The sequence below is a fragment of the Nelumbo lutea genome, chromosome 1 (assembly GCF_056320005.1).
Source record: "Nelumbo lutea isolate HS-2025 chromosome 1, American lotus-T2T, whole genome shotgun sequence".
In the NCBI taxonomy this organism is placed as follows: Eukaryota; Viridiplantae; Streptophyta; class Magnoliopsida; order Proteales; family Nelumbonaceae; genus Nelumbo; species Nelumbo lutea.
Window position 1 is genome coordinate 27583231 of NC_142684.1, and position 105937 is coordinate 27689167.

The 105937-nt window shown below is 38.2% G+C and overlaps 1 protein-coding gene across 1 annotated transcript; it reads right to left on the reverse strand.

The window, feature by feature from the left end:
- Window positions 1–18599: 18599 nt before the first annotated feature.
- On the reverse strand, window positions 18600–94512 carry LOC148874073 (threonine--tRNA ligase, mitochondrial 1-like). Its single transcript, XM_088943051.1, has 21 exons — window positions 94201–94512; window positions 93360–93471; window positions 91467–91592; window positions 90004–90063; window positions 64386–64475; window positions 61568–61642; window positions 61298–61426; window positions 61117–61206; window positions 60743–60831; window positions 60550–60646; window positions 60385–60471; window positions 59793–59877; window positions 51523–51617; window positions 51348–51380; window positions 51150–51236; window positions 46344–46436; window positions 38381–38473; window positions 37748–37969; window positions 27090–27161; window positions 19564–19635; window positions 18600–18959 (listed from the first exon to the last, which is right to left on the reverse strand). Exons 1-21 carry the CDS (start codon window positions 94485–94487, stop codon window positions 18864–18866), a joined length of 2190 nt encoding a protein of 729 aa, XP_088799177.1. The 5' UTR covers window positions 94488–94512; the 3' UTR covers window positions 18600–18863.
- Between the last annotated feature and the right edge of the window lie 11425 nt (window positions 94513–105937).

Sequence of the window (105937 nt, forward strand, 5' to 3'; positions counted from 1 at the left end):
TCAGCCTGGAAGGCACCATTCCTGAGATCCTTTTTAACACCATTTCTTTTGTACTTTGTCTCTCTTCAAAGCTTCTGCTGTTTCTTTTTTCTTTTTTTTTTTTCTTATTTCAACAAAACTTCTGCTGTTTCTTTCACCCCCACTGTCCAAAAGACTGGTGAAGGGAGGATTTTCCAAGCTAATTTTCCAGCCCTGCTTAATCCACTCAAATACCAAGCTCCAATGAATTCCTTCACATCAGCTGGGAAGTACATCTTAATCCCAAACCAACTCAGCAGTCTTGTCCAAATCCAATAGGTGAAATCACATTGAAGTAACAAATGACTACTATATACGTATTTTAATGAACACAAACATTATTAATGTTTTCCACAACTTGAAACTTACCATAGAGATGACTGCATATGCTTCCATTGGGAAATATTCAAAAACCAGCATTTGAGAATCATCTTGGAAGAAACCCAGAAGAGTGACTAGGTGTCGATGCCTGATCTCTGATAGATAAAGTACATGCTTGGTCACATAAGCTATCACTTTGTATTTGAAATCTTTGTACTTTAGGTTGTATAAATTTGAAGTAGAACAGTGAACATATTTTCAGAGAGATCAGCTCTAAATTTTCCTCTAGTAAAACATTCAAGAGCAATAACTTTTCCTTCAACAAAGTAATTTGGATATTCAGGGTCTGTTCACACGACAAAAGATCCACAAAATAGCAGATTTGTGTACCCAAAAGAACCTTGGCTTTGTGTTCCTCAAGGGAATTCTTTTTTTTTTTTTTATCAGTAAAAGTGATTTTATTAAGAAGATTAATGGATTTAGTACAGAGAAAGAGTAGCCTCGGCTACCCCAATAACTTCAAACTCCATCTAGGACTTGCTTTACATTTTACACCTGAGCCCAAAAACAATGTACCCAATTAGCCCCTTGCTAGCTGGTCCGCCAATCCATTTGCTGCTTTTGGAGTCCACTGATATGATATTTGTATATCCTTTGTAAAATGAATAATTTTCTTGATCTCATTTCTGAATACCCATGGAGTCTTCCCATCTTGCTTATGACTACTTTGGAGTTGCCTTCTACGACCAACTTCCTCACTCCTATTTCCATGGCTTTTTGTATTCCGAAGACCACTGCTTTCAGTTCAGCTGTAATTGAATCACCCCTACCAATCGGGCCTGAGTACAGCCCCACTATTGTTCCCCTGTCATCTCTTATGACCCCACCAATTCCAGCCACACCTGGGTTGCCAAAGCTGCTCCCATCAAAGTTTACTTTGAGGAATCCAGATTCAGGAGGATCCCAACTTCTTAGAATATTCTTTTTTGCAGCTGGCGAGGATGCTACAGTCCTCCAGTTCCTTATTATGTCATCCATAGTAAAATCTGAAAATAAATCCATAGTTTTCACCCATGAGATTTTTATCATGATCCCTTCTATCAGCAATTCCTTACACCTTTTCTTCCCTTAAAAAATTCTCTGATTTCTTTCCTCCCATAACATCCACAGTACTGCTGCCCGTGTGCATCTCCACAGAGTTCTTCCTCTTCTTTTTGGCCATCTGAGTGTGGGGGCTTCAAACAGTCTTCCCAAGCTCACAGGGGTGTCCCACCTGCGTCCAAAAAGAGAAAAAAACCAATCCCAAATACTACTAGCTACAGGATAGGAAACAAATAAATGAAGAGCAGTTTCACCATTTGATTCACACAAACAACACCAATGAGGTGAAAGGCACCAACCAGGCCTCTTCCTCTGCATCAGATCGCAAGTGTTAATTGCACCATGGTAGACTTCCTAGCAAAAAGCACCTACTTTAGGGGGAACAGGTCGACACCAGACTTCTCGGACTGGGAATTGGACCCCAGAGTGGTTAGAGGTTAAAGTCTTGAAGAGGGACGCACAATTGAACACTCCAAGGGGGTTAGGACTCCAGATTCTAGTATCTGGCTTGGCAGGATCAATGAAAAACCTTTCAAACAGCTGAACAATAGAGGACACCAAATCCAACTCAGAATCTCTCACATTTCTGCGGAGACCCAGATTCCAATCAACACCAAATTGTGAAGGAGAAGGGGAAAGAACCTAGCAACCGGATTGCCCTTAAGGCAATGCAGATCATAAATTGAAGGGAATAAGGTCTTTAAAGAAGAGTCACCCACCCATACGTCTTCCCAGAATTTAACTTTGTTACTTGAATTGAAATCATACCTGACATGATTGAGAAACAAAGGTAGGATTTTGTGAATCGCTTTCCAAGGAGAAGCGTTGGAAGCTCTGTAAGACACTCCAGCATCCCAACCATTCGCAGATGGCCCATTAATGCTAGTCACAATCTTGTGCCACAACCTGTCTGTTTCCTGTGGGTATCTCCATAACCACTTTCCTAATAGAGCCTCGTTCCTTTCCTTCAGCCTTCCTAACCCCAAGCCTCCATACTCTTTCCTCCTAGATACTATGTCCCACCTCACTAAATGACCTTTCTTCTTCTCTCCCGGTTCCCACAAAAAATCCCACATTATTTTCTCCAATATCTTCTCCATAGCTTGAGGCATGCTAAATACTAAAAGGTAATAAACAGGAAGGTTTGCTAGGGTAGACTTAATGAGGGTAATCCTTCCCCCCAGAGAAATGTAATTCCTCTTCCATGCAGCAAGTTTCTTTTCAAACCTTTCCACAACTGGATTCCAAAACTCTATGCTTTTGGGATTTGCACCAAGGGGGAGGCCTAAATACTTGAGTGGCCACTCACTTCTTAGACATCCTAATTCCTCAGCCCACAAGTTAACATCTTCTTGTGCTAAATTGACCCCTGCCACCTAACTCTTATTAAGATACACCCTCAGATTTGTCACCTTTTCAAATAGTTTAATCAACACCCTAAAATTTCTTGCTCCTGCCTCATATCCAGCCTCACAAAAAATAATAATGTCATCCGCAAACTGTAGATGAGTTAGCACCACCCTCTCCCTCTCAACTTTCCAGCCCTTTAACACCCCCATCTCCCCAGCCTTCGAAATCAGTCTATTTGAGGACCTCAGCTAATATGGTGAAAAGGAAAGGAGATAAAGGGTCCCTTTGTCTCACTCCTCGCCAGGCACCAAAGAAATCCTTGACTGCACCATTCACTAATACTGAGAAATGAGAAGATTGTAGGCACCCCTGCCACCTAACTCTTATTAAGATACACCCTCAGATTTGTCACCTTTTCAAATAGTTTAATCAACACCCTAAAATTTCTTGCTCCTGCCTCATATCCAGCCTCACAAAAAATAATAATGTCATCCGCAAACTGTAGATGAGTTAGCACCACCCTCTCCCTCTCAACTTTCCAGCCCTTTAACACCCCCATCTCCCCAGCCTTCGAAATCAGTCTATTTGAGGACCTCAGCTAATATGGTGAAAAGGAAAGGAGATAAAGGGTCCCTTTGTCTCACTCCTCGCCAGGCACCAAAGAAATCCTTGACTGCACCATTCACTAATACTGAGAAATGAGAAGATTGTAGGCACCCTTTAATCCAATTGCACCATCTTGCTCCAAACCCACACTTCCTTAAAGCCTCAAGTAAGAATTCCCAATCCACCAAGTCATAGGCTTTTTCTAAATTCAGCTTGCACATAATACCCTTCCTTCCAGTTTTCTTAAAATCCTCCACACATTCATTAGCGATGAGTATTTGATCTGAAATTTGTCTATCTTGAATAAAGGCCACTTGGAATTGAGAAATGATTGATGGAAGGGCTTTTTTTAACCAAAGTGAGATGACTTTTGTAAAGATTTTGTATTGACTTGTTACCAAGCTGATTGGCCTGAAATCCTTGGGGTGGCAAGCGCTAGATTTCTTGGGAATCAACGCAATAAAAGTAGCATTAACCCCTCTACTGACAGTCCCCCTGTTATAAAACTCCTCAAAGACGCACATTAAATCATCCTTTAACCACTCAAGGGAATTCTGTACTTACGGATATTTGGTCTTAAGATTACTAGAATGAGCATTTTAACTTAATAAAAAAAGTTTTGAACTTTTCACTTGTTCAGCAAAAGAACTTCCACAAAGCACAATATGTTAAACATATAACAGTTGATGAATTGATCTTTGCCCTATTTGCAAACAAATAGTTATACCTCATTCACAAAATCTTTTTGGGCGGCACCCGGTTGCCTTTTAACTGCCCCAATAGTGCAATCACAAAGTAAGCCTTTATTACACCAGATCAAAACTTCCCTCTCCAATAAGATTGCTTTTACTCAAGTGCTTGGTTGCTTGCTCCAGCTCTTTCAAGGTGAATTTCTTCACTCTCTGTGGTCCAGATAGAGAGGTCCCTCTAGAAGTAAATCCACCTCCTCTATTCCACTCCACTGTTGATTCTAACAAAGAAAAGCAAATATTAGTGGTACATGCATAGCTCTTTTGAAAGTTTACATGATTCATCCAAAGCGGCCCTACCTTGTGCAGATGGGTCTGAAGATCCTGTCTCAGAATTCTTGTTTAGCAAGTTCTTAAACCATGAACTGTAAAACCACATGACACCAATAAATATAACCAGCAATGCTATCCCCACTGCAGCACCTCCAACTATGGCTGCATATAGCCTGGGTATCTAACAAGAGCTTTATGTCTCTTTCCACAAACTTGAAAATGAACCTGTATAGCAAACGAGCGAAAGAAGCAAAATCAAATGGATGGACAACTGAGCTATATTTCCCATTTTAAAAGCATCCACAGAGACCATAAATTGAGAAGACCTGTATAAAAGTCCTACTTGTCTAACAGTACTAATATAAAATGGCATAATCAATAGTTCTAAGGTCCTACCACAAAGTGGACATTAAAATTTCTCCAAAAACTAAAATGTAGACTTTCAGGACACTCACTTGGAGACACTACAAAATTGCGGTAAGACCTAATAAACCCAACAAGAAATTAGACTTGCCTTTTGCAACTACACCACTTTGTTGTCCTGTTTTCAGGATTTCATCCAATGTGATTTCAGATAAGTTCCTCTGCTAAAAAAAACATCTCATCCTTGCTTACATGACAACCAAAAAAATAAATGAAGAGGAATCCTTAAAAGAAAGTAGAAAATGTGAATTACCATTATGTCCTACATTGTTGGACAATCATACTGTTCTTGCTATTTCCCAAGACAGCAAGAACAATGATAAGACTAGAAGTTAAGATGGGTTATTAGGTAACAAAACAAGTTCTCTTAAGCCAAAGAAGATATACATTTGATATTTAACAGCATGCAGAATATATCAAGCATACCACAAGCACTCAATCGGATCGTTTTGCCCCAGATTCCCAACCCAAAGAAATATTGCCCATTCTAGGTGTTGTCATCAACTGTAATGGGTTGATTTTACCGTGTGATGTGGACAGGGAGGAAAATGACTTCATATGTACTAGTAATGTGAGACATCATCGTTGAAGGAGATCAAAAGAAAAAATAAATAATATAAGAATTGAAGCAAAGGGTGGTAATCAGCTTCTCAATTTCAAGTCTTTTCACTCTCATCAACACAATCCTCTGTTTTGGCTTTCTGTTCATCTGATCTGGAAAGAGTGACTTGCCTTTCATGTGTAGAGAGGTCTCTTTAACATGTGGGGTCATGACTCATGACAACCAACCAGACATCAGATAACAACTTCAATGGAAACTCGAAGCTAGTAATAGATTGGCTACAAAAGGAGGAGAGGAGCATGTGGAGCTACCTGAATGAAAAAAGAACTTTCAAGAGGTTGACTCGGGGTATGACTGAGATTACAGTGGGTAAAGAGATGTGCCAATTCCTTTGCAGATGCACTAGCCAAACAAGGGGTGAGAGGAAATCAGTTGCTCTGGGCTAATTTGTAATCTTTCTTTTCTTTGGGGGAGTTAAGAGCATGGTTTTCAAAACCGCATTGGACCGGACGGTCGGACTGGAAAAACCGGGAGCTGGTCACCTGACCGGTTCCGTTTTCTCCCAAAACTGCTTTTTCCCCCCAAAACTGTTGATTTTGGTCAGCAAACCGCTGAACTGGCCGGTTAACCGTTCGAACCGGTAACCGGACCCCTGACCGGTTCGGTCACCAGTTCATTTTTAAAAACCATGGTTAAGAGAGTTTATCTCCCCTACATTTGTACCTTTCCTTCATTTTTCTGAAAATTTTGGATCTTGTCTGTTTATTCTTCCAAATTCTCAAAATATTATTAAAGTAATGTAAACATAAATATACTATAAATACTAAAAACATTGTTAAGATCATTAAAAATTATAAAAATGTCCAAATTTTCAAGTTTTCAAATTAAAATAAAAATCATCATTGGTCCAAAATGGTTGAGATTTCTAAAATGTAAAACCATGAGAACATGTAATTTATTCTCTTTTCTTGCACTGATCGGTGTTATATCAATATGGGAAGCTGGTTGGGAAATTTGGATGAATAAAAGAACTTCAGGGTGAAATTTCTTCTTCTTTTCTATTCTAATCCCCTCTGGTTTGTGTTTCTTGCCTGCTTTTCTGAGTGTATACATAGTTCTCTGGGTTGTGCTGGAAAGTGAAACTGTAAAAGGGGTGGGTGGGAAGGAGCTTATCTTCTTCTGTAGGTTGACGGCTGGATGGAAAACGCCATGTCAATGAACTCACAACAGAAGTTGAGAGATGAAACCAAATATCTATGACAAAATGTGGGTTTATCAAACATGCCTTACTTGTGCAGACTTGTATCTGGGAGACTGGGACTCTGGTCTCTGGGCCTATTATGTCAAGTGGGAATTCTTTTTTTTTTTTCCAGTTTTTTTGGTTCAATATTTTCTTGTACAAATTTTAAGGATTTCATCATCTGGCCTACAAATTTGTGGTCTACAGGCCACCTTTGTCCTAGCTTTTAAATCATAGCAATCTCTGGTAGGATCGTCTGTACTCCAATCCAAATTCTGGGTCATGGAGTCTGTCAGATGTTATGTGTGACGATCAGCCCAAGCTAATGCGGTCAGCTGGCCATGTTATTACAAGGATCAGATAGAAATGGATCAAATTGTAATATTCGTCTGGTAGTAGGATTTGAACTATAGGACATGGACATCTCATAATGCACCAAGCATCAACAGTGCAAAACAGATTGATGATTAGATGGTTTCTACAGTTTTCCATATATATACCCCACAACAACAATTACCAATATGGGACAAATGAGTCGTAACATCCCATCATGCTTCCGCAGTCCCGGTGCCCATACAGGCTGCCTTTGCACTATTCCGCCTAGTCCCGGTGGAACGATCGCAACTGGGAGGCATAATGTAGGCTCTGATACCATTTGTTACTTGACTTAGAAGAACTTGCCCCTAAAAGGTAGCTGTTAGAGGGAGGGAATCCAAGCACATATATACCCCACAACAGCATCCCATTCTACCGATTTGGGATACCTCACATTAGCATCTCATACTACCAACGTGGGACAAATGGATCGTAACATACAGGGTCATTCTTACAGTTCTTTTGATTCTTGTCTTTTTTCATACACACCGTCTCACAAGCTTGGTATTATCTATGGAGAAGCGATTACAATTATGGGCATGGTTTTTAAAAACGAACCGGTGACCGAACTGGTCAGGGGTCTGGTTACTGGTTCGAACGGTTTGATCGTTTGACCTGAACGGCTGGCTCGTTCTGACAAAAAAATAAAAAAATTGAAAAATGGTCAAAACTGTTCAAATGGTTTGAACAATTAACCGGCCGGTTCAGTGGTTTGTTGACCAAAATCAACGGTTTTGAAGGAAAAAACGGTTTTGGAGGAAAACGGAACCGGTCAGGTTTTTCCGGTCTGACCGTCCAGTCCGGTCCGATTTTGAAAACAGTGATTCTGGGCATCCAAACTCCAGGAGAATAATTCAATGAGATCAGCCTCCATGATTCTTTAGGTAAGAGCCTCCTGTTAGACACAATTACCACACAAGACAAGATAGACGCAGAAAAGAACAGGATTTGGGTATCCTATAATGTAACAAGCTAACAGCCTTGGTGGTACTGCTGTGCCGGGTCATGTTCCAACTGAAAGTTTCTTTTGTTCAGGGAAAAATAATTAAACAAATACTTCTTTTTGTTCCAGTCCAGAACGTTGCCAACCAGCACATTATTAGATTTCATGGGTTCACCACATCACCCACTTCTTTTTTTTTTTTTTTTTTTTTTTTTTAATTAAAGGCTCCGTTTAAAGGGACAAATACAAAGGGGAAATATGGCATTTGACTACTGGCTCAGAAACCACAGATATTACTGCAACCATGCAGAAAATGCCAAGTAAATTATGAGAACAATAACAAACGTACAGCAGTAAGGTGTTGGATGTCCCACTCCAATTTTTGATGTTTTACCAACCACTGATGTTGCAATCTTGCAACAGATGGATCCTTTGTGGATCAACCATCACACAAATGGTCCAATGCTTGGACCAATTCCCCACATTAAAGATTATGGTCTGTTGCAGATTTGGTGTGTGAGTGGCAATTACCTAAAATTGGGCTAAGCAGACAGGGCATCTACAAAAACCAATGATTCAAGTCAGCCTCAAAGAGTCCAACACACACGGCAGAGTTGGGATAATCTATTTGTTGACATAATACAGACCACTTAATCTAAATGTGAAATCAATTGCCAGAAGATCCAATGGACCTGCAACCATATCAACAAGGTGGGCCATGCTGTGGATTAAAACATATGGTGCTATCTGCATAGCAGGGTTCAACCCTGGGATCAGCATAAGCTCATTCCTTTTGTGGCACCAATCGCTGCCAGATGAAGTGAAGAAAATCTATCACTGTAAACCTGAGCCTGAGGTAGACCTTTGCAAATACAAAATACTGAAGAGACACTTTCTCACTAGGAATTCTTATCCATTGCCAATGCAAATATGCTTTATGCCTTATTTTGTATATTCTATCTTTAAATCCTTAAAGAGTAGTAAGAGGAAGTCATGGAATTTGAATGCAGGGAAACCCATGTCAAAAGAACTCTCATTGGATTGTAACAATCTGAACCCCTGGAGCATCCGGATATGCTTTCGTCAACTGAAATGAATGCAGTAAATTGGATGTTATGAAAACCCAGTAGGTTGACTACACAGTAGAGAGTTAGTGAAAGAACTTTGAAATGCTATAGGCAATGGCAACAGTGTCAACCCTCCTCCCCAATCATGTCTAACCCATCATAGCCCACTGGGATAAAAAGTAGCTGAAAGAAAATTTGGGTCAAAAACTAAACCAAGCATCGGCAGTATTTTCTAAATCTTGCCAAATTTGAGGAAAAACTATGGATGTTGATTCAGTGCCACTAGTTTCCTCTGTTGAAATGCATTAATCATAAGTAGACACCAATCAGATGTTTAAAAAGTGTCCATCTCTGGATTCCCCAGGGATCCCATTTCATCTTAAAAAGTAAAAACAGAGAGATATTGACTGCCAGGGATATTTGACATTTAAATAAAAGTCCACCATGATCACTAGGTTTAAACATACTTTAACCAACCAACCAAACAGATGTCTGATTCAACCATGATCCATCTCTAAGTTTTCCACTTCAAACACAAAAACCCAAAGGAAGGTTCTCAGTGCAACCCGAATTTTTGAACAACGTAAAATGCATTCTGACTTAGAAATCTTCTGATGGCCAAAAAATAAGTCTTGATGATTGTTCCAATGTCTTTGCAACTTTTCAGCATTAAATGTAAACTGTTTGGTCTGGACTCTTAGCTGTGACCTATGTAGAACTTCTTAGGAACAAGGTTAATTTTTGTTTTTTTTTTTGTTTTTTTTTTTTTATGAATAACAACAATTTTATTGAGCATTAGAAAAAGGATAATACAAGAGGCTACATCCCAGAGATCAGGATAGCCAAACCAGAAATAAAATACATCAGAAATTTCCTTCCCCTCCTCAAAATAAATTCTCTCTGCTCACCTCTTGTTTTGCCAATGCATCTGCCAGCCCATTAGCCGATCTATGAGTCCAAGTTATAGCAATATTTTGTTTCTCTTGAGTTCCTTTATCTCCTTCACTAAATTTCTATACGGACCTTATCTTAATTCTGCAGTCATTCCACTGCTACTTTGGAATCCCCTTCAATATGCAAACATTTGCAAGCGCATAATAGAACTAATCAATCATGAAAATGTAAGCTTGTGGTGAAAAAACTAAAGAAATAAGACATAAAAGTTGAGGGGGAACAAAAGGGATAATATATCATTTATGCTTTGTAGGACATAATAGCAATAACCAATCAACTAGACATTACCAGGCCTAGGTTGTGTTTGTGTAACTGTGTACCCTCATAAGTCATAAGTCAGGTTAGGCCACAGGCTGGACCAAGGTTCAACTCCGGGTCTATATTGCCAGTTATAATGGATCTACAACAAGGGTCAGCCCTTTTTTTTTTTTCATCAATGCCACTATTTTTTTTTTTATCAACAAGAAACTTTATTAATGATATGAAACTATGTGAAACTTTAAGAACAAAGGGGGGAGATAAAATGTCTTAACTCCCCACCAACAGAATACATTGGAAGAAAGTAAAAGTTAGCCCAAAATATAGATTCCCTATTCATCCCTTGTTTGGCTAACCCATCAGCAAATGAGTTAGCATTCCTCTTCACCCAACTGTAATGCAATACAATATCCCTACTCAGCCATTTGAGTATTTTCTTCTTATTGTTATAACTCCACAAACCGCTGTCTTCTTCCTTTAGCCACCTAATCACCACCTCAGAGTCACTTTTAAGGACCAAACATCTGATGTTCAAATCTCTTGCTCTTTGGATACCTTTCAAGGCTGCAAGAATCTCGGCCCTAAGAGAGTTTCCTCCAATTGGGCCTAAGAACATGGCAATGATAACCCCATCCTCATTTCGGAACACTCCCCCAATCCCAAAAGGCCCTGAATTCCTTAAGGAACTACCATCAAAATTCAGTTTTATGAACCTAGAGGGAGGAGGGGACTAAGAAGGACTACAAGTCCTCTTACATAGGGCAGAGGAAGCTATCTCTTTCCAATTTCTTACCAAATCAACCACAAAATAACCTGAGAACAACCCCATAGTTTTCAGCCAGTGGACTACCCTTACAAGTATTAGATCTAATAAGTTTTCCAGGGTTTTTTCCTTGTCTGAAAATATTTGTTTATTTCTTTCTTCCCATAGGGGCCAATACACTGCCGCCCTAATGCTTCTCTACATAATCTTCCCTCTCTTCTTCGGTCATCTGAAAAATGAAGAAGAGAAGAAGCTTTGGACACTCCCAAGGGGAATCCAACCACAAGTTATCTTATGATTACTTGTTCGGTTGCTAAAACAAGGGTCAGCCCTTAACCCATATTCGCTTGCATCATGAATTAGGGATTAGCTAATGCATCAGTCATGCCATTAGCTGACTTTTTACCCATTGGATTTCTACATAGATGTTCCTTGTCAGTCACTTAAACTTCTGGTCCTGGAGATAATTTTTGTGTGACTATGACCACACACTTTCTCATTGTTCTTCAGCCAGCCAAATAATCATCACTTTCAAGTCACCTCCAGTATTTTTCTTGTTAAAATCCAAGTTTCATTCTTCCCTCTAAAGAGTGTCTACATGGGTTTCAAACTTATTATAGATGTTGCGAAATCACTTTTGACATCTACAACATATTTATTTTTCTAAAAAAATGAAACTAAAAGAAGAAATACTTTCTGAAAAAGAGATCCTCTAGAAAATTTTTAGGAGCCAGTCAAATCATGTAGAATGTTGATTAAGTCATTAAACCTTCTGCATACGAATTGGGATCCATGTGACGTGAGTTGGCAACTACTTGGACTTGCTGGAACCAGCTTAATTTTCTGGGCCATGGGCTCAGCTAGACAATTTATTAGACTTGGATTAGTTGCTGAATATTTTTTTGTAGGCCCTTCCCATTGAATTAGGCTGGTTTCTCTTCACATAGAAATGTGAAAACCTTATTTCCACTCCATCAATTCATGAGAGCTGTTGGAAAGACCGTGCAAATCTAGGGGAAGGAATAGGGTTGACTTGCCTTTCGTCAGCCTACTGTCTTCCCCAAAGCCTCTGTTTTTTCTTCTTGGATCTGCCGAGGGTCAGTTGACATGGTCATATGGAAAAGCACGATCACTTACCAGAAAAATGAAGATCTATGATTTTACATTCATTAAATCCAAAATCCAAAAAAAGACTTAAATTTGAGAAAATTTGAAATAGTAAAAAACAAAATATTTTCACATATAAAATTATATGGCAAAGAATACATATATGAAAATGTTCCTGCAATATCTGTCCATTCAAAAATGGAGAATACTAAGAAATTAGGAAAAAGAAAAACATTGAATTGTAGGTAAAGTAGCATATGGGACTTGATTATAGTCAAGATCCTCTCTCTTTTATTAAGCTTCACTTTGGAAGAAGTACAAATACAAATATGTATAATACAAATTCATACAAAATAATACAAATATAAGGTTTTATGCTCTACATATTTGTATTTGTACTCCTTCCCAAGGTTCTAAATATCAATACACCCAATATTCTGGTAGAGGCATATCGGGCAGTACCAGACCTTTTTTGTTACTTTTTTTTTTTCAAAATCAGTTCAGGGGGCCGATTTAAGGCGGCTCCACCCCCTGCACCGGTCAGAACCCTGATACACCCTCTGTAGGGGCATATCGAGGTGCTCCCAATACGGTACATATCGGCCGATACGGGCTAATACGTAATAAATTTTTGAACCTTGGTCTTTCCAAATGGAGCCTAAGGGACTTTCATGAGTGAAATGCTAATGATGAAGGTAAGCATAACCATTTTGATAGGAAGGTAAAGGTTTTCCTTATTGTGATTATATTGGAACTGGCTTAGCTCTATTTTTCAGATTGAGTTTCTTGTTCAAAGGGAGGTTGACAATGACGTTAATTAATATACAATTTAGCTTTGTATTATAGGCCTTCTCTTCCCTGATTTACATCTTTTCTCCCGGACCATGCCTGATTGTGGCTCTGCCTCTGCCTTCTCTTTATAACCTCCCCTCAGATTTCTCATAAATACTATAATCTCCCCTCTCTTTTTTAAAAGCCTCGTTAGAATAAAACATTGTAATATCTGATGGAGTCAATAAAAAGACTCCTTTGCCCTTAAATATTCTTTAAATTTTCTATGATTCCCTACTCATTTTTTAAATGTTATCTGAACTCAACTGGGACCTAGATCTCCTTATCTCATGTTATTTCATTTCGTCTATTTTTCCCTCAGTTCAAATTTACTCTTTCAACTTCTAGAATAGAATTACAATTGAAAACATCATTCGACCACTTTTCCGAGTCTGAACTTATAGAAAAAGTCAAAAAATTTGTTTCGAGTGAAGACCAGGCATGAAGCCCTCATCTAACTTCGATTTCTACCTTCAAGATATATTATATGCCTATGGAACCTTAATCAGATTCAGGCCAACACTACTACAGCCACAAGCAAAAAAGTTAATTATGATTTGTGAGCTCTAATCATACATCCCGTTTACTGCCTGATGGATCATAAATTTAGTACAATTTTTTTCTGGTGCATAAATTCAGGTTGGTTAGGTTGGGTCAAATTTGAGATCAATTCAAACTCAATCAGAGGGTAAAACTGTAAAAGGGTAAGAATACCTCAACAACAATGCATCCATAATCCAATCCAAGTAAGTTGACTTGGGTTTGCTCCAAACATGGTTCAAAGTATTGATGCAAAAAAGGTTCTGTATTACTCGACCATAGGATGTCAATCCTACAGATCACCAGTCAAACCCTCATCCAGGGATTAGGCTTGGCAGTTAATTATGCTTTTTCCCTGATCAATCATTTAACTGCAGATAAATAGATACTTGCCTTATCTGCGAGATGAATATATTCCCTTTTCCCATCCTTTGGTTTGCTTTATGTATATAATGTAGTCCTCACCATTCATCAATGATCAGAAACTGATCTTCAGTAGCTTTGTATTGTATAATAAATTATGAAAAACTGAAAGAAATTTTCCATAGGCATTCCTTATATTATAGGATTTCTTAGCTTCGTATGGGTTTTATGGATATCATGGGTGTTTTTACTTTGTGTTCTTTTAGTGGTTATTTGCATGATCTGCTTTGTACAACAGTAGCCACCCCTCTACTGAGAGTAAAAATAAAGAAAAAACTTAATGTGTACAGTGCAAATGCATACAAAATATGGGGTTTTGCATTTATACTCCTTCCAAACTGAGCCAAAAGGAAATATAATAAAGATAAACAAAACAAATCTAAGACTAAGATGAACGCCACCAATCTATATTCATTACCCAAGCCCTCATTTCTCTTTCTTCCTGGATAAGCGAAAGATCAATTGTGAATATCATTTAGATAATTGTGAATGAATACCAAGACCTATGAATTTGCTTGTATTAAATCTAAGTCCCAGATAGTGGCTTAGGAATGGAGGTTTTTTTTTGATCGATAACAAAAATTTTATTAATGATATCTTTGGGATGACAATTTTCCCCATCCATGTCGAGTACTTGACTGTTGACTCCCCGATCAGATAGGGTCAGGGATGGGGAATGAAATCTCCATCCCGCCCTGACTCTGATTATATATATTATTTATATTAGATATGTATTATTATATATGATATTATTTATTATATATATATATGTATCAAATATTTTTAAAATATTGTTTATATATAAAAAATTCTTTTATTTTAAGTAAATTTATTTTTTAAAAATTCTCTTAATTAAAAAATTTTAAAGATTTGGGTCCCTGCAGGAAATGCGCCTCCATTGAAGATGGGAGATGGAAAACAATTTTTATCTCTGAGAGAGATCAGGGTCAGGAACGGGAATTTATCTCTAAATTGGGGTCGCCTGCCGAGTTGCCATTCCTACTTTGACTTGTACGAACTGCATCTCATTTCCTGGGGCAAATAAGGAAAAAACAAAGGATATCTCGTTTAATGAGTAAAAAAAAAAAAAAAGAATCTCGTTTAATGGGAAAACGAGTTTGGTATATTATTCAGCTGGCTCCCTAGATAAGAGTGATTTTTGCAGGTTTCTCTTGTATGATACCTGTTGATTGAATATCAACTTTTATGTATCATGCCTACCCGGGTATCATAGTGGGAAACCAGACTCTAATACAAAATTATAGATGGATTCACAGGTCTGTCCTTGTCAGTATCAACACCCCAAATTAGGTTGCAATTGAAAGCTTTCTAAATCCTTAAAAGCGAGCTCACCAAACAACCCCATCAACAAACCCACGGGCCAAAACCCATGTCATTGTGCCCGTTTGGGAGGGCTTAAGTGCAGAGATTTGCTGCCCAATGGGTGGGACCCACACAGCCTAAAATCTATTCTAGGTGAAAAATCGGAGAGCCAAATCGGCTGTGGATCAGTCAGTTGTAGGGCTTTCCACTTCAGCTTCTTTGAGTGGCTTATCCCCAACTCCTTGTCAATATTCTGACTTATTTATGCAATTGAACCAAAAAAGCTTATTCAATGCAGCTGAACCAGCTTAACTGAAGCAAAGCCTATCTTCAGCTCAACCCTCCTAAACAGTCCCCCTATAAAGTATCGGAAATGTTATGCATATCAGAAGGAAAAATTTAAGAGACATATCGGGATATGCTTTGGATATGCATGGATATGGACGAAAAATTAAGATATGCATGAAAATACATGGAAATGCTATAAATACTCTAACAAATTATAAATAAACATCAATATCACTAAATATAAGACTTAATTGAACTATTTATACATAAAAATAATGTGTTTTAATGGTTTTTTTTATTTATTTTTTATTTATAAAAAACATATTATAATCAACAAACAAGAACAAAAACATACTATTTAACAAAATACTTAACTCAGTTCCAATCTTCCAAGTTCCAACTTCAAAATTTAAATCTATTATAATTTATAAATTCAACATTTGAATCCCATTATATGTTTAAAAGTTATAATTTACATGAAGTCATGAATCACATAAAAGTTCAATTACTATATAATCATCTAATTTTAAGTGTTAACGTGTTAGTAAATTAATTTCCAATTGTTATTATGAAAAATTTTATTTTTTTAAATATTTTCCAATTATTATCTAATACAAATATCCAATTAAACAAATAATATCTGTTTTCATATTTTTGAGGTGACAATTATATTCACATTCAAATTATAGATTATCATGTGAAATATATCAATGACTTTTTATTTTGTATTTTTTAAATATTACTAAAAAATCTTTTTAATTGTTTTAAACATTTTTCTAAGTGTTATCTAATCCATTTAAGCAATTAACAATCATTGAATCAAATAATAATGTAAAATTTGTAATTATTGAATCAAATATTTTTTCTGTATTTTTTAAATAGCTATTTATTTTTACTCAAATAATTATTTTGCATGTTTTATTCTAAAAATTAAACAAATATTTTTTTGAATGGCTTCATGGACATCTATTATTTTTATTCTAAATTTAATAATTATTTTTCATGTTTTATTCTAAAAACTAAATAATTATTTATTTTTATTCAAATAATTATTTTCATGTTTTATTCTAAAAAAATAAAATTAAAATAAAAAAAGTAAATATGTAACAGAAAATTTGAATGAATTTATGGACATAATAGATGAAATACTTATTTTGCATATTTCATTCTAAAAACTAAATAATTATTTATTTTTATTGAAATAATTATTTTGCAAGTTTTATTCTAAAAATTAAACTAAAATTTAAAAAGTAAATATGTAACAGAAAAATTGAATGGGTTTATGAACATAATAGATCATCCATATATTTATTGTAAATATTTATTATTAAAATTTTATCATAGCAAAAAATAGAGAAATAAATAAATATTTATAATCTAAAAATAAAAATAAAAAACAAATTAAAATTTTCATATGATATTTCAATATATTGATATCATTCTTAGCTCTACAACATACTCAACCTATACGGTTAGATCACAAAAAACTGAAGAAATTATCCATATATTATATATTATTCTGAAAATTAAAAAATAAAAAATCAATTATTTAGAAGAAATTTAAATTGATCTATGGACATGATAAATCATCCATAGATCTACAACATAATCAATATTTAGAGGTAGATCACAAAAGAAAAAACCCTAAATTTTTCATTTCTTTCAGATTTTTAATATTCTAGAAAATTTTCAAATATTCACAAAGATCTACATATAGGAGCAAAATAAATGGGATTTTTTTGCACAAGAATGACATATCAACACACACAAAGATGTTTCTAAGCATCCAAACTAAAAAAACACAATAACATCGGCTGAGATTGTAAAAAAATTGAAAAAACATACATATTTTCGCTCATTTTTTAACAATTTTGAAAAACTTGTTCGATCTTGGAAATTTGTGGATGTTTTGGTGGGCTTTGGCTAGATTTCAATCTCCAATAATGGTATGAACGTTTCTAGAGGGTTTTGGGAAGAAAGAGGGCTTCTAAAATGGATTTAGAAGCCTTCTTTCGAATGAAGTTTTTTTTGGTTTTCCGCAACAGTAAAATCGCACTGTATCGGCCAATACGCTACCGTATCAGTTGCGTATCGGCCGATACAGCACCAAAATAGGCCGATACTCTGAAACATTACCGATATGATTCTAGAATGGCGAAAAGGAACGATACTAAAGATTTGGTACCATTCCCCATGTCAGAACCTCAAAGATACGATACGTAACGAAATTTTGAACCTTGTTTATAACATCTCAAAGTCGTGACTCGTGAGTGTGCTCCTTGACTTCTACTGCTATATTATCTTTATTTGGGTATTTCAATTTTCATCACATTTTTACGCTACAAAGACCCAATTTATGCCAAAGTAGCCTCTGGTAGGGCTGTTCACGAGTTAAGTTGGGTCGGTTTACTGTTGTTTTTCCAACTGACCCTGTGTTAGGAAAAACTGACTTGATCGGTTTGAGTGCTTGAGTTGAGGGGCTAAGGGAGTAAGGGCAGATCAAGTTAGAAGTTACCAAGAAAAGAGAAAGTCAAATTGTGTTAGAAAAAGAAGACTGGAATTTGAAATTTTTAAGAAGCTTCTAATCTAAGTAAAAAAGACACCTAATTGTAATTATCTATTTGGTGTAAAAGACCTTAGAGAATAGAACCTTTTCTTTAAACCTTCCTAAAAAATGCAAGAAGCTATTAATGGCATTCATTGTCTTGCAATGCTTGTCATTAATGACATTCTTAAAGAGAAGACTAAAAAGTAGAAACTAAGTTAGGTACTAACTACTAAGTACTAACTAGGAACTAAATCGGTTCGGGTCGGTTCGGTTTCGGTTTTCATGTGTGAAAACCAAAACTGAACCGACCCATCAGTTTATGCTTTTTAGTAACCCAAAACCAACCAGCGCTAAAGAAAACCTGACCGACTCGGGTTGGGTCGAACCGGGTTGGTCGGTTTGGGTCTTCTTATGAACAGCCCTAGCCTCTGGAACCAAGTTCAACAATCCATGGATATGAGTGATTTTACTCTGCTGAAAATATAATCGGGAAACACTAACAGCAGCACTGAGCAAGGAATAAAAGAATGAAAGACTAGCAGAATTTTTAATTTTCTAAATTAAAACTCGAGCAAATTACAGAGCTAAACCTGCTCCTGTGGTTAAACAATGTAATGTGTAGTGAGATTGTAGGAAGAATGCAAATTAAACAAAAAATAGAAATAAGATGTTATACAAAAGAGAGCGATTCAAAAGACGTAGAATGGGTAGAATATTGAACATGAAATGAGTTCCTTTCCAATTTACAGGGTATCTGAGTACAGTGCCCATTCCTTTCTTCCTGAGACCCATGTGCAAGTCTAATGGAAAGCTGCAACTTCTTCCTTGAAGTGTGTTAATAATTCCTCAATACTTTTCACTGAATGGTCTGACTTGTCTCTAACCCGCACACTCACCTACACAACAGAAAATTTGTTAAGCAGAAACCTGAAATTATCTTGTCACTTCAAAAGTGGATTAGACTGATTGCAAATCTGGAAATTCTAGGTCTTTTATTCTGTCAAATTCATTGCCCAGGCACCTAATAGAGAAGGTACTACTACCCTGCCACCTAGTCATGTGCTTAGGTGCCTTGACAACAAAGGTGCATAGTATATATCATCAGTTTGAGCTTCTTTAAAGTCCTAAGAGATCTACAAAGTTTCGAACTGAACAAGGTGTATTTGCCTTTACTGTGGAAGACATCAGCCCAATTATCAAAAATGGAACGTATATCAAGAATGAGTTCTGAAAGGAGAAAATAAAGGAAAGAAACTAGGAGTCAAAGAACAAAAAAAAAGGGGGGGGGGTGAGTTGGGGAAGAGATCCTTCCTAGTCTGACAGTATAGTATACCACAGGACCCAAGCAGACTAAAAGAGAGTTGATGTAACTAACAGTAATAAAGAAATTTTGTTGATGAATAAGCTATCATGATTTGAATAAACCAAAAAAATAGAAAATGGATAGCCAAGTATACATAAGCTATCATGATTAAAGGCTATAAAGAATATGAAGGAAACCTGTCCGGTGTTTGCTTCCTCCTCACCAACTACCAATATATAGTTGTATTGTGCCAACTGTGCTTCTCGTACCTACAGAGAGCCAAGTACAATGAGTTGCAGCACCAGTAGAAAGATGAAAGCCATCTTGAACCAAATACAGAATAATGCCAAACAGAACGGTGGTGATTCAGGCACATCCTTGCTATAAAAAGATACTACAGATCACAAAAGAAGTATATTGAGTTTCTGAACGCAGAATGCATTACAGAAAGTTCATTAGTAGGTCATGAATTCATGATCCTCCAAAAGTGAAACACTTGCAAGTAATGAGGCCTGGCCTTTGCATTTGACCAAACGAATTATTACAAACAGGTATTCCTTGTCTTGCAAAAGAGTACTTTTTGTATGATTTTCAAAAATTAAGTATATTTTAAATATTAGCCTAGTTTATCAAACAGAGGGTGTGTCCAAATGACCACCACCCTAAAGCCAAACTGTATAAAAATTTATCAAATTCCTATAAATCTTGACAAATATATGCACAATAAGAAAAGCAGTTATCAGTGGTTACAACATCTATGGGTGCTGTCTTGACTCTTGAACCACACATGATGTGGTTGACATCTATCATGACAAGCTTTAAGAATGAAGTCAGAAATAAACTTATTCAAAAGACCCTAAGAGTAGCTCCAATATGTGGCAAAATGATGGAAGTGATCTGTTACAAGTTGAAGAGTCTAGTAGAGCTAAGAGCATACCAAAACAGACATGGGTTGAAGTAGTGAAATGAGCATTTATCTAATAAAAAAAGCAGGGAGAAATGATTTATGGGTCCACAAATTAATGATGAATATGACACTGAACAGAGTGAAACGAAGGAACAGGTTTCAACTTAAAAAGTCACGTGAGTGGGTCGTGCGGTTTGGAGAGTGAACCCAGCCATTCATTTAAGGGCCCACGTGAAACTTAATTGGTCACGCGGGCAGGTCGGGTGGGCCTGATACAGAACAGAGATGTTTTTCAAATGACCCACGTGATAACTTAAGTTGTCACGTGGGCCGGGGTAAGGGAACACGCCAAAGACCATTACTGGACAGTGTATTTGGTCTATCATCATCCCAATTGGCGAGAGTGGATGGGGGTTGTTCACAGCAGCGGAAGTTGGAGAAGAAGGGGAACTTAGTGGGTCCCCCGCCAAAACTTTGAGGATAGCTCCCTGCGATGCTCCTCAGATAGGCCAAATCCAAGATACGCAAGGGAAAGAGCAGAAGAGAGGGAAGAGGCGAATGAAGGCTGGGTGCAATGCAATGAGGAAGATGAAGATTCGGACGATAGCTCAGATGATGGTACAAGCGTGGGTAATGTAAACGACGAAGGTGGCTATGCTGGAGTTAGGGGTGGATTTGAGCCGAGCTGAGCCGAATAGTACCAGGCTCGAGCTCGGCTCGAGGCTATTCTACAAGGCTGGAGCTTGAGCTCGAGCTCAGTTCGAGCCAGAACCTTGAGCACGAGCTCGGCTCGGATCGTTTTATATTTTATTATAAAAATATTTAGAAAAAATATTTTATAAAAATAAAAATTATATATAATTTTTTTCTTTTATATTTAAAAAATTAAGATATATATATATATATATATATATTCGAGCCACCTCGAGAGCCTCACGAGCCGAGCTCTAGTAGGCTCGAGTTCGACTCGTTTAATAATTGAGCCACTGAATTGGGCTCAATCTCGAGCAACTCCTGAAAAGCTTGGCTCGTTGCCACCCCTAGTTGGAAGTGACATGGATGGATGGAATATTGCAAACTTATTTAAGGGTGAAGGTTGTAACCAGATTAGCTCATCTCCAAGACTCCAAAGTGTGCAAGGTACAACAGAAGGGGCAAATTGAGAGAACCTGAAGTAGAGCAGGAACACACCTTCTAGGGGTGAATCAGGGGTAGAGTGGAAAGATCACTAGGGTGACCAAAGGACAGAAGCACTTTCCCACCAACTCAGGGAGATAAACATTTACCAACCTCTGGAACAAGAGAGGGAGACCGGGAGCAATCCTTTTCCAACCTTTTCATCAATCCCAGGTAACCAAGTGAATCCAGTTTGTGCTACTAATGTGTTTTCTGTGTCTTTGGTTCCAGATTTCGTCCCAGTGCCATGTCTTGTAGCCCATGAATATGCAACCAAGCTAGATGGTGGGTTGTTCGAGGTAGTGGAGAGGGGAACGAAGGACTGTGGGGAGGTGCGGGAGGGGAGGTACAGGAACAAAAAAGTGTGGGAAATCATCGAAAGAGTGTTTAATGAAGTTGAAGGAATTCTAACTTGGAGGAGGGATGGGGAGGGTTTAGCGGAGAGGAAAGAAAGGAAGGAGGGTAGAGTGGGAGAGGAATGTGGGGAGAGAACATGGCAGGAGGCAGGTATCAGGAGAGGGTGGATGGATGGAGAGGAGAGAAGAGGGGTGGGACCAGAGGTGAGGAGGGAAGGGCAGGGGGTAGAGATGGAGGGGAAAATGTAGGAAGGATAGGGGTGGAGGATTCAGTGAAAGAGGACTTGATAGTAGAATTTGTGGGGAAGTTGGGATGCAGGTTGGAAGATTTGAATGTGCTGAAAGAAGGTTTATAGAAGAGGAAGGAGATAAAAACAAAGAAGAAGAAATTGAGTGAAGTAGAGAGACTAAAAAGAGATGTAGAAGGGGACAAGAAGTTCGGGGTAACAGGAGATAGAAGAAAAGGGAGAAAGTAGTGGGTAGGTGGAGAGGGAGTTAAGAAAAAGGTGGAAATGAAAATACTTAGTTGGAACGAGAGGGGAATAGGGAGTGCAAGGAAAAGAGCAACAATAAAAGAGGTGATAAGGAGGTATGACCCAGATATTGTTCTGTTACAGAAGTCCAAGAGAATAGAGTTTAATAACAGATGGGCAAGGAGTGTATGGAAAGCCAGGGGGATTAGCTAGGTGGCTGCTCCTTTGTGGGGTGCTTCGGGGGAGATTGTAGCAATGTGGAATAGGGATGTGGTTGAAGGCCTGGAGGAGTTGATTGGAAAGTATTCGGTTTTCATGAAATTTAAGTAGTAAAAGGATGGTTATGTATGGGTGCTTACAAATGTATACAGACCAAATGACTATAGAGAGAAAGGAGTTGTAGGAGGAATTGGTTGATGTTAAAGGGTTGTGGGATGGGCCATGGTGTGTGGGTGGGAACTTTAATGGGATCAGATACTTAGAGGAAACCAATAAGATTAATCAGAGGGTGACAAAATGCATGAGGAACTTCAACAGGTTTGTGGATGCCTTTGAGCTTAAAGAGATTCCTCTATCCCACTCCTCTATCCCACAAAACATTCATATGGTCAAATCTCCAATCTAGACCCATTTGCTCTAAGTTGGATAGATTCCTGCTCCCTTTGGATTGGGAAGAACATTAGGGAAATTTGGCTTCTAGAGCTCTTCCAAGGGTGACCTCGGATCATTGGCCCATAGTGATTTGCAAGGAGTAAAGGAGTGGAGGATCAACCCCCTTTAGATTTGAAAATATGTGGTTACTCCATCCTGAGTTAACCAATAAAGTAAGGGAGTGGTGGTATGACTATAACCCAATGGGGGGGGGGGGGGATGAGATTCCATGAGAAATTACAATTTGTGAAAGCAACGATCAAGGAGTGGAATCTTTTGGAGTTTGGGAGGTTAGAAGAAAGAAAGAGAACTCAGATGGATTGACTTGAAAGCCTTGACTTTAAAGAAGAAAGGGGAGAATTTGGAGAGGAAGATAAGGAACTCAGGAGAGGCTTGAGAAGATAGTTAGAGGATTGCTTGCATAAGGAGGAAATAAGTTGAAAGTAAAAATCTCGGTGTAAATGGTTGTAGGAGAGAGTCAGAAACACTAGGTATTTTCACTCTTTGGCAGATGGAAGGAGGAGGAGTATTTTTATCTCCAAATTGGTAGTAGGTGGAGTTGAGTGAACACAACAAGAGAAGATAGCTGGGGCTTGTATGGAGCGCTTTAAATGCATTCTAAGAAGGCTGATAAGTAAAAGGGTGTGGGTAGAAGGATTGGATTGGCCAGATAGGGGTGGAGAACAGGAGAAGGTTGGAAAGAAGATTTGATTTGGAAGAGATCAAGGAGGCTGTGTTTTATATCGATAGAACGAAAGCTCCAGGGTTGGATAGGTTCACAATGGCTTTTTATCAAGACTGTTGGGATATTTTGAAATAAGATATTTTGTTGGTGTTTGAGGAGTTTTTCAGGAGAGGAATTATCAATCTAGGTGTGAACTCTACATTTATAGCTTTTATTCCAAAAAACAAAGATGCTTCCCACCCGAAGGATTTTAGGTCAATTATCTTGGTAAATAGCCTGTATAAGATCATTACTAAGGTGTTGTCTTTGAGGCCGAAGGAGGTTTTGCTAGACATCATCTCACAAAATCAAGGAGCTTTTGTGAGTGGAAGACAAATCACTGATCAAATCTTAATTGCTAATGAGAGTGTGGGGAACTTTAAGAAGGCTAAAAAGAAGGGAGTGGTCTGTAAGTTGGACTTGGAAAAGGCTTATGATTTGGTGGACTAGGAACTTTTGAGGAAAGTTTTGATCAAATTTGGGTTTGGTGTTAGATGGTGCAATTGGATCATGGGTTGTGTCCGGAATTGTCATTATTCAATGCTAGTGAATGGGACAGTGGAAGAATTCTTTCCAGCCAGTAGGGGTATAAGACAAGGAGATCCCTCTCTGCTTTCTTATTCATACTAATTGCGGATGTCCTGGGAAAATTGATTCACAGAGCAGACTCGAGGGGTCTCATTAGAGGTTGGAGAGTTGGAAGGGCGGAAACCCCCCTCACTTATAGTTTGCTGATGACACGATTCTGTTCTATGAAGGTGGTAAAGTGAGTTCTATTAGGAACTTGAAGTTGGTGATACAACTGTTTGAGCAAATGTCTAACTTGAAGGTGCACTTTGGGAAAAGTTGTGTAGTGCGAGTGAATATGGAGGAGGGAGAGATAAGGGAGAATGCAGAAGTGTTGGGGTGTGAAGTTTCAGGGTGGCCACTGAATTACTTAGGATTACCATTAGGTGATAATCCTATGAGGGAGAGCACTTGGAACCCGGTGGTGGAAAGGTTTGAAAAAAGATTGGTCTCTTGGAAAAAGAATTACCTCTCCTTGGTGGAAGAATTACACTGATTAAGGCCACGCTTGCTAATTTATCCATCTATTTCCTATCTGTGTTCAAAATCCCAGTGAAGGTGTCTAACAAATTGGAGAAGTTGATGAGAGATTTCCTATGAAAGCCGGGGGAGGAGAAGAGGTGTTATAGAGTCAATTGGGAGGTAGTCCAGGAGTAAAATTTGTGGTGGTTTAGGGCTTGGGAATATTAGAATAAGGAATATGGCTCTTCTAGGGAAACGGTTTTGGAGGTTCCCCTAGGAGAAGGAGAAGCTATGGGCTAGAATAGTGGCAAGTATAGATGGGCTGGAGCACAATGGTTGGGATGCTGGAATCAAAGCTAGGACCACAAGCTTTTCTCCTTGGAAAGCCATTCACGATCTACTTACGGTATTCTCCCCTAATATCAGGTATGATCTGAATTCTGGTAACTCCATAAAATTTTGGGAACAAACTTGGGTGGGGAATGCCCCTCTAAAGGATCAGTTTCCTTTTTTCTATGCTCTATCTGATCTTAAAAATGAGCCAATTTCATCCTTCATCACCCCGTCTTCTTCCACTTCTGGGCTTGGGTGGAATTTGGGTCTGAGAAGGGCTTTGAGGGATTCAGACTTCAATAATATTTCGAGCCTTCTTGAACTTCTTGATAACGTTGTCTTAGACCCCACAAGGGCGGGCTCTAGAACTTGGTCCACTACCCCCATTGGCTTATTTTCTTGTGTTTCCTTTTTCAAAGTCTTAAGCCAATCCACCAGTCCTGTAACCCCCCCTTTCCCTGCTGATGAGGTTTGGCACAGAGCAATCCCTCCTAGGGTTGGTAGTTTTTGTTGAGAAGCCTATCTGTAAGATTCAACACTGCTGATATACTCCAAAAGAAGTGACCCAATACTTGCTTGTCATCCCATTGGTGTGTTCTATGTAAAGCGAATGGGGAGACAGGTTTTCACCTACTAGTGTCTTGCCATTTTGCGAGGTCAATTTGGGAATGGGCTTTTTCCCTCTTTGTGTGTAGGTGGAACCCTCCACCAGATCTTCAAGGCATTTTTTCCCCTTCTTCAGGTGGCGTAGGAAAAGGGGAAGGACTATGTGGAGAGGACTGAGGGCTGCAGTATGTCAGACATTATTGGAAGAAAGAAACTTCAAGATATTTTCAGAAGCTGAGAGAGGGGTGGAAGAACTAAAGGCTATCATTCATATTAGGACTGTACAATGGCTGAAATCTTTGGAACTATTCACAGATTACATAGTGGATGACATGTTGAGGAAGTGGGGTGAAATAGCAAAATGCACACATACCAAGTCAGTAATGAGCGTGTCTTGGACCCCTCTACCTGCTGGATTCATGAAATTAAACTTTGATGGGAGTAGTAATGGGAACCTTGGACAATTAGGGATTGGGGGTGTCTTTAGGAATGAGAATGGGGTCATTTTTTCCATGTTCTTAGGCCCAATTTGAGTGGATAACTCCCTTTGAGCTGAGATCTTTGCAGTTATGGAAGGAGTCCAGAAAGCTAAGGAGATGAACATCAGAAAACTCCTAATTGAAGGGGATTCGGAGGTGGTGATAGGGTGGCTGAATGCAGACAACAATGGTTTATGGAAGTACAGTAATCAGAGGAGAAAATTTAAGTGGCTGGTGCGGGAGATGGAAGTTAAGATGTGCTGGGTTAAAAGATCGGCCAATTCTCTAGCTGATGGTTCATCTAAACAAGGGGCATAAAGGGATTAAATGTTTTGGGCTAAGTTGTAACTTTATTGTCTCTTCCTATTCTTATGTTTTTCTTGAGGACCTTTATTGTACTTGGAAGATAAGTGTGTTTGTCTTCCTTATGTAACTTTTTTGGTGAATTAATGAAATTGTTATTGATAAAAAAAACATATTCTTAAGCACATAATTCCTCACCAAAATGACCAAAAGAGCAAATCATAAGATTAATTCATCATCATCATCATCATCCAAGCCTTATCCCAACTATATAGGTCGGCTACATAAATGCTGTTTCACCAGTAAGTTATTGGCGCTTAGATCATTTCTTACTACTTCTACCATTGTCCTTTTTTGGTTTACCCCTTGCCCCTCTAGCCTCTTCAACTTGTAACAAATCACTTCGTATAGGTGCGTTGATGGTTTTCCATGTACATGACCAAATCATCTTAATCTACTTTCATTTTATCACCTATTAGAGCTACTCCTAAGTTCCTATAAATGCTTTCATTTTTTATCATATCCTTTCTAATTTTTCCATTCATCCATCCCAGCGTACACATTTCTGCCTTGCTCTTTTCTGGACATGTTATTTCTTGACTGCCCAACAGTCTGCTCTATGCAACATAGCTGTCCTTACAACCGTTTTATAGAATCAGCAATAAGAAGATAATGAGAAAACTTACCTTTTTCTGGATCTTTCTATCTGTTGTATCAACATCAACATAATAACCAGCCTGATGAATTTGATCCTGCACCTATAAAGACAAAGCGGAAAATAAAATAATGGAAATACCATCAAACAAATATTAACAATTTACAAGATAATGGAAATACCATCAACACATATCTGTACACAGACAGAAAGCAACACTAGCACCTAAGTCTGCTTTTTATCATAAAATTCTAATTCAATTTCTGAAAGGCACCTCCAGGTTTATCCATTTGCATAATTAACTCTTAATATTGATCAAAATTGACTCTTAAACATAACAACGATTTCTAAGAAAGAAAGCGGATGATAAAAGGGAGGACAAATGGCCCCTTTTGGCATCAATTCCAGAAAATTGTTGTACTCAGAATTTTCCAAAAAAATAATAATAATTCTGGATTTTCCAGATTCTGAGAAAGAATGTGGGTATTTGGCCACAACACTTCTTTTTTTTTTTTTTTTTGATAATTGAAAAAACAAAGAAGTGTTGTGGCCCAACGTTACTTCTTTTTTTTTTAAATATTGAAAAAATAATAATCTATTTTTTCTGCAACTCAACTGAGGAACCAAACCAGTCTGGCCCACCATCTCTTTCCAACCGCAAAATAAAGACCATAGCATTTAAATTGTTTAACCATAGGCAGAAAAATTCATCCAGAAAATAAAGAAAACAGAGCATTTGAATCATTTCACCATAGCATTAGGAAATATTCATCCACATCCACAAAAGAAAAAAGAAACAGTTGAGAATGAAAGGAGGAAAAAATCAAAGAAAGAACCATTTTGTCTCTAGTTGCACTGTTGAGAGCAGAGGAGCCATCGGGGGTAGAGATTGAACAAATGAGAGACAAATTGATGGGGCCTAGTTTTTTTGGACAGATATTTCCTTTGTTGCCCCTGCTTTCATGTGTATGCTGGGTACCATAGCATTAGGAAATATTCATTCAAACACACAAGAAAAAAAAAAGTTGAGAATGAAAGGAGGAAAAAATCAAAGAAAGAACCATTTTGTCTCTAGCTGCACTGTTGAGAGCAGAGGAGCCATTGGGGGTAGAGATCGAACAAATGAGAGATAAAACTTGATGGGGCCTAGGTTTCTTGGACAGAAATTACCTTCGTTGCCCCTGCTTTTATGTGTATGTTGGGCACATGTGTTCACAACTTAAAAAGGGATGTAGCGAGAATTGAAGGATGGCAAGAATCCATCCTTCCAGAAATGAAAAATTTTGTTTTTGAGAAACGCACACCAGGCCCGATTTTCCTTTCTAGAATTGAATAGAAATTTGAGAATTGATGCTACCAAACATCATTCTCATCCAGAGGATTGCAAGAATCAGAAGAATCAATCCTCTAGATTGATACCAAACAGGGCCATAGTAGAAGCCATAGTAGAGAAAGACACATCTATTTTTGGATTCTTTGGTAGCAATGAGATGTAAGCAGGTCTGTAAAAGATATTAGAAGATGGCTAACTCTAAACAATCAAATGTAATCATGGTATGAGAAGAGAGGAATTAGGCACAGGGGGATGGGAAGGAGCTCTCAAGAATTAAGGTTCTGGTGTGCTTGATGCCAGATCATATTGCTATGTTGCTGGTCCAGGTGAAATTTTACTTTTTTTTTTCCTTCCATTCCTCTTCTTTTAGGTTTTATATACTTTCTTGTCTTTTAACAATCAAAATAAGATAGACGTCATTTAATAATGCCATAATGGCTTAAGTGGTTGAACTGAACGACTTATTATTGTCTTTAAATGGATAAAATAATTAAATAGTATAACATGGGGCTTCATATATTCTTGAGGAACTTCTATGTAGCATTTCCTTTTTTATGTCCTAGCTTATTGAATGCCATTTTGTATAAAACGTCACTTGGCAACAAAGGCAACATTTTAGGCCCCTTTTTGTAGGTACATAATGTTAGAATTCACAAAATATGGATTATTTTAATAATATGTACTTTTCCATAGACATGTCTGTAATTCCATATTTTCTCTTGCCGGTCAAACTCTTAGACACAGCAGATTTCAACTCCTGTACTCATATCCATATATCATTGGCTAAAAGACAAAGCAGTAAGTCATTCAGTTCAATGAATGCTAGAACTCTTGCTTTAATATGTGCAGTATGTGGTAACTTCGCATTTGGTCCACTGACTACTAACAGTTCAATGTATATGCTGAAACCATAGATGATTCAAAAAACAGCTCATGCCTCATGCATACCTCATATAAAAAAGCCAGAAAGAAAGAAAAGGAAAGGGAAGGAATTGCTAGAGGCACACACCTCATACAAGATACTCCTTTCAGTTAGTGTAATGTATCTTCATTCTTCTTAATACAAAATATAATAAAAAAAGAAACAAAAAAAGATGAAATCCTTCTTCCTCTTCTTCCTCTTCTTCCTCCTCATCCCCCTCCCCTCGAGAAAACTAAACTGAAAAATCTGATTAACTGAACCGATTGGTTTGGTATTCTTGAAAAACTGAAGGACTCGTTTTTTATTAACTTAAAAAAGAGAGCGATTAACTGAAGCAAATCAGTGTATGTATATATATATATATATATATATATATATATATATATATATATAACACATATCACATATTATCTATTATATATAAATATATTATGTATTTATATATATATTTATAATATTATATATACATAAACCAAAGAACCAAAACCGGTTGATTCAGTTCGATTTCAGTTGGGGGATTCAAAAACCAGTAGTATCAGTTCAGTTTCAAAAAATACCCCACAATTCAGTTAACCAAACCGTGAACATCCCTAAAGTAAGCTTACGCCTCTTACATTCTGCAATACGCCTCACACCTCTAGGTAGTGAAACGCCTTGCATCACACCTCTATGTTGCCTTGCAACAAAAATTAATAGTTCTGCTCCTAACTGATTTGCAAACTGCATCCCTTGTAAGGCAGCCAATAGTTCTTCCCTAGTGGAGTCCCCAAAGTAAAAAGAATATGACCTCTCCCTGTTCATTTCTCAAGGCACCTCCCAATACAGAGACACGGGTTGCCTTGATTGCTCCCATCAAAATTCAGTTTCAAAAACCCTCAACGAGGGGGCACCCAGCTTACCAATACCCTATTCTTTAAAAATGAACTTCTAGCTACAGCTGGCCAATTCCTCCAAATATCATTAAAAGAGAAATTGTGAAATAAGTTTCTAGAAGTAGAGATGGAGGCGGCCTAGGGATATGAAATGTAGGATAAGAAATACAACATTAATGGGGAAATGGTTATGGAGGTATTCCCAATTTAGAAAATTACATTTTCAAGGTTTGTTCTTGTAACCAAACCAGACCAAATCTGAAACCAAAATTAGGGAGAAATATACCTGATATGGAATCCTCGCAAAAATGCTCCTCCCAACGCAGGTGTTCACGCCCAAAGAGTGTACCAAATCCTCCCTCCACTGAAGATGACACAACTTAGGATGAGGCAGGATTAGTGGGTAGTTCTTCACCAAGAACTTATGATTCTTCAGCAAGAATCGAATGGGGTAGAGAGCACAACCTCAAAATTGTTTCTTCTAACAAGAAACAATATCAAGATCAAATCTTGATCAGATAAAAAAAATGGAGATCGAACAGGGTAGGGCAGCAAGAGCAAGGAGAAAAAATTGAAGGTGGAAATAGTCAAACTGTGTTCTCTTCTGTATGTATTTTTAGATCCGCCCTGCTCTTTATATATAGCCTTAAAGAGATAATCTCCTAATTTGATTAGGAGCTTCCCGATCCAAATCTTTACTTGGATCTGAATTCTAAGTGATAAGGATAATCCCTTATCTTATCTGCAAATCAAGATCAGCTACTCCTAATCAAATTAGAAGTTTCCTGATCCAAATCTCTATTTGGATCTAGACTCTTAAGTGGATAAGAATTATCCTCTTATCCTTATCTGCTGATCCATACCCAGATTCACCCCTATTTAATTAATCCAATTAACCCAGTTCGAAATGGGATTTAGGCCCATTTGAAATTTCTTCTCAAATTTGGTACATAAAGACAATCTTATAAGGTTACAACTCCTCTGAAAAGTAAATCTCCATCACTCAGTCTTTTGCTTGTCTTGAACCCCTACAATGTATTACATGCATGAGTAGAAGCCTCGGAGTCAATACACCAGGAAGCAGAAATGACCAACACATTGGTCTCTATGACAAAGGATTCAAAATTACCTTGTTTCTTGGTCTCCAGGTACTGAGGACAATTCCTCTTCTAGTTGCTGGTCTGCTTGCAGAAAGGACGGGCATCTGATGCCTTGTCCTTCTGCTTTTTAGGCTTGCTAGTTTTATTTTGAGGTTTCTTCTTTGCCTTCCTCTTCTTCTTGCCCGATTTGCAACCTTCAACAAGCATGGCCATGGGCTCATCCTTCTTTATCAGTTCTTCGGTCCTCTACAACATATTGTTGAGTTCCTGAAGGCTAACATTTAGCTTGTTCATATTATAATTCATGATGAACTAATTGAAAGAATGAGGCAAAGGGTTCAGGATGGCATCAACTTTAGTGACATAATCTAGCCCAAATCCAAGATCCTCCAGTTCATTAATGTATCCCATCATCTTAAGACAATGGTCATGAACTAACTGGTTCTTGGATATTTGAGTGGTCATAAACTGCTATAAGACCTTTTAACGAGTGGAACGATTCTGCTCTTCGTACATGGTCCTTAGACTATCCAAGATATCCTTGGACACTTCAATCTAATCGAACCATCTCTGTATCTGATTGTCTAAGGAGGCTATGATGTAGCATCGGGCAAGAGAGTTTTTCTCCTCCCATTCTTGATATTCCCTCATACGGGCCTCAAAGGCCCTATCACTCGGATGATCCAGAGCAGGGTTCTTAGCAACTTTGTCCAATTTCTCGAACGTCAAAACCAGCATAAGGTTACAAAACCAGTCAGCGTACTTTCGGCCCTTAAGCTTATTATCGTCTACCAATTTGGCAAATTGTCCGTTTGCCATTTCTGGTAAGGCAAAGCAAATATTAGTCCACAACTTGATTTGATTCATGTTATCTACATAGAAATGGCTTTTAATCTATGTTCCATTTCCATTTATTCATCTCTGAGATTTCCCTCCTATCTCAGTGGCGAACACTACAAAATGTCTCTAGATATGTGGGAAACCACATACATTGCATGGAGCCAATTGTTTCAGCGGCATAACCCCACCACCTTCTGTGAAGAATCATATCCACTCATCTTATGAGTTTTCCCTTTGGCCTCTATCAAACAAGGTTCATTGCCATTTTAGGTTAAACCTTTTTGTCCAATAAGTGCTTACCCATCATATTCGTGAACGCCAAGGTGCCGTGAGAGAGTCTTCCATTTTAGGATAGGCCCTCCCACATCGGTTTATGACGCACCTATCATCTTATGAAACAATCCAACAGATCCAGCAGCAAATGGATAACCCAATTTTATGGTGCATCTCCTCATTACTGAAGGACCCACCTTCATGCTAATGATGGAAGGCTTTTAGAGAGTTCATCATATGAATCTCCCTATCACATGCACTTATATTTTACTGGAGGGAACGAAATATTATGCCCTAATTCTGATTTAGGTCAAACCAAAGTGACTCCCACTGACTTTCTCAAAGTCAGATTTAAATGGGCCCTAAACGGCTAGGGTTCCACACGGTTACTCTTAGGGAGGAAAATGATGTGGGGCCCATCATATAGGGAGAACATCCAATGATCTTATGGACACCATGGCAATGATGTGCATTCAACCATAGTGTACAAAAGAGCCACTATCGAATTAACATGGGCCAAGTGCTTATGGGCCATGTACGCAGCACATCACACATCCATACATCTCATGTAGGAAATAAATTGATCCAATCAATCTAAACATCTGTAAAACCCTAAATTAATTAGGTTAAATCAATATCAGCCCAACAAAGCCCATAACATCATCAAATAACATTATCTAGGTATATGGGCTGAATAGCAAAGAGCAATTTGGCCCATATAGCTGAATCAGGGCTGATGCTGTTTTAACATATTAAAACTGGATTTTACAGAGGTGGGCCGAATTAAAAATTGAAGCGGGCCATCAACCCTCTGGCCAAAATCAAAATTGGGTCAAAAAAACCAACCCCATCGAACCAAGAATTCGGTCCAACCAGTTTGGACCAAATCTGGTACAAATTGGCCCAAGTTTTGGTGTCCAGTTCAAGAATAATGATCTGAAAAATAAATTAAATCCAGATAATCAAAATTATCAAGAAAACAAAATAAGAGGGTTGCACTATGATAAACTTGAACATCCTACAAACCTGCAAAGAAAAATTAAACGTAGATTGCAGAATCGAAATCTGCAAAATCGCAGATCATAGAACTTCTTTCTACGAAATCTTCTTCTCCTCTATCGCGCACTCCGACAATCCCCAGATGAAAATAAAATAGAAAAACCTAATTTTTCTATTATTACATCACATTAAATTCCTATACAATGTCAAAAAAAAAAATTATTTACAGACCAAATCGAATAGAAAAGAAATAGCAGGGTGCGCAAATCTTGGCACCAGAAAGATTCGATATCCATCACACGTGCAGCCCAAGAATTCAAGAAACATTCACAGAACCATTTCATAAATATAACAGAATAATAAAGATTTATTTTTCAGATCATTCGCCCATAAACTGGGAACCAATTCTCAGAAAAAAAAAACGCTAATTGCACAAATCGGGTAGAACGCCTTCTGCCCTTTTGCGCAGTCCAGATCTGATCTAATTCGGTTCAAGACTTGAACTTGGCTCTGATACAAGAAGGTTGGGCGAAATTTCAAAAATTTCTTCACTCCCATCCAGGAATCGTATTCCCAATTTAGAAAACTGCATTTTCAAAGTTCGTTCTTGTAACCAAACCAGACCAAATCTGAAACCAAGATTAGGGAGAAGTATAGTTGATAAGGAATCCATGCAAAAATGCTCCTCCCAAAGGTGTTCATGCCCAAAGAGTGTACCAAATCCTCCCTCCACTGAAAAAGGCACAACTTAGGATGAGGTAGGATCAACAGGTAATTTCTTAACTAAGAATCTCTGATTCTTCAGCAAGAATCAAATGGGATAGTGAGCACAGCCTCAGAATTGTTTCTTCTAGCTAAAAACAATATCAAGATCAAATCTTGATCAGTTCCAAGAAATAGAGATCGAACAGGGTAGGGCGGCGAGAGCAGGGAGAAAAAACTGAAGGTGAAAACAGTCAAACTGTGTTGTCTTCTGTATGTATTTTCGGATCCGCCATTCTCATTATATATAACCTTAAAGAGATAATCTCCTAATCTGATTAGGAGTTTCTTGATCCAAATCTTTATTTGGATATGAACTCTTTAAGTGATAAGGATAATCCCTTATCTTATCTGCAGATCAATATCAACTACTCTTAATCAAATTAGAAGTTTCCTTATCCAAATTCTCTATTTGGATCTAGACCCTTAAGTGGATAAGAGTTATTCTCTTATCCTTATCTACTGATCTATACCCAGATTCACCCCTATTTAATTAATCCAATTAACCCAGTTCGAAATGGGCTTTAGGCCCACTAAGCTTTCAGGCTCACTTCCTTTTAATGCTGGCTAGCTTGGCTCTCTTTGTATGGCGTGGGACCCTATCATTGATCTACACATTAACCACATGGGTTCAGCCCAGCCTTACTTACAAGGCCTGGCCGAATTCATTGTAAGACACAGTGAACCCCTGAGTCCATCACCATAGGCTCTTAAATGGGCCCAACATTTACACTAAATGGCCATTAGGTCCAACCATCTTATGAAGGCCCAAGGACTATGGGCAAATGCAAGATTAGCCCATCAGGTATAACCCTCAATGGTCTTACACTTAGCCTCTCAGCCCTTAATGATCAAACACTGCCCGACAAGAGATGACCTCTCCCTCGGCTGCATGGTACAGTGCTACACTCTCTACTAACATGGATCTCGGGAATTAAAACCTTTTGCAAACATTTTGAAACCATAATATATATATATATATATATATATATATATATATATATATTTTGCAAAACAAAATTTCAAACACATTTGAAATCCACTGCCAATAGTTTAGGTTTCCATCAGAGAGAGTGCATTCCCCGATCCTGTCACTATGACCGCCCACTCAAATGAATTCTCAGACTGTCCCAACATACTCAGGTTTTAACCCCCGCTAAGGATCTCACTGATTGACACATCAAAGACAACCCAATCTAACACCTAGTGCAGTACCATAATCGAGTCTAGGAGTCAGGTGTAACATTTCAGTTTTGCCTATCTATCTCCAAGGTGCAGAGCAACATTGGAATTTCGTCTGGTTCAGGGTTTCAAGAAAACCAACACTGCATGTACCTCAGGTCTCACCCTGGCAACTAAGACAAGCCACCCCAACTAACTTGGCGGCACATCAGTGTCAGCCTTGGCAGGATAAATCTCCTTAGATCTATCCAACGGTTTTGAAAATTCTAAACTAACACGAGTCTTATATGTGTCCAGTTTAAGGGTATTACATAGAAACACACAACAATAACATGAATCAAATATGTACTTTATTCATTTACAATAAATGTCATAATGTACATCATGCTGATTTGAGCTAAGGGCATACACTATCTAACAGTTGGAATAGGATAGACTATGGCACAAAGTGATTGGCAGCATACATGGATTGGTAGACAATGGTTGGTATGCAGGAGTTGATCCTAGGGCTTCTTGATGTTCTCCCTGGAAAGCTATTCATGGTATTTTGCCTTTCATCCTTCCTTGCATTAAACTTGTGCAAGAAACAGAGTGTCGTTCTGGGGAGATGTTTGGGTTGGAGAGAGTCCCCTTAGGGATAGGTTCCCTACTATTTATTCACTGTCAAAAAGTAAAAGAAAAGTGATCTCTTTGGTTTTTTATTGATAATCTTGGGACTTGGGATTAAGGAGAGGTCTAAGGGAGACAAAAATGGCAATGGTGGACAACCTAGTTTCCCTTTTAGGGTCAACCTTTCTAGATCAATCTTGTAAGGATAGTAGAATTTGGAAACCTTTCATGTCTGGTGTTTTCACTTGTTCCGCTTTCTTTAATGTCCTCATTCAATCAAATAACCTTGCAAGAAACTTTCCATCAAAGGAGGTATGGTATAGCCCTGTTCCCCCAAAAATTTGGGATTTTTGTTGGGAGGTGGTTCATCAAAAAATCAATACTATGGATGTGTTGCAAAGAAAAGGCCAAATTTCTACCTTTCACCCAATGTTTGTAGCCTCTGCTTGGGTTCTGGTGAGACGATCGCACACATATTAATATCTTGTCCTTTTGTGCACTTTATTTGGTCCTAGCTCTCTTCTCTCTTTCACCCAAGCTTTTTCATGCAACCAGGCGTGGTAGAGTTATGTGAAGAGACACAAGAGTAGCTATACTCTGGTTAGTCTAGGAAGAAAGAAATAATGGGATCTTCAAAGGAGTGGAGAAATCCAAGGAGGAAACTATATAAAGAACAATCATTATGACTATCCACTAGTTGAAAACTCTAGATTTGTTTAATGATTTCTGAGCTGAGGACATATTTAGGAATTGGGGAGTGGTGGCAGCTACAACATCTATAATACCTATTGTGCAGGAAATGTGGTCCCCTCCAACACAACAAAGAATAACGTTGAACTTTGATGGGAGCTCTAGAGGTGACCCAAGGCCTTCAGGTATAGAGGGAATATTCAGAGATGGAGATGGGAGAATTATTGCTATGTTTTCTAGGCCAATAGAGGGAAGACTCATTGCGAGTAGAAGTGATGACTCTGCTTCAAGGTGTAAAATAGGACATGCAATTGGGATTACACCAAGTAGAGATAGAAGGAGATTCAAAATTGTTAATGGACTGGCTGCAATCAGGCAAGTTGGGAGCATGAATGTATCAACAGCCCATACAGGAAATTCTCAATATAACAAAGGAGCTTGATGCAGGCTTCAAGTAGAAAAGAAGATCAGCTAATGGTCTGGCAGTTCTGTAACTCGATTACTTGAGCTCAACTCCTATCTTAGGGGTTGACAATTGTATCTTAATTTTACGGTAATGAAGTTACCGTTTCCAAAAAAACTGTGAAATAACTCCAGTATCTTTAACCAATGTATTACCCTACACAGCACACATTCCATTAGTTCTTGACTACTCCCCTTTTCTCTAAAGATCTCGCATTCCTTTCTTCCTAGATTGTCCAAATCAAAGCTGCCCTGGCACATCTCCACATAACCCATCCTCTTTTGTTAGGCCAAGAGAAGAAAGACGGGTTAAAGAGTATGCTTACTTCGGCTAGCGTATTCCACCTGCACCCAAACAACGAGAAAAGCCAAAATCGTAACTCTAAGGTAAAGGAGCAGGAGATTAGCAAGTGGTAGCAATCCTCACTGACCAAGGTGCACAAGAAGATCAGAGATGCAACAGAAGACAAGGAGACTCATTTCTCGATTACCAGATAGTTGAAATTTCATAAGAGAAGTATAAAAACAATAAGTAGTTAAACATACATGGTGGATTATCACCATTCTAGATAATAAAAGTTATTTTGGTAGGGATAAATATGATTTAGGTCACAAAATACAAGAAAACATGCAACCAACTTATACCTGTAATGCATATGGTTGAGATTTCTCTGACACAGGGCAAACAACTGCTTGGCGTGGACTAAGCCAAAAAGGCCATTTTCCTTTATAGTGCTCCAAAAGTATTGCAAACATACGCTCAACAGACCCAAGAATGGCCCTGTGTATCATAACAGGTCTCTCCCTCTTAGCCTCATCCTCTGCTGAATAAGACAAGTTGAAACGTGAAGGGAGCTGAAAGTCCAGCTGCAAACAACATCAATTTGTTCAATTAAGTACCCAACTTATAACTTAAGGTGCCATTTAATACTGGATGAAGTTGCTGAATTGAATGACTTATTAATCAGTCTTTTAGTGAATAAATTAGTTAAGTAATAAATTATTCAAGGGTGTTGAAAGTCCAGCTGCAAACAACATGAATTTGTTCAATTAAGTACCCAACTTATAACTTAGAGTGCCATTTAATACTGGATGAAGTTGCTGAATTGAATGACTTATTAATCAGTCTTTTAGTGAATAAATTAGTTAAGTAATAAATTATTCAAGGGTAATAGTAATCAACCCAACTTAAGCTTCAGTTCAGACACTTCAGTTGTTATCAAATGGTCCTTAGTAAAAGAACAGTAAAAACGAATTCAGTGTGCCATTCAAACTGACTTGTAGCGTTGCGCACTGGAATTTCCTCTTTAAGGCATCAAAAACACTAATATCGATCTTCGGTCCATAAAATGCACCATCTCCTTCATTTATCTGTAAAAAATAACATACCTAAATAGCTAAACAAGAGGTCCATAATAAAAGAGGGAAGCAAAAAGAATCAACAAAAACAAGCAAATTCTACAGAAAAAAACAATGCGATAAATCAGGAATACCCCTTACTAGTATTAATAAATTATTCCTCACTAACAACTAGGCACCAATTTATACATATCTTAATCACAGATACATGAAACCTAAAGGGAACTTGTATTGTATGTATGAAAACCAATTCGAAGATGATATCATTTGGCTATTAAAGCGAAATTTCTTAGGATAATGTTGAAATAATTGATTTTATTTGGTTAGGGTCTGTTTGGGTGACTAAAGCTTTTTTATTTTAATCTGTTATTGTAACTTTACTTAGTAGGGGCACAAGGGTCATTTCCCTTCTTATTTTTTTCGCCCTATATATTATAATGAAGCTGGCGCCGCTAGCACTGTTCCATTGCCTCTAATCCTTCTCCTTCTCTTCTCTTCTCTTCTCTCCTCTTCTACTGTAATCTTCAACCGGATTTACTGTCAATATGGTACCAGAGCATGGCCATTGAATTTGGGCGATCAAGTGTCTTCTCCAAGCTGCTGAATCTAGGTGGAACAGAGGTATAAATCTGGGCTGATCGAATCAGATCTGCAACTGGTACCGCCCCTTTTTTTCTGTTTTTCTTTCTTCCCTTAGTCATGTACCAAGAAGAAAACGAATGGATCTGAACCACTGAATGTCAGCAAACCCTTGTGAGGTTTTTTACCTCTGTTTGTTTTGGATCGTGTGATCCTGTACCTGTGAAAGGTGGTTGTAGGTCACGTATGACCTGTTTTCTCTACTTGTTGGCTTGATGTCTTGTGTGTAAAGATCTCCCCTTGTGATTAAAGCTTGTAGACCTTCTGGAAAACTAGTAGGCTGAGACTGTTATTCCGTACAGGTCTGAAAATCAGATCTGTCATATTTCTTTTGGAAATTAGTGCTGGTCTTGTGCACAGATTAAGTCCAAAAACTGGTGTGTGGACTGATCACTTGTTGTGTGTGGAGTCTTTTGTTCTGAGAATTCTGCTACTTCAAGGATTTCTGGAAGTCAAAATGGAGTGAGTGGGGAAATGGATATGAATTTCCCCATGGCTGTTATTCCATTTGATGGTCTGAATTACCTTGAATGGTATAAGGGAATAAAACAGTTGAAACAGTCCTAGAAGTAGGGACTGTGTTTGAAACAAAGAAAACTAGCAAGAGGGGATTAGAGAAGAAGAGAGAACTGCGGCAAAAAGAGGTTAGAGGATGAGTAGTTCGAACTTAACCTCCCTCTAACACCCTAATACACTTTTATTAAGTTAATCTTTTAGTAATGACAAGAGAGGTCCTTAGTTGGACAAAAAATTACAAAAGAGGAACATAAAAGAGTATGGGCCCAGAATAAGGCTCATTACAGAGAAGAACATAAAGACAATATACAGTAATAGCCTATGGGCCATTTGGCCCATCTTTTCTACACTCCCCCTCAAGCTGAGCATAGATGTCAATCATGCCTAGCTTGCCAGTGTCATGATGAAGTCTTGCCTTGGAGATGCCTTTGGTGAGAAAGTCTGCCAATTGTCCTTCAGAGGTAACGAATGGAAGGCACACTTCTCCAGAGGAGACTCTTTCTTGAATAAAATGTCTATCAACTTCAATATGTTTGGTTCGATCATGTTGTACCGGGTTGTGAGCAATGTTGATGGCAGCCTGATTATCACAGTACAACATCATGGGTCTGTCATGATCAATCCCAAGTTCTTCCATTAAGGACCTTATCCACAACAATTCCGAGACCCCATGTGCCATGGCCCTATACTCTGCTTTTGCAGAAGATCTGGCCACAACAGATTGTTTCTTACTCCTCCAAGAGACAACATTACCAGCCACCAGACTGCAATATCCTGAAGTACATCTTCTGTCATCCATATTTCCAGCCCAATCAGCATTAATATAGGCTTCAAGTTTCAAGTGGTCGTGCTTGGTAAATAGGATTCCTTTCCCTGGAGAGCCTTTCAGATAGCACGAAATCCGTTCTGCTGCTGCCATATGAGTATCTCTAGGAGCATGCATGAATTGGCTAATGCAACTGACAACATACGCAATATCTGGTCTAGTCATGCATAGGTACAGAAGCTTCCCAAGAAGTCTCTGAAAAACCCCTTTGTCTTCCAACAGAGTTCCATCTGTAGCTGAAAGTTCGCGACTCATATCAATGGGAGTTGTAGCTGGTCTTGCACCCAATTTTCCAGTTTCAGACAATAAATCAAGAACATATTTCCTTTGGGAAATAAGGATCCCATCCTTGGATCTGGCAACTTCTATGCCAAGGAAGTATCTCAACTCCCCCAGATCCTTAATCTCAAATTCTGTACGGAGGAAAGACTTAAGAGCCAGAATGCCTGAAGCATCATCACCAATCACTATAATGTCATCAACATACACAATGAGATACACTGCCAAAGATCTACTTTTCTTCACAAACAGAGTATGATCCGACTGTGTCTGAACATAGCCGAATTTAACAAGTGCAGCTCTAAATCTCTCAAACCAGGCTCTAGGAGATTGTTTAAGACCATAAAGAGATTTCTTCAATCTGCATACCTTTCCTTGCATATCTTTCCCATACATCCCTGGGGGAAGACACATATAGACTTCCTCATGTAAGTCACCATTCATAAATGCATTCTTTACATCCAACTGATAGAGAGGCCAATCAAAGTGAGCTGCCAGAGATAAAAGAACCCTCACAGATGTCATCTTGGCAATAGGGGCAAAAGTCTCCAGGTAGTCAATTCCATATGCCTGTGTATAGCCTTTTGCAACAAGCCTAGCCTTGTACCTCTCAATAGTTCCATCAACCCTTTATTTAATGGTGAAGACCCACTTGCACCCAGAAATTTCTGAGTAGGAGCAGTCCAACAACAGTGGCCGAATGAAGTAGTCTCAGCAGTAGTGATTCCAAAGGTATTTCGGCTACTTGACAGTCCAGAAAATAAATAAAAAACAACCCAGAAATCTCTGGATTAAATCAGACTAGAGGATAGCCGAATAGTTGTACTGTTTCCAAAGAAACTTCGGACTTTTAACAGTCCAAAACAGTGAAAAAATCAACCCAGAAACAACTGAGCAAAGACTTACAGCAAGAGAGTCTCTGGTTTGACCAATAAACCAAGCCGAACACTTGTCCTCTATGATGACTTCGAAAACCCTTTTCTCTGATTTTAAATCAGGCAAACCAACTTGTTCTCTGATTCTTCCTGGTCACCGAACCCTTCTCCAAGTGTGTAGAAGCTTGGGAACCCTCCAATGACCTCCAAGAATCAGGCGGATGATTGTAAACTCTTAGCCCTAGAACCTCCTCATGTAGTTGGTTGAACTAGAACCACATGAGGGACACGCCAAGCAGTGGCCTGCTCTGATACCAAGTTGAAAAACAATCCTAGAAGTAGGGACTGTGTTTGAAACAAAGAAAACTAGCAAGAGAGGATTAGAGAAGAAGAGAGAGCTGCGGAAAAAAGAGGTTAGAGGATGAATAGTTCGAACTTAACCTCCCTTTAACACCCTAATACACTTTTATTAAGTTAATCTTTTAATAATTACAAGAGAGGTCTTTAGTTGGACAAGAAATTACAAAAGATGAACATAAAAGAGTATGAGCCCAGAATAAGGCCCATTACAGAGAAGAACATAAAGATAATATACAGTAACAGCCTATGGGCCATTCGGCCCATCTTCTCTACAAAAACTCTACATCACTGCTAGGGGAAAGTGAAGGAACCGAAGAGCGGAAGTGTTGAATATGATAGAAGGGACCAAGAAAATAGAATGGTGATGTCATGGCTCTTGGTTTCCATGCTGCCGAACTTTTATGCGGGCTGAAACTGCTTGTGAAATATGGGAACAAGCAAAGTCCACATATTCAAAGCAGAGACACTATACCAAGATATACAAACTGCAAGCTGAATCGTCCACTTGCAAGCAGGGGGAAAGGAGTCTCTCGATGTACTATTCCGATCTGACATCGATATGGAAAGAACTTGATCACTATCAAAATGTTAAGTGGAAGTGTGATGAAGATGCAAAGACATACAAATCAATTGTATCTCAACAATGGGTATTTGCCTTCCTCTTGAGGCTTAATCCTTCATATGAGTCCATCAAGGTGCAGATCTTGGGAAGTAAAGACTTGCCAACAGTTCAGGAGGTTTATGCCTTGATTCAATCAGAAGAGAGTAGAGGAAATGTGATGAATTGTACAAAGGGGAAGCCAGTTACCCTAGTTGTCCGGGGAACAGATGATAAGAGTAAGCTTTGGTGCACTCATTGCCAGAAGACAAGACACACCAGAGATGCATGTTGGGATCTCCATGGAAAACTTAAATGGGCATAGGATTTGGGTAAGAAGTCAACAACTGATCAAGGCAAGAAACCAAGTTAGCAGAATTAGAAAAAGTATAATTGAACTAATATGGCATCTCAAGAGATTGGTCTCATGGTAACTCAAGAAAGGCATCCTAGTTCTGACCCTAAGGAAGAGGTCATCAACTCCTTACATGACCATTTGGGGTTATATGGTAGGACTCCTTGCCAGATGGATTCTGGTCCTAGTCCTTCTACCTTTTTTGCATCCACATCAGGTAACACTGTCATTGCCTTCCATGTGTCATCTCATACCTCTGATTCCCCTTGGGTAATTGACTCTTGAGCCTCAAATCACGACCGATAAGTCAAATTTATTTCAGGCATACAATCTTCTCTCTGTGAGAGATAAGGTGAGACTAGCTGATGGTTCTATCTCCACCATAGCCGGCCAAGGAACCATATCTCTCCAACTCGGCCTTACCCTTTCTAATGTACTACATGTTCCTAAATTACCTATAAATCTGCTTTCCATTAGTAGTATTACTCACTCCTTGAACTGTTCAGTTACTTTTTATCCATCTTCATGTGTGTTTCAAGATCTAGCCTCGGGAAAGACGATTGGTAGAGGAAGCGTGGTGGATGGTCTCTACGTGTTGGAGAATAAAGTTAGTCTTGTGGCTACAGAGTCTTTGAGTTCGTCCTGTGAGAGTCAAGCCTATTTATGGCACAGTCGTCTTGGTCATCTTTCTTTTGAGTAGTTAAAAGTTATGTTTCCAAAGTTGTTCGAGTCTTTGTCAGTGAGTCGGTTGTAGTGTCAAACATGTCAACTGAGTAAACATTGTAGAAGCTCTTTTCCTTTGAGAAATAAAATATCTGAATTTCTGTTTCATATTGTTTATTATAATGTTTGGGGCCCTGTTACTCTACTTACTGAGGCTGGATATAAGTACTTCATTACCTTGATTGATGATTACTCTAGATACACCTAGGTTTACCCTATGCAATCTAGAGATAAAGTGCCTAAAATTGTGAAAGTCTTTCAACGCATGATGTTCACTCAGTTCTAAACTGAAATCCATATTTTCCAGTCAGACAATGCAAAAGAATACTTCCATAGTGATCTCACGGAATTCTTTGCTTCGTGTGGATCACTTCAATAAAGCTCTTGTGCTAGGACACCCCAACAAAACAGTGTTGCTGACAGAAAAAAACGTCATCTTCTTGAAGTGGCTCGTGGCTTGTTAATCCATATGAATGTTTGGAAACGCTTTTGGATGGATGTTGTTCTGTGTGCTACGTACATTATCAACCGTATGCCATCTCAGTTACTAGAGTATAAGGCCACGCATCAGCTTTTGTTTCCTATAGCTCCGTTGTTCCCCACTCCAATGCGTGTTTTTGGGTGTCGTTGCTTTGTTCATAACTTGTCACCTACTCGGGGTAAACTTGATCCTCATGCTATTCCTTGTGTCTTCCTTGGCTACCCTCTATCTCAAAAGGGGAATCGTTGCTATGATCCCGCCTCTCGTAAGTACATTATCTCAATCGACGTGTCCTTTGAGAATCAAACTTTCTTCTCGGTTTCTCCTCAGGGGGAGAGTAGGGTTGAGGAGAAACAGGCTCAAACGCAATTACCTCCTCTACCTGACGCTCCTCCATTTTGTGTCTTTCTTCGCTGCCACAAAAGCTAGCAGGGTTCAAGAGCTGTGGAACCTGACACTATGCAACCAACATCATCGGCTTCACCGGAGGTTGATCCTTCCCATCAGCCAGGTACACTTGCTCCTCTTAATGTTGATTCCCCTATCATTAATGATCTTGATGTTCCTATTGCTAAGAGAATGGGTGTTGGATCTTGTACCACTAGTCATCCTATCTCTCACTTTGTGTCTTATGATCATATTTCATCTTCATATCAGGCATTTCTCTCCTTTGTTGATAGTATCCTTGTTCCTAAGAATGTGGCAGAAGCTTTATCCAAACCTGAATGGACAGATGCAATGAAAAAAGAGATTGATACATTACACAAAAATGGCAATTGGGAGTTGGTGGATCTTCCTAAAGGAACGGAACCAGTAGGGTGCAAGTGGGTGTTCACAGTGAAACACAAGGCCGATGGAATTGTTGAAAGGTACAAGGCCAGATTGGTGGCAAAAGGTTTTACACAAGTATATGGAGTGGACTATGCAGAGACTTTTGCCCCAATAGCCAAGATGAACTCTATCAGAATTCTCCTTTCACTAGCAGCAAATCTTGAATAAGAACTTCACCAATTAGACATCAAAAATGCTTTCTTGAATGGTGACTTAGAAGAGGAAGTGTACATGACCCAACCTCCAGGTTTTTGTGTCAAAGGCAATGAACAAAAAGTGTGTAAGTTAAAAAAATCTTTATATGGACTAAAACAATCTCCTCGGGCCTAGTTTAGTATGTTCTACTTAGTAGTTCAACAAATGGGGTTCAAACATTGCTAGTCCTCCATGTTAGGACAAAACACAATGAAGTGGACTAGCATTTTATTAGAGAGAAACTTGTAAATGGAAAAGTGTGCACCCCATATGTCAGCTCAGAAGAACAACTTGCAGACATCTTCACCAAATGTCTTCATCATGCGTGACATAATGGTTTGTGACAAGTTGGGCATGATTGACATATATGCTCCAACTTGAGGGGGAGTGCTAAAATAATTGATTTTATTTTGTTAGGGTTTGTTTGGCTGATTAAATCTTTTTTATTTTAATCTATTATTGTAACTTTACTTAGTAGGGGCACAAGGGTCATTTCTCTTCTTATTTTTTTTCACCCTATATATTATAACGAAGCTGGCGCCACCAGCACTGTTCCATTGCCTCTAATCCTTCTCCTTTCTTCCTTCTTCTCTTTTCTTCTCTTCTCTCCTCTTCTGCTGTAATCTTCAATCGGATTTACTGTCAAGAGATAACCTTGGAAATAAATTGTAAGTTTGCAATACCATCATGGATTCTTGGACTGAAAATATAATAATTATAAATTGCTACAAATTTATAGTTTTTCATACATGGTTTTTTTAATAACTAGATCTATAAGAACTCATAAGTAATAAAAATGAGAGAGAAAATACAGATATAAAAAAGAAGAATAATCACAAAAAGACCATAAGCTAACCTGCCCTAGCTGCAATTTTAGAAACATCTCAATACCTATCAGATATGATCAAAACCATCCTTCCCAAAACACTAGTGAAACACACACACACAAAAAAAGCAAGGTATGGTACAAGTATCTATGAGGTAGACTTGAAACTGAACCCAATTTCCCAGTTGTTCATTCAGTAGGAAAAAAAATAGGAACACTGATAAACAATAGCAGAAGCTAAAAAGGAAAAAAGAAACATCTAGGAGGTTAGAAATCAAATTGTCATATTACCATAACTTTTGAAATAGCCAATATTTTTATTTAATTCAAACAAAGAAACCAATTTTGATGGGTTGAGGAGAACAAGTGAAACATTACCTGCCATGGCTTACCAAACTCATTCAATGCTTCAGTAAGAGCAGCCTCAGCTTTTTCCCATGTTTCTATTTCTCCTAGGTACTTCTCTGGCCTCTACATTATAAAACAATAAAAATATAGATTATAAAATGTTGAACCTGAAGCACCTACTTACAAATATATATATTGGGAAGATGAAACACAAACAAGCATTTAATAGTAAATGTTCACATCTTACAATATATGTTTGTATATCTTTTCTAGGACCTAAATAAATGTACACGCAACATTCAAAACACTCAGTGACAATATCAGTTATTCCAAAATTCAAAATATCAGACATGATAGGTTGAAATATAAAATTGTAGCCATTGTATATATCCTAGATATTGGAAATATTCATTATTTTTTCTTTGATAACCAACCCTTTATTGTTAGGACCAAGGCTTTCTTGAGTTGAATTTTCAGTGCATGTATTAATAATTGTAAACTTACAAAAACCACATACAAAAATTGTTGGAAAACGTGGGGTTGGTTCAGATCTGAAAATAGAATTGTATATATTCCTAGGATTGTGAAAGGATTGATTTAGAAAGTTTTTCTTTCTATTTCTTTCTTTCTATTTTTGTACTTTCTATTTTCTCTTCTTTCTATTTTTTTTTATTTCTATTTTCTTTTCTTTCAATTTTTCTTTCTTTCTATTTATTGCAGCAGCTTACTGTATAAATATACCAATTGGCAATAGAATGAAACATATCAGTATTTTACCATTCCAAAACAAAAATAGATTCCAACGAGTGTGGGTTCATCTACCTGAACATTTGGTAAGCCAAGAAATGATCAAATATGAAAGGCTTCATGGAGTAACCTAGCTTACCAAATTGGCCACCCACAACATGGTAGCACACCCTGTCAGCAAAATCCTAAAGGACAGACAATGAGGGGATATCAATTCTTCACTAGCATCAAAGACAGTACAGTCATCCTGGATATGAAGTAATGGGATAGAAGGCAATTGATCATTAAAACTTTGTCTAGGCAATGCAGTCCACCCAAGAGGGTTAGGATCATCTAGTTAGGTAATTGGTCTCTATCACTATAAATTGCAAATTTTGATGTCCTAAATATTTTGAGATTAGCAAAAGAACAAAGAAAGAGTATTTTGTCATTGATACAATGTAACACATACTTCACAGTGAGCCAACAAATAACTGAGCAGTTAGCTTAGAAGAAACTAGTACATATTTTTAACTTTTAGGGAGTTTGAGGATAATTACGTTGTTAGCCCTGAAGTTAATGCTACTTTTGTAGCTCTTGTTCCCAAGAAGGCTGTCACTAAGCATCCTAAGGACTTCAGACCAATTAGCTTGGTGACTAGTGTTTACAAAATTTTGGCGAAGGTCGTATCCTTGAGGACCAAAGTGGTAGTCCCCTCTCTAACTAGTCAAGCTCAAGGTGCTTTTGTACAAGGCAGACAAGTAGTAGATAAGATTTTGATAGCTAACGAATGTGTGGAGGAGATGAAGAGATCAGGTAAAAATAGGCGTTGTCTGCAAATTGGATCTTGAAAAAGCCTACGATTTGGTGGACTGGAGTCTTAGAGGTGCTAAGTGTGGGTTTGGGGAAAGATGGTGCAAGTGGATTAAGGGTTGTCTCACTTCTTGCCATTATTCTATCCTTGTCAATGGAGTAATTAAGGACTTCTTCCCAGCATGTAGGGGCCTAAGACAAGGTGATCCACTCTCCCCCTTTCTATGCACTCTTGATGTTGATGTGTTAAGTATAGTGATTTAAAAGGTGTGCCTCACAGGCGAGGCACATTTTAGGGTAGGCGCCTCGCCCAGGTCCTAGGGCATCCCATTCAAAAGGCACATGCCTGGTGCGCCTTCCGCCTTAGCCCAAGCGTGTGCCTTTTGAAAATTTAATGTCTTTTTCCTTTTTTTAGAGTCTAACGGCTCCAGAGCTTCAAGAACCCCCTATTTGGTAATGTTGTCCATTCATTCATCCTAATAAAATATCTTCTTAAAAGCAATTAAAACTATAAAATCATTATTTTTTGTGTGAAAAGCTAAGAATTTAAGACCCTAACATGGACTTGTTTGGGCTTGCCTCAAGGGGCATGGCACAAAGGCAGCTCGTAGAATTAGGAATACAATATGCCACATTAGCTACTTGAAGTATTGTAATTGAGAAAAAAAGAGATTGTGGGTTTTATATGCCTGAAAATGTTTTATATGTTTGATTTCAATTTTAAATTCTCATTCGAATATGCTTTACATATTATGTTTATGTATTTTAATTTTAGATAATAGGTTTTGTAAAACTTAAGTTTATATTTTTATCAATATTATGTTTTACAATCTTTTTTGGATTTTTTGCATTTTATTTTATTTTATTTTTGGCATTTTTTTTTATTTTTTTAGCTTTTTTTTTTTAATTGTGCGCCTTGCCTCAAAAAGGCGCATGCCTCGCCTTGTGCCTCAAGTGAAAAATGGCCCTTGTGCCTTTTGCTTTTAAAACATTGGTTAAGTAGATTGATTTCAAAAGCAGATAGGGAGGAGTTAGTGAGTGGATGGAGAATAGGAAGAAATAGTGTGTCAGTGACTCACTTTCAGTTTATAGATGATACTATAATTTTTTGTGAAGGGAGCGATTTGAGGAAGGTTGGGAACCTTAAGAACTTAATTAATTTTATTTGAAAAGGCCTCGAATTTGAAAATCAACTTTGAAAATAGTTGTGTGGTTGGAGTCAATATGGAGAGCCGCTTTTGGATCCATGTTGTGGAAAAGTTTGGAAAGAAGTTGGCAAGCTGGAAAAAGAATTATATCTCTGTGGGGGTAGAGTGACTTTGATCAAATCCACACTTGCAAATTTGTCGGTTTACTTTTTGTCTGTCTTTAAGATTCTTACTAGGGAAGCTAAGAGGATAGAGAAGATGATGAGGGACTTCTTGTGGGAGCCGGGGCAAGAGAAGAAAGATCATTTGATTAGGTGGGAGATAGTTAGTCGAAGTAAGGAGGAAGGAGGATTAGGATTAGGGAATATTGCTCTTAAGAATGTAGCTCTTCTAGGTAAGTGGTTGTGGATATGGCCTTCAGAGAGGGAGAGGCTATGGCATGCAATGGTGGCAAGTATCCATGGTTGTTCTGGAAATGGTTGGGATGCAGGGGTATCTAGACCGGCAACTCTTGCAACACCTTGGAAGGCAATTCTTGGCATCCTCCCAAAGTTCCTCCACTTTGTAAGGTATGATGCTTGTTCTAGGACTCGTGTTCTTTTTTGGGAAAACACTTGGGTGGGAAATTTTCCCCTTAAGGATCTGTTCCCTTCTCTCTTTTCTATTTCCCTTTATAAAAAAGAACTTGTGTCTTCCTTTATTTTGTCCCCATATACCCCTTTGTCAACAAATTGGGGCCTTGGCTTCCGTAGAGGGTTGAGGGATGAGAATCCTTATCAGCTACTGAGCTCTTATCGTCACTTGATTCTGTTTGCTTGGACCCACTCAATTCCGATAGAAGGATTTGGACTTTGACTCCGAAAGGCTCGTTTACTTGTGCATCTTTCTTTAAATCCATTTGCTCCAATTCCTCTCCTTGGGCTTTCCCAGCTAAAGAAGTTTGGTCTAGGTCTTTTCCCCCAAAAAATAACTGTTTTTGTTGGGAAGTTTACTATGGTAAAATCAATATGATGAATAACCTGCAGAAGAAAAGACCTTTCTTGTGTTTATCCCCTAACTGATGTATTTTGTGCAAAGTGCAAAATGAGGACTGTTACCACTTATTGATTTCTTGTCCTTTTGCTACAGCCATTTGGAGTTGGGTATTTGATTTGTTTGAGTGCAAGTGGAACTTGCCAACTGAGGTAAATTTGCTGTTTTTCCCATCTACATTTGTGTGGATTACAAGAAGAGGGAGAATTATGTTGAAGTGTATAAGAATAGCTCTCCTTTGGACTATTTGGGAAGAGAGATTCCAGAAATTTTCAGGAGAAGAAAGAAGCATTCTTGAGGTCAAAGAGTGTATTTTTACAAGGACTATTTTATGGCTGAAATCCTTAAAGCTCTTTTAAGATTATTCCTTTGAGGATTTAATGAGAAATTGGTCTGCAGTTGCCCTCACTAGCTCTAAGAAGCCTAGAATTCAAATAACTTGGACTCCTCCGATGGAGGGTTTTGTTAAGCTGAACTTTGACAAAAGTAGTCAGGGTAATCTACGACCGTCTAGGATTGGTAGTGTACTAAGAGATGAGAACAGTAACATCATTGCCTTTTTTTCAGGGCCAGTGAGAATAGGACACTCTATGAGGGCTGAACTCCTAGTTGTGGCACAGTGGGTACAGATTGCTTATCAACTTGGAGTGCAGAACTTAATAATTGAAGGAGATTCCAAGGTGGTACTAAGATGGTTGGCAGACCCAGGTACTGTCACTTGGGAACTTTAAGGATATTTTAAAAAAGGTCAAATGGCTATTGAGGGACATGACAGTTAGATTTCAGTGGTTGGGTAGATCGGTTAATGCCTTGGCTGATTATCTTGCTAAACAAGGAGCTACTCAGGTTTCCTTGTATTGGGCTTCTCTGTAATTTTCTTTATCCTTTGTTTTGTTCTTTAACTAAACGGTTGATGGTTTCCTCCATCTCCCCTCAGAGGGGAGGTAGCATCTCGTGCCTCTCCCTAAATTGTACTATCTTTGGCTATGATTTAATAAATCTTACAATTCATTGATCAAAAAAAAAAAAAAAAAACTAGTTGCATATCATATTTCTGCAATTGAACACAAATTAATACAACATAAACAAAAATAGAACAAGGACTGAAATCTTATACCGTTGACAACTCCAGCTCAAATGTGAACCCAAATATACCATATGTGTAACTTATAAATTCCAAGACACTTCTAACTTCATCTTTTATCTGAAAATGTTAAGCACAAGTAACTATAGAGTAGATAAAAATAGTCACACTTAGAGTGAAAATAAAATGTGTTAAGAAGTATTCACTCCACATCAATAAATAAGAACTTACCTGTGATTCCGTACAGAAGATATGTGCATCATCCTGCAAATAAGATAGATCATCTTATGTATGGAATCAACTTAAAAGCTTCCTTTCTTGTCATTAACCAAAGAGATGTATAAGGTATAATAAAAGGCTATAAAAGGAAATCCAGTTCCATTGATTATGTTTTAATCAAAGGTACCTGTTGAAATCTCCTGACACGTGTTAAACCAGTAAGTGCACCACTAGCCTCATTGCGATGCAAAACTCCAAAATCAGCCAACCGAAGTGGTAATTCTACAATATTATCCCCAAACAGTCAAGATGTATGTTGATGAAGAAACACTAGGGAAGACGGTAAAACACAAGGACTGAAAAAAGAAAGTTTGGAACCAAAAAAAACAACTTGAAATATGGCATCAACAAATTTCCAGAACTAATATACAAACAGAAATTGCGAATTGTCATATAATGACGACTTACCCCATATCTTGCCTATAATCACTAGATAAACATGCCACAGTTTCATACTTGTGATGCATTCAGCATTCAGAATGAATAGCATAATTAAGTATCATATTTAGAGTAAACTATTTGCATAGTTAAAAAAGCAGCACACTTCCTACTATTCCCACAAATATTTTCTTTTTCATGGACATCAACATGAAATGTTACAATGATATATCTAAACATATTTCCCCAATGCTTTAATACCTTTTATATTGTTTTCAAGAAGTTTTTGTGCTAGTTACATCAAGACAAGTTTCTCAATTTACATATAATATTCATACAATGCTCAAGGTGAGGTTTAATCCCAGGTTTTGGGTTACATCAATACAAGATTCCCTGAATCTAAGAACTAGTTAGCTTGCACCTTCATCAAGGGATTAACCTATTTTCCCCAAATGGTATCAATAAAAAAGAAAAATCTATACTACCTATAAAAGAGTGAATGCCCCTTTTTTCTGGAATTTTCATTGGACTTTTTTTACCCTTTTGTCTAAGCATATAACGGGTATAAAGAGGGCATATATGTCCTTTAATCTCACTTCAGAAACTACCCACTTATAACTGTTCAAAAACTGCCAGGGTGTTGGAACCATGAATTATAACTGTTCAGAAGCTGCCCACTTAATACCTTAATTAATTTTTGGATAAATGAATTATAAAAGGCGACCATAAATTATAAATAGTTGTCTTAGAGATACTGCGACGTGCAAATGCACATGCACATGTACTAGTATGTTAAAAAAGAATAAGAAGGAAGAAGATAATATTGCTCATAGTGTTTCAGCAGAGATATACTATTTAGTATAACTATGGAGAAAACCAAAAATTATACATTCAAAATAGGCTTATTGTATGCCTCCTCCTTCCTTCACTTCTCTTTTCTGGAAATGTTACCCAATCAGAAAACAAAACAGTGAAGAGGTGTATTCTCACTTCTGCAAAATTCTTAACTCTAGTTGGTGCTACCCATTGTATAATTATAGGAAATGCAAAGAATATCGAAAACGCAATTTTAAGAGATGTATCTGGATAAACTTTGAATACTAATGGTCATGGATATGGTGGGAAAATTAAGATACACATGGATACACTAGGGAAACATGTATTTAAATAATCTATGACTTTATGCGAAGTGTAAACTACTGAGATATCCATAGAAAATGTTGACAAAAGGTAGAATAATTAAAATATGCATGCATAACTTCATAAATCTCATTAAAACTTTGAAAATAACCAAGTTTAATAATCATGTATCCCAAAAGATACACTATTTAAAATGAATTAAATTTAACAAATACTGGCGAAATGTCATAGTAGTAAAATTATAATCTCTTAAATGGATAACCAAGATTCAAAACTTGGTAACTGCAAATGAATTTTCTGTGCTTTAATAGGACTAAACTGAAACACAAGGATATAATAAGGAAGCTCATCTAGACTAGTTTAGCAAGATGTTTTGAAGTGATCTGGTGGTAAGGATACTTACATTTCAAACAAGTGACCTGGTTAAAACCTTCCAATAACATACAATTGTTATGTACGAGTGGTTTTAAATAGACCTAAATGGAATTTATTTTGAGTTAATTATGCGATGGAATTAGTTAATGTGATAGTAGTCTTAAATAGAGTTAGTTATGAAGTTACCTATGCTAAATAGAGTGCTAAATATCAGTTATGGCCACTTTAACGGACAATAATAATTAAATAAGGTATATGAATTTGAACTACAATTTCAAAAATGATACCATCCCACCTATATTTTTTTATCAGCAATACAAAATGATTTATTATTATTGAAGGGAGTACAACAAGGAGTTATGGGTAAGGAGTAAGACCAAAATCACTTCCAAATTTTACAAAACATGGATTGTCTCGGAATTCCTTGTTTAGCTAACTCATCCGCTATGCTATTTGCAAATGTCCTAACCCACTTTATTTGGATTATCATGTCTTTAGAAACCGGCTTGAAGCACCTGAATTCATTCTTCAACTGCCAAACTACTCCTTCCCCCTTTTTCATCCAGCCCACAACAATTTTGGAATTACCTTCAACAATCAATCTGTCAATCCCCAATTCTATAGCCTTCTCCACTCCATACACAGCTGCCATTAGTTCTGATCTCACCACACCTCCATTCTGAATAGGACCTGAAAACATGGGCAGAATATTTCCATTTCCTCCCTGATTACGCCACCAATTCCCGAAGGTCCAGAATATGCCACCAACATGTTGCCATATCAGCCAAAACACCACTGGAACCATGGGTGTATTGGATAATACACCTATATGCCACCAATATGTTGCTCAAGGCACAGGGCACGCACTTTTTGAAGCAAGGCACATAATTTTTTTTAATTTTTCAAAAGAATGTATAAAAATGCACAAAAAAATTAAAAAAATGAAAAAATATTAGAAATAATATTAATTAAAAAATATTTACTTAATTTTAAACTAGATGTTTTAAAAATCCTAATAGCTCAAGGGTTGAGAAGGGCTATTAGGGATACAGAGTTAAATAGTATTATTGTCACTTCTGGGTATTCTTGATGGGGTTTACTTAGATCCTACAAAACCTAATAGTAGGGTTTGGACTCTCTCAGCCTCTGGGTTGTTCATTTCTGCCTCGTTTTTCAAGGAAGATTGGTGTAATCCTATTCCACTTGGGGGTTTTTATTGAGAAGCACTCCTGCAAAGAATTAACACTTGTCCCTTGCTCTAGAAAAAAAGGTCCTAGCAACGTTTATCCTCTCATTGGTGTGCCCTGTGCAAAGTTGATGGTAAGAATGGTTATCACTTACTGAGTTCTTGCCATTTTTCTAAATGTATTTGCGAATGATTCTTTTCTTTGTTTAGCTGCAGATGGACTCCCCTGCCAGATGTGCAAAGTTTGCTTGCCTCTACTTCTTTTAGATGACTAATGAAAAGAGAGACAATCGTGTGGAGAAGTGTAAGGGCTGGCTATTGGACTATATGGGAAGAAAAGAATTTAAGGATCTGTCTTGGAGGTGATTCAAATTAGAGTGGTGCACTGGCTCAAGTCTTTGGAGTTGTTTATTGACTTGTCATCTGATGATTTGCTAAGAAATTGGAAGGAGGTTGCATTGTCAGCTCCAATTGCGGTGCCTTCATTACATGTTTGGGCCCCTCCCAGTGGCTTTATTAAATTGAATTTTGATGTGAGTAGTACTGGGAACCCAGGGCCTTCTGGCATTGGGGGAGTTTTAAGGAATAAGGAAAGATAATCGCTCTTTATTCTGGTCAAATAGGAGAGGGTGGTTCTCTTTGCACTGAGATTATGACAGCTTTGCAAGGTGTACAAAGAGCCAAGGATTTGAACATTACTAAATTGGTTATTGAAGGAACTCCAAGTTGGTGGTGGACTGGCTGAAGGATGAGTTAACTGGTTTTTGCAACCATAGTAATGAAAAGAGGAAATTTAAGTGGTTGACAAAAGATATGGAGTTAATCTGAATTGGGTCAAAAGAACTGCTAACTCCTTTGCTGATGGGTTAGCTAAGCAAGGGGTGAATAGGGATGTATTGTTTTGGGCTTTTGTGTAATTGTGCTTCATGTTTCTCAGTGGGAGAGTTAAGCAAGGGGTGAATAGGGATGTGATGTTTTGGGCTTTTGTATAATTGTGCTTCATGTTTCTCTCAGTGGAGGGTTAAGAGAGCTTAAAATTCCTTTGTACTTAGTTCCCTTTGTTTTTAATAGAAGTTATTTGTCATTGATAAAAAAAAAAAAAATTAAAATGCATAAAGCATAAGCAAAGTGAAACTGTAAAAATAAAATGACATACAACATATAAAACATATTCAAGCACTCAACAATTTAAGCATGTGAAACTTTCAAGCACTTTATTTCTTACCAATTTCATTACTAAATCTATGAGACATTTTTACCTAGCTACTTGAGGCAAGCCCAAATAAGTCCTATGCTAGGGTCTTAAATTCTTAAACCCTACTTAAAAAGTTGGTTTTAAAATTTAGTTTTAGTTCCTTATCTTAAAAAAAAAATGTCTTGCATTGGGAAGAATGAAATGAACAATATGAGAAAATAGATGGAGCCCCCATCCCAACCCCATGCTTGAAAAAGTACAAAACGTGCCAGATTTAAAGTGGTTGTACTTGGGCCTAGGCAAGGCACAAGTTAAAATGTGCCTCGCCCGTGTGCCTAGGCATGCCTTTTCAATTACTAGGTCAAACAGCACCAAAAAAGGTGCAATTCCACCCATGCCACATGCCAACAACTCCTAAATCTGACACATTTTTGCTGATACAATTCAAAATGTATCGATACTTCAATCTTGGTGCTGCCCAAAGATCTTTAAGACAACATTTGATGGCTTGGAGAGCAGGGGGTCTCAATAGAAGGAGAAGAAAACTGTGGAGCACCATTCATGCAGCAGTCTCATGGTACAATTGGCAGGAAAGAAACCAGAAGATGCTTGAGGAAAGAGCTTCTCCACTGAAGAAGTTACTAGAAGGATGGTTGGGTCTGTTGACTCCTGGCTGGCTGCATTAGAATTGTTTAAGAACACCCCTCATCAATCTTTTCTTGAGACTGATACTTTGCTTTTGTGAAGCTCAATTTTCTTTTCAGGCCAGGTGCTTTAGCCTAGCAGCATTTTCTGTATAGTGACTCATTCCACATTCTATACTTTTACATGTTCACAGCATATAAATGAATACAATACATTACCTTTCTCTCAAAAAACATAATAGTAAATTAAACATGTCCTTACATTTCCCAAATAGATAGAAATTCAACAAAAGAATATAGAGTCTGGTCAACCCATAGTCTATAAATAAAAAATCTCATTGTGATAACTTACGGCTCACCTGAGAGATTCACTTTGAGGGAAACCCTTCCTCCTTAGAGAGAGAGAGAGAGAGAGAGATTGTTCAAAACACTTCGAACCACACGCCTTTTAATTTTTTTAGTTTTTTTTTTTTAATTTCAGTTTTAAGACTTTTATATATTATTTAATAAAGTTCCCAAAAACACCTGTAAACAGGTGTATCGGGCACCTAAAGATATGATACGACACGCCCGATACAGAGTGTATCGTATCAATTCTTTGATAAAATACGCCCGATACACAGTCCAGAATAGGAAAGTCTGGGTGCAGCCACCCAGAAAAGATGTATAGATCTCTCTCGAATCTTCTCAGATCTCAATGATATTTTCAGAATATGATGAGAGGGCCTAGGTGATACTTCCTTTCAAATCTCACTGCAAACTGAAGTCGTATGAGAGAGATCTAATAAAATCTCTCTCCTAGGATGCGCAAAACAGAGAAAACTGATCTCTGGATAGATCAAAACAATCTAGATTCAATCGGCAGTAATAACAGATGTCACACTAATCAAAGAGAGGAGAAAAGGATCAGAGAGTAGCCTGCTCTGATACCATGTCATCTCGAGAAATAGAGAGAGAGAGGAGAGAAAGACAAAAGTCCAGATCTGTTAGGGTTGATCAATCTGATCGAACCAACCCAGAAAAGATGTATTTATATTAAACTTATGTGAATAGACAAAACTGTCCTTACAAAGAGAATAAAAAGATACATACACTAAAGTACACGCCTATTATAGTACAAGAAAGAAAAAATAAAGTACAGAACAGTAGAATTACAAAACTACCCTTCAGTAGTTCTTCTACAACACCTATGTGTTTTAAAACATTGGTTAGAACCAGAATCCGGTCTCAAAGGAAACTTTATTGGTCCAGTTTGACAAGAGATTCTTGGTTACATCTCTCCTCCCAGCTAGACTTGGCACAGCCAAGACAGCCACCAGATGTTAGGCCTTAACCTCAATGTGAATGTCCTCCCTTAATCCTCCAATGAAACAACCTACTAAAACCTTCTTTGTCCAACTGAAAACCCAAGATTTTAACCGTTTAAACTCCTTTTGATAGTCCCTCACAGATCCAGTCTATCTAAGCTTTCTAAGCTTGGACAAGGATTCCTCCAGGAAGGAAAAGCTCAACGTAATTTGAACCCCACCACCAGACGATTGGGTTAAATTAAATATTGATGGAAACAGTCAAGGAAACCCCGGCCCTTCAGGCATGGGAGTCTTGGGAGATAAGGACAGAAACATCTTAGCCTTATATTCTGGTCCAATGGGAGTAGGAGACTCGGGGCTGAACTATTGGTGGCTCTCTACAGGGTATTCCGATTGCAAATCAATTAGAAGTTGAGCATCTTCTAATCGAAGGAGACTCTAAGATTGTTGTGGACTGGTTAACAGACCCAGGCTCAGTCATGTGGTGCTACATGGATATCCTAAAGAAGGCAAGCTGGTTAACAAATAACATGTCTGTAAGCTCACACTGGGTGAGCAGGTCAGCAAATGCTTTGGCTGATTATCTTGCTAAACAAGGGGTATTGAGGGAACATCTGTACTGGGCAATGTTGTAATGTCTTGTTTCTACTGCATTGTTGGCCTTTAACACTTTACTCTCAAGGGAGGTTGCACCTTGTGTCTCTCCTTGGGGTGCATGTAACTTTTATTATATATCATTAATAAATTATTTCTCAATTATCAAAAAAATAAAAGTTTGGACAAGGATTCACCAGAGTCTTAAGCTGAATGGTCCAAGCCATGCGCACAAGGCCTCAATAAAGCATGGCCGCAATAACTGAGGATGAGAATGCCAATACAATTGGAACCATAGTACACCTTCTCCCTCTAGGTAAATCGAAGCAACTGAAATTCGTTGTTGGCTTCGAATCTCGTTAAACTCAAAAAAATGTTTTTGCTCTAAAGATCCAAGAGATTGGATCATAACCTCAAATATTGGAAAAACCAAGTTGGCCAATCTACTGAAAGAAGGATTCGCACACTGTTTCTACCTTGACTGGAGCCTTCATCCTTGTTGTCCCGATTGCCTGAACTCTGAAGAAGTGATCCACTCACACCAAGTCATCACCACAGATGTCTCCTTTAGCTCCTACAGATCTCCAATCATTTTATGCAACTCCACCGCAACTTTATCCATACACTCTTCCACTGCTAAGGATTTGGTGATGATAATTTCTTCTTGAGTGGTTGCACCAATCAACTGATCAAGTCTAATACCAAATGATGAATTACTGCTCACCTCAGGGATTCACTTTGAGGGAACCCCTTCCTTCTAAGAGGGATGGAGAGAGAGAAATTCGAGAAAACAAATTTTTTGATGCCCATTGATTGTCATTTCTTGATTTTACATAGGGTCACGAAATACATATTGGAATTCTCAACTAATTCTAGTGACATGTTCTTTTGTAAGTGACCAGGATTGGTGGCCTAAGTATCGAGAGAAGTTCACTATATCAAGGCCTGGAGGCTACAGCTGCTGCTGGGATAGGGGTTGGAGTCCTCAAGTGACTATGGGATTGGGCCTTATCACATTGCAATTCTTGAAATAGACTTGAAGATGGAATAAAAGTTTTAAATTGTGTTTTTTGTCTTAGTTGTAACTATGAATGATGTTCCTTTCTTCTCTCTCTAAACTTAAACACTGCCATCATAATTTCCTGAAAGTAGTATACTAAATCTGAAAGCTATCTCTTATCATCCCATGACCTTAGTTTTCCAATAAGAAATATTCTTGCTTGAGATATCACCCTTATTAGATCTGAGCCCTGAAGATTCACATTGCCCTTGAATCTAGGTGATCTAGCCCACCATTCCTTAAACCATATAGGTTTCCCAACCCTATCCTACATCATTTCAGTTCAAATGTTTGACATCAAACTATGTCATTCTGCTTGTTTACACACAGATTAATTTCAGTGTTCAAATGAACAGCATTTATTGAATTCTTACTAATAAGGTCAGACAGAACCAAACTAAAAATAGAATTCAGCATAAATTAGTTTACAAACTACAGAAGCAATGAACAACTAAGAATGAACTGACAGAATAAAATAAAATAAGTCATTGAATGAATTAAACAGAGAACCTCACCTCTATACGAACGAACTCTATGTTCAAACATTAAGCAGTGTCCAGGACAATTCATTGGCTTAAGTCCAAATTCTTGTTTTTCAATCTGCATAAGTTGTAAGACTGAATATTAAATTGTCTTTGTATTTTCTTGGTGGTGGCCAAGGCTGCCTTTGTCTTGTTCACTTCTCTTTTTCTAAGTTATAAAATTTGAGTTGTTGCTGATAAAAAATATATATAATGGAAACATGTAGATGGAAAAAGAGGAAGCACAATTCATCTCACTGACAAAAACAAGAAAAAGTAAGTAACAAATGATACAAGAAAAGTTAATAGTGATTTTCAAGTTTCAAACATTAAGTTGCCAATGCTTGATAAATAGGACTATTTTTTTAATGGCTATCTGCAAGCATGTGCTTTCTGTGGCCATTAAGTGTCAACAAGATCCATGTCGTAAAACTCTATCATTGTGTCTTTCATTTTCACTCTCCTCGTTTTTTCCTCCACAATTAGATTTCTCCTTTCATCTGAATGTGTTATGAATATTGATAAATCATGACAAGTTCACAAACTCTTAGACTTGGCATGAAAAGGAACTGGCATAAAATCTAACCTCAAAAACAAACATGTTCTCTTTATAGTTTGCAGCATGGCCAGACGTCTCCCAGAGTTGCATATTGTATATATTTGGAGTCAAAACCTGCCAAAGATAATTAACATGACAGGTCCAATTCCTCAACATTGGAATTCTGTGTGTGTGTAGACAAAGAAAGCTAACCTCTTGATAACCTCTCTCCCTATATTGAGTTCGAATGAATTCCATTAATTTGTGGTAAACTCGGGTGCCATATGGCAGGAAGAACCAACTTCCTGGACTGAAATATGACAGGAAATGCAGTCAATGGATGTTGTGAGCAATCTTAAGTCCTTGAAAGTAATAAAAACTAATGTTGGAGCTTGGCTCATATTACCTAAGAGGGTGACAAAAGAAGAGCTCTTGTTTTGCCCCCAATAACCTGTGGTCATATTTCTTTGCTTCTTCCAGCTGAGTGAGATATTCCTGCAGAAGGATACAGACATAGGATCAAGGTCTAAAATAATGGGAACAGCAGTAGGGCTCATGTTGGTTGATGTTAACTTTTCTCTTTTCTTTTTCAACTGGTAATTATAAATTTAATGGTCAAAGATTATCAATAGTTTACCAGCATGTAGTCCACCATACATATATAAATATAAATATGGAAGGGACCATCTTCACATTCAAAGAAAATATCCGTAGTCTATACAATAAAAGTTAAAGAATTAATTACACTTGCTAAGGAAAACTGGATGTTTAAATACATACCTTCAGACGTTTGGAATCTGGATAAGATATCCCATAAACTCTTTGTAGACTCTCTCGTTCCTTCTTCCCCCTCCAATAGGCTGATGAAGCCTAGAGATTTCAACTTACAATTAACATTAACAACATCTGTTCATACAAATAGTTCAAATATCCAGATATATTATGTCAGGTCATTCATCACCTTTAAACAAGCAAATGCTTTTACAAAAGATGTGTTTGGGATATGAGGTCCACGGCACAAATCAACCAAAGGTCCACATCTATAAACAGTGATCGTCTTGTCTTCTGGCAATTCATTAATGATTTCAATCTGCATGAAAAGGTTAGATTCTAAATATGGAGCATTTATAAAATAGGGCATCCAAGTAGGAAGCAAAGAAAGGAAACAAGATATAAAAGGTATTCAACAATACAGATGAAGAAGGAAATCTAAATATGAAGCATTACTCACCTTAAAATTATTTTCAGAAAACATTTCTAAAGCTTGTTTCCTTGATACTTCAATACGCTCAAAAGGCTGTTTTTCCTGCAGTATAAAGCACAATAGCAAAACATCAAGAATCCTACAGCAGGTCAGGGCTTAGAATGAGAAAGGGCTGATACAAACAAAATCCTCAATATTACAAAATTGGCAGTTTGATTGTTGGGCTACTCAGTGAGTTAATTCATGGATCAGCTGAACTAAGTCATTTTTAGTTCAAGAATTTCCAGATCAGGTGAGAAATACCTAAATATATAACAAATTTGCTAAAATATTTAAAGAATTTGCATATTTTTCAACCCCAGAAATAACCTTGTAACTATAGATGATAATCATCATTTAACCTAAATGGCATGAGACAGGAGGCAAACAATTCTATTTTGCTTAAGCATAAGCATCAAAAAGCTACATTATCAACTTGAACCACATATGCAAAAACTTACAAACAAAATTTGATATTTTGAAATCTATTTACATTGAGTTGAAGTTCTTGGATGGGTCACAAATGACAGTCCAGGAACATGACAATATAGACACATATTAAGGGAAGTAAGAAGTCTAGCTAAGTATTGAGAAGGCAGTTTTTTTTTGCCTTTTAAGTTAATTAAGTATATTGTAATTTAATTTTGTTAGTTTAAATACTAATGAGAAATCTACACCCTTAACTTCTTGCCTCTTGCAATTCTCTCCTAGTCTTCTCATTCTTCAACCCCTTCTTAAATTTTCTCTACAATCATCTCCTAACATCACAAGCAAACACAAATTGGTAACAGAGCCCAGTTGGGATCTCTGATCATTGAGACAACAGCGGGCCACTGACAACCTCACTACCAACATCTGACTTCAGCAAGCAAGACAGTTGGTCACGTCAACCAACGATGAAAACCCTAGAATCTGGTCAGGGTTGGTTTTATATGTATTCTGGTGTGTTTCTTATAGAAGTTTGATGCTATTATATTATTTTTTCTGGATTTACTTCTATGAAAATCTAGGAAATCGCAATAATTACAGTTCCATTGCTTTCTGTTGGTGTGTATAGCAAACCTACAGTCTGTGAATAGAACCATTTTAGGGTGGAACCAATGACTATTTGCAAACGAGAAAAGGTTATTTTGCTTCAATTGGTGGACTATTCAAGGTGCTGACTATTTTCTCCAAGCCATATTTTCTGTCAGTCTATGTTTGACCTTATTTACTTATTCTAGGGTGTGTGAGAATACGGATCTGGTGTTCCTGCAGCCTGGAATTATATCTGATTAGATCTGGAGTGGTGTAATGGTGTAAAAGATTATGAAGAAGCTGACAGTTACCTTAAAAGCATGCACCTCCCTTGAGAATCATGCACTTGCATCCTTGGGATCTCCTCAAGGATGCTACTTGCCAGACCTTGGTCCCCAAAAAACCAGAAGTTTGTCATCCCAATAATTTTAAATATACAAGTCTGGTCACTAGCCTGTACAAGATCATTGCTAAGATCATATCCCTAATGATAAATAAAGAATTTTCTATCAACACTCTCAAGGGGCATTCACTCAGGGTAGGCAGATAACAGATCAGATTCTCAAACAATGTGCGGAGTTTGTGAGAAGGCCCAAAGAAAAGGGTCTGATGTGCAAATTAGATCTAGAGAAAGCCTAAGATCTAGTAGATTGGTTATTTTTTTTACTAGAGGTGGTAAGGAAATGTGGCTTTAGGGAGAGGTGGTGTAGATGGATTTGGGGCTGTTGCAGACCCACCATTACTCTGTTCTTGTTAATGGGACTGCTAAGGATTTCTTCCCAGCCTAGATGGGACGGAGACAAGGTGACCCTTTGTCTCCCTTTCTCTTTACCCTTATTGTGGATGTTTTTAATAGGCTAATGATGAGGGTTGATACAATAATATTGGTCAAAGGATAGAAGAAAAGGTAGGGAGTATGTGGTGATTACACATTTGTAGTTTGCTAATGACACCATTCAAATAGCCATGAACATGCACCAAATTTCCTCTAAAATCAAGACTCCATATAAGATCTTACCAACCATACAACCTGCTGACATCAGTGGTCAATGATGATGATGTCAGCATCTGACTAGAGTAGCAATAACCAGAACCCAATATTGATGATGCACTGATACCAATAAACAAACTTTATGTTTTTTAAAGGATTGTGGCATGGAGAATGGATAAAAGAAGAGGAAGAGAAAGAAAGTGGAAGATGGGATCCCAAAGGATCACAAAAAGATCTTAGGTGTACCCCTTTATCATCATTTACAATAAAGCACATAAATTACACTTAAAACCCTTAACTAGTATAACAATTAAGCTACCCTTGCAATTATAAGTGTGCTCTCATAACGACTAAACTACCGTCTCATGAAATATACAAGGTTCAAAATATCGCAATATATAGTGTGTATCGTATGATACATATCAATTTTCAGGGTCACCGATACATTTCTTCCTCAGACTATTTCAGCGGTTTTAAACAATAAAAGAGGTTGTATCATAACATCTGACGAATTATCAAATAAAAAAAAATCAATTGATTGAGACACTTGAGACAACTTTTTCATATCAAGTACCGATACTTTCAACTTTGTTAGTATAGACAGACACACAGATGTACATGCACCCCAGCCTACAAATTTCCAGGCCTGGGCAGAGTTTGGACACAAAACCTAGGCCCAGGCCCAGGAATTTGAAAGCAAGACCAGGCCAGGCTGGGAAGAGCATCCCAAGATAAAACCTAGTTTTCTTTTCTTTTCTTTTCTTTTCTTTTCTTTTCAAGGAGAAAGTTGAGCAATACCGCAACTGCTTTCATTGCCCCTGATTCAATTTGTTTGAAATGGTCCTCATTCAAGCCTAGGTCACCATAAAATGCATCATAATAAAAACCCTGCAAAAAGCATTAAACCCTCTTATAAGACAATTCACAAAGGGCACAAAGATCAGTATCAGATTGATAATTTTTATCAAAAAAATCCAACTACAAATGAAGAGTAGAGTTTCAAGATTCCACTTTTAACAATTTGTAATTGAAAATTTGATTTGCACTTCAAAAAACATTGTGATAACAATTAGGAAAGCAAAAGCAATAGCAAACTAATGCATGATTAGGAGCTCCTAGAAACTGTACCATGTGAAAGACGTGGAACAAAAAAAAAACCTAGTGGATAAATCATTGTAGCCAATTAAACTCTATGATTTTACTTTTGAGACAGACCATAAGACTTTGAGAAAGAGTTACGACATGAAATAACGGAAAACCAGTTTGGTTTTTTTACCTGGGAGATCAACCATGAAAGTTGTCATTTTACTAACGTAATTGATAGAAAAGTTTCAAGAGGAGAGAGATCTTCATATAGTATTTATTGATCTGGAAAAAGCACATGATAGAGTACCTCGAAAGATAATATGGTGGGCTTTACTACAAATCTTAGCTACTTGCTTAGGTTGATTCCCAGGGTTAAACTTGAATGGATGTACATCAGAGTTCAAAGAAGAGTTGTAAAAAGGTGATGGGTTTGGTTGAATTACCCAATGTTTTAAAAGCACAAGGTGTAAAAAGGCCACAGAGGGATTTTTGCACTCAAGGCACAAGACGAGGCAAGCATCTTTTCGAAGCAAGGTACAAAATTTTTAAAATTTCAAAAATGCAAAAAAAAAAACACAAAAATATAAAAACAGTATTAATTAAATTGCATGCTTCACTTATAAGCTAAATGTTAAAAAACCTATTGGCTCAGATTAAAATGCATAAATATTAATATAAAACACATTCAAAGTGAAGATGCAAAAAGAAAAAATCAAACATAACATATAAAACATATTCAAGCACTCAACAATTTAAGCATGTGAAACTTCAAATCTCTATTTCCTTCCCAATGACATTACTTTAAATGGCTAATGTAATGTTAAGCACCTCGCATTCCTAAGTCCTAATTCTATGGGCGGCCTTTGTACCAAGCCCACTACGGTCTTACATTCTTAATCCATACATAAAAAAATGATTTTATAGTTCTAATTATAGTTCATTATCTTTAAAAAAAAATGCCTCGTATTAAGAAGGATGAAGAAACAACATTAGAAAAAAAGTGTGCTCCAAAAAGCAAAAAAATAAAGTGCAAAATTTAGGCACATGCCTAGGCACACTAGGTGCCCACCTTTTCAAACAAGCTATACCTGGGCCTAGGTACGGTACAGGTGTTAAAATGCACCTTGCCTGTGCACCTACTCATGCCTTTTAAATCACTGGACTTGCCTTTGTTGGGGATAAAGTATACTGGTCCAACAATCAGACAAACCTATTTTGAGGCAGTTGGACAGATTAGGTGCCTCCTAAGTGGGAGGACAGGTTTCCAAATGTGGCTCAAGAAGCTTTACCTATGTTTAAAATGTCCATAAATTTCCTAATATTTCCATGACATATTTCCATTTCCATGGGTATCAACACAAAATATTACTAGAATCAACATATTCCCTGGTAAAAACTGTCAACGCTATGTGAAATACAAGAGATGGTATTATAACATAAGTTGGTGATAATATTATGCATGTATAGAGTACAGGTATTATTGATGCCTAATGGGCATGAGTACCACTTTGAGCCAAGCTTGAAATCTTTTTCAATTAAAAGTCCTAGAATTTGTTTATGTAAATGATTATTAGGTTAATCTATTAGAATCATTTGTATTTTCTGAGTCCAAGTTTTGCTTTAAAATCACTATTATGTACTGTACAAGGGAACTTCGCAATATATTATTTTGTCTACTAACTGTAGCTTTGTTTGATAGTTGGGAACAAAACAATAATTTAAAAGGGTGTACCTATGCTTCGTTTATCATTCCATAAAATATTATTTTAGATTCATATATTTCACAATGCTTCCACCATGTCTATGAATTTTACATTATTTCCATACGACATTTCCAGCATGTTTACTATATTTCAATGACTAATATTTCCACCAACACCAACACCTGTGTTGTTGGACCATGGAGGCATAGTTGTAAAATGTCCTTTTCAGTTTGAACATTGTTGATTTGAAGATGGTTTTATGGACCTCTTACAGTAGTGGTGGTTGAGGTGTCGAGTGGAGGCAAGTGGAGGGTTCAGCTAGCTATGTATTTGGGAAGAGACTGGCAGGACTAGAAGAGAACTTAAAGACTTAGGTGGAGGAACAAGGTCCATCTTAGCTGTAGATAGGCATAGAAGGGCAATAGACAATAAGGATTTTGACATGATGATTTAGCAGAAAGAAATCAAATGGAGCCAAAGATTAAGGTGTCTATGACTCAAACAATAGGGTGACACCAATACATCTTTTTCCACAGGATGGCTAATGGGAGGAGGGAAAAACATATCAAGAGTCTAGTGGTGGAAGGGGAGGGAAATCTAGGAGGAAGGGAGGATCAAAGAGCCTATAACAAGCAATTATGCAGATTTGTACACAGAAAGGTGAGAGCACAAACTAAATTGGATAGGTTGGCCTTTGATGGTTGTCTTCCATGTAAGCCAGGAAATTCAAGGAGGTATTTTCCAAGGAAGAAGTCCTGAATGCAATTGGGAAACCAAAGGGGGACAAAGCACCTATAGTCAAATGGCTTCACTATGACTCTTTATAAAAAGTGTTGGCACTTCTTGAAAGGCGATTCAATGAAGGTATTAAGGGAATTCCATCCAATGTTTTGAAAATCATAATTGTATGATTGTATTGAAAAATAGTAGAGAAAATTGAATCGTGAATCGTATCATAAATTGTAAGATTATTTCTATTTCTTACAAACTTGTCAAAAAATTAAATATAGTAATGCTAAAAGGCTAAATATATGTACAAAAGAGATTCTACTATATTTTCAATCCATATCTACCATATAGTGACTAAAACAATATAATTTGCCACTTTTGCAATATAAGTCTAAGAGGATATTATTAAGTTTGACTTAAAAGTCCAATAATCCACATATAATGGTGATATGATCCTAAATAACATAAACAAATCAATTTCAACTAAGGCCTTTAAAACAAGGCCCTTGACAAAACTAAATATAAACAAAAAAAAAATGACAAAGTAGAGAACTAATTCTTAATAGAATTGATTTGAATCACAATGAATTGCAAGAATTGTATAAATCATGATACTTATGAAGCAAACCATAAGAACAAACAAAAATCATAAGATTTTTGTAGAAAATTATTCAAACATAAGATTTGAATTGTAACATGATTTAAATTGTGACTCATATCGTAAATCATAAGATTTTGACAATACTAATTCCATCATAATGGGTCTCTACAATACAATAACTTACCTTCTTCAAAATCTGCTTCTTGATCCATCTACCTTTGGGCAGCCAACAACTAATGTAGAAGTGTATCGAAGCAGCTATTTCGTGGACCATTTGGGAGGAGAGGAATGCCAAAATATTCCAAGAAAAGTAAAGAACCTTGCTGAAGTAAAGGAGTGCATATGGACAAGGACAATTTTTTGGTTGAAAGTTCCAACCTTCTTGTGAATTATTCTTTTGATAATCTTTAGAGAAGTTGGGCAGAAGTGGCATCTACAGCCTTCAAAAAGAATAGATTACAAGTAGAATGGAGACCCCCTCCAGAGAGAGTGGTAAAGCTGAACTTAGACGAGAGCAGTCAAGTTAATCGAAGGCCCTCGGTTATATAAAGGATTTTGAGAGATAAGGATAGCAACATCCTATCCTTATTTTTGGGTCTAGTGGGAGTTGGTGACTCTACGAGGGCTGAGATACTGGCAACGGTACAAGGAATACAGGTTCCTAACCAACATGGAGTGACGAACTTAATAGTTGAGGGGGAGTCTAAGGTGGTAATGGGTTGGTTGTCAGATCCAGAAACAGTCTTTTGGGGCTACGAGGATCTTCTCAAGAAAGTTAATTGGCTTACGAGTAACATGACAATCAGATTTCAGTGAATTAGCAGATCAGCAAATGCTATGGCTGATTCTTTGACTAAACAAGGGGCAAGAGGTGAATTGTTTTGGGCTACCTTATAATTGTAATTCTGTTTAGAGTGTGATTATATTCTCAATTCTCATTTCTAAGGGGAGGTAACATCCTGTGCCTCCTCTTAGGGTGACTGTACACTTTTTCTCTTCTTAATAAAACTGTCGTTCATTTATCAAAAAAAAAAATGATGATAATGTTGTGTCTCTCTACAAAGAAGCCTCAAGTTTGAATAACCCAAGGGGTGTTAAGAAATATCTATGGGCCCAAAGGATATAGAGAGAGGAATTAGATGTGGGAATTGTTGGGAGATATTAGGAGACTTGCAGGGTGTTAAGTCCTCGAGTTTGCTGGAATGGGAGCAGATTATTAAGATACTCCCAGTCACAGCTTAAAAATAAATAACCAAGAAGAAAAAAGGGCTTTCTTATAAGCCCAATCAGTCCTATTGGTGAGCTGAAACATTTTAATAAAAAAAGGGGCCTGCAGTCTAACAGGCCCCAAGTTATTTGGGCTTATTTGTAATGCAATAAACATTTAATGGGCCTGCAGTAGAGCCCATTTAATGGAACAGCAGGCCCTAAAAGAATAAATCCATTTTGATTAATTAATTGTGAGGTGTCCCACTTATTTATGAAGGGATGCCACTTATCCTATTCTAACAAGAGGCCTATTTTCCCTCATTTAACCACTTAAAGTGGGGGGACACATGTCACCCTAGGGAGAAGGATTTATTTTCCCTCCTTTAACCACTTGAAGTGAGGGGACACATGTCACCCCAAGAGAGAGAGAGTTATTTTCCCTCCTCTAACCACTTTAAGTGGGGGGGGACACTTGTCACCTTAGGAAGGGTTTTCTTTTCCCTCCTTAACCCATTTTAATTGGGGTGACACTTGACACTCTAAGAAGAGAGGAGTGGGGAGTTACTTAACCACCTCCCTCCTCTATATAAACCCCTCTCCTACAAGGAGAAGGAGCTAATGCCTTTTTGTTGGCTATTACTAATTGATTTTGCAAGATTTCTAGCATTAAGAAACAAGTGGGAAGAGAAAAGAGAAGAAGATTGGTATGGAGAGCATTAAAGCCTTATTGATGAAACATGCCTTTTTATGATACCTATTTACTTGTTATGCATACAATGTCCGTTTCTTTATAATGCTGGTTTTCTCTCAAACAAAGAGGGAATATATACCAGAATTTTCAAAGGAAAATTCTGTAGAAAATCCATACTTAGTTTAGACTTTATTCATTGGTACTTCTGAATCAGAATCAAAAAGGTTTTCTCTGCCCCTAGCAGAGATGTAATTAAGGGAATATCTACGTGATTTCCCGAATGGGGTTTACCCAAATAACAAAAAAAAACCCAATTATTAGTTTAATTGGGTGAATTATGTTATGTGAGAAATTATACTAAAAAAAAATTCCACTAACAAAGAGGACCATGATGCATAGGTGGGTGATTCAATGTAATCAAATTTACTGAGGAGACAAACAAATCGAGGCAAAGAATCACTAAGTACGAGGAAATTCAATGAATTTATCAATAACTTTGAGCATAAGGAATTTTCTTTATTGCATAACAATTACACTTGGTCTAACCTCCAGGCAATACCTATTTGTTCAAAACATAACAGAATCTTATTCATTGCAAAGTAGGAGGAAGATTGAGGAGATCTAGTTTCTAGGGCTCTGCCTAGGGTGACCTCAAATCATTGGCCAATCTCCACTGCTAAGGAAGAATTAGGTAGCAAAGGTCCAACACCGTTTAGATTTGAGAACATGTGGTTGTGTTACCAAGGTTGTGGAAAAGATAAAGTAGTGGTGGAGTGAAAGCAACCCAAGAGGAAAAATGAGAGGAAATGAAGTTCCACTGGAAATTAAAGGAAATAAAAACCAAAATTAAAGAGTGGAGCATTCAATAGTTTGGGAGGATTGAGGAAAGGAAACAAGAAATGATTAGTTAAATTGAGGAACTAGATACAAAAGAAGGTGAGGGGACCTTTGAGGAAACGTACAAGGGGTAAAGATGGTCACTAAGGAAGCAATTGGAGGATATTCTGTTTAAAGAAGAAATTAGTTGGGAGACAAAAGTCCAAATACAAATGGGTGAAGGAAAGGAACAAAGATACAAAGTTTTTTTCATGCTCTAGCAAATGGTAGGAAAAGAAAAAAAAAATTATCACTAAGCTTGTGATTGAGGAAGTAATATTTAAATGACAGAATGAGATAGTGGGTGCATTTCTGGATCATTTTAAATCCATCTCTAGAAGACCCCCTAAATGGAAATTTTGGTTGGAAGGGTTGGCTTAAATTGTCCAAGGATTAGAAGAATTGGTTAGAGTGGAGCTTTGATTTGGAAGAAATAAAGGAAGCAATTTTCTCAATGGATAGATCCAAGGCACCAAATTCAATATTGGTTCACAATAGCTTTTTATCAAGATTGTTGGGACATACTAAAAATGATATTCAAAGGATATTTAATGGATTTTTTGGGAAAGGGATAATAAATCCAAGATTAAAGTTTATCTTCATTATAGTATTCCCAAAAAAGAGTGGTACAAGCCATACAAGAGAATTCAAACCAATTAGCCCGATTAACAGCTTGTATAAAATAATTCCAAAGGTGCTTTGTCAAAGTATCAAATTAGCACTTCCTTCCATAATATCACAAAATCAATGTGCATTTGTGAAGAAGGCTTATGATTTAGTTGACTGGTCTTTTTTTATGAAGGTGATGGAAATTTTTGGGTTTGTAAAATGGATATACGGATGCATAATGACTTGCAAACTACTCTAATTTGGTAAATGGAACCGTGGTGGATCATTTTCCTGCCCTTAGGGGAATTAGACAAGGGGACCCTCTCTCTCCTTTCCTCTTTACCTTAATTGGCGATGTCCTGGTAGGATAATAAATAGGGCAGCCTCTAGGAATTTAGTGAGAGGTGGGTAGTTGGTAAGGATAGGGTGCCAATAACTAATTTAGAGTTTGTGGATGGAGGAAGAATCACCCTAATTAGGTCTACTTTAGCTAACCTGTATGTTTATTATTTGTCGGTTTTAAGATCCCTATAGGGGTGACTAGAAAGCTGGAAAAAATTAATGAGAGACTTCCTTTGGGAGCCAAGGGAGGAGAAAAAGGACCATAGGGTTGGGTGGGAGGTGGTGTGTAGGAGTAAGAAGGATGGAGGTCTTGGCATTCAGAATTGAAGAAAGAGAAACTTAGCTTTGTTAGGGAAATGGTTGTGGAAATTTTCACTAGAAAAAGAAAATTTGTGTGCTAAGATAGTGGGTAGTATTTATAGGTTTGTAGAGAATGGATGGGACTCTGGGATTCTGGCTAGGACTACAAGGGCATCGCCTTGTAAAGCAATCCAAGTTATTCTGCCTCTACTTTCTCCCTAGATCAGGTACGACTTGCACTCAAGCAATCTCATTAAGTTTTGAGAACATGTTTCAGTTGGAGATTCTTCTTTAAAAACATAATTTCCTGCCCTTTTTGCTATCTCTACCTTCAAGAATGAACCAATATCCACTTTCCTTGTACCCTCTAACTCAACCTCTGGATTTGGTTGGAACTTTTAAGGTTGAGAAGAGATATCAGGGACACAGAATTGAATAGTACTTTAACTATGGTATCCATCCTTGATGGGGTTTTCTTGGAACCAACAAAGATAGAAACTAGAATTTGGACCCTCTCTCCTTCAGGTTCCTTTACTTGTGCTTCTTTCCTTAAAGCCCTAACACAACTTGTTGTTCCTCTTGGTTTGCCATTCCCTATCCAAGAAGTGTGGTGTCAACCTATTTGTTCAAAAGTAGGGAGTTTCTTTTGGGAAGCCTTCTTTTTTTTATCAATAACAACAAATATCATTAAATAAGAATAAGGTTACAAAAAAAGAGGAGCTAAAGTATCTTAACTCCCCAGGGAAAGGATAAATCCCAAGCTAAAAAAGAACAAAACAATTACAACTGAGCCCAAAACCCAGGAATCCTATTCACTCCTTGCCTAGCCAGACCATCAACAAACGAGTTTGCACTTCTCTTAACCCAATTACACTCAACTTCCATATTCTTGGACAACCATTTGAATTTTCTCTTCTCATTACTGTAACTCCAGAGCTTAGAATTGTCTTTTTTCAACCAGTTCACTACTACCACAGAATCTCCCTCTACAATCAACTTCTTGACCTTTAGGTCTTTAGCCCTTTGTATGTTGGAAAACGTGGGGTTACTGGTTCATATCTGAAAATAGAATTGTATATATTCCTAGGATTGTGGAAGGATTGATTTAGAAAGTTTTTTCTTTCTATTTCTTTCTTTCTATTTTTGTGCTTTCTATTTTTTCTTCTTTCTATTTTCTTTTCTTTCTATTTTTCTTTCTTTCTATTTATTGCAGCAGCTTACTGTATAAATATGCCCATTGGCAATAGAATGAAACACATAAGTATTCTACCATTCCAAAACATGGTATCAGAGCTCTAGGTTTGTCAACCTAGAGATTTTTCCGGCCTTCATTGCCAGTTTTTTGTGTTTTTCTCTTTTGGCCTTCAGTGTTGATCTGTAACCAGAAGTGTTCCTTTATTCTCCTTTCCTGATGGCCTTATTTTTCCTCCATTAACAATGTTCGACATGACTGCAACAAGTGCTCCCGTCCAAACCGAAGAAGGAGCAACAAATTCTCATCCTCACACTGGTGATTTGCAAAATATTCAGGCAACATATAGACTGAATGGCCAGAATTACTTGAAGTGGTCACAACTAGTGTGTACCTATTTGAAGGGAAAAGGAAAAATTAGTCACCTCCTTGGAATAGGACCAAGGTTGGGCGAGCCAAATTTTGATGCTTGGGACGAAGAGGACTTCATGATTATGTCATGGTTGTGGAGTTCAATGACACCTGAGATCAGTGATACTTGTATGTTTCTTCCCTCTGCAAAGGCTATTTGGGATGTTGTCCGACAAACCTATTCCAAAGCCCATGACGTTGCTCGTGTCTATGAGGTCAAAGTGAAGACAGTGGCGACCAAACAAGGGAGCAGGAGTGTTACAGAGTATGCAAATCTGCTGCAAAATTTATGGCATGAGCTTGATCATTATTGGGTTCTTGAGACTAAGTGTGCAGATGATGTTGTGATCTTGAAGAATTTTATTGAAAGAGATGGGGTGTATGATTTTTTTGTCGGACTGAATGCTGAATTTGATCAGGTCCGAATACAAATTCTTGGAAAAGAAGAAGTGTCTCCATTGAATGAAGTCATAGCCCTTGTCAAAGCTGAGGAAAGCCGCCGTGGAATCATGCTTGAGCCTAAAGATCCCAAAGGCTCAGTCATGGTGGCAAGGGGAGGAAGTTACAGTGGTTCAAAGAGTGAGAACAATCACAACTTGGCTCATGACACAACCACCCGTGACTAACGATAACCTCTGGTGCACCGATTGCAAGAAGCCTAGACACATGAAAGATCGGTGCTGGAAACTTCATGGCAAACCTCACACATCCAGCAAGGAATGGGGAAACCGAGGAGTTTCAAAAGGAGTTCAACAGGTCCATAATGTCTCCACAACCCCACAGCAAGAACACTTAAGTCAGGGACCATTTAATGATGAAGAAATTGAAAGCCTAAGGTGCTTCCTGAAATCTTTGAAACCAGGAAGTGGTTTACCTCTCTTGCTCTCTCATGTGAGTCTTTATCTCTAGGATTACATGCCTCGGCTAGTGTTTTTCCATTGATTCTTGATTCTGGAGCTACTGACCACATGACACCCTCTTCACTACATTTTCTCACCTATACACCCTGTCCTAGTAATAGAAAATTTTCTATTGTTGATGGTTCTTTCACCACAGTGGCAGGGATTGGGAATATTCAAATTACTCCATCCTTATTACTTAAAAATGTGCTTCATGTTCCTAAGTTATCCACTAGCCTTATCTCTATACATAAACTCACCCAGGATGTGAACTGCAATGTTGTGTTCTTCCCTTCTTACTATGTATTTCAGGACCAAGTTTCGGAGAAGAAGATTGGACTTGCTAAGGAAAGAGATGGACTCTACTACCTTGAAGCAACCAGCAAATCATCTCATACTGTTATGCATGTCACACACGAGTCATTCTTATCTATCTCCAATAAAGATTTAATTTGGCGTCATCATTTCCTTTTTGGTCATCCTTCATTTCCTATTTTAAAAACAATGCTTCCTTCCTTGTTTAAAGGAATTGATGTTGAAACCTTTCATTGTGATGTTTGTGAACTTGCTAAGCACAAAAGGGTTTCTTTCCCAATCAGCAATAAAAGATCTTCAACTCCTTTTTATTTGATTCATTCGGATATATGGGGCCCTTCTCAAATTCCCAACATTACTGGTTCCAGATGGTTCGTCCCCTTTATTGATGATTGCACTAGGGTCACATGGATTTTTCTTCTTAAGTCTAAATCTGATGTGGGTACAATTCTTCCCAACTTTCATAACATGGTCCAAACTCAGTTTGGTGTGAGAATTAAAAGGTTTCGATCTGATAATGCCACAGATTATTTTAATCAGAATTTGTCCCATTTTTTTCAGAAAGAAGGCATTGTGCATGAATCCTCCTATGTTAACACTCCCCAACAGAATGGGGTAGTTGAGAGAAAAAATGGCCATCTTTTGCAAACAACTCGAGCCTTTCTCTTTCAAAATCAGGTGCCAAAACAATATTGGGGGAAGTTGTCCTTACTACTGCCTACACCATAAATAGACTACCATCTAAAGTTCTTGACAACTGAAGCCCAATACAAGTCCTTTCTCAATTTTACCCTGATATTTGAGCCTCAAATAATCTCACACCAAGAATTTTTGGCTGCACTGCCTTTGTTCATGTCCATAATAAGGGAAAATTAGACCCACGAGAAATCAGGTGTCTTCTTGGGATATTCCCCAACTCAGAAAGGTTATAAATGTTATCATCCAGCCACCAAAAAATTCTACACCTCCATCGATGTCACATTTGAGGAAGGAAAATCTTTTTTCACTCAACCTTATCTTCAAGGGGAGCCCTCATTAATGGAAGATAAGGCCTTGGATCTACTCTCCCTAGATGTATTACCCTCCTCACAGACATTCAATCGTCAAGAATCACATCCTTCTGAGTCACATTCCTCTAAGCCCCACATTCCCGAGTCTCAACAAGAGTCAAACAACCTGACCATTGGACCAAATTCGGACACTGTTAACCGCACGAATGATGTGCATGATAATGTGAGATATATGCATGTTTACTCTAGGAGGAAAAATCCAGATCCTCAACCTGTGCAAGTCCAAGATTCAACTCCTAATCCTAGAACTGAGGGATGCTTAGATCCTGAACCTACACCTTCACAATTTGAGTATGAGTATGACCTACCTATTGCACTGAGAAAAGGAACCAGAGAATGTACCAAACGCCCATTGTACCCTTTAGCCAAATATGTATCATTCCAAAGATTCTCTAAATCCCACAAAAGTTTTCTAGGCAGCCTTAACACCATTCCAATTCCTAATACTATAGCCGAGGCACTTTCTAATAAGGAGTGGAAATGGAGGCATTAGAAAAAAACAACACATGGGAAGTTGTGGATCTACCAAAAAACAAGAAGACGGTAGGTTGTAAATGGGTGTTCACAATTAAGCACAAATCCAATGGGTCATTAGAAAGGTACAAAGCACGCCTGGTAGCCAAGGGATATCCACAAACTTATGGGGTAGATTATCAGGAGACTTGCCCCAATAGCTAAAATGAATACAGTAAGGGTGTTACTGTAAATGGGTGTTCACAATTAAGTACAAATCCAATGGGTCATTAGAAAGGTACAAAACGTGGGGTTACTGGTTCAAATCTGAAAATAGAATTGTTTATATTCCTAGGATTGTGGAAGGATTGATTTAGAAAGTTTTTTCTTTCTATTTTAGTGCTTTCTATTTTTTCTTCTTTCTATTTTCTTTTCTTTCTATTTATTGCAACAGCTTACTGTATAAATATGCCCATTGGCAATAGAATGAAACATATCAGTATTCTACCATTCCAAAACATTGTACCCCTTCCAAGGCTGCTAACACCTCAGCCCTCAACGAATCCCCCACTCCAACTGAGCTAGAGAACATAGCTGTTATAATACCATTCTCATATCATAAAACCCCCCCAATACCCGAGGTCCCTGGATTCCCCATGCTACTAGCATCAAAATTTAATTTGATAAATCCAGGAGGTGGAGGATTCCATGTAGTATTCAGGGTCCTCTTAGCCGAGACTAAACTTGCAATTTCTTTCTATTTTCTTAACATATCATCTGTTGAAAAATTGTGAACTAATCCATTGTCTTCAACCAGTGTATTACCCTTATATGGATCACTTCTAACATATTTTCCAACCCTCTCTCCTTTTCTGAGAAAATCCTTGAATTCCTTTCTTCCCATATTGTCCAGCAAATAGCAGCTCTCACACACCTCCACGTGATCCTTGATCTTTTTGTTGGGCAGTTAATAGAGGAAGAGGTAAACAAGCTTTGCACAATCGTTGGGGGAGTCCACCTGCACCCAAACAAAGAAGCAAACCATTCCCAAATATTGTTTACCAATACACAAGATATTAGTAAGTGGTAACCGGACTCACCAGTAGCTCTACAGAGAATAAACCAATGTGGAGATGAACAACTATTGGGTCTTTTTCTTTGAAGTAAGTCACCTGTGTTAATTCTTTCCAAAAAAGCTTCCCAACAAAAACACCCAACCCTTGGAGGTATAGGTCGACACCACACATCCCTGGCAGGGAATGACAAGTCAATAGGACTTTCCAGATGCAATAGGGCTTTAAAAAAGGAGGCACAAGTAAAGGATCTAGAAGGAGACAAGGTCCAGATCCTACAATTTGCTTTTGTCGGCTCCAAGAAAACTCCATCAAGAATGGACAAGAGATTAGAGGTACAATCCAATTCTGTGTCCCTGAGGGCTCTTCTCAATCACAAGTTCCACCCAAACACAGAATTTGAATTTGAGGGAACAAGAAAAGTGGCAATTGGTTCATTTTTAAAGGTGGAGTTTGCAAAAAGGGCCAAAAATTGGTCTTTCAACGGATGATCCCCAATCCACACATGTTCCCAAAACTTAATTGAGTAATCCGAGTGCAAATTATACCTGATCCAAGGAGAGAATAGAGGTAGAATAGCATGGATTGATTTCCAAAGTGATGCTCTTGTTGCCATAGCCATAATCCCAGAGTCCCATCCATTCTCTGCAAGCCCGTGAATACTGCCAATTATCTTAGCCCACAACTTTTCCTTTTCCAATGAGAATCTCCACAGCCATTTCCGTAGTAAAGCCAAGTTCCTCTTCCTAATATTCCCAATCCCTAGACCTCCCTCTAGGAAAGAGTAAACAAAAGAGGTTTGCTTCAAAGGAAAAGGCCCAATATATGTTTGTCTCCTCATTGGTTTTCTTTGTAATGCTGATGGTGAGTCAGGTTATCACTGACTAATTTCTTGTTAATTTGCAAAACCTATTTGGGAGAATGGTTTACTTCTTTGTATGGGTGAAGGTGGACTTCCACAACGAATGTGAAAAGCTTGTTTACTTCCCCTCCCTCCAACTAGTCGGCAAAAAGGGCAAGGATCATGTGGCGATGTGCTAGGGTTGTTATTTACTGGACCATTTGGGAAGAAAGAAATTCAAGGATTTTCTCAAAAAAGGAGAGGAGTTTGGAAGCTATGCTAGAAGTGACTCATATAAGGGCAATACATTGGCTAAAAACTCTTGACATGTTTATAGAATTCTCAGTGGATGATTTGCTAAGAAAATGGAAAGATACCTTCAGCCTCAGTTAAAAAGGCATCAAGTTCTTACTAGAACCCTCCACCTCTCGGCTTTATCAAACTGAATTTTGATGGAAGTAGTATGGGAAATCCAAGGCCCTCGAGTATTGGGGGAGTTCTGAGGAATGAAAAAAGCAATGTGATAGCCATGTTATTTGGTCCAACTGGAGTGGAAGATTCTTTGAGGGCTGAGGTATTAGCACCTCTAGAAGGGGTACAAAAGGGATAAAGATCTAAAGGCCAATAAACTAAATATAGGAGTCTTTGAGATTGTAGTAAGCTGGTTAAAAGAAGACAACTCTAGGCTCTGAAACTACAACAATGAAAAGAGGAAATTTAAATTGCTGACTAAGGACATTGAAGTTCAATGCACGTGGGTACAAAGGAGTGCAAATTCATTTGCAGTTGGATTAGCTAGGCAAGGGGTGAATAGGAATTCTGTTTTTTGGAGTCAGGTGCAATTGTTCCTTTTCATTTGGGGCGTATGTCAGCATATTTGGGGAGTTAAGATATTTTAGCTCCCTTCTATAAGTTTATTCTCATTTAATGAAATTTTCGGTTATTGATCAAAAAAAAAATCTTTGAGCAAATGTCAAATCTGAAAGTTAGTTTTGATAAGAGTTGTATGGTGGGGTTGATATGGATGAGAGGGAGGTGTCAATAAGTGCAGAAAATTTGGGATGTGTGGTATTTCAATGGCAAATGAATTATTTGGTGCTACCTTTAGATTTGGGATGTGTGGTAGATGGATTCACCAAGAGATTAATCTATAAATAAAACATGTCTTTACATTTCCCAAATAGATCCACAATATATGACTGAGATGCATCCACGACTCAATGTTTCTTTTGCCAAATAGGCAATGAGCCATTCCTCCACCTCTTCATACATTCAACTTTTCTGTGCATAAAATTCCAGCAATTTATCATCATTTATCTAACCTTGGTCAGCAATAGAGCTCTGTAGAAGGGGGCACTATGTTATGGAATATTGTGCCTTCTTCAATTTGCTACTTGCTAGAGCATTTGGAAGGAGTGGAATGGACGAAGATTCAACAGTTTGTCCAATCCAAACAAAATTGACAAAGGAGTGGAATAGCCTTCTGGGTTTTATATCTTAGCCTAACTTATATTTTATTTTTATCTTTCCTTTCAATGGTTTAAATTGAATCCACGTGCACCTAACCTAACTGTATGGATCACCTATGTCCCTGTGCTTTCCTTCAAACAAGAGTAGAGGCAGGCTACACAGTTGACTTTTTTGAGCAAAAGGTAAAGTATAATTGAATTAATGAAAAGGTCCTTTGTAGTTAAGTAACATAGTGTGATTTTCTTAAAGAGGTGCCGTGATTTGGAGAAGGCAAAGACTGGAATGCTCAGATCTGCTGAGAAGATGGGAGGCTTCATGGAGAAAGTAAAATGGAGGTCAGCTCTGAGGATAGAGGCCAAAGATTTCGTCTTCGAAGAGATACGGATCAAAGGAAGACTGGGTTTGAAAGTAAGAGAACAGAAGAAAGCCACGACCCTTGTAGAAGGCTCAGAAATGATTGAGTGGGTGAAAGAGTTTGTCTCTGATGCAGCCGCTAAAGGGGAGCAGAAATATCGGAAAGAAAATTTCTCAGGATCGGGTAGGAGGTATGTGCTGGAGAATGAGAGGAATGCAAAAGGTGCATTTATTTCTTTAAATTAATATTTCTCTAAAGGAAGGAAACAAATGATTTGCCTTCCTCAAGGGAAGAATGACCAAGGGTGGAGAAGGATTTCTGGGATACTAACAAATTTCCTAAATAGAAGGAAAATGGAGAATAAAGAGAATTTGAAAGTTGATGAAAGGGGACAACGACCAGAAACCAGAAGCCAGTTTGTGTGTAAAAAAGAGGAAACAAACAAAAAGCTTGTGGCCATGGCAAATAGGAGGGACCCTTCATTGATAGCAGATGGGACAAAAGGAAAATGGGATAGAATGCTAGTGGTTGAAGCTGGAGGGGTGGTGACAGACTGGTGGAAAGTTGAAGAAATGTTGAAGAGCAAGATGGAGCTAAGAAGCACCTTTATTGTGACCCCGTTCAATCCTGCTAAGGCAGTGTTGGACCCTCTTGAAAACCAGGTAAATGTTAGAGCACCAAGTATCTAAGATGATCTGGGAACCTCCTCGGTTTTTACATGGTCGTTTTCATCAAATTCAAAAGTGTTCACAGTGGAAGATAATGTAACTGTTTGAGTAATTGGGTTGCCATTCCATCTCTGGAATCAAGAAACAGCAAACTCAATTGCTTCTTTGTGTGGAACTCGCCTTGATGGTGTTTTCTGGGGAGACTTGCGAAGTGCAGCCATTCTACTAGGTGGTGTAAAACCAGAAGATATACCAAGGAAGGTGAATGTAGCTGTGGAGGGTTTGTTCTTTCCAGTGTGGTTACTGTCCTCCATTAAAACTACCCTGTAGAGAGAAACAAGACAGGAGGAAGACGAAGAGGTGGAGGAGTTGCAACTACGTGGCAGTTTGAAATTGGCTGGAAAAAAGAAACAAGGAGTTTTCACAAGAATGGAAGCACAGCCTTTAGGCAGCCCAAAAGACTCAGATCAGGAAACCATTAGAAGTGTTAGACGTGTTACACAAGGCAACGGTGGGAAAACCAACGCTTCTTTTGCTCAAGCAATTGCTTGTGGCGCTAAGCAATTTATTGCAGAGGAGAGGAATGGTCTGAGTGCAATCTTTTGTGAAGGGAATGAGTTGAGCAAGGTGGAGAACATTAAGATTTTAATAATAACTTTTGAGAGTGTCTCCAACTGGAGGGTAAATTTTGATAAAAGTTGTGTGGCTGGAGTAAACATGGAGAATAGGGAGATTGAATCCATTGCAGAATGCTTAGGTTGCAATATTTCTTCTTGGCCTTTGACATACTTAGGAGCCAACCCTTGGCTACCCTTAGGAGCCAACCCTAAAGAAAGTAGTTTCTAGGCCCCTATTGTGGAGAAATTTGATAAGTGCTTGGCGGCTTGGAAAAAGAATTACATCTCAACAGGGGGTAGGTTGACTTTAATTAAGGCTACACTTGCCAACTTTCCAACTACTAAGGGCCCGTGAATAGGATCTCGTCACGGGTCGGTCCACGGGGAAAACCTCCTGTTTTCACTTGTTCCTCCCTTTTCTTGAGGAACCTATCTTGGTGCCTTAATGGTGATTTGTTCAAGAGATCACCAACTCTCCTCTGCTCTTTCTTGACTGAAAATTTTGATGCCTTTATTGAATATCATCAGTTCCTTAAATAGGAGATTACAAGAAGATAAGAGTCCTACTTTTAGGAAGACTCCTTACTAATTAGGAAGAATTCCTACTAATCTATACTACTGAACAGATAAGATAAGAACACTGAACAGATAAGACTCCCTACTAATCCATACTATTGAAAACAGATGAGATAAGAATATTGAACAGATAAGATAGAACTGTATCTAGCTAGAATCAGATAAGATGAGAATCAGCAAATCCTGCACCCTTTACTGTTGCTGCCAGCGGCGATATTTCTTCCCAATAAAAGCATCCACATCATTACTCCCCTCCTGGACTAAGAGCTTGTCCTCAAGCTCGAAACCAGGATATGTGTCTTGAAACTCAGTCAAAGGGATCCAGGTGGCTTCGGCTAATGGCAAGCCGGTCCATTCCACCATGACTTCAAGAACACCCCGATTGATTCTGGAGCGAACAAGAGACCGAAGTTGGAGAATGAGTTTGCCCTCTTTCAAGGGTGGTAAGGGGGAACTCTGTCAGGAGGAATACCCTTAAACGGCTTGAGCAAGGAAATGTGGAAAACATCATGGATCCTACTGTGCTCTGGCAGTTCCAGCTGGTATGCAACCGTACCAATCCGCTGCAAAACCTTGAAGGGTCCATAAAATTTAGGAGCTAATTTAGGAGCAACCCTGTGACCCAAGGAGCGTTGCCGATAGGGCTGAAGCTTTAACCAAACAAATTGTCCCGATTCAAATGGCAATTCCCGATGATGCTGGTCATAGGCAAGCTTCATGCGTAGCTGTGCCTGTTGTAAGCGAAGAGAAACTTCAACTAGAAGGGCATCGCGCTCTTGTAGGGAACGATCAATCTCCTCCAAACGAGTAGAACCGGGTTCATAGGATAACAAATGAGGAGGGTCACGGCCATAGACGACCCGGAAAGGTGTCATTCCTAGGGAAAAATGATAGGCAGTGTTATAACAATACTCGGCCCAAGGAAGTCAATCAACCCACTGTCGCGGTTGATCTCCAACAAAACAACGGAGATACATTTCGATCATTCGGTTCATCACCTCCGTTTGACCGTCCGACTAAGGATGATATGCTGAAGAGAAAGCTAAGGTGGTACCATGTAACCAAAACAATTCCTTCCAGAAGGTACTAGTAAAAACTGAGTCCCTGTCACTGACAATAGATTCCGGTAACCAATGTAAACGGAAAACATGAGTAAAAAAACGTGGGCGACGGAAGTAGCACTGTACAGATGTGACAAAGGGATGAAATAAGCATACTTAGAGAAGCGATCCACCACCACGTAAAGAACTGATTTTCCTCCAACCTTGGGTAGTCCCTCTATGAAACCCATGGAGATATCAGCCCATATTTGTGCTGGAATCGAAAGGGGCTGAAGAAGGCCAACCGAGTGCAGGTTTTCCCATTTGTGTTGTTGACAAGTGGAGCAGTTTTGGATAAAGTCCCTAATAGAGGCCTTCATACCTTGCCAATGGAGATCCCATGAAGAAGCATAGTGTCCTTGTCACGCCTAGACAATGCATCTGTGGCGCGATTTAAGGATCCTGCCTTGTAGTTAGACCTGTTCATGGGCCGGGTGGCCCGACGGGCCGGGCCGGCCTGGCCCGGCCCGGCCTGGCCCGGCTCGACCCTCAGACGGGCTTGAACAGGCTTTTTGGTCCGCAGACTTAACCTCATGCCAAAAAGCCCAACCCGCATAAAATTCGAGCCGGGCTCAGGCTATGCCAAAATAGCCCGGCCCGACCTGACCTATAGTTAAACCTAAGTAAACCCGGCCCGACCTATAGTTAAACCTAAGTAAAAACCCTATGTGATGTCCATTTGAATAAATTTTTTGATTTGAGAAGGTTGTTGATTCACTTGTAGGCCCATTGTTCATTTAAATAGGGGAAAAAGCATCTGAATTAAAATATATAATGTCTATTTGAATAGGGAAAATTTCAATTTCTTTTATTAGGTCGAGCTTCGATTCGGGCTTCGGGCTTTTTATCAGGGCTGGGCTTGGGCCCAAGTTGTAGGCCCGTTGGTCGGGCCAAGCTCGGGCTCGGGCCTAACATTTTTCTGTTAATAAAGAGTCAAAGCCCAGCCCGAGCCTGACCCGGCCCGACCCATGAACAGGTCTACTTGTAGTCCACCCGGAAATCAAAACCAAACAGCTTGCTAACCCAATGTTGTTGAGGAGAAGTGGTAAGTTGCTGCTCCAACAAGTACTTGAGGCTATATTGATCAGTTTTGACGATGAATGACCTTTCCCACAAGTACGGTCTCCAGTGTTGGACTGCTCTAATTAACCCAATCAATTCGCGTTCATAGGCGGGTAATTTTAAATGACAATCAGCAAGTTTATGGCTGAAGAAGGCAATCGGGTGCCCTTGTTGCTATAATATGGCTCCAATCCCTATTCTGGATGCATCGCACTCAACTGTAAACTCGAGATCAAAGTTCGATAATTGCAGAACTGGAGTGGAGGAGAGGGCATTCCTTAAACTTGCAAAAGTCGCATCAGTTGCGCCGTCCCAATGAAAGGCATTCTTCTTTAGCAGCTTGGTTAATGGGGCAGCCAACAGACCATAGTTCTGTACAAACTTGCGGTAATATCCTATCAAACCGAGGAACTCGCGGAGAGCCTTGGCGGATTAGGGCTTGGGCCATTCCTTGATTGCTTTAATTTTGGAACTGTCCACCGTTACACCTTGCCCATTGATGACATGACCCAAGTAAAGAACATGGCGCTCCCCAAAAGAGCACTTGGACCGTTTAAGGAAGAGCTTGTGTTGGCGCAGGAGCTCAAAAACAGTCGTCAGATGATGCACATGTTCTATCCATGATTTACTGTAAACTAAAATGTCGTCAAAGAACACTAAAACAAATTTGCAAAGGTGGGACTGAAATACCTCATTCATTAAGGACTGGAATGTGGATGGGGTGTTTGTAAGGCCGAACGGCATAACTAAAAACTCAAAGTGGCCATGATGAGTTCTGAAGGCAGTTTTCTCAACGTCTCTGGAAGCCATTCGGATCTGAAAGTATCCCGACCTGAGGTCTAATTTGGAGAAGTATTGGGCACCATGAAGTTCATCCAACAACTTGTCCACAATGGGAATAGGGAATTTATCCTTGACAGTCCGGTTATTGAGCTCTCTGTAGTCAACACAAAATCTCCAAGTACCATCCCGCTTCGCCACCAACAAGACTGGCGAGGAGAAGGGAGAACGGCTAAGGCGGGTGATCCCCTGCTTCATCATTTCAGCACATTGCTTCTCTATCTCTTCTTTCTGCAGATGTGGGTAGCGAAAGGGTCGAACGACGACTGGTTCTAAACCCATCACCAGAGGGATCTGGTGATCGCAAGCTCGAGAAGGAGGAAGTCCCTTGGGTTCTTGGAACACATATGAAAATTTGGCGAGGAGCCTTTCCATAGTCATTGCATGCGTCGTTTCGCCTTGGAGCACATGAACCTGTGGTTTTTTTGCCTTTACCCTGTTACCCTGCCAAGTGACTTGCTTCCCATTCAAGCGGAATGTCATCGTTAAGGCGCTGAAATCCCATAGGATTGGGCCTAGGGCGATTAACCATTTTACCCCAAGAACTAAATCAAATCCATCCAAGGATAGCACAAACAAATCAGCAAAGAAGGATTCAGATTCGACCTGTATTTGGACGTCCTTACATATTCCCGAACTGTGAACTCTTTCACCGTTTGCTACAGCTACCTACAGTCTTGGTCCGATTTCCATAGGCAGTTCCAACTGAAGGGCATCTTGCTCATTTACAAAATTGTGTGTGCTTCCTGAATCAACGTCGTTCTGCCATCTCGACCCTAGACAAGCGCGCTTAATGGGGGGTGCCACCACGCTGCTTCCCACACTGGATGTCGTCCTGGGAATGTTGCTCATATGAGGCTTATGTTCTCGGCTGGCTGCAGAAGATGGGGCCATTCCGGGTGTTTTCAGGGGTGACCATGTTGTCGATGGCCGCCCTAAAATGAAAGTTCCGCGGCTGAGTTGTAGCTTGCATTCAAAAGCGCGAGCTAGATTTATGGTCATAACCAGGTTGAGGGGATTTTGCATCTGCACATCCACCCTCAAAGGTTCTGCTAACCCTACGGTGAACATGTCTACCTGCTGGTCTGGTCGTACCGATGCTGCTCAGACAAGGAGGGTCTGAAACTGGCACTGATATTCAGCCACCGTTCCTGTCTGTTTGAGGTTGATCAGTTCACCTAATGGATTGCTTGTTAATGGGGGCCCAAACCTGAGAAGGGAACTCCAACCACCCCAAAGGATCTCTAGCGTCGTTGTAAGAAGGGAACTCCAACCTGCTATATTTGGGAACGACTGCGGCTCCCTGGGCGACGACCTGCTGCTCGCTGGACGATTCTGCCATGTCTGGTCGACGGCCATTTGTGGTTGCAGGCCCTTCTGGATTCCTTTCCTTGTTAGAGAAATATAACTCCATCAAGCGCCATAACTCTCGGACGTCGTTCTTGATCTCGCGCACCTCCGTGCTGTTCTCCACGAGCTTGTGCTCCAGTTCATGCACCCTGGATGTCAACTGCTCCAGATCACCCATGACGCCTTGCTCTGATACCGGATTGCTAAGGGCCCGCGAATAGAATCTCGTCACAGGTCGGTCCACGAGGAAAACCTCATATTTTCCCTTGTTCCTACCTTTTCTTGAGGAACCTATATTGGCGCCTTAATGGTGATTTGTTCAAGAGATCACCAACTCTCCTTTGCTCTTTCTTGACTGAAAATTTCGATGCCTTTATTGAATATCATCAGTTCCTTAAATAGGAGATTACAAGAAGATAAGAGTCCTACTTTTAGGAAGACTCCTTACTAATTAGGAAGACTCCCTACTAATCTATACTACTGAACAGATAAGATAAGAACACTGAACAGCTAAGACTCCCTACTAATCCATACTACTGAAAACAGATAAGATAAGAATATTGAACAGATAAGATAGAACTGTATCTAGCTAGAATTAGATAAGATGAGCATCAGCAAACCTTGCACCCTTTACTATTGTTGTCGGCGGCGATATTTCTTCCCAATAAAAGCGTCCACATCACTAACCTACTTCCTTTCAATGTTTAGGATTCCTCCAAGGGAGGCTAAGAAACTGGAGAAGAGAATGAGGAACTTTCTATGGGAACTAGGAATGGTGAAAAATGATCATTTGATCAGATGGAGATAGTTAACAAACCAAAGGAAGAAGGGAGTTTAGGGATAGGGAACGTAGTGCTGAAGAATGTAGCCCTTTTAGGGAAGTAGTTATGGAGATGGCTCCAAGAGAGAGAGAGAGAGAGAGAGAGAGAGAGAGATTATGGCATGAGGTGGTGGCAAGCATTCATGGTTGCTCAGGAAATGTTTGGGATTCCGGGATATCTCGCCGAGCTACCCTTACTACACCTTGGAAGGCAATACATGGTATTCTCCCTCGCTTCCTCATATTCATCAGATATGATGCTTGTTCTGGTAATGCAATTATGTTCTGGGAGGATATTTGGGTGGGTACTCAACCCCTCAAAGATCGTTTCCCCTTGCTTTATTCCCTTTCCCTTCACAAACATGAGCCAATTGCAACTTTCCTCCCCAACCTGTTAAACCCCTTATCTTTAAACTGGGACTTTGGTTTCCCTAGAGGGTTAAGGGATGGTGAGTCGAGTAGTGTTATTGAGCTAATTCATTTACTAGAATCCGTTTGTTTGGACCCCACTTCTTCTAATCAAAGGGTTTGGACTCCTCATCTAAAAGGTACATTTACTTGCTCTTTTTTTATTCTAAAATCCCTTAGTTCTAACCCCATTTCCCAAGGATTTCCTGTCAAAGAAGTCTGGGCGCGACCTATTCCCCCAAAAATTGTTGTGTTCTGCAAGGAAGTCTTCTATGGAAAAATCAATACTTTGGAGAACTTACAAAAAAAGATACCCTCTCTTCGTCTTTCCCCAAATTGGTGTTCCTTGCGTAAGGCTGAGAATGAGGAATGTTTCCATTTGTTGATCTCATGTTCCTTTGCTGCAGCTATATGGAGTTGGAGCCTTTCTTTATTTGGAGGTAGGTGGTCTGTGCCTTCTAATTTAAACTCGTTATTCAACCCATCTGTTTTTGTTTGGCACACTAGAAAAGGTAAGGTCATGTGGAAATGTGTCAAGGCAGCCATTTTGTGGACTCTTTGGGAGGAAAGGAATGCAAGAATTTTCTTAGAGAAGGAAAGAGGATTAGATGATGTGAAGGATTGTATCCTAACAAGAGCAATCCATTGGCTGAAAACCGTGGATATTTTTTATGACTTCTCCTTTGATGACTTGTGGAGGAATTGGCTAGTAATAGCTAACACTTCAACAAAGAAGAATTCTGTCAGAATGGGTTCCGCCTTTGGAAGGTGTCATCAAGCCGAACTTTGATGAAAGCAGTCAAGGCAACCTCGGGCCTTCAGGTATAGGGGGTATCCTAAGAAATAAGGACAGCAACATAATTTCCTTATTCTCAGGACCGGTGGGAGTGGGGAATTCCACAAGGGCAGAAATCCTTGCTGCAGTACAAGGAACTCAGATCGCTAACCAGCTTGGGGTGGAGCATCTCCTAGTTGAAAGGGACTCTCAAGTGGTAACAAGGTAGCTTCTAAACCCGGATACCATCATTTGGGGCTACAAAGATCTCATCAAAAAAGTAAAGTGGTTAACCAGAAATATGAGAGTTGAGGTAAAATGGGTTAGTAGGTTTGCTAATTCTATGGCTGATGCTTTAGCCAAACAAGGGGTTTCTAGGGAAGATCTTTTTTGTGCTTCTTTGTAAGTTGTTATTAATCTGGAAATCTGTACTTAACTAGCCCGGAGAGGTTGCAGCTCGTGCCTTTCCTTGGGGACTTTGTACCATTGTCTATTGCTGATTAACAAAATTATTTCAATTATCAAAAAAAAAAAAAAAAGAAAAGGTCCTTTTTAGTTTGTACAATGTGAAGCTGTACAAAAAGCCAGAAGGACCTCAAAAAAAGGTCATCCTCAAAAAATTACAGTCAGAAGTAACCTCTTAAAGTCAGGAAGAATAGACAACCAATTCTAACAAAGCCTAAAGCCAAATTGATGATTTCTTCTTCCAAAGAGGATTTGAGCTCAAAACCCCTGGCTATTCCTTTCCATCCATACCACCCACAAAATTGCTAGGGGAATAACAGACCAGCACCTCTTTCCCTTTTTTTGTCATCCCTTGGATCTGCCACCCCCTCCAGGCATGCTTTTACTGAGGCCAGCATACACCAACTTAACCTTAAACTTCTTAAGAAGTGGTTCCAGATTTTTCTAACGAACTTGCAGTGTAAAAACATACAGTTTATAAACACACCGCAGAGACTACACCTCAGATCATTACAATTAAAACCTTTCTTCACCAACATCTCTTTAGAGAGACACTTCTCTAAAGTTGCCAACCAAACAAAGAACTTGATTTTGGAGGGTGCCACAGCCCCCCAAATAGCCCTGCTAGGAAAGAGAGCTTCAGACCCTCCCACTATGGGGTTGTAGAAGGATTTAACTGAAAACTCTCCGCTTCTGTTCCATCTCCATATTAAAGAATCCTCTGATTGCAGATCCAACACCTAAGACTGAAGTAAAGCTAGGAGATTGCCAGCCTGCTCAATCTCCCAGTCATTGAAATCCCTTCTAAGGCTGGAACCCAGCACATAGCATTGTCCCTCAACACAAAGGTATCAGCTACCATTGCCTCTTTATCTGCAGCCAGACTGAACAGGGTGGGAAACAGTTCTTTAAGAGTTCTCTCCCCAGTCCAGGGATCCAACCAGAACCTGATCCTTCTCCCATCCCCAACTTTGAAGCCGATTCCCCTTCTGAACAGGCTTGAAGCTTTGCTACCTTACATCTGAAAATCTGTGGAGCTGAAGTTCTAAGTGTTTTCCTCCCTATAACAGCAACCATATCCAAGGGGCTCAAACCAATACTGTTTGGTTTTCAATCAGTAACCAATAACTTTTGTTAGATGATAAATTAATTAATTACAAAGCATGCCATGCAACAAGAAAAAACATGATCAAATAAAAGAAAATCAATTATTATAAGAAAAAACTTGACCACAACTTAACCAAAGCAATACAACAGTCCAGAGGAACAGCCCAAAATCTAAAAACAAATAAAATTATTATGAGCAGAAGAACATGCTGCAATAGATTCATAATATGAAATATTAATCATTAAGAATACAAATAACTTATTACAATTAAATATTGAGAGCAAAAGAAAATGAATGCCTTAAACAAAAAAAAAAAAAAGCTCAGTTCCAAAAGGGAAAAACACCCACCCCTACCCCTAAAAAAAGTTTTCATCCCAATTTCAACCACAATTATGTTATTACCTCCCCTCTAGTGGTACAGGGTCCAATACACAGCTTGCAACCATATTCCATCTCAAGGGACTGTCATGAAAAGAACAAGAATCCACTTAAACCAGGAAATCTTGAAGTTAAAACAGCATAAGTAATAGAAGGAAATAAAAGAATTTATTCAAGTTGTCAAATAGCAAAAAGAGAAAACTCAAAACCATAATATGGTGCAGTATCCACAAAAAAACCCCTATCCAACTACCATAACATCTATAAATCTCCGAAAAGGAGATACCATACTTATGGAATTCTTAACAAATTAGAGAATCAACCTCACCATACTTATGGAATTCTTAACAAATTAGAGAATCAACCTCTGATTTGAAAACCTTGTAATCTAATGAGTAATAACCCATGGTGTGAGGAAGATGGAAAATAAGCTTTGATAAAGGAAATGACAGGCTTGCTTATATTAGATGTTGTCTTTTAGAGAAGAAGGGGAATATAAAATTAATAATTCTTTTCTTTTCTAAAAGATAAAGTTTAATTGTACTAATCCAGATGTAAAAGCAACATATATAAGTATCCCATGCACAGTAAGAAGCTATTTTATTGGAAGGGAAGGATCTCCTAAAAAATTCAGTAGGACAGCAGTTAAAGTAGGTGCAAATAAAAAACAAAACAAAAAGGAGAAGGGCTACTTCCCTGAGTCCTTTCTTATAGCTGTCCAAGAGTGCATGGTAGCTGGTACTAATGTTTCATATTTATGTTGTATTTCAAAAAGTTTGGACAAGTCACAAGAAAAATGTCCTACCACTTATTTGCACAAGATCTATGGTGGTTCCTACTCATCTTGATAAATGATTAGATCATCAGATATTTACATGCATAGATACCTTGACTCAACTTGCACAATTTCTAATGAACTTAAATGTATGCAATCACCAACATTGATGCAACTATATGCTCCAACATTCAACTACCATTTGTAGTAAATTAATATATCTGATAATATTATTTAAGTGGCAAGTTCATTATAGCATACTGTGGTTGTTGGTTTTCCATCAAATGGATATTTTTTTATCAGCTTTCCACCTATTAGATATTAATAACAAAATAAATCTAGACTATTGAATATATCTTGTTTCCTTGCTTGACTACTTCTTGCTCAGAAATTAAATGTTAAGGCAACTTCTATGATGCCAGAGTATGATATCAGAAGAACTTTAACCAATCAGAAACCCCCAAATGAATTTTGATGAAAACCAGTTTATTGGTTACCACTTCTATGATACTGGTTGACTGGTTATCAGCTTTTCAGATAACAACTTTTTCAGTATCATCGTCAAACTTGTATCTTTAGGGTTCAACATACAACGTGGACCTGATCATAGCCAAGTCAGTATTTCCCAAGATTTTGTGGTCATATGAATTGGTCTAATAGATGTACCCATACCCAAGCAAATGTACAAAAAGCAATTTCTAAGCAAGCTCACCTGTCCAAGGATGTGAGCACTAGAATGCCAAAAAGTGTCACGTCCTTCATCCGCCTCGAATGTAAACAACTTCAGTTCACAGTCTCCCTCTAGAGGCCTAAACATGTCCCAAAGAACTCCATTCACCTGTACCACACGAAAATCAAAATGGATACCAGCAGGAATGGCACTACTCTATATTTAACAAATTAATAAACTCCTTTAGATTGCATAAGCTAGAAATAGAAATACAATATAAGCATAGGTCACTGGTCACATCAACACACTGGTGGTTTCTGTACTGACTCAACAGATAATTTATTATTGGTGGCTCAATTATTGAACAAAATATTGGTGTTATCAATGTGGTGAGGCAATGACTAGTTGTTTTGGCCTCTCTAGTCGATGCAATGACCAGTTGGTGCCTAGGCGCTGACTAGTAAATGAAAAAAGATGTTCTAAATTTAAGATACTGATAAAATCCCATAAATAAGTTAATATAGACTACAATTATGCAAGAAAATAATGACATTGAACATTTAGTTGACAGTCATTGTTTTGCAAACAAAGAAAAAGATAAGCAGGATAGAGCAGGACAGGGAATCACAGATCTTGTTCTCTAAAAATAGAGTGCAACCTTGACAATTCGATATGACCTTTGTTTGTGACAACTCATACCAACATACCAATGATTCGAAGATGAGAACTTAAAAGAAATCCTCTACTGCCTTCTTTTATTTTATGTGTTTTTACTATTTTATATACCATCTTACAATCATTTTTTTCAAGAAGAGGTAAAGTATGAATTTCATTAAAAGCCCTGTACAACTAGAGGCTGTAACAGGGAAAGCCATACAAAAACAAAGCCACTATCCCATCAGCATTTACAAAAATATTTACAAAATCAAAAAAGGATCTAAACTCTGAACTGTATAAGGTTGGCTCATGTCCCATTACAAATATTTAAAGCGACAGAATAAATAATATTCTATATTATTTCAAATAATTAGAGATACAACAACCGAAAAAAATTAAATGACTTTGTGATTGACTAGGTTGGCTCATTAATTAACAGGTCAGCCTAATTAGTACTCAATCATCTTAGGGGACTGCATCACGAGTATTGACCAACTAGTTAGTGATACAATTGGTTTGGCTCATAACATGTTTTTTGGTCAGTAGCTGGCTCATATAACATTGCAAAAAAATTTATAATAAAGTAACCAACCACACTTGAACTTTACATATCAAGTTAGCATAGTTGACAAGGCATTGCCTAGGCGACTAGGCGCCCTTAGCTGGGAGCCCTGCCCAAACGCCTTGACTTTTAGTAACTAGGTGCCCGCCTGGGCGACAAAAATGGCAAGTTGGGTGCCTTTTATGATGTCATTTATATTGCTGTATCTTTTTTTTATCAGAAAAATGAAAATTTTATTCAATTAAGAGCAATGTTTTAAAACGTGGAGGCGTGACGCAAGGCATTCCACTACCTAGAGGCGCGAGGCATAGTTCAGAACGCAAGAGGCGTAAGCCTCCCAAACACAAGGAGGCGTAAGCCTCCTTAAGAGGAGGGAGGTTAGGAGGAGGATGAAGAGGAAAAATTCTGGTATCCACACTAGAAGGTTTGTATAAAAAGAAGACATATCTTAAGAAACAGATTGCAACAAGTAAGAGAGAGAAAAAAATTTCTGGTAACCACAAGAATCACATAATAAAGCCGAAACTTCTTTGCAAGAGCCAGGTACACATGTAAGAAAAGAGGGAAACGGTAGAATTTTGTACTAGATTGAACTACAGCATAAAAAGGACGACCTGCCATAACCAAAAGCCAGATGCATCTTGACTTGGATCCTATCAACAAAGGAAATCTTCAAAGGGGAAACTTTCCAATTTAAAAGAAAATGTAATACGCACCTGGGATATTAAAGCGTTTGCAGCCAAACTTTTTGAGATGCCCTTTGCGATATCCATAGGTGAGGATATCCACTTCTTGCCTTCCTTGACAGTGCCATCTGGCAATGTTATCCTGAATATCCCAGAAAAAAGAAAAAGAACAAGAAAAATGGTAAGTAGAACAACAGAATTGACAAAGCTACATATGACTGCAACAAGGAGGATATGGAGGGTGGAAAGTTCGATTATATAAATAAAAAGAATAAAATTAATGTTGCCACTAGATAACAATACAAGGATTGTCACTATAACATTCTCCAAATTTATATAAAAAATAATGTAAAACAAACCCATATTTTCTAAACAAAGTGATCTATCAACTTAATGCCAAAACCACGTAATTGTGCATAGACGTAACAGCTAAAAAAATTGATCTTTCAAATAAGCAAAGTTTTCTTTTTTGGGTCCCTTTGCACTGCTTTCAATCTTCATAGATACAGAGAAATGAGAAACCTCTATTTGAATCAGGTAAAACGGCTGAATTCAAAACAGTGACTCGCATGAAACATCCTAAATAAGTAATAATGCTTGATTTTCTGTGATAACTATTAAATATTACAAGAAAATAAATCAAACAGAGCGAGGAATTTGAGTGAGTAGCTCAGAAACTTTAACGGGAAAAATAGACGAATATTGGGTTCAAGAGAATGGACAGCTAAAGTCTGTAACCACGTTCTTAATTCATTTCTAAAGTTGAAGAATAAAAATAGTGTTTAAATGCTACCCAGAAGATTATAAGGCATAGTTAGTCGATGACTAAAAACTAATCAGAAAGCTAGCGTTTTTTTTTATCTGTTCCTACTTTATGGGTTCTCCGCCGATGCGCTGCCGCTCTTCGATTTGCTGTGCTTTGATGGCTTCGAAGAGGCGAATGCGCTTCTGAATGACAGAATGAAGATAAGCTTCATCTTTTGGATGACTTGGCTTGGACTCGGGCTTCGGTGTCTCTCCCATTGCCAGTGTGGCGCTAGAAGAGAATAGACGGACGAGGAGGGCTTGGGTCAGCAGAGAAGAAGCAGAACACGAAGAAAAAGCTGTAGCAGCCCGCCCACAAGATGACAAGAGAGGCCGAACCTGGGAAAGGAACATGAAACGGAGTTTCCCTGATTTTAAGTTCAGTTTTAAATGAAGACTTATATGGGGACTGTGCAGGGTCCGAGCCCTCGAATAGCAAGCGTGGTTGTCAAGCGATCAGAACTTGGGCTGCGAAGGGATCGGGTCGAATTCTCAAAAGACCATATCCGATTCCGACTATAAGAATCCGCGAGATGGACCTAAAGGTGATAATTTACAACCCGGACCGGATATTCCGGGTTCGGGGCAGGGATTATATTCCCATCCCCGACCCCGATTTCCTAAACATCTCCCATCCCCGTCCCTGATATCCCATCCCCGTCCCTATACTATCTAGTAGGTTTCTGCACTAAATCTTGGTTCCTCTATTTATGTGATCCATTGCTTCATCATTTCCCAAGTTTATTTTGATTCATTTGTGACCTCAATCAACTCAACCAACAATTTCCCTTTCTAGTTGTTGATACTTTCTTTTTGCTCAATCATTAGAGGGTTCATGGAATGTGTGATTGGGCAAAAATGGGTCAACGTTAATGAGCCTTAGGCCGTTAATTGGAGTGTCTGGTTAAACCGGGCACAAAACAACAAAAACTAAATTGAAACCCCTCTCAATTCGAACCCTCCCTCCCATTTTCTCTTTTCTCCTCCACCAAACTCTCCTACCCCCACAGCGAATACACCACACTGGCCATCATCCGTTAGTGGTGAGAGCTCCGGCGGTACATTCTACGGCATCCTTCTCCTCCTCCTTTTCTTCTTCTACCATGCTTCTCATTCCATTAAAGACTCTCTCTGTCTCTCTCTCTCTCCTTTCAACTTTCAACTATGAAGACACCCACTAGCCACCATGTCTTTTTTCTTACTTCTTATAATTGCAATGGACACACGTAGCAAAGTCTTTGTGTTTATCTGAATGAAGAATTAAAATAGAACATTTATCGTATAACCAAATGTCACCGAGGTCCAAAACATCACACATGTGGCCAATGACATATCTAGACAATAGTCCTATGTCGTTTAAACTTTTTGAACTTCTTATAACGATATGCATAAAGGTGGTTGTTTACATTCCAGCAAACTAGTCAATCTATCAGTGAAAAGTGAAAACTGAAATTTTAGGTATTATATAGATAGATAGATAGATAGGTATTATCCTTAAGATAAATACTTATGAGACTCGTGTTAGTTTATAATGTTCTCAGTCGTTTGATAGACTTTGGGAAGTTTATCTTTTCAAGGCTGATACTAATGTGCTGCCAAGTTGGTTGGGGTGGCTTGTCTCAACTAGCAAGGTTAAACCCGAAGCACATTATTGTGGGTTTGTTTAAAACTCTGAACCGGACCATTTTCCAGTTATGCCCCGGACCTTGGAGACAGATGGGCAAAGCTAGAAAATTACACCTAACCCCTAGACTCGATTATGGTACTGCACTAGGTGTTGGATTGGGCTGTCTTTGATATGCCAATCAATGAGATCCTTAGCGGGGGTCAAAACCTGTGTATGTTGGGTCAGTCTGAAAATTCATCTGAGTGGGTGATCTTAGTGAAAAAATCAACCCCTTTGTTGAACAAAGTGAATAATTGGGGATAGCACTCTCTCTGATGAAAGCCTAAATTACCGCCAGTTGATTTCAAACTTGTTTTGCAAAATATATTTATATAAAGTATATATATATATATATATATATATATATATATATATATATATATATTATGTTTTATGAAAAGGTTTGCAAAGGTTTTAATTCCCGGGATCTATCTGAGTAGAGAGTGCAACATTGTACCTTGCAGCCGAGGGAAAGATCATCTCTTGTCGAGTAGTGTTTGATCATTATGGGCTAAGAAGTTAAGTGTAAGACCATTTAGGGCTTATATACATGATGGCTAACCTCACTTAAGATCATAGTCCTTGGGCCTTCATAAGGTGGCTAGACCCAAGGACCATTTAGTGTAAATGTTGGGCCTGCTAAGAGCCTATACTGATGGGCTCAGGGGTTCATTGTGTTTAGTAGAGAATTCGGTTAGGCCTTGTAACAGAGGATAGCTGAACCCATATGGCTTTTGTGAAGATCAATGTTAGGGTCCCACGCCATACAAAGAGAGTCAAGTAAGCCAATATGATTAATTAATATGGGTGAATCTGAGTTTAGATCTGGATTTGGATCAACAGGAGGATAAGATAAGTCTTATCCACTTAAGAGTTTATATCAAAAAAAAATTGGATCAAAGAACTCTTTCCTAATAGGATTAGGAAAGTTGATCTTAAAAGGTTATAAATAGATTGGACGAATTGTATTATTAAACACCTTTTCTACAATAAGTTCTCTCCCTCTGTTCTTGCCGCCCTACTCTGTTTAATCTCTAGTTCTTGGATTGATCAATATTATATCTTGATTCTGATTTTTGCTAGAAAAATCATATTTGAATCGCGCTCACACTCCCTTGTCTGATCCTTGCTAAAGGATTGTAGTTCTTACTGAAGGACTCCATTGTTGATCCTGCTTCATCTCAAGTTGTGTCATCTTCAGTGGAAGTGGGTTTTGATGCACTCTTTGAGCATGAACACCTACTTTAGGAGCTACACATGTGGATTCCATATCAGGTATTGCTCTCTCGTTTTTTGGTTTCAAATTTCGTCCGGTTTGTTTCAAGAATGATCCAAAAAAAATTGCAATTTTTTCTAAAACTGGGAATACGATTCTCAAAAGGAATAAGGAAAACTTTTAAAATTTCGCTCAACCACCCTGCATGATTCGACCACCCATATGATGAATCTCCCTTCCCTTAGACCTATTGCTTTATCCATGGTTTCAAGTCATATTGACATTGACTATCTATGCCCATAGAAAATAAGGGTTCAACCTATCTCTAAAAGAATGCAAAGCAGTATAATCAATTCTACTTAGTAGTGGTAACTCTTAACTTTTCTTCATACTAGTAGAATGGCATATACGATGCATGGGGAAAACCAATGAACGATTAACCATAACTAGGTATAGAACTTACTAATGTGTTACCCTGAATTTGAGTATTTTTAATGCATTAAAGGTCCTTGGTGAATAGTGAATCTATTTATTTTTGCTCTCAGATCAATAAGAACATATGGAGTAGATTCATGCAAATATGTCAAAAATATTAAGTATACATTCCCATATATCAAGGGTCTTTGTTGGGAAAAGAACAAATTCACCCATTTCTTCCCTTTCCTACACTGACGAAATACCAAAGTTGGTTATAGAGTTGAGAGGCAATAGTAGTCTCTTGAGGCCTGCAGTTAATGCAAAGACTTGAGTCCAATACAAATGTCCAAGCATAAAAAATTGTAAAGAAAATAACTTGAAATCAAGAAACATTCATAGAAACAGTTCTTTTAGTTTAGAAACCTCAAATTATCTCAGAATACCAAATGAAAAGTAAATTGCACATAGAGAATGGAAAACTACAGAATTAATTCAAATGCCAAGAAATCCATATTATCCAAGTATCAACCAAAATCTTTTAAACTCAAATCAACCCATCCAATCGGCATAGAAAACTTATCTTTTGATAGATTGCAGAGTTAGGTAAAGCCACTCTAGGTTAACAATATTTAATTAAATACCTAGACATAAGTTCAGCCAAACCCAAGCATTCATATCTATTTCACTTACTGAATTTTTTACCTAAGCAATAGGCCTCCGAAATGTCAAGGCAAGGCATTAACTACACTCAAAATTTTTTGGCTAAGTAATTTGATTGAACCCAGATAGGATTATATCCAAATCTGAATTCAAATCATGTATGTCCATATACCCATTTTATTTCAAAGCTCGATATATCTATAGAGAACCAACATAAACCTACAAAATTAAACACAAAATAAGGTTTTTCATTTGCAACCCTATGGCCAAGATAAACAAAAGCTAAGACAAGGTTTTTCATTCAGTAAAACTGTCAGGAACAAAAAAACTTCAAAAAATTTGGGCAATGCATAAAATAATGGTTGATTTTTTATTGGTTGCATTAGCACCTATTTGCTTAATTATTGAAGCTTTGAGCCAAAATGAAACTAAACTTCAAGATGGAATTTCCTTATCCAGTTGGGCCTAAATACTAGTAATATCTCCCCTTCAAGATTCCAAATTGCTCATTCTATACTCTCTATGACTAGGTTTCCTAGGCAGCACTAATCAAACTCAAAGTTTGATAGAACCTGGAGAGGGTTCCAAGTCCTAATGCATTAAACAATGGTCCAATGGTCCCAAGTCCTAATCCTGTGATTATGCCACAACATAGATGGAATAAGTACTGAGTTCTACTACCTTGATCCTAGAAAACATCTTGTCTATTAAGAAGGAATATATTCTATATGAATTCTTTGCCCTTTTTTTTTCAAAATTTCCACAACTCTCTCTTAGACAAAACAAAGAAAAATATGATTTTCATAAAATCGTTATACAAACCTTAAAACACTTGTTTGAAAATACAACAAATATAGCATTACACTTTGATAGTAAAAATGGTGTTGCATTTTGTATTCTTCTTGGATCTCTTACATCCAGTTCATCAGAAAAGGGCTGAATGACAAAGGGTATTGGTGGTACTTGCCCAAGTTATAGCCTTATTTACTATTGGTAACTATCAGGAATGCCAATGAAAATCATGAGTTGGCCCATTGATATGCCAAATGAAGAGACTTTTACACATGAGAAATAAAAGAAACTACATGCAGGTTAAGAAAATGTACATTAAAAATGAAATTAAGAAAATTGAGGCCCTAATCAATGCTCTTTGTGTTAGGTATGGGTTTATGCATAGACATGTATAAAGATGTTCGAAGAAGTTTGTGAAGATAAATGGGAATTAAATTTTAGGGCTGCCTCAACCCCTTATTGATGGTTTTTTGCGATTCCAAATTATTTCCATAGTCAATGAATGTATACAATTCCACTATCAAGTATGAGTAACAAAACTAGCATCAAATCAACATTAAGCAAGAGCTAACCTAATGCTACCCAAAAACAACTATTGAAAATATTGAATCAGGAATAAACAAGTGCCATATTGCAAAACATCAACATAGAATCAAAATATGAAAGTTGCAGAAGAAACAAATCAAAAAGCAACTTTAAGCAACGACACTTCAAGTATTGATACGGTTGCAGCCAGGGGCAAAGCCAAGTATAAAGGTGGGGTCCTTGGCGCCCCAAGGCTCCTATTAAAACCATTATACTTCATATGGTGGGTAGTGGGTGGAGGAAGTGACAAACATGTAATAAAGTGGGTTCTTCAGTAACTTTTACAAAAAATCCACTATTGGGAAACCTAATACAGAGATAGCTCCCTCAATAATTTCTTTCTCATCAAGACAATTATCTTTGTATGTTAACATTGGTTAAATGTGAGTAATATGAAAAAAAACCCATTTCTTAACTTCTTTCTATTAAGATTTTTTTTATAGTTTTTCTAGTTTCCTCAAGAAACTCATCCATATCAAATAGGAACATTGTTTGTTGATCACTCCCACATTGTTCCATCTCATCATGTTATCTTCGGGTCCTAATCAAGTGTGGAGCACCCAATAATGCTTTGCAATGTGGAGTGTGGAAATGATCGAGAGAAGTAAATAGGAATTTTGAAGCATCCAAGTTGAACATCTTACATGCTAGTTGTGACAAAAAATCATGCGTAAGTGATCCAAACATTGCACTTTTGGTACTCTACAACTAAAGTTAAAAATAAGAGGGAATTAAAAATAACTAAAACTTCCCTTGCTCCAAGTTTTTGGATCTCCAATACTTTTCTTGCACTTTCATTCAAAGATTATTTTCAGATGAAAGTTGCTTCCATCTTCAGTTCACCCACAACTGAAAATTATCAATATTGATTCAACCATGAATCTTCTTAAGAATTTGAACGGCCAAAAAGCTAAATGATTGATACATTCTTGTTACCTTCTATATATCACAGTGAAATATTGATTTAGCCACCTGCCTACATATTAATAATTTATTATGGTCTAAATACTTCCACGATAGATTTGATAAAATTGATCCCATCAGAATTGAGTTGAGAATCCAAATTCTAACATCACAACTGGTTTTTTAGTGCCTTTGCAATGTATGGTATATATATCCAAAAAAACTTATCTTTTATAGATTGCAAAGTTGGGCAAGTTCACTATTTTTTTTTTATGAATGAAGGCATTTTATTAAATAGAGATAGAAATAGTACAAGCATGAAGCACCCTATGAGGAGGCACGAGGTAACCCAATTATTTTCATATTACAGTTACAAATTACCCATAAACAGAGAATCCCTTGAAGCCTCTTGTTTAGCTAAAGAATCTGCCAAAGCATTTGTCGATTCACTATCCCATTGAAAGCTAACTAACATGGTTCTCGTAAGCCATTTGACTTTTTTGATGATGTCCCTATATCCCCAAATAACAATTTATGGGTCTGACATCCATTCCACTATCACCTTAGAGTCTCCTTCAACTATCAAATTAGTCACTCCAAGTTGGTTGAAAATCTGCAATCCTTGTACAACAGTTAATATCTTAGCCTTTGTAGAGTCTCCATAACCCACTGGACATGAGAATAAGGACAAAATGTTGCCATCCTTACTCCTCAAGATCCCTCCTATACACGAAGGTCTTGTATTGCCTTGACTACTCCCATCACAGCTCAACTTCACAACTCCTTCCGAAGGAGGTAACCAACTTGTTTGTGTTCTATTTTTCTTGGACGATGTAGAGGCCATTGTGCCCAACTCCTTCAAAGGTCATCATTAGAGTAATCCATAAAGAGATCAATAGTTTTTAGCCAAAGGATTGCCCTTGTCAGTATACAATCCTTTATTTCAGCAATGCTTCTCTCCTCCTGGAAAACTCTGGCATTTCTTTCCTCCCAAATGGTCCATAAGAGGGCTGCCCTAATACATTTCCATATTACTTTTCCTCTCTTTGTTGGTCAACCAAAAAAAGACGAATCAAAAAGCAAATTTACTTTAGGAGGCAGGTTCCACCTATACCCAAACAACATAAAAGCCCAATTCCAAATATTTACTGTAAAAGAGCAAGAAATCAGTAAATGATAACAGTTCTCATTATGCACTTTACATAAAATGCACCAATTAAGGGACAAGCATGAATAAGGTCTATTTTTGGTACATTGTCCATAGTATTGATTTTATCATAATACACTTCCCAACAAAAACCAATAATTTTAGGTGGAATTGGCCTTGACCCAACTTCTTTGACTGGGAACAACAAAGGGGAATGAGTAGAGCAAAGGGACTTAAAGAAGGAAGAACAAGAGAATGAGCCATTGGACTTAAAGAAGGAAGAACAAGAGAATGAGCCACTCGAGGTCAAAGACCAAATTCTTCTATCTAGTTTAGGAGGGTCCAAACAAACATAATCAAGTAAAAGTAAGAGCTTAGAGGTAGAAACTGATTCCTCATCCCTCAACCCTCTACGAAAACCAAAATCCCAATTAAGAGACAATGAGAGAATGGGAGGGGGGTGAGAAAGAAACCTCGAAACAGGCTCATTTTCATAGAGAAAAATAGAAAAAAAGAGAGGGATTGAGGTCTTTTAATGGTTGGTTGTCCGCCCAAACATCTTCCCTAAAAAGCATAGAATTACCATTCAGACATCATACTTTATGAACTTGAGAAATTTTGGGAAGATGCCAAAAATCACATTCCAAGTTGTAGTGAGTGTGGCTCATTGAGATACCCCAGCATCCCAACCAAATTCAAAACAACCATGGATGCCAACCACCACCTCATGCCACAATCTCTCTCTTTCCAGAGGCCACCTCCATAATCACTTGCCCAAAAGAGCTCCATTCTTATTTACTAGGTTTTCTAACCCTAAGCCCCCTTGTTCCTTGCTTCAACTCACAACCTCCCATCTGATCAAATGATCATTTTTCTCTGCACCTGGTTCCCACAAAAAATCCCTCATCAACTTTTCTATTTACTTGACTTCCCTAATAGGTATCCTAAAAACAGACAAAAAGTAGATGGGTAAGTTTGCAAGTGTGACCCTAATCAAAATTATTGTACCCTCCAAAGAGATATAGTTCTTTTTCTAGGTCACTAGCCTTTTTTTCAACTTCTCTACTACTGGGATCCAAAATCTACTTTCCTTTGGATTTGCATCTAGGGGAAGTCCTATATAGGTCAAGGGCCAATAAAAAATAGGGCATTTAAGCAGGCAGCAATAGACTTCAACTCCCTTCCCTCCACATTTAGCCTCACCACACATCTCTTCTCAAGATTTATTTTCAGGTTTGAGACATTCTCAAATAGGGTTATTAGATTTCTCAAATTCCTTGCCCTCAACAAATCACATCCCTCACAAAAGATTATGATATCATCTGCAAACTGAAGGTGGGTAACTGAAATTTGATTTCTTCCTAATCTCCATTCTCTTATCAATCCAACCCTGTCTGCTTTTGACAAAAGTCTACTAAAAACATCAACAACTAATGTGAAAAGGAAAGGGGACAATGGATCACCTTGTCTTAAGCCCCTACATGTAGGGAAAAATCTTTTACTACTCCATTTACTAAAACTGAGTAATGGAAAGACGTCAAAGAACCAACTATCCACTTGCACCATCTATCCCCAAAACCACACTTTCTGAGCACCTCTAGCAGAAAACTCCAATTCACTAAATCATATGCCTTTTCAAGATCCAATTTGCAAACAAATCTTGCCTATCCAATCTTCTCATCTCTTCCACACTTTCATTTGCTTTTAAAATTTGGTCAACTATTTGTCTACCATGAATAAAGCACCTTGGGCTTGACTTATGATGAGGGGAATAGCCTTTTTGATCCTCAAAGATAAGACATTTGCTAGAATCTTATGGATGCTTGTTACCAAACTGATTGGCCTAAAGTCTTTGGGATGTTTGGCCTCTTTCTTCTTAGGGACCAAGGCTAGGAAAGTGGAATTTACTCCACGGATAATGACAGATTGTTCCTTAAATTCTTTGAAAACTTCTAACAAGTCTCTTTTAATTATGTTCCAACAGTCTTGAAAGAAAGCCATAGTAAAGCCACCTGGCCCTAGTGCCTTAGATCTATCTATTGAAAAAACTGCTTATCAGATTTCCTCTTTCTCAAAGCTCATTTCCAACCACAATTTCATATCTTCAAACAGTATAGGCCAATCCAACCCAGCCAACTCCACTCAACTAACTAGAGGTTTCCTTTATATAGATTTGAAATGTGTTACAAAATAATTGGCTATTTCCTCTTGAGAGTTCAACTCCAGACCATCCACTTCAAGTTTAGTCACCAAGTTTTTCCTTCTTCCATTGGCCATCTCATGAAAAAAAAATGGTATTCTTGTCACTTTTCTTTATCCATTTGTGCATAGATTTCTGCCTCCAAGATATATCTTCTCGCAAAAGAACCTCATCTAATTCCTTTTTCAACCTCCACCTTAATTCTCTTTCCTCAGTATTCATGGTTTGTTGAGATTCCTTCTCATCCAGGTTCTCTATTTGGGTCATTAGATTGGATTTTTGTTCCTCTATTCTCCCAGAAAGGCCCCTATTCCATTCTCTAAAGTTCCCCTTTAGGCTTTTCAACTTCTTATGAAACTTTACCCCTTTCTACTTCACCCCCTCATATATTGATTCCACCATTCCTCAATCTTTTTTACAAAATCTAGGTGTGTCAGCCACATATTTTTAAATCTAAAGGGTTTGGGTCCACTCCTAAAAGGTTATTGTCTTAGCTCCATGGGACAATGGTAAGAGGTAACTCCAGGTAGAGCTTTGGATAGGAAGTCTCTCCAATGATTTTCCTAACTTTTGTTAAAAAGGAACCTATCAAGCTTTGAGCAAGTTGGGTTTTCTTGGAAGTTGAACTAAGTAAAAAGGCCTTGCACAAGAGGAAGCTCCTTAAGCTCACTATAATTAATAAAATCATTAAATTTTTTCATACTAGTTGTAATGAGCTGTTGGGGGTTATTTGTTTCATTAATATAGCATAATACATTAAAATCACCACCCAAACACCAAGGACCCTCCCATAGCCCTTGGATTCCATATAACTCTTCCCAAAATTCATTATTCTCTTTATAAATATTAGGGCCATACACATTGGTCAACACCCAAATGAAACCATCGTTCATCGACTTGAACTTTACAGACACTAAAAAGTTTCCTATTAACTCATCCTCTGCCTCTACAACATCCTTTATCCACAATTTGACAATACCCCCCGAAGCCCTCCAAGAGGGTGCAAAGGCCCAACTTTTTCCTCTTGACTTTTACACACTTCTGACCCATCTTTTGTCAAATTCGACTAATTTGGTGTTTTGTAGCATCATTATATCAGGCCTATTCCTTCTGAGCAGGTCTTTAATTAACCTCCTTTTCCTTACACTCCCTAAGTCCCTCACATTCCAACTGATGATTTTCATGGGAAACAAAATTTTAGAGCTCAACTAAGGCTAAAGGTTCCTACTTGGGATTCTTTCTTCTTCCCCTTTTGCCACTAAACTCAATGTCCCCTTCTATATTTGAAATTAGCCTCTATACCTTAGTTATTTTATTTTTCTTTTTTTTATTTCCCACTCTCTAGGTGCTTGGACAATTTTTTGGGTTCCCATTCTCATATTTGTTTTACTCCAAATAATCCTCTGTGATCTTATACTCCTCCAATAGTTCACAGGTTTTGCCCCCATATCCTCTCTAATTCTTCCTCCTATAATTTTTTCAAGAGTTGCTCTCCCCCCTCCTTTTCACAGTTTTTGTCAACATTCTCAGAAACCACACCCATCCCCTCCCTTTATGTATACTCCTCAAGAAGAGCACAAATTAGATTTCAGATTATCTCTATCTCCTCTTGCTTTTTTCTCAACTGAAGCTCTATCTCCTTTTCAACACAACCATTAGCTATGCCCACACCTTCCCCTCTAAAAGTTGTTCTTTCTAGTTGAGAAGCTGAGATACCTGTTTCAAGCACAAAACCCACATCAATACCAAAAACCAAATGAACGGACATATCTATACCAATATGGGGTGGGGACGAAGGTTCTGATGTCCCAGAATGGTAATCAAGGGCTGCCACCAAACCTTGTGTCTGAGGAGAAAGTGGAAGTGTATTTGGTTCTATTAAAGTTGTGTTAACTGTGACATCTAAATCCACCTTAGCATTTTGTCCCCCAACCGCTGAATCTATGTTCTGTGATCAGAAAGATTCATGTTCCTCTGATTTGATGAAGTGAGTGTGTTGCTCTATTGAAAATGGAATAGGCTCTGGGTTAAGTGTCCCCTGTGTTTCCTTTGTAGGCTCTGCTAGATTTATTGCCAAATTTGGTGACCTTAGAGTTTGCAAAACTTCCTCCTATATGTCTTTTGATGGGCCCAAGGCATCATCTTCTAAGAAAAACAAGTCTGTGTGAAAGCTTTCATCCTCTAAGATCGACCTCAATAGCCACAGACCCATACTACC

Coding starts and splice junctions, on each gene's coding strand:
- LOC148874073 (XM_088943051.1), bottom strand. CDS start 94,487: ATGTTCCTTTCCCAGGTTCGGCCTCTCTTGTCATCTTGTGGGCGGGCT. Junction 59,878..60,384: donor AGAACATGTTTGTTTTTGAG/GTTAGATTTTAT, acceptor CAACTTATGCAG/ATTGAAAAACAAGAATTTGG. Junction 51,237..51,347: donor TCTTCTGTACGGAATCACAG/GTAAGTTCTTAT, acceptor TAACATTTTCAG/ATAAAAGATGAAGTTAGAAG.